General features: G+C 42.6%; 1 long non-coding RNA gene across 1 annotated transcript; it reads right to left on the reverse strand.

Moving 5' to 3' along the window:
- Nucleotides 1–6,793: 6,793 nt before the first annotated feature.
- On the reverse strand, nucleotides 6,794–102,565 carry LOC147658201 (uncharacterized). Its single transcript, XR_015290927.1, has 3 exons — nucleotides 102,055–102,565; nucleotides 75,210–75,455; nucleotides 6,794–7,599 (listed from the first exon to the last, which is right to left on the reverse strand). It is a non-coding gene; the product is annotated as an uncharacterized LOC147658201 (long non-coding RNA).
- Between the last annotated feature and the right edge of the window lie 41,614 nt (nucleotides 102,566–144,179).

The following is a 144,179-nucleotide window of genomic DNA, read 5'->3' on the forward strand; positions in this document are numbered from 1 at the left end:
GATCGACCTCCTATCGTATCATGTTCTCCTAATACAAAGTCGCATTTTTGGACAAATATTTTACTTCGATCAGAGAATTTCGATACCAATCTTTTTTATTAAATATCTCGCTTATTCTTCACGATATTAAAAAATGTTTCGAATGAAAGTTGAATGGTTTCGAAAGGGCTATATTCCGGGACCCTCAATTTTTTCGTGGATCGGCTCATAAAAAAATTATCAAGGTCACCCTTATTTTTTTAAATAGCACCATATACTTTTTCATACACCAATCGATGCATCCTGGCATTCTCTATAAAAATGAATAGGGGTATTTTTACGAAAAAACGATTAGTTTAGAAGATATTAATTATTTTTTAAACTATAAGTTTTTTGCCATATATGGCTTAATACTTTTTTATAGAGAATACTAAGGGACAACGATTGGTGTATTAAAAAATGTACGGTCCCATTTAAAAAAACAACATTCGCGTTTATAAGTCGTTAACGCTTTTATTTATAAAAAAATGAACAGTAGCAGGAGGTGCCCCCCTCGAAACCAAGTAACTTTTATTCGAAACATTTTTTAATATCTCGAATAATAAGCGAGATACATCGAAAAATGTCGATGAATCGTTCGAACACTTCCAAGAATTCGACGTCATTTCTTGGAAAAATTTTTCGATCGACCTCCTATCGTATCATGTTCTCCTAATACAAAGTCGCATTTTTGGACAAATATTTTACTTCGATCAGAGAATTTCGATACCAATCTTTTTTATTAAATATCTCGCTTATTCTTCACGATATTAAAAAATGTTTCGAATGAAAGTTGAATGGTTTCGAAAGGGCTATATTCCGGGACCCTCAATTTTTTCGTGGATCGGCTCATAAAAAAATTATCAAGGTCACCCTTATTTTTTTAAATAGCACCATATACTTTTTCATACACCAATCGATGCATCCTGGCATTCTCTATAAAAATGAATAGGGGTATTTTTACGAAAAAACGATTAGTTTAGAAGATATTAATTATTTTTTAAACTATAAGTTTTTTGCCATATATGGCTTAATACTTTTTTATAGAGAATACTAAGGGACAACGATTGGTGTATTAAAAAATGTACGGTCCCATTTAAAAAAACAACATTCGCGTTTATAAGTCGTTAACGCTTTTATTTATAAAAAAATGAACAGTAGCAGGAGGTGCCCCCCTCGAAACCAAGTAACTTTTATTCGAAACATTTTTTAATATCTCGAATAATAAGCGAGATACATCGAAAAATGTCGATGAATCGTTCGAACACTTCCAAGAATTCGACGTCATTTCTTGGAAAAATTTTTCGATCGACCTCCTATCGTATCATGTTCTCCTAATACAAAGTCGCATTTTTGGACAAATATTTTACTTCGATCAGAGAATTTCGATACCAATCTTTTTTATTAAATATCTCGCTTATTCTTCACGATATTAAAAAATGTTTCGAATGAAAGTTGAATGGTTTCGAAAGGGCTATATTCCGGGACCCTCAATTTTTTCGTGGATCGGCTCATAAAAAAATTATCAAGGTCACCCTTATTTTTTTAAATAGCACCATATACTTTTTCATACACCAATCGATGCATCCTGGCATTCTCTATAAAAATGAATAGGGGTATTTTTACGAAAAAACGATTAGTTTAGAAGATATTAATTATTTTTTAAACTATAAGTTTTTTGCCATATATGGCTTAATACTTTTTTATAGAGAATACTAAGGGACAACGATTGGTGTATTAAAAAATGTACGGTCCCATTTAAAAAAACAACATTCGCGTTTATAAGTCGTTAACGCTTTTATTTATAAAAAAATGAACAGTAGCAGGAGGTGCCCCCCTCGAAACCAAGTAACTTTTATTCGAAACATTTTTTAATATCTCGAATAATAAGCGAGATACATCGAAAAATGTCGATGAATCGTTCGAACACTTCCAAGAATTCGACGTCATTTCTTGGAAAAATTTTTCGATCGACCTCCTATCGTATCATGTTCTCCTAATACAAAGTCGCATTTTTGGACAAATATTTTACTTCGATCAGAGAATTTCGATACCAATCTTTTTTATTAAATATCTCGCTTATTCTTCACGATATTAAAAAATGTTTCGAATGAAAGTTGAATGGTTTCGAAAGGGCTATATTCCGGGACCCTCAATTTTTTCGTGGATCGGCTCATAAAAAAATTATCAAGGTCACCCTTATTTTTTTAAATAGCACCATATACTTTTTCATACACCAATCGATGCATCCTGGCATTCTCTATAAAAATGAATAGGGGTATTTTTACGAAAAAACGATTAGTTTAGAAGATATTAATTATTTTTTAAACTATAAGTTTTTTGCCATATATGGCTTAATACTTTTTTATAGAGAATACTAAGGGACAACGATTGGTGTATTAAAAAATGTACGGTCCCATTTAAAAAAACAACATTCGCGTTTATAAGTCGTTAACGCTTTTATTTATAAAAAAATGAACAGTAGCAGGAGGTGCCCCCCTCGAAACCAAGTAACTTTTATTCGAAACATTTTTTAATATCTCGAATAATAAGCGAGATACATCGAAAAATGTCGATGAATCGTTCGAACACTTCCAAGAATTCGACGTCATTTCTTGGAAAAATTTTTCGATCGACCTCCTATCGTATCATGTTCTCCTAATACAAAGTCGCATTTTTGGACAAATATTTTACTTCGATCAGAGAATTTCGATACCAATCTTTTTTATTAAATATCTCGCTTATTCTTCACGATATTAAAAAATGTTTCGAATGAAAGTTGAATGGTTTCGAAAGGGCTATATTCCGGGACCCTCAATTTTTTCGTGGATCGGCTCATAAAAAAATTATCAAGGTCACCCTTATTTTTTTAAATAGCACCATATACTTTTTCATACACCAATCGATGCATCCTGGCATTCTCTATAAAAATGAATAGGGGTATTTTTACGAAAAAACGATTAGTTTAGAAGATATTAATTATTTTTTAAACTATAAGTTTTTTGCCATATATGGCTTAATACTTTTTTATAGAGAATACTAAGGGACAACGATTGGTGTATTAAAAAATGTACGGTCCCATTTAAAAAAACAACATTCGCGTTTATAAGTCGTTAACGCTTTTATTTATAAAAAAATGAACAGTAGCAGGAGGTGCCCCCCTCGAAACCAAGTAACTTTTATTCGAAACATTTTTTAATATCTCGAATAATAAGCGAGATACATCGAAAAATGTCGATGAATCGTTCGAACACTTCCAAGAATTCGACGTCATTTCTTGGAAAAATTTTTCGATCGACCTCCTATCGTATCATGTTCTCCTAATACAAAGTCGCATTTTTGGACAAATATTTTACTTCGATCAGAGAATTTCGATACCAATCTTTTTTATTAAATATCTCGCTTATTCTTCACGATATTAAAAAATGTTTCGAATGAAAGTTGAATGGTTTCGAAAGGGCTATATTCCGGGACCCTCAATTTTTTCGTGGATCGGCTCATAAAAAAATTATCAAGGTCACCCTTATTTTTTTAAATAGCACCATATACTTTTTCATACACCAATCGATGCATCCTGGCATTCTCTATAAAAATGAATAGGGGTATTTTTACGAAAAAACGATTAGTTTAGAAGATATTAATTATTTTTTAAACTATAAGTTTTTTGCCATATATGGCTTAATACTTTTTTATAGAGAATACTAAGGGACAACGATTGGTGTATTAAAAAATGTACGGTCCCATTTAAAAAAACAACATTCGCGTTTATAAGTCGTTAACGCTTTTATTTATAAAAAAATGAACAGTAGCAGGAGGTGCCCCCCTCGAAACCAAGTAACTTTTATTCGAAACATTTTTTAATATCTCGAATAATAAGCGAGATACATCGAAAAATGTCGATGAATCGTTCGAACACTTCCAAGAATTCGACGTCATTTCTTGGAAAAATTTTTCGATCGACCTCCTATCGTATCATGTTCTCCTAATACAAAGTCGCATTTTTGGACAAATATTTTACTTCGATCAGAGAATTTCGATACCAATCTTTTTTATTAAATATCTCGCTTATTCTTCACGATATTAAAAAATGTTTCGAATGAAAGTTGAATGGTTTCGAAAGGGCTATATTCCGGGACCCTCAATTTTTTCGTGGATCGGCTCATAAAAAAATTATCAAGGTCACCCTTATTTTTTTAAATAGCACCATATACTTTTTCATACACCAATCGATGCATCCTGGCATTCTCTATAAAAATGAATAGGGGTATTTTTACGAAAAAACGATTAGTTTAGAAGATATTAATTATTTTTTAAACTATAAGTTTTTTGCCATATATGGCTTAATACTTTTTTATAGAGAATACTAAGGGACAACGATTGGTGTATTAAAAAATGTACGGTCCCATTTAAAAAAACAACATTCGCGTTTATAAGTCGTTAACGCTTTTATTTATAAAAAAATGAACAGTAGCAGGAGGTGCCCCCCTCGAAACCAAGTAACTTTTATTCGAAACATTTTTTAATATCTCGAATAATAAGCGAGATACATCGAAAAATGTCGTTCATTTGTTCGAACAGTTCCGAAAAGTTCCAAGAATTTGACGTCAGTTCCAAGAATTTTGCAGATACACAGAACCTGGTCCCAGTTCCAAGAAATTTAGAGATTCCGAGAATTCGACGTCATTTCCAAGAATTTCAGATATTCCAAGTATATGACGTCATTTCTTGGAAAAATTTTTCGATCGACCTCCTATCGTATCATGTTTTCCTAATACAAAGTGGGACTTTTGGACAAATATTTTACTTCGATCAGAGAATTTCGATACCCATTTTTTTTATTAAATATCTCGCTTATTCTTCACGATATTAAAAAAGTTTCGAATGTAAGTTGAATGGTTTCGAAAGGGCTATATTCCGGGACCCTCAGTATTTTCGTGGATCGGCTCATAAAAAAATTATCAAGGTCACCCTTATTTTTTTAAATAGCACCATATACTTTTTCATACACCAATCGATGCATCCTGGCATTCTCTATAAAAATGAATAGGGGTATTTTTAGGAAAAAACGATTAGTTTAGAAGATATTAATTATTTTTTAAACTATAAGTTTTTTGCCATATATGGCTTAATACTTTTTTATAGAGAATACTAAGGGACAACGATTGGTGTATTAAAAAATGTACGGTCGCATTTAAAAAAAATAACATTCTCGTTTATTAATCGTTAACGCTTTTATTTATAAAAAAATGAACAGTAGCAGGAGGTACCTCCCTCGAAACCAAATAACTTTTATTTTTTAATATCTCGAAAATTAAGCGAGATACATCGAAAAATGTCGATGAATCGTTCGAACACTTCCAAGAATTCGACGTCATTTCTTGGAAAAATTTTTCGATCGACCTCCTATCATGTTCTCCTAATATAAATTCGCATTTTTGGACAATAATTTTTCTATCGATTTTCGATCTTATCCCTCCTTTTTTAAATATCTGCTTTATTTTTCATTGTTTTAAAGAATGTTTGAAATAAAAGTTGAATGGTTTCGAACGGGTTATATTCTGGTGGCCTCAGTTTTTTCGTATTCATTATGCATTCATAAAAACTTATCTATCTCAACTTTATTTTTTTAAATGGAATGGTATAATTTTCAATACATCAGTCGATCATGGTATCATGGTATTCTCCGTAAAAAATTATTAAGCCATACATAGTAAAAAACCATTAGTTTAAATGATATTTAATTATTTTTTAAACTATAACGTTTTTTGCTATTTGTTATTGCTTTTTTACATTGAATGCCAAGATACATCAAATGTAGTATTAAAGAATATATACTTCTTTTTAAGAAAACAATATTATGCTTTTATAAAAAATCCTTTACGCTTCTATATGTTAAAATGTAAATAGCCTCCTCTCGAAACCATTTAATTTTTATTTTAGAGATTCATTTTTAATACTATTTTAATTATATTATATTATTGTAATTATTATACCTTATGTTTATTTAATGAAATATTTCTATCCATATTTCTCGATCTTGTATATTGTTATCTTCCTATTATTCTCCAGTTATCCATATTCCTTAATCTGATATTCCTGAATATTCCTGTACTACTATTATCCATATTTCTCCATCCTGAATATTTCTGAGTCCCTGTATTCTCATTATCCATATTTTTTAATCCTGAATATTCCTGTATTCCTTTACTCTTATTTCTCCATCCTGAATATTTTTGTGTTCCAATATTCCTTTTATTCATGTTCCTTATTCCTCTATATTTCTGTGTTTCTATATTCTTTAATTCTTTAGAATTAAGAAAACTGTTGAAAAATTATTAATAAAATAGCTGTAAAAGGATAAGTAAGGATAATAAAAGGTAAATAAACTGTAGAATTAAGAAAACTGTTGAAAAACATTTAATTCATTTAAAAACAATAGTTTGTAAAAATAGTTTGTAAAAATTAAATAATAAAAGATAAGTAGAAGTAAGTATTTTACAAATGATTTTTGAAAACATTCGAAAATTTTTGTAATAAACATTGAAAATATAAGTAAACTGACCAATTTTTGTAAACAAATTTTTTAATAAAATAATATAATTTAAAAAGAAAATTATACTTACCTTATACTTACCTTTTTCTTTTAGATACTTACCTTCTAAGTTCTAATATTTTTAAGAATCATTTTTTAACATTTTACTTAAATTTAAATGACTTGAGGAAATATAGGTTTAGGAATAAATGTTAAATGTTTTTTAAATAAAAAACTCATTTATTTTCTGAAAAATAACGTTTATTGAATATAATTTATAATTAATGATACATATTTTTTAACAATTGATTAAGTTACATTTGGGCTTGTATACATATATTATTTTTCATAATATTAAAAAATGCTTTGGATACAAATGGTTTCGAAAGAGCTTTATTCTGACATACTCAGTTTTTTCTTAAATGAACTTATAAAAAACTCGTCAAGTTCAACTTTATTTTTTAAATGGAATCATATAATTTTTAATGTATCATAGTATTCTCTATAAAACAACTTTTAAACCATATATGACGAAAAAACCAAGTTTAAAAGACATTTAATTAAATCCAATTACTTTTTAAATTGAAAGTTTTTTATGATTTTCGATTATTCCAGGAATTTGACGTCATATTTAAGACTTTTAGATATTCCAAGCATTTGATATCATTTCCAAGAATTTTAAAAAATTAGAATTGTAAAAAAATTCTTGGAAAAATATTTCGATCGATCTTTTATTTTATCATGTTCTCCTAGTATAATATCTCGATCATTCGATTGCGTCGATTGATCGAATCGAGGGAGCACGTAAGCTCATCGGAGACTGCAGTAAATACACGATGGGAGCGGTGTTCGATATATATTTGATAAGCTGCTACACGGCCGGTCGACCGCTGACAAATCGTTCAGAGATCGCCAAACTGATATCACTGGACCTGGACGACGTGCTGATACACTGATGCATCACGGTCAACCCTTCTCGACGACGAGTGCAGGTCCACGCTTTCTCTCGTGAGATGAATCGAAGTTACGTAGGAACGTTCTGCAAATAACTTTTATCATATTTTGGATTATGTTGTTGTAATTCCTCAGATTCTTATGTATTCATTATGTTATATAGTTTTGTTTTATTTTCAAATATTTAATAATTATAAGTACATATAGATTGACAAATTGTAGGATTAGTATAGATATTGCAATTAAAATGAAACGATATCAAAAATATATGGAGAATATATGAGATTTTCTTTTTTGGAAAATTTATTATGTAAATTGCTACTAATTGTTTCAATATAGATTAACTGAGAATAATATTTTATTTTTAAAAATTGAAAAATACTTTTTTATATTTTCTTTGCTAATTTTGAAGAAATAAGGAAATTTAGAACATTTGCATTAATATTTCTATCATTAAAAAGTTTTAATTTAATTAAAAATAAGATTTATAATTGTTTAAAATTATTTTTATTGTATTTTTATATTTTGTTGAAAGTATTTTATTTTAATATATTTTACCATTTTGTGAGGTATCCATTTTAATTAAGAAAAAACTTCATTGGAACAAGACTCGATTTCAAGGATAAATTAGTAACACGATACGGACATTTTCAAGATTTTAGAAACACTGATTCGAAATAGAATAATTTGTGGCAGTGAAACGTGTTATAAAATCGTTAAAAATCTGTTTCTTTTTCGAAAGATTTTATTTCGATTCTCTTTTGTAAAACTAAACTAAATTCTAAAGTTTATAACGATCCGACTAGTTAAGTAGCAACGCTGATGACACCATTTACAAGTTCTGGAAGCGAGTACGCGTTTCTTTATCGTTCCATCTAACTGTGTTCGTTTAGAATAAATGAAAATTTCATTTAGACACAACGATAAATCCAAGATTAATCTGATGAATGACACTTGATATCCTGAATCATCCGATTAAATCGAAACCAGTTATGAATCTATAATGTACAGGCTACTTTTTTTCTTCTCCAGAATTTAAAAAGAATCGCGATCTTCATAACTTTTTTTCTCTTTTTTCTTTTTTTTTAGTATTTCTTTCTTTCTTTTTTTTTTTTTTGATGCATTCTGATATTATAAAAAATGACTATGAGTTTTGGTCAATGTAAACAATGTACCGTTATTTTATTATAAAGTCGAAATTCTTTCAATTCTGGTCAATTAATTATCTCGATTAATCACCAAGAAAGGAATTCTATGATTATGGAACACGTCAAACTAGAATTCGATTTTTATCGATTTTTATTCAACAATATATTATCGAGAATTTGCCGACTACATACATACATACTACATTTTCTTCTTCATTTTATTGCAATTCCATTCTCCTGGTATCAAAATTATTAACATAAACTGCAGAAGTGATGAAAATGTAACACTTTTTTAAATTTATTACTAATAAAATAAAAAAATAAAAATCTACTCCAGAACTATACTAACTTTTAAATTAAAATATTTTTTAAAAAGATTCTACCTTTGATTCTACCTTCAAAGTTCAATGATATTTATTTTTTCATCGGTATTAAACTCAAATCAACTAGAAATAAAAAAATCATCGCTATGTATCATTCATACTTCAGCGCTTCTAGAACCTAACCTCAACTTTTTCCCCTAAAAAAAAAAAAAAAAATCCCCATGACACACTATCCCTTATTCTTAATCCAAAACGATGGCAATGCAATATTACTTGGATCTCTTTCTCACGAAACGATAAAACTCGATTCGATAACGTACAGCCTGGCTAATCCCTGCATTTATCGCTGCGTGCCCAGCGTGGTCCAGCACGTTTCACGCTCGACGATCTCGATAAGGGGGCAGCAGCGAGCCTAGCTACAGCAGCGCCGCCTTCTAAATACTGGTAATGGCGCTTAATATATCGCCGGCAGATAACAATCGTCGGAGAAACGCCGCGATACGCGTCTCTCGACTTTTACCGGGCTTTATCTCTCGCACAACGGGCTCCCTTCGTATAAAGGATCGCGCGAGTAAACGAGCGAACGCGTCCACCTCTATACCCTTTTTCCCTCCGCCGGTTGTTCCTTTTACACCCCTCCCAATGAATCTCCACTATGCTTCTCCCATGCAACAACTCGCCCTTCCAAGACAGATCCGTCTCGCGTGCGAATCGCGAGATCTCGGATGAGATAGCCCGACAAGCCGCGTCGAACTAGGCAATTAAACGCTTCAAGAGATTTTAATCCATCATTGATTTGAATAATATTCGATAGATGGTCTTGGAAAATATGAATGTCGAAAAGAAGGAATTTGATATACGTAATTCCGTATACTTCCCGTCAAGTTTATCGACGATAAGATCTTTGTAATTGTTGCATGATAATTGAACGAAAGCCTCGAAAAAATTAGTTATATAGTATATACTTTGTATATACTCTTTTATTTTCAATAAAATAATTATATATTTTTTAATTTCATTTCACGCTTTACCTACCCTAACTTGACAATTGAAATATAATATACATTTCGAGAAAAGAAATTAATATTATTTTTATACTTATGGATATGGTTTTATTTTTTCCTCTTTCGAGGAAACTTCCACATTAATTTGAATTAATAACACGTTGCAAAACACCGTGCCATTATACCATTATCAACCAATTTATTTATAACAACTATTCAGTTTCTCTGTTTTCGAATTGCAATCGAGTATCAACATATGTGTATATATTTTTCTCTCAAAAGAATCAAATAAAATTCAGGGTTAAGCCGGATTCAGGCTTGATATTTCGTCGAGCCATTCGAAACTCGGAATTCCGAGTTTCCGAGTGTAAATTTCAACACGACGAAGCGCAGAAGTCGCCTACGGAGACCACACGGGTATCGAAGATAGATAATCACGCTACTTACAATAACAAAACTCTGTAAATAATCACGGCTGAGGCCGTACCGCCGATCGACTTCGAAGAACCGGCCACGCTCCGCAATTTTCGACGTAATAAAGAATCGCATATATGGAGATTCCATTACCGGCTCAGCTGTTTCAGGGTCGCGGCGTATTAAGTAAATTTATACGGCACCTGACTGTCATAAAAGACAGGCGGCATGCCGGAGCTCGCGTCACCGCGAATCGTGCTTTCGTCGCCGTTTAGACGCGCTAGAGCCGACGCGTCGAGTCGTTTTCATAATTTTAACAGTCACCGGAACCAACATCGACTCGAAACGAAGGAGAGGAAAAGAAGGAAAAGAAGAGAATTGAGAGGAAAAACACGGGAGGAGGGGGGGGGGGGGGGGGGGGAGAGAAAAGATTGGAAAAAATCTCCGGTGGAACGCTAACGAGAAGAAGATGAACAGCTGGAGGAGCGTGGAGGAGAGACAGTCGTGAAGAAACTCGATGATGGCCGAGAGGGTATGCGATCGAGAACGAGTTGGACGATAGCAATGACACTCGTTGCATCGTTCGAGAGGTTGGTTCGCGGGGTCACGCTTCTCTGTCTGTATCGAGAGGGAGTTAGAAGGAGAAGTGACGGTCTTGTGTCGAGGTGGAGCGAGAAGAAGAGTGGCGCAAGGGTCACGGAGGGGTCAAGAGGCTGCCGGCATGCGGGGTTGACGGATAAATATAATGATTTAATGACCATTTCGTACGCGAACGACACGAAATTCTATGATCGCTGCGCCTAATGACACGGCACTTGCCACGAGGCTCTGCAATTATTTTGCGGCACGTTGGTCTCCGATGACGTCATCGTCCACGTACCTTCTCACGCCCTATGACCGAGCTAGAGTACGCTCCGCCCTAGAACCTATCCTACTCTCTACACTGTTTGTAGCCATTTTCCTTGTATTTTGCTCTCGACTTAGTTTCGTTCTCTCGTATTTGTTTCGAATCCTTTACGAAAGAAGATTCATGCGTCTTTAAGCACTTTTTATCATCTGCTATGTCCTTCGATTTTGATTGGACGTAAATGAATTTAAAAATTCAAATTTCCTTTTTATAATGGATTAAAACGAATCGAAGGATATGCGAGGACTTGTGAGGATATTCATTATATAAATATAAACATATCATACGAATATATTTTCTTCTTTTTCTCGAATCCCATAGTGGTAGAAATAAATAATTATTTCTTTCTCCGTATCGATATTGCGTGTATGCAGCAAATGTTTTCGCTCCTGAACATATGTTCTCGTATATTTTTACGAATACATTTTTCTTAAATTGTCGAGAAATAATCTCCTTCTAAAACATCTTGATAACCAATTAAAGATCCGTTCTTGTGAATAAAATGTATGCATTAAGTGTTGATATATCATCTGTATTCATAAATTATCATAGATGATTTTAATCATTTAAATTGTTGCTTTCGTAATGGAATAAAATGTTCACAAGATCTTTTACGTAACATTTTTTTTTTATAATGAACAAGTCGCAACACAGTCGAGAATGATCGACTCTTATTATTTATTTCGAACTGAATGTATTCGCAAATTTTCATTCGTATAATTAAAAAAAGTTTCGAATTAAAAATCAATTCGTGGCAAAATATGTCCCCGAGAAAATATAGCCGGATTCGTATTAGAAGAATTTTCTTTACAACAATTATAATTTTATCAATTTTAAAATTTAACGATCGAATGTAAAGTTTATTTTAGAAAATACATTCTATGAGAATATAAAAAAATGTATTTTTTCAAAGATATATATAACAATTTTTATTTCATGATCGACAGATTGGAAATAAAGGAAAAAAAATCTTTTGGAAGAATGTTCTTCCGTGAGCAGTGTCCAAGGTGCGCCCTGCGCGTGGTTAAGTGTTACCCATTCTTCTTTCTTTCTTCTTCTTTTGTTTCCTTTTGATTTTCGTTGGCACAGGGATCGCGATTGTGAGCCACATTGGGAATTCCCTTAAGGCAACTAGGAATAGTAAAAAGGAAACTGGCGAAACGCCTATGTCTATCGAATGGTAAGTGACGAAAGGTGAATGAAATGGTCCGTTCTCGATGAAACATTATTCCACGAAGCTTCTGATTCATGGAATGACTATGCCAGGTTAATTTAATCCACTCCTGACAGTTCTTGAAACGCATCCAATATATTTAAATTCGATGAACACCTTTCACGAAACTTCATTTTACGCGAGGTTAGAAGCGCTCCTAAGTATAATTACAGCAGAATCTTAATATCAATATCGATATCAATTATCGAGAAGAAATGTTCGATCCAAAATTAATAAAAAGTTGCGATCGCAAAAAAGAAAAAAAATTCTCCAACAAATTCCATCTTCACACGGTCAAGCTTTTATCATGCCCACCGACACAGAAAACTCTCGTGCTCTTCCAGAAGAGAAATACTTGTCTAGATGTCGCAATCTCATCCGATGGACATATACGATTTAAATAAAATATCAATTAACGCTTCCCGCGAGGCCGAGCGCGTAACCGCGTTGAAAAGCAACCGTTCGCCTGCGTTACTAGCTTCGTGTCCAATATAAATCAGATTGTATCATCCGCCGGTTGGATCTCGGTTTATCTGACTGTGGATCTCGCTTGGTCTCGTTCGTTGGGCAATTATCGTCGATACATCGACGCAGGGGAAAATGTCACCGTTCCGCGCTCACCAAAGAAATCCTTCTCCCCCTCTGATCCCCTCTAATCCTCTCTCTCTCTCTCTCTCTCTCTCTCTCTCTTGCTCTTCGTTCAGTTATCTTCCTTATTTTTATCTGCCGGGACGAATAATTACATCCGTGCGTCGAGAAATTCGATTCATCTCGATCGATTCAGCCAGATTAGTTTCCACGGGATGCGACTCACCGTCACTCCAACGAAGAAAAATGATCCTCGCGTTATGTCAGTTCGCCGCTCGCGGATCTATAAATTGCCGGTTGAAAGAAATCGCGAGTGTTGAGCATCTTTCGCGTCCCTTTTCCACCTCGCCACGCTTTACAGCGTTTTTCCTTCTCTTCCATTTTATGCGCGCTTCTCCCACCTTTCAGGAGGAATTACGCGCGCGTGGATGCACCTTGAGAACGAGAAATAAACGTGATTGCACGCGTCCCGGAGCGCACGGGTATTGTGCCAACTCGGCGATAAATTTTCTATTACGCCGCGACGTTAATATACATTTGAATGATAACGCGGCCTCTTGTATTGTCAGCGGTAGATTCCCCCGACACGATCGTGCAACGATTTAACGATCATTGTTTTAGTGTTTGGGAAGGGCGGAGGGGGAGGGAAGGGGCTGTCGAGGAACGTTTCGAGATAGAGAACGTGCGATGTGTGTGTGTGTGTGTGTGTGTGTGATTGTACTTCGTGGATATGGGGGACAGTAGAGGTAGAGGTTCGTGTTGGATGATGAAAAGGTGAAGATCGATCATTTGTTTGGTCGGAGACTTTATGGGTTGGGGAGTAACGAGTTGTTATGGAAAGGTGGGATGTTCGATTCGGAATTGGAATAATGGAATTTATGCGGTGCGAATTAAGTATTATTTATAAGGGAAAAGTTATAAAATATATGATTGAGAGTTGTGGGAATGGAATTATTGAATACGATGAATTAGAATTCATAATTCATTCGGGACAAGTCTTTTGATAATAAGTAATATAATAATACAAATTATGATTGATCGAAGAAAAAAGTAAACTGCTCCCGAATTGTCCTTATCATGAAATCTATATCTCGATATATTTCATATGTTGTGCATGCGTTATTATAGTGATGCAACGATCTTATAATACTTGTTAAAGTTACCCGTTCATTTACTTCAAATACTTCAAAATAATGATACGAAGAATAAGAAAATAAGCATAAGTTAATGAAAACTTAGCTGACAGTTTTTTCTTATTTTTGGAATAATAAAAATAATTTACAAATATAAGGTAAGGCGAGAAAAAAAGTCTCAAAAGTGACAAAGTTTTTACGAACCAAACACAACAGCGTTTTATAACATGCAAGGGAAAGAGAGAGGGAAAGAAAAAAATAAGAAACAAGGTACTCCAGTTTACGTGAGAAGATGGGTTAGCAGTTTCATATCCGTTTATCTTGCTCTGGTCTCTGTTAAAAGCCACGGGGTGCAGTGGAGTTACCAGGGTAGAGAACGAAAAACGACGATACCAATGAAATTTATGTTTCGGGACTAGAAGCGAGGACGAGCTCCCTTTTCGACGAAAAGAAAAATATCGGGGCGCGATGGGGAATGCGAGCCTCGTAATTTCTGATACTCGGAACGCCCACCGCGACGACACTGATGTCAAGGGGAATGGAGCTTCGACGATTTTGTCGCATCACTTTTTAACACGAGATTTTGCATATTATTCGAAATTTTTCAATATAAAATTCCTTCTTTAAATTCTTGCTTTCTTGGAAAATTTTGCTCGATCTTGTTTAAACGTAGAAAAAAATTAAGAATCGTCGAGTTATACCGTGCATCGAACGAGAGAATAATTTCGAAAATTATTTTAAGAAATTAACTTTGGAATTATACTTTGGATTGATTAAAATAAGTTTTAAAATTGGTTTTAAAATTTTAAGGGGCTGATCGTTTTTTCTTTTAATTCAACGCTAAACAATTCAAATAAAAATGGAAATGAGGTTAGACTTCACACACAGACTCGATTAAAAATTCAATTACGATACAACGATGGAATGAACGCCACGAGTAAAATAATAGCCGCTTAATTTACCGAACATCGCAACGAGCGGATAAAATAATCTTGTATCGCGTGTATAAATTAATCCGATAATTAAGAATAAAAAAAAAAAAAAGTAAAAACAAGATACGATTTCTAGAATAATGAAAAACCTGATCGAGGAGAGGATGTCTCATCTTCCCGATTTTATTTCCTCACAGAAGGGATACGTGTACGATCGCACAAACACACCTGTACCGTAAACACGACACGGTTCTTAATACTCCAATTCCAGTTTCACCGAATTATCATAACGACCGAGGTCGGAGTCGAGAGATGGAGGTCGATTTCTAATTCCTCGTTTGCGGTGTTCAACGGCCGTCTCCATAAATTCTCGAGTTTATGCGCGTTTGCTTAGTTTTTACGATCCGCCCAGTTTTCAACCGTTGCCCACCGCACTGGACCGTCCGAATCTCTCCCAATCGGCCATCGCCCGTCTTGATTGTCCCCATTCGTGGCTTTCACAATCGTTGCCTCTCGAGAGGATGATGAGAATATCCTAAAACGTCTCTACGAGGCGAACCTATTGCCCGTAATCGAAGCTATTTTCGAGCGATTACGCGAACCCGGTCGACCTTCGTCTATCGATTTCCGTCGTTTTCCCTTCTGATTCTCTCGCGAGCCACTCGTTCCAGAACTGGATTTCTTCAATGTTAAACGTTAGATTCTGTGTTAGATGACACTCGATTGCTGATGATTCGATAGGATAGATAAGCAGGAAGCGATTGGAAATGTCGGAAAGTTTTTGTTGATTCAGCGTAGCGGTATTTTTTTTTTTTTTTTTTAAGATGGAATATTAATTAAACCCGGAATAATGATTGTTACAATTTTAGAGAAAAAGAAGTTAGGGAATATGAGAGAATTAAAATTAATTATTTAAAATAAAATGTTCGAAATTGGGGAGATAAATAAGTTTTCTTTTGCGAATATATTATCTCATAAGTATAACGGTTGTTCCGAAAAGATTTGAATTTAAAATAAAAAACTTATCATCTCGCATCTCGTGAGAAAAGAACGGAGAATTTAACGAACAATTGAAAAAAACAAAATCAAACTCGAACTAATTGCTATTAATGCGACGTCTCAATACGCGTCTCGTAAATTGCTAATTTTGCAATTATTTCCAAATCCTTGCAGAACAAATCCTTAAAATTGAAAAAAAGAGAAAAACGATTCCAATCAATTGTCCATTCAATTTCTATTCCCACAAGACACCGCCACCCCCTGCCACCCGTCCCCGTGCACGATCATCACGCGTACTATGCAGTCATAACCACGGTCTCATCTATCGCTAAGCTGAACAAGCCGTGACATATGGTAATTAATAAATTCTAGGGAACCAAGTTGGATGAAAGGGTAAAAAGTAAGAGTTAAAAAAGCTTTCGATTGCTCGTTTCACGGGGCCTGCGAGCGCATGCGTCTATAAATAAGCCCCGAAGACAATAAAAATATACGACAATAGGAGCCCCTCACTAAGGGAATTTAATAACGATCGTGTGCAGCCTCGTTGATTACGTGTCAACTAAACGCGAGTGTGAGCGTGTGTTGTACCTTATTGACGCAAATCGTTCGAACGGACGTATTGCCGATGTGAAATGTTAAGCGCGTCCTTGTCGCGCGTAGTCAGCCGGCCCTTAACGTGTAATTCCGTGTGTTAACGTTATTATAATCCATCGGTTCCCAGCCACGGCCACGGGATGATTGTGCGCTTAAAGCTCGGCGTGCGCGCGCATGCGCACGATCGGTCTCCATAGAGCTCGGCCGGTTACAAAGCAGCTGACTTGTAAAAGGATGTAGACGCCGCGCGTCCGTTAATAGCTGACATCGTGAATGGCGGGAATTTCATGCCTTTCCCGGCCGCGACAGGTCCCTATCCACCTCTTGCTTTTCTTTCGCTCGTTTCGCGTCATAATGAACGAGACATCTGTATCCTTGACAGGGCCCGACCTAGCTCCGGTTTCACCTGGATCGAGGTTAGCCCCTGTTTCCTCGTAAAGGGTAACGATTCGGTTGGTCCCTCCGTGCGTCGATTTCTCGAAAGGATGGTACCATTTGCTCCCATGATGGTTGAAAGGTTAGCGACGTTCATCAAATATTTAATTCTTTCGTGTTATCGGTATCATTAGCACGCTTTTTTTTTTTTTTTTATTAGCAAATGATCACAAATTTCGATGTTCTGATTTTTCAATATTTCTATACTTTTCATAAATTCTAAACGTAAAAGGAGATATCCAAAAAAAAAAAAAAAAGAAAATGTTGAGAAACACTGTAACACGACCGGAAATAGTCACGGTTACCAATACTTCAACGGCCGCGTAAAAAAAAAAAAAGAAGAACTCTCTATCATGTGGGAATATCCGAGATCACGCGATTTTAAACTTGTTTGCGGAGCCACGATTCGTAGCCTCCATAAATTCGAAATAATCGAGCCGATTTCGAAACACCGACAAGGCCTAATACGCTCTTCCGTTACGTGCAAACTCTCGCGGGTCTGTTTCACCACGCGAAACAGGCCCAATTGACTCTGCTCTCAGCGATCGAGGCGCAGGTGATCTCCTCTCTCGGGGTCCTGGAAGGGCCGGCGTGTAGGATGAAGTCTTCCCCGCAAAGCGACCATTATCGTTATGATCGGGGCCAGGTAGATGCCACCCCGTGATTACCGTATCGGGCGGCGATCGACGGCGACAGGACTCGCCATTATGCGATCGACACCTTCCGAGACACGTTCGCGCCGTAAATCATCGGCTAAACGGAAAAGCCCTGTGGCTGTGTTCACGGGCGAAGGGAACGGTTCGTTCGGGCCGCGGTAACGTGCACGCGCCTACACGTGCATTGATTTCACGCCAGGACACAGGTGGGTGTGAGCAAACACGCCGACAGTGTGGAGATGAGCGCGCGATCCGGGGAAAAAAGGCGGTGGTTGCATCGGCGGTGGTTACGTTGCTCACGGCAAGGCTTCGTGGCCGGGAGAATTGAAATTGCTGGTGGGAATGGTGGGACGAGTGGATTGTTTAATCAATCGATACATTGCTGACACATTGGGCGACGATGATCGCCGATAAATCACGTGGAAGAGTAAATATGTGATGTTTATACGTGATATTTATTACGATGTTATACCGGGAGAAAATAATTTTTCTCGAATTGTTAAAAAATATTCGAGGGGATCTAATTGGACACGGTTTATGATTCTTTTAATAAAGTCGTATTAATTGACTTACTCGATGTTGCGTGAATGATTTTCCGTTTCTAAATATTTATAAGCTGTCAACGAAATTCTGAAACATAATGAGATAAAAAATATATATATACATCCATGCGGATTGTTTGTCATTTGATTTTTAGAAAAAACAGTTTCACAATTGGATCTATTGAATCTGATGATTATATCTCGAAGCTTGTCCACGCAATAAAAGGTACAAAAAAAAGGATCAATAATAAATATAATACATCTTGCTCTATACTTATACGTTATATACGATTATAATATAATACAACGAAAAAGCATAATTTATTTATTATATATATATATATATTTCGCCGTGGAAGCATTCGACGGAATATTCGAACGATTTACATATTCATCGGGTTCGACGATTAAAAGCGATCGGGAAGAGAGCGCGCAGGCATTACGTTGGCAGGTATTAATTTATCGAATAAAGATAACGCGGCACGGGTATGCATCTGTGGTAATCGATTCATTACGAATTCCATGGGGGGAGGGGGGAGGAGGGGGGTATGAAAGGTTCGTTACCATCGATCACGAAACGTTTGATCGGTCGTGCATGCGGCCGGTTACACGCGACCGATAAATGGGCAACGTTTTGCTCGTGAGGCGCGCCACGAAAAATCACCAAAATTGACAGCAATTTGCGACGCTCGTAATCTTTAGCCCTCTCTTCATTCACACTGCGAGCGCTCGCGCGCGACCGGCCACTACACCATCATCATCATCGCCGGATGAGGTCGAGAGACCATCCGCTGCTACGTGATCGGTGTGGTGTTACAGCAATTTCTACGATACCAAGCACGTTGCCGTACGTGAGCAACGTTGTCGTGAACGCAGCCTCGAACCGACAATAAGGGAATCCTATGGATCCTCTGTATCCTTTGGAGAGCTTAAGAATGGTTATATTGTGCAGAGAGAAGAGAAGAGAGACGTGGTGATCGAAAATCTGTAACTTCGATTCCGTTGAGATAAATTTTGAACAATTTGGAATCGTTACGGATTTTAAATTGCATATACGATAGGATAGAATATTTAAAATAACGTTGAATGAATTTCGAAGAGATTTTTTGCTATATATTTTTTTTTTTTTTTTTTTTTTTTACATCAATCCAAAAATACTTAAAAATTATATTTACTTTTTTTCTAACATTGGGGACCATTTTAAATTTGTAACGAATCTCGAACAATTCGTATATATTTAAAATTCCTCAAATCGAAATGCGTTTTTTTCCAGGCATATCTCACGAATTCTTCCAGATATCGGAATAAATTATGAAATATTCCGTTAAAAAGAATCCATAAAAAATTAGTTACTATCTTACACATTCACCGACGACACGAAGTCGTGAGCAAACAGTCCGGTTAAAGATCCGGTCCAACTCGGATGGATCCTCCAGTTCGTTACTCAACACATCGAATTTACATTCGTCCACAATATTCTGGAAACACGTCCTACGGTACATGTCAACTCGTCTCTTTAAATATTGCCATACGATGATGCTCGAGGCTCGTTTTTTCTTTTTTTTTTTCTCATTTTTTTTTTTTTTTTTCGACGAGTCGCGATCTAAAAAATTCGCCGCCCGAGGCGTCGTTAAATCGTTAAATCGAGCCGTCCCGATTTCAAAAGCTCGGCACGCTCACATTTCACGCGAATTCTAAGGCCTACGCACCGGCACCGAGAAATCGTGCCTATTAATGCCATCTGATCGTCCCCCTGTTTGAACACGGTGGCTATAAGTCATTGAATAAATCGGCAGTCAGCCATTTAGGCTACCCGTTCGCGCGAAACTGACGTCACCACGTGGGAAATCGTGGGTGAAAGTTTTTAAATCGTGCCTGTTACGCGCCGTTCGTTCGCGCGTTCCCGATCGTTCCGTGATTATTTATCGTTGTTAGACGTGGGCTCGAGTCTAGACTGGACCGGATTGACCGAATTCTCGAGCCAGCCACCACACACATGGGCGTGCCTCGATGATCGCGAGACAGGGTGATAAATTTCGATCGTGGTCGCCACGAAAAGGACGAAACTTTGATCGGATTCTTTGATTTCTGAACGGTTAGTTAACGTGCGATCCCACCTTCCTTTCGATCCTTCTTGGAACTTGTTTTTCAGGAATTTTTGATACATTTCTTTCGGATATATAATTTTCCTCTATTTTTAATCATATAAATATAAACTCTTCTCGTATTTAATTAATCCCAACAATCGATTTTTGTAACTCTTTCCATATTCCATCTATCTACCGTTACTTTAACAACCCCTTCTTCGCGCTCCTCCAAACAATTTCCAAATTATTCTAATCCCCATCGATCCTAAGACAGATCGTTCCCCGACAACGATTGCCGATCGAGCCAAGTCTCACGAAACGGGCACGGAAAAATGGAGCCATTCTCCTCCCATTTCTCTTCCCCCATATCGTGGAACATAAAAAAAAAAAAAAAAAAGAAATCTCTCTCGGCCCCCTTTAATCCTGATTTAACCCCGGACGATTTTCACGGAGGACGTCCTCTCTAGGGGGTCGAGAGGCGCCCCCGCCTCCGCATACCGTCACCCTCCCCCGGCTGTCGGGCGTGGATTTACAGGGAACCGCCGCTTATCCGCCGTTGATCTCTTCGGGAACGCAAGCTCATTTAAAACAATAAACCGGGACAATTTCATAAATTTCGCCGCGGAAATCTCGCCGGATCTCGGCAGAGTAATTTTAATCAGGAGTGCCGGCTCTCGCCGCGGGACGTCCTCCTCCTCCTCCTCCGTGGACGTGGTGTATGGACTGCTCGCATCCCCGCGGGACCCCTTGCTCTGGTAAGGCGCGCGGTCGAAATTCGGGGCCCCACGCCACTAATTTACCGCTACCTGGGACACATATGCACGGGCCTCTGTTGTTTTCTAAGTTGAATTACGGCCGCGAGGCGCATACACCGGCAGCCACCACGGGCCTCCCCTTTCCAAGGGAACGGTATAAATAATTCCCCCGACGGCAGGACACGGGGAGGAGGGGGCGGACGGGTGGTCCGTATTCGTTTCCTCCGCTGCCTTGTAGTCACACCGATGTAAAGGGGACGCTGTTGGACGAGGCAAGTGATGGTTTCGAATGACTTTCGAAGGGTGGAAGCAGCGCTTAAACGATAAAAATCGTGCTGATAAAATTGGTGGCAAATTTGGCACGAATAACGAAGAAAGAATATCTTTTCGATTCGAAGATCTTGCGTTACTTGCTGTTTTCAATCTTTATGAAAATTTCCAACGCAAATCAGAAGAGAAAAATATCGATACGAACGATTCTCATCCACCGTCAACATCCACTGTGATCGTGCACAAGAGAGAGAATCGTAATGTGTCGTAAAATTCCGTCGCCGCGAGTGAAAAAAGAAAAAAAGATTCGACGGGATCGACAACGGAAAGCCGGTCTTCAACCAGCCGGTACGACTCAATTAAAAAAAAGCCATCCTCTCTGGCAGTGTAGCACGCACGCCACCGACCGCTATTAATCTTCCAGTTAACCTTTATGATTATATTTTTGACGTTCCGCAACGAGAGGACGCGATCAAACCGAGCGAGAAGGTGAACACACGCGGCGTACGTCGCGGGGCCCGCGACTCGGGGGCCCCTCATGTGCGTGCGTGCGTGCGTGTGTATCGTGAGAAAATTACGGAATCTCATCTCGCGGGAATTCCGATGGAACAGCAGGTGCGGATCCCAACGGTGCCAATCACCGTCCAGGACGAGTCGGTTCGATGATGCCTCCTCTCGCGTCCGAGTTTAGCTTAATATCAATCTAATTTAGCCGGGGATTTCGCGCGGCTAACGGTCCCTCACCACGGCATTGGTGGGAATCGTGCCGTGGCCCGGACAAATGGAGCCGGGCGTAAAAATCTCGATTATCCTTGCACGCTCGTTTCACGAGCTTGTTCGGTCTCGTTCCATCGATTCTTCTGCTGCGAGGCTCGCTCGTTTCGATTCCATGTGGCTGCTTAAAGGAGCAGGATATTTGTGATACGTAGATAATGGTTCAGACTTCTCGGTTTTGATCGGTGTTTGGAAAATTCATTCGTATCATCATTTATGTTTATTTTTTGGTTACAGAATATTTTTCCTGCAAATTTCTCCTCCATTTTTCTTTCGAATCATACGATTTATCAATAATTTGAAGAATGATTAATTTTTTGTCATTTATCTCTCATTTATAAAAGTCCTTGATTCTTTCTTTTTCTTTTTTTTTTTTTTAAAAAATTCTCGTGAAATATCGCTTGTTACATGATTCATCAATGACTTTGATTTTCTATCCTCCCCCGGAGAATCTTTTTATCGCGTATCCCCTCATCTTCCCTTTTCACAAAGCTCTCGTAAAGAAGAAAGGATTGCCATTAAAAATATCGCTTGTCATGTGATCCACCAACGAGTCCGCGTCTTAAAATTACGTTCTCTTAATGAAGCGATCACTCCAGGATCACGTGGTCGTGGGGATATTGAAATTTTTTCCTCTTACAATTGAAAGAACAACGAAGGGAGGGGGTTTCGAGTTGCGCATCGAGTCACGAGGATCTTATTTCTTCGTAAGTTGTTTTCTCTTTTTTTTTTTTTTTTTTCTTTTCTTTTAGCAACGTCGACAAAGAGCGAAGAGTCGAGCGAAACGCTCGACTGGAAAAGGAAGAAGAGGGCCGATTAATAAATTCGCGATGTCCACTTCCGGTAACCGTAACGCGTGTCTCATTAGTTTCTTAGGGCCGGCTTAAAGAGAAATTAAATACAACGTCCCAGGGATGGGTGTCGACTCCATGGGGACCCCATGCAGGGTTCCATCCTTATAATGAACGCTCGCAACATCGTCCTTAAGCGTAATGCTTGAACATACGAAAGTCGCCATGCTCGATGAACGTTTGTTAAGCCTGTTATTTGGTTAATTTTGGGAATTTTGACAGTAAAGTATATGGTATGGAATAATTACGAATTAAAATTAAGCTCATTTCTAATTATTATGTATGATATGATACTTATGCAATTGTTTTGTTTTGTAAAAATTATTAACATTGTAAAGATGGATTTATTTGTTTAAATTCAAGAATGGAGAAATTAGAAAAAAGGAAGATTTAGTTTGAGAAAATATCAGAGAAGAGATAGATAGAATTTTGAAAAAGTAAAAGGCTATTAGAATAATCTGTCTCGAAATAACTTTTTTTACAAAAGACGCGATTTCATTATAATTTTTCCAGCATTATATCAATAAAATGTCTCAATAAGATTATATTTTGAAAATTAGTTTCGTTAATTAAATATGCACTTCTCGGAAAAGTACGATTTATCCATCATCAAATTAAATAATAAATAGTTTATAGTTGCATAGATACTTTGATATTTCAAAGTTATAAATAATATTCCAAATATATTGCATTTCTTCGTGCGTTGCAAAAAAAAAAATAGGTTAGTACAAAAGTTTGAAACAATTTTAAATTTTCCAATACGATCGTCCTTATCTACCCATGCGCACAATGAATCCTCCAAACCTTCAATCGCCGGCTTAAATCACTATTCTCCCGGATGAGGATGCAACTAACATCGAGCAAGAGACGATAAAATGCGGTAAACAGCGATGGGACGAGGAATTTTCTTTCATATCGGCGGTTTCAATTAAATCCGTGTTCACAGGGGGATTTCTTTACAAACGGCGACGTGTACCTCATCGATCAGGCCGCGAATGATGCAAAAGGCGTAATCGTCCCGGCGGATTGTAGAAAGGTCCGTTGTCGTGTCCACGGCGGAAAGCCGTCGATTTACGCGACAAAGCGACGCAGGGTCGACGTTCCTTTCGCCCAGGTTAATCCACTTGTCGGCGTTCGTGATTTAACGTGCGGTTGCACACTTTCTGTCACTCGTTGCGGAATCTCGTGAAATATTGTGATTAATACTCTTTTATCGCGGCCGTTATTATTACATTTCACCATCCTTGTGTTTCCTTTCCTTTAGATTCTCCCCCTTTCTTTTCATTCTCTCCAATATCGATTTGCGAAACAATTTGTATTATCCTGGAAACCTTAATTGCCATGATTTATTGCCAATTCCTGATCTATGTATGCGGTAGTTGATAAATTGTCGAATTAATTGATATCGCGTTATCGTTTCGTTTCGTTTCGTTTCGTTTCGCTAGGGAAGAAGATGTGCAACAACAAGTTTCGAGCTAATTGAGGTAACTGGAGGAGATTAAAACATACGGATGGGGAAAGAAATTGCATAAATTTCGTAAGTTTTTTCGAAACTTTCTCGTGAGACGGATGGATGATTAATTGCACGATATAAAATGGTGATTAGTTATTCGTTTTTTTTTTTTCTTTTTCTATTCAAGTTTGCTCGAAGAAGTCTTGCAATTTCTCTGATTGAGGGTACCGGTGTCGGAGTCATCAGGTTTAGCACGTTAAAAATTAACGTAATCGTTACTTCTCAATCTTCGTGTCTCCGTTATCGCGAAATTAATTTCAACCCTTCCACACTCAAAACTTACAAATCACTCGACACGAAATTCTAATTATAATATTTGTAAACAGAACATTATATAATTTCCAAAGAACTTTACCAATATTATACTATTCACCGAATTACCAATTATTCGTCAAAATATTATTAATTTCAACCATCGATAGAATTGAAACAATCCAAAACTTTAATCCTTAATTAAACCACGAGATAAATCGTTTCGCGAATAAAATTTTCTAGCACGAAGGAATCCAAAAATTGTTTCTTTTCCCTGAAATTTCTTCGGAAAATCACGGACAAAAGCTTTATCGCGAGCTTTATCGCGACACGGGAGGAGGAAAGGCGATTTTCGTTCCGAGAGTTTGGCCGCGCCAGGGCGCCGATGCTCCGGCGTAAATCACCGAGCCACGCGGAGGTTTTCCGTTGCCAGCAGGGCACCGGGGCCCCGGCGCGGGCCCCATGGCGGTGTAAATGTATAAATACTAGCCACAAATCTGCCAGCCGGCTAATTTATAAATTTCACGCCGATCTCGTAAATGCGTTTCTGATTTAGCGCGTTTAAATTATCGCTAAACCACTTCTAACTGCCTGCCCGTGTAATCTCTCTCCGTGACTTCGGGGCCCTCCGGACCCTCGACGCGGCCCCGTGTTGGTATACGCTCGATAAATGGCACACGCATAATCGCGAGCAATACTTCTGCGGCTGGACCCCCCCTCGAACGTGCGAGAAAATATGGAGATTGCCGGATAATGGATATCCGTGGCGCGGATTTTTCGTTGTTAATGGACGTGGGTCACGTGGATGACGATTTTTTTTTTTTGGAGGAGGGGAGTTGTATAATTTGTCGTTTATATATTTTATTGGATCCCGTTTCGATTATTATATACGACGCAAGAATAATTCATCCCCCTATAATAAAAATTAATTTCGAACTTCTTGAATTAACGAAAGACATCTAACGATGAATGTTGGAAAATGTAGATAATTAGATGTAGACAATCAATCGAATTCGCATTTTCACAAAGAAATTTTCCCTTTCCTTGTCCAAAATATTATTTCCAACATATACGGGAGATGTTAATATACGAAATCCGACTAAAAGCGGTTCCGCGTCGCATAAACCGTTTATCAAATTACCATTACACTGCGAAACATCCATCCTATTCTATATGATTCACCTCTCAATACCCAATACCCAATTCCAACGGATAAAATCCACAATCGGTATCCATCGGAATCCCTCGCCATTTACCCCCATCGCGCAAAGGTCAACGACGCCATCTAGCGCGCTCAGTCACGTATCATTGGCGAACGATGAATCGAGTGCGTGGATAGTCTGTCTATCTGTCCCCCCGGCAGTCAATCGCGCTCACACACACAGGGTAATTGAAAATTATTTGGTAATACGGTTGATCGATTGCGACCCGTTAACTCGTTCATACATCAACCGCGTCCACGGCTCCCCTCCCTCTCGTTTCCATATCTTTTTTCGCCAAGATCGGCGCGCTCGCCTCCGCGCGCGAGAGGCGTCTTAGCGGGGTCAGGTCGGCCAATAAATCCAATACGCCACGGTTCGTCCAGCGCGAGAGCAGCAGTTTTACAATTCATGAATTTATTATGGGCACCACCGAGGATACCGCGGGGCCTCTGCTATTGATTTATCGTTACGCTTCGCCGGGCCCCATCTTCCTCGATGCACGCTCCTGGCCGAGGGAGGAGGCGACGTGAGAAAATTAAGCTCACCCCCCTCGCTGCAGATATTCACCCGTCATCGTTATCGCCGTGTACTTTGAACTTTCGTAAGAAATGTATCTTGAATCTTAATCACGCTTGAATAACGATGGCTGCTCTTCCAATTGCTATTCTTTCGAACAAATAAACTTTGATCGGTGGGATTACGGAACAGGCTCGATCGATGCGATAAGAGCGTATAAAATTTTAAAAGTAAAATTCCCTATACATGTACATGAGAAATTATTAATGGATCCTCGAATCCTCGAACTTCACCTCGCATCGAAAACGGTGCAAGAACGGAAGCGTGTCGGACAATGAAGCTTTTTCCCCGAGAGAGAGAAGCGTCGATATCCTTCGCGTTTACTCGTGACAAGAGGGAAGAGTGGAGAGTCGAGGTCGAATCGGTACGCGGAGACTTACCTTAGAAATCCCGTAGTTCATTAATCAAGCAACGCCCGGAGTCGGAATGCCTTCGTATTTCGAGAGTTGCAGTCCATTTATCACGGCGGAAACGTATTTGTAGGCAGTGGCTGCGCCCGCTTCGCTAACAAGTGGATACGCTGTCCCCGTGGATGATGTAGCACCGGCTAGGCTCGGGACCCCCTACGGCGCCCGACACCTCCAACCTTACAACCTTCGAACCCTCGCCCTCATCTCCCAAACCTCGGCCTCAACCCCCTCCGTTTAAACGAATTTTCCGTGGAAATGCGCGCGGAACGAAGGGAGAAAGTGTAAGAAATCACGAGATGGAGGAGTTGGCAGAATTATCGCCACCGTTGGATTTCTCCAAGCGCCTCCTCGAAGAAGCGCTGGTGATTAAAGCGAAGGAAAGGGTAAAAATGCAAACAGGGGGATGGATGGAGTGGCGTTCGATCTTCGAGCGGGGCTCTTTCAGCGAATTTCCTCCGGAGAGGAAATCGGCGAGGATCCAGCATCGGCCGGCGCGTGTTCCTCGCGGAGGGTGTAATTTATCGAAGCGCGCGCCGCTCGCCGCGGATGGTGACGCGTTACATAAGTTACAAGTTGTCGGCTGCTTTTTACGCGGCTTTAGCCTGCCGCTGCTAAATTAAATATTAAAATGCCGCGGATTAGCGGCCGTTCGGATACCGATCCCGGACGTTTACACGAAGGGAGAAGCGTCCCCCGTACAATTGCCACGCGATTTATCGACGCGACGCCAATAATTAACTGCGAGCCTGTCTCCATTTAACACGTTATAATTAATATTCTTGGGTAATTTCTGTTCCCACTGTTATTAATAACGGTTTCATTTCGTCTTTTTCTTTTTCTCTCATGAGGGGCTGGAATCCCGTGAGCTAACTGAAAGGTAAGTGTTTGCGACTGTTTAGAGGGATGATAAAAAGTTTGTTATATATTTTGCAGAATGAAATTTCCTGTCGATCGATGATTAGTGAAGTAACAATCAAGAGATCGTTCAAGTGGATACTAATTTCGATAAAACTTTACGTACTCGTATAATTTATTTAGATTTTTCTAATCAATAACTAAAATCTTGAAAAAAACTTTTGTCATACATTATCCACTAACATCGAAAAGAATTCAAATCATATTTGGTCCAATTATAAAAAAATTAAAATACTAAAGTAGTACACAGTTTACAATAATAGTGTATGCATTAATGAGTACAAAATAATTTTGAAGATCCATTAAAAACCAACCCTCCTCGTATCTACCCGTCACGGATCGTCTTCTCGTGTCACGGATCTTTCAGGAACAATGCCTCATTACGATTTTCCCGAGCCACATCATCGCGGCCACAATACCGATTCCAAGAGCGACTCACAGATCGACTGAACTGGATCCCTGGATCTAGTCGGCCGAAAGGTTAGCCGATCTAGAAATCGCGGTTGTGCACGTTGCATGCAAAAGGGCATAGCATTCGCCATAATTCGTGGCGCGGACACGACCGAATCGGAATCTCGAACGCGCTTTTGTCCGCTTCCTGGCGCACGAGCCGCGCCAGGTGAGAAACGGGCCCCGGTAATAAGTGTTTTCTTGCTCGATCGTTGCTCGATCGGCTCGATCCACTTAGATCGAATCGCGTAGATTGAATTTTCGATCGTCGTGGGGAAAGGGGATGGCCACGATCGTTGCTGCGTCCCGATTTCAATAGAACGAGCTCGCGTGTGAAGCGAAATTTTTACCAATTGGCCGGGAGAGTGAAATCGATCGAGCCAACTTTTCTCGATGGAGGAGTTATTCACCCACACCGTGCTCTCGATCATCGCTTTCTACGCACGATTACATTGTTGTATTGTTTGTTCTGGGAGAGTGGAATTGATAATCGAACGATTCGCGTGTGGCAGGAATACATCATATGATACGATGGAATTTTTAAGTTTTATATATATACGTGTGTATGGTTAAGTGTGGGAAGTAAATGAAATTTTATGGGAAATATCCTTTCATTTCGTTCTTTTCGCTTTGGCACGATTTAACATTTCATTGTTCAATATGTTCTGTACAATGTTCCGTAAAAAATAACGCGTTATATTATATAAATAATAAAAATTGTTTATATATCTTATATATATTCGTAATAATATGGAATATCGAGAATAATATTGCGGAATATTATGGTTAATACGAAACGAGACACAAGAATTAATATTCAAAATATTGATTTCGAAATCGATTAACGCAGTCGTTTTCCGGACAAAGAGCGGAACGGTCGTGTTTCTCTCCGTACAAATATTATATCGCTTGAAAAATCGTTAAATATCGTGCAAATAATTACATGCAAGTAATGATTGTTGTAAAAAAGGAATTTAAAGAAAAAAATATTTAAAGGAGGATGGAATATCTGCCGGATATAACAATATTATATTATATACATTATATATGTATATTTGTTATTACGATTCTTATTGTTTCCTCTTTCTCGATAATCTTACGACTTTTATCTTTATCTATAGATCGCAATTTAAAATTTCCATCAACAAGATATCCATAATTTGTTTATCGAATATTCCCTGTAAGTAAAGTAATAACTACAATAACTCGAATAACCAACTTCTACACCGTTTATTTTTCAAAATAAGAAGAATAAACATCCCGCTGCGACGCGATTACAATAATCCATTCGATATCCAACGATTCTCTGCAATTACCACCGCGAAACTTCACGATATCTCCACCGTATCCCACATTATTTCACCTTAACTTCATATATCTCTTCTCTCGAATAGCTCAAGCACCGTCACGAGTCGTTCATTAGAAATTTGCCTAGGGTCTCTGCACGGAAAATACGATCCATCGGTAGCCGTAACCACGGCATGATCTACGACGAAACCGATGCCCGAGGCTCGCGAGGATCCTCGGCGTGGTGCATCCTCGAGTTTTCGCGCGCGAGATGCAATAATGCTAACGTGTCCGCGTTTATAACGCGGCCACTCCACCCCCTTCCCCTAGGCCCTTCTCTCTCTCTCTCTCTCTTCTCTTTTTCTCTTTTCTTTCGTTTTTCGTTTTTACCTTTTCGAAAGAGGGCAGATCCGTCCATCCGGGGAAAATAAATAAAAGGCAGAGCGGAGTTATTGAAATGGGCCGTCTACAATGCTCGTTGCCGGGTTTGACGGGCCAGATCGCAGGTTTGAAACGTGGCCAAGCGCGAAACTTGACGTCCCGACCCCTCCCAACTGCTGTTGGTCTTCCTTCCATCGAGCTCGTCCCCCTTTCGTTGGCTTCTTGCACGTGCTTCGACGCATTATTGTATTCCGCGTTTCGCTCGCCTCATCGATTTGGAATTAATCCATGAGATTAATCGTTGAAAGCTTCTATAATTCTTTCATTTATTTCATTCTTATAATCTTTCTCTTTTTTCTTTTTTTTTTAATTCTTTGCCTCTAAGAAATTTAAAATATATAATATTTTAATTTGATTTTCGTAAATGAATCAAACGAGACAGGATCTTCGAGGTTCGGTTTCAGGATAATCGTAGATAATTCCACGTCGATGCGCGAATCTCGACGGAACAAGAACTCATTGTTGTTCGCTTCATTCACCATTGTCTTCGCAGCGAGTCGTTCTTGTTACTCGCTCGCTATGCAGTGCACATATCTCGCGCACCTGCCTCACATAAGTTTCTTCCCTCTCCCCTGTACCCTCCCCTCGTCCACATTCCGATCCATCCAATCCTCATAATCTTCCGCGAAAGAATTCATCGCAATGCTCACTTCCAACCTGCCTTCCTTCCTGCCGCCCTTCCCCATTCTTCATTCCTCACCCCCATAAAACCCTTCAAACATCCTTTGAAATCTCTTCCACTCGATCTTTCCTCGAGCAATACGTTTCACCGTTACGTTGCACAGCCTTCTTCTAGCCTGAATTCCATCGGCGGTTACAAGCCAATGTTCGCACTTTGTTCGCGTCGACCGATCGCACGTGCCCACCGAGATACCTCTGCCTCGAGCTTTATTTCTGCGCGGCCGAGCTACTTGCTTATCTGATTTACACCATTTCATCCTGAATTAACGCGCATTTCGAATCGAAGAAGCTTACACGTTAAGCAAGTCGAGCATTTTATTACCAAATAATATATCATCTTCCTCGTGCCAGAGGTGCGAATATAAAATTCTCAATGATAACTTACGAGATTATCATTTAGATGCTTGGTTTGTTCATCGTAAAACGTTGCCTTGTCATTCGTCGAAATGAAGTTAAAAAATTTATTAAATATTCGTTGAATATTTCCACGTTTATTGCTTGTTAAGTTTATCGGATCCCAAATTTCCCCTCCTCAATTTCTAATTCTCCGTTTCCGTTGTCATCTCAACGATCAATTTCTCGACCGACATTCCACATTCTAATTCGAAGAATCTTCGAATCTGTTCGCGGCAAAATAAACCGCTACGACTTCCCTTGCTTCCTTCATTAATTACTCCTCAAAGTCGCGTTAATATTACAATCGGCCGTTTTCGATCGAGCTAACTGTTCCCCGGTAAATTGTAAATTTTTCTAGAATAACAGATGCGCGACCTGCTAAGTAACGAGCATCGCGATCTTCCCCCGCGTATCGTGCATCGTAAAGCTCTCTCGCGAGGCTGGCTCGAGGAATTCGGCGATGCCTGCGGAATATTCAGAGACTCGCCGGTCTCCCCTAACAGATCTTCGGGGATCTACATATTTAGAGTCGTGCACGCGAACGTGACTTCGTACTTTAACGATCGGCGAACGAAGGTGACGTTCGAGGGAAGCCACGTCCTCCTTCTTCCCTCCCCCTCCTACGCGGAGGACGCTACACACGCCGCATAAGTCCAGATTTGCATTCCCGTTAAGGATATTTCTAGATCTGTTCTGCCGCATTCTTGCCATGCCTTAATCACGGTCGCCACTCTCGGCCCTGTATTAATTAATCCCTCTTCTTCGATTAATCGATGCTGGTCCAGGCTCGATCCATTCATTGATTCTCGAGTTGTTAAGTAGACAACGAAAATTTCGATGGATTTTCATACGAAAATGTTTCTCTTCTAATCAAAACTCTAAAGTGAGGTCTAATTCGTTTCGAGAAACTTCAACTACTTTTCGCGTCATAATAGATTACCAGCTATTCGTTGCATCAAACCGAATGGAATAAAACGTCAGAAGCAAATATAATCAAAGTTTCAAAACCTACCCCTTTTTGGAAAAATATTCCAATCTAACGTACACACGAAATCCATCTCGAAATCTCCATTATCCATCCGCGCACAATACTCACGGACAAAATCCATCGCGGAAGCGCTGTGCCGCTAAAATCGCGATAACCACAGCCCAAAGCACCCCGCTGTCTTTCCCATGACACCCGACCCTCTCCACGCGTAATCAAACGTTAAACGCCTCACCAGTGGCGCGAGTACATTTCGACTCAAACCTCCGAGTAACCATCTCTCTCTCTCTCTCGAGAGAGAGAGATCTCTCTCGATCGATTCCCCCCCCCACGAGAGGGAGAAGATCGTGAAGATCCTCCGCTTCCGCGGGATTAGCGATCGGCTGCAGCGGTCAGCCGAGGCCGTGGCTGGCTCGATTCACCGCCGATTCATTCGAGAAAGCGCGACGTGGGAATACACGTCGCCGCGGATTACGCCCCCTCTTCGCACGGTTACACACGTCCCTTGCGAGCGCGTTATCTCGCGTTGCACGCGAGCGGGCAAAAGGAGCGACCCGCCACGGACGAGTATTCACTTTGGCCTTTGGTGGGATGGTGGTTCGTGACCTCGTATCGCCGCGGCATTACAGCCCTACAGCTTTTTATCGGGGCGCCACGTCACGCGGAGGCTGCAATTACTAATTTAGAGGCGAGACCGAGTCGTGCCAAATCCCTCGCGGAAAGCCGCCCTCCTCTCTCATTCGAATAACGCGTTCCGCGAGGAAGCGAGCGTTGCACGGCCTCGTGGATCATCGCTGCACACCGAGTATACAGGGTGATCGAAATGATTTGGAGCGAGTTACTCGAAATTTCTCAAATGTAAATTGTTGCGAAGGAACGAATTGGTTTTAATTTGAATTTTCAAATAATGACATCACTAAACTTTTCCACGAGAATAAATTTGAACTAATTGACAGGGGAGAGAGTCTATCTATTCGATACTGGCAACTACCTCTTCTCCTGATCAAAAGAAAGAATAATATCAATCTTTATTTACCAAGGTGCACCAAGAAGATCGAGCATTCGACGCACAACTCTCTTCGTTTTGAAAACGAAATATTGTTGTAAATTTATCTACACCGTTTGTCGAAAGTTAGGGAAAGATTCACCCTGTATAGGGCTCTCGTTTCCTCCTCCCGACACCGAGAGCACGGAGAGAGCGTGGTAGCCGCGGGTAACCCGTGGCCGGGTATACAGCATCGCGATATGCAACCATCGAAATATGCAGAGGCCTGGAGCCCTCGCTAATTACATGCCTGTCGCGGCGCGCGAACGTCGTTTCCTAATTGTAAGCGCGCTCGAGAGGAGAGTGTCTGGCCATGGTCGGCCGTCAGATCTGCTCCGGGCATTTTTCGCGCTCCGACATGCTGGGGGTAATAGAAAAGCGGCCTCGGATTAATTACGCCCGCAGAGTACACATATTTCGCGGCCGCTTATGATTCGTACTCGACCAGCGTTGTTCGTTTAGTGATTCTTGACGGGTGATGCGTTTCAGGTCGTGTAGGTGGAGGCGTGAGAAATTTTTCGGCTTAGATTACGTGAGATACCAAGTTCGAGCGAGATTCGAGTTGGACGGAGTAGATGGAGTTGGCGATTATTGGTATTAGGATTGTTCCGACCGACAGTTTAGTATTACGTTGCATCGATATCTGACCGAACGTAGACAATTACACTTTCACTTCCATTGTCTCGTTTGAACACTGTGTTTTGCGTCCACGCGTTTAACATTATTCCTCGTGTTTTATAACGGACAAACGACGTTAATTCTCTTCTATCTAGAAATTCTATTTCCAATCGTTCTATATTTTATTCTTTCATTTTATTAAAAGTGCCCTATTTTAATACTTCTTTGCACCGTATCTTTACTTTTTAAGATAAACAAATACGAGGGAAAGAACATTTCCTAACGCGCCTTCCAAAAATTAAAAGAAATTACTTTCAACTCAACTCAAGAGCGCCACCTACCTAATGTGTTTATTCCGAATGTGTCTCACTAGGTGTCGCCCTGCCCTCGCTCGTTAGTAGTTTGTAACAAAAGACGAGCAGATTTAACAAGATTAATATTCGGAATGGGAATCGTGTCGTCCATCCAATACACCTTCACGAGTTCTCGTTCGACGAATCCTCCCCGATCATTCCTCACCCGTGTACACTTCCCTCGGCCGGTGCTTAATTCAACTCCCTCTCTATTTCTGTCCGCGTGTACGAGCGGGACGGAACGAGACATCGAGAAACGGGGGATTCGTGGAGCCGACCCTCAGCTCGTATCGTAGAACAATGAAGGGCCGCTATTAATATTGGCTCACTATCTCGACGGTATCGCGCGTTTCACACTCCCCACGCACTCGAGTAACACGGCCCGCGCAGGGACATTTTCATTGCATATTAATGTGCCTCATTACCGCCACTCCGCACCGCATTACTCAATGCTACACCGCCGGCCCGTCTAGTGTTTCAAACGGGATCGAGCCGGAAATGTTATTGACCGCGTGGGTTCCCACCGCGAAAAACTCGCCCCCGCCTCGTGCACCTCGCCCTCTCCCCCTCCCCTCCCCCCCGACTCGAAGTTGGGATAGTTCGTTAACGATCGACGTTGAGGAATTGGCCGAGGGAAAATTTTATCCTCGTCGACTGGTTCGAATTGATAAAATTAACTTTGCAACGAAGCCTAATTTCTGCGACACTCTTGAAAAATAATAAGATGATTTGTAATTTGACAAATGGCCTTAATGTTTCGATTATTCCATGTATATAAACCTGTTATATTGGCCAATTTTTAAGAATTTCTTTCGTAATAATTTATTATAATAGAAGCATAACGGATCGTATCCATATCCACGGAAAAAAGAAGTATTTTGAAGAAGAGTGAAATAGCTGCGTCACAATCATATAAATCATATAAATAATAATTTAAAGAAAGGAGAAAAGAATGTAGAAGCGAACGCAACGCAAGATTCGCATTCAACACGGATAACGAGTATCCTCGATACGCGTTTCCCAGCGTGTAGATCTTCTCCAAAGAGCAATCTAATATTTCCCCTCGGCTCGCGGACACCCGATATTTCTACGTTTCCGTGACAGTCCATTCTTAACCTTGTCCCTATCTAACGAGCTGGGAATTAATAAGATTATTAATAAGCGAAAGTCTCGGGTGAGGGATGCGCGATACCTTTCCACGTAGCACCGGTCGGCCCGCTTTCGAGATCCCACGAATCGCATACGCGGATGTGTTGGAGCGCGCGAACCTGGAAACCTGGTGGTGAAAAGACACACGCCTTCGGGATGATTATTAATCGTTCCACCGGATCTGGTCAGGGTTCAGGGGAAACCTTCTTTCGCGTTCTCTCTCTCCTCGGGGTTCAACGGTTGAGGTCGTGTTCGACCACTAAAGCCGTGAGGATGCGCCTCTTATAGGAGACATTAGCTATCGAATCGCTGCCCCGTGTAAGAAATACTTAAATGTCGAGGACGAGGGAGAAACCGTTGGCCGGGTCGTGGTTTTATCAGAGCGATATGTCAGTGCGTGACAGCGCTGTGTGTAGACATCGGTCACGGGACGAGCAACATTTCTCACCTCTTAGAGGCTTAGGCAGGTAAGGACGTCGCTGCGATGCCGTGTCGAATCGCTCGATTAAATTACACCATTTTTCACGGCCTCGTTCTCGTCTTTCGAACTGTCATCCCGTGTACCGTGTTTCTACACTACTTGCTCCGTCACATTTCTGCCTTTGTTTCCTCAGACTTCGATCTTTCTCTCTGTTGGTATTACATAGGATTGGACATGGTGGCGAAAAGTTTTGTACATGCGTTGCGTACATGGAAGAATCCAACACTTTTGCCCGCGAAACTTTTAAACACAGTCAGATTCATATATTAATATTTTTCTTTCTAATTCGTATTATTATCATAAAATTTTTCCAAAGAAATTTTTTCCATTAAGAAAAATATAACTAGATATACACGTCTCAATCAAAACTTCGCCCTAAAAAAAGTTTCCCTCCCCCCTCGAACAGAAGCGAAGAACTTAATTTGCGTTTCTTACACGGAAGTTGAATTGCCGGGGTGGCACGTCGCAAAACGCTTAATGGAGCTCCTCGAATATTTTTCAATGATCTCTTCCGCGCTTCTTATCTAAATACGATTCCCCGTTACCCAACCGGACTCATCACCGGCTCTCCCTCTTGCTTACCGTCCCACCATCGCGGAAACAACAAGAAAAGAGGCGGAGGAGAGAACAACGGGTGGAGGAGAGGAGTGGAAAGGAAGGAAGGCCGCGACAAAGAAGAAGAAGAGGCAAGCTCGAACAGTCCAGTCGGGGACTTTTCTTCGGTGGAACGTATATACGCGGCCACATATCCCGGTTGGCTCTTGAACGTCCGCTCTGTCTCCTCTCCCTCTCTCTCTCTCTCTCCTTTCCTCCGCGGTGTCTGTACGACGATGCCTCTACGTTCCAACGTGTGTATATACGCACACACACACGGGGGCCCCCTTGCACGTCCCCCTCCCGGTGCACCGCGAGGAGAGATCGAGATGCAAAGGAGACCCGCGCCGCTTTTAAACTCGCCGCCACGAAGCGGATAAATTCGCCCGGGTCCCTCGATCTATTAATTCGAGCCGCCGTTGCATTCCTGCGGGGTCTCGACCGCCGGGGCCCCGAGACTCCGCGACCTTCCTGCTTTCTCGCGATTGCCTCCGCTAGCCGCCTCTCTCCCTCGAGGAGAGCGTGCACGCCTGCTCGTTCAGCTCGCTTCCACGCTTCGTGGTGCGCGCGAACCCCGCGTCATCTTGTCGCCGACCGACTCTTCCACGGCTTTTTTTTAAGGGGGGGAGGGAGTTGCAGGAGCGCGGCAAGTACAGTGGGATATTAATGCTCGTTGTTGATCGTTGTTTCGAGAATGGACGGGTTGGATAATCGAATTGGATCGACACGGATTTTTGGCAAGGGATTTGTTTAACGAGGCAAGATAAATACGATAAATATTTGTGTTGTTGTGACGAAGCGTGTTGAAAACGAAGAAGATTTAAGAGAGGTGGAATTGTTTTTGACACTTTTCTCTTAAATGATGAATTAAATTTTACAATTTGAGAGCTACATTCGTCGATCTCTCTAAAGCGTAATAAGTAAAATAATAAAATTGGAAAGGATCCTACGCGTCTTCCATTCCATAACGCATCTCATCTTCCGCGAGAACTTTCAACTTCCTAGAACTCGTTCCCCCCCATGTTTATCTCGAATCCATGATATTTTCTGCTATTTTTAATCTCTCGTCCAACTCAACACAATCAACCGAAAGAACATCGACCGCACCGTTCCATTCATCTTTACAACCGAAACCGAGTGTCGATCCCACAATCGAGAGTTGACGAGCTCTCGTCCAGCTCCGACATAAACGCGTCTCGTTGCGAGTGGGCCGCAGTTGTATCGCATAATTACCACGCTTTACAGCGCTCTTTACACTTGTTTCCTCACCACTGTATCTCCCTCGGATCGGCCCCGTGTAACCGGAGATCGGAGGAAGAGGAAGAGAAAGACGCGGAATCCGCCTCGTCCCCCGCGAGCAGTAAATCCGCGCCTCGGATTTATCCAAGAGGAAAAGCGGTTTTTTTTTTTTATCCAGCGCGGCGTAGATAAAGACCTATCGGCAATATAGTATCAAGAGCGGCGTAAATAAGGATAACGCGGCGTGGCGAGGGTACACTTCCTGCTAGGCGTGTAGGTGTAACCACGGTGTAAAAGGTAGATTAGATTGGCATTACCGCGGACAGTAAACCAGCGCCGTGGTTATTAAAAGGCGACCGTAGCGTGCTGGCCAATACCGTTTCGCGGTTATCGCGCCCCTTCGATTCGTCACAATTACGGATGGAATCGTTCCTCGTAAGGGGGCGCTTCATCTACTGATTTTGTAGAAAATGTGTTTCTGTTCTATTCGAACTTTGAATGATTGTTGAATCGAATTTATTTTCGATTTTTTATCGTTACAATTAAACATATTACAACGAAATCATGATTACGTCAAGATAGAAGCAAATCTAATCTTCTTCCTATCTAATATGAAATAACGTATTAATATTATTCGAATGTGATCTTTAAATGTCAATGAGGAAAAATTATGTAACATTTATATCGAAACGCGGGGTAATTTTTAAAGTTGAAAAATTACGAAGAAGATATTTTTCAATGATGTGTATCCATAATAGCGTTGGTAAACGCGGAGTAAGTTCAAAGAACGTTTACAATAATGTAGACGTCACTCTGAATGATGATGAATTACGAATCGCGGACTTTCGATAGAAAAGTGCCAAAGTTCATTCGAAACGAATCCGTCTGATATATCGAATCGTCCACAGGTTTTTGCCGCGGCAAAGAAATTCCCAATTTCAATCTAATAGCGAACACTCCTTCCATTAATGGCTCTGGAACGAGTGTGCAAACATGTCTTCATCGTCATTTATTCCTGCACTTTAAATTCAATTAGCGATTTCTCTATCATTCGAGTAAATTAATCTCCGCCAAATGCGTTTGCGCAGATCGATTCCGTACGAGATATATTCTTTAAACATCCTTCGCTTCCTCCTCCTCCTGGAGTAAACCAAAAAAAAAAAAACGAGATATCTAGAAATAGAATTACTTTCCAACAACAACAGAACAACACTTTATTCTTCTTCTCTCCCTTTTTCTAGAAATCTCTTTTCCACATTTGATAAAATCCCCCCTCTTCCTTCCCTAGCCACTCGATTTCCTTTTCGATCCCCACGAACAAACCGGAAGGGACAGCGATCGACAAAGGATATCCCGCGCATTCCGGTAGGTCACGGTTAAGGATGGCGGTCGCTTGGACAGCCGACGGATCTCTCGCTGATCTCGTTGAAGTCCCTCTACGCGGATGTCAAACCGCTCGAGGAGAATCTTAGGGGGAACGGGCGATAGGCCTGGCCGGTTTCCCTTCTCGTGCGCGCCGCGTATGGGTCGAAGTCGCGAGAAGGACCCCGCGGAGAATCTCCTCTCCTCGGCATGTATGAAGCTATAAATCTTGCGCGACAAATCGCCAGCTCGCTCGCTCGTTCTCAGGCTAATTGTTGGGACGCGGTCCAATACCCTCGCCTCCTCCAGACGGACGTGCGCTCCTCTTCCGCGCCTAGCCTCCAGCCTGGCATCGATGAGCGCACAATCGATTAATCGATTATCCGCTCCCGAGCCCCGCACTTGCGTACCCGAGGAGACGTCCCACCGCGAGGATTATTCTGTCGCTTCGCTCATCGCCCAAGATTTCTTCCTTGAGAGGATACGATTCTTTGCACTCGTCCGTTGACGAGATTTTCCGATTACTGGTGGGTGGAACGTTTCGATACTGAACCGTTGATCGAGCCACGATTTCTCAAAGGACGGTAAGATGTGTAAGATGTATAAAATTTTCAAAAGTGTTCAATTGGAATCAGGATTTTTCTTACTTTTGTGAAATAGAAATTTGGAACGAGTTGATATATTAAGTAAGTCGATACACGTAATCTTCGATTATTATTCATCAAATTTTCGAATAATATCGATATTATAGCGTGTACTAGTAGCGTATATCGATTCTCAATTTCCTACTGCTTTCGATAAAAAATTATGAATCTTCGATAAACTGTTCATGGAAGCGCTTGAAAAAGACTGGTATCAGGTCCATCGCTGTTAAACAGGCTTCTCAAGGAATATATGCAAGTATTTTTTAAACGACAGAGAGAGAGAGAGAGAGAGAGAGAGAGAGAAAGAAAAAATTAAATATCATACGCGCGCGTCACATTATTCAACAAGTTGATGATGTTGTTCGCGCATCCATTCCAATTTATTTCAACCTAAATCATTCCGATCTGTGTTAGGAGAGGAGAATCAAGGCTCGGCGAACGTGTCATTGTGCGCTCATCCAAATGACGAACGCGCGAAGCGGTTACAAAAGAGAAATTCGCACGTCCATTCCGGTTGTAAAGAAACTTTCTCGCCTAGCGCAAACATCGGTATCGCTGTAAAACGAGATAAGTTCGAGCACGGGTCACGATCTATGGGCGCGCAGGTGCATTTTCCAAGGAGGAACAATCTGCGCCTCGATCGTAAACGAATAAACAGGTGCGGTCCACAAGAAAAATCACGGCGAAGCGATAAAACCAGTCACCTGCGAATCGATTCTTGGTTGGAACAATAAACGGCTGTAGTATTCTCCGCGATGGAAAGCGGATGATTGTCGTTTTACTCGTAACACGTTTTCACGTCGACTTTTTTCCCTTTTCTCTCTCTCTCTAAGATGCGTAGAAAGTGGACACTTTTTCGCTCCGGGAAATCCAACGAATTTGAAAATTTCTTCTCTCGCATTTTCGCCAAAGATTTGACGAACGAGATACGCAAAATTTGGTTATTTGATGAATGTTTTCGTATAACGAGAAAGAATTAGACTTCTTTGGTGGTGGTGGTGATACCATGCGTTGAAATCACTCGAGTCTCGGTAAACGGAGCTTCGAGATCCTAAAACGATCAAAGAAAAAACGAACCATAGAAGAAGCCTATATGCTATTTACATAATTAAATTATCACGATGAACAAACCAAATTCTATCAACGTTATTTCAGAGAAACAAGAACAAATTTTCAATTCTCCCTCCTTTGTCAACAAGTCACTCGCATCTAATACCCGCGTATACACACACGCGAGTATCCTCCTTTAGTCTAAACCGAGTCCATAAGAAGAAACGAGGAGCAAGAGAGGAGTAACGACGTGCAGAATTCCGAGATTGATCGAAGATTAATCGCCGTGGGAGGAAAAATGTTGGCGGTGGTAACGGTAACCGGGTGCACGGTTGGAACGAAGGCTGGCTAGCTTGGACTTTTCCAAGAAGGGTTCTGGCAAATCAGCCGGTGGATCGTCTTTTCTGTTCGCGGTCTTGTCGTGCGCGCGGAGTCGGCCCCTTTACCGTCGTCGCCCTAGACGCCCGTCCGGAAAGTCAAACAATGCGACGTGCAGATTCCGCCTTATTTACTCGCGGTATCCGCTAGAAGGGCCCTCGACATGCAAAGCACGCGTTGTCATTTGCTCCCATCTCGAGCGGATCGGTTTACGTTCGCCGCGCTCGAGAAAATCTCTCTCTCGCCGAGCGAGCTCCACTCCGTCTCCACTTCCTTCTTCCTCCTCCCTTTTCTCCTCGCCCGCCATTCTCCTCCCCAAGCTGTCCGCTTTGTTTTCGCTTCGGTACTTTGCATCCTCGTCGACGCAACTCCTCCCTCCTTGCTCCCGGCTTGACGTTTCGGAGCCTCGCGGAGAAAAGCGTACCTCGTTTCAACCGTGCCATCTTTCATCGGTACGCGGCTTTTATCCCCTACTTTGCAAGCAGAGGTGATGTCGGTACAGGTGAAAGTGAATCGAATCTCGAACGTATCTCTTTTTCGTAGCTCGTAACGTTCTACTCGTCGAGGAAATTATTATTTAACCGATTAGACAAACGTTTTTTAAAAAGAAAAAAAAAAAAAAAAAACAGAAAAGTTCTTCTCTGAAATTTATACATTCTCGTTTCAAACAATATATTCGTATTTTTCTTCCTTTTCATAATCGTGCACGATTAAAACATTTCAAATTTCTTCCATTTCTTCGAAATTTCGAGATAAATTAATTAAACGACTTATAAAGATTCAACGATTCACCGAAAACGGTGAAGATTTCTAAGAATTTTCGCGGAAAGTGAAGCCAACCAAGTTTTTCGAGAACGCGTTCCAAGAATTAATCAAGCGGTAAAGTAGCCACTCCCCCCCAACGGGTTAAGCTCGGCGAGAAAGGAGGCAGATTTACGGTAGCGCGAAAGGAGGCCGGCCCTTAATCAGGGCAAAGCAGCCGGCCGGAGGCAATGCGTCATTGGATTAAGATTGTATCCAAATTATTCATCCGCGTCGCGCGTGTGAGATAGCGAGATTGGGCGGGGGGAGGAGGGGAGGGGAGGGTTATACGCGCGAAGGCGTTGCTTCGCGGCAAGCGATAGCGCGGGCTGATATATGGGGACCACACAAACCGCGTAACGGGAACTTAAATCAGAATTAATAGCGCCCTTCGCGGGACGTTTCCAGTCCTCGCCGCGTTTACGCGGCCTCGATAAGGGGAAATACAAGTGGCGAGAAAAATATGGAAAAGAAAAGGAGGAGAAAGAGGTTGGACGAGGTTGGTGCGCGTCCCACGATGATTTAACGCGTTCCACGATCCCATAATTCGTAACCGAGCGGCCGTTTTCCCAAGCACCGATTAACGGAGCCGCGTGTATCGTTATACGAAGGGAAGATTACGAATGTTAGCCGAATGATCAGCGAGAGAAAATGATTCGTCGTGGGCTTGTGTTGAGGCTAAATCGCCACTTTCTTCGTTCGACGGGGAGGAAAGATCATAAAGGACGATTCTAAGCTTGGTTCTAAGTTGAGTCACGATCAACTGCCGGAAGCATGAGAATCATGATATAACCCCCGTGAAGCCATGTTGGGAATAGAAATAAATCGGGGATATCGGGATATATGAATGATATAATTGTCCGTATGATCCATAGTTGTGTCGTCCGATTTGTTTATCCAAAGTTGAAGGCACAATGGACAACATTGTTCGAATCGTTCCCCCGGAGAAAGATCTCTGTGAAGAGATTCTCTTGCATAAAATTAACGAACAATTTCTTTTGTTCCCTTCGATTCTTTCGACGTGTTTATGTATTAGATTTATGCGTTGTTTGGCGTATATTAAATGATAAAATGATACTTCTCGATGATGCATCGTTCTTTTTTTCTTTTTTCTCTTTCTCTCTCTCTCTCTCTTTTTTCTTAACATTTAATGTCGCGCATTAACAACAATTGTCCATCCATTATTAACAACAATTATTAATACGCGTATACTACATTTGTACGAATCTAATTCAACTTTTCAAAATATCAAACTCGGAAATCTGTATAATTGAGCAAAGTGTGTATAACAGCAAGCTACATTTACAAACGCTCCTCCTCGAGAAATTTGAATGTGATTAAGACAAGGTGTATAATAATAATAAAGATTTATGAATCCGTGGTATTAATTTTACGCCACGTATCACGATATCGCTCGTTGAAAGTGTTACTAATTCCCCGTTACTCCCCGGGGGGAGGGGAGGGAACAAGTGTGATTTATTTGATCTCTTGGCCGAGTAAATTCCCTTTTTTTTTTTTTTTTTTTTTTTTTTAAACTTATCACACGAAAGGGAAGGGCCTCTCGCAGCACGAGAATTCTCTCTCGGAGAACTAATTCACGACTACACGGGGCAAAAGCGTGGTCAGAACGTAGTCAGGAAGTCGCTGCTCATACTTTCTTCCTCCCTCCCTCCAGCTGGGCCTCAGGAATCCGGCTGAATGGTTTGTAACCGTGTGCACGGGATTCCCGCTATAAATCAGATGTTGGAACGAAACGAAAAAAATGCGGACCGCCGTTGTTCCTGGCCCCCGCCGGACCGTGTAACGTTTCGCGGATCGCTGGTGTTGGCAGTATTTCGTGGGAGTATTCACCAATGTCCCGGCCTCGTTCGCGGGTTCAGAAGCCCCATGGAAACGCGGGGGAAGGAAGGGGAGGATGGGCCGCTCGAAGGGGGCCGAGGACCACCTCGCGGCTACAAATTGCATTGTTCGCTCGTGTTAGCGGCCATGCGGTCAAGGTATTTAATGGTATTCTTCCTCTCCTCCGTTCCCTCGAAGCGAGTTCAAGGGAATCAAGGAGTGTTGCTCCTTTATCATCCGTTGTGTTAATCTCACCTTTTTTTAAAACTGTCTCTCTGCTTATTTTACTTAAATGGAGTAAGTATAATGTTTTTGTTATTTATCGGATTTTTATATCATCCTCGTACATACTTCCTTGTCCAGGAAAGTTCCATTACTTCGGGGGGATACTACTTTTGGTAATTAAAAAAAATTATTACTCGATCACACTTAAGAAAAATCGTACAAGATCTTGGACTCAAGGTAAGTGAAATTTACTTATCGATTCCCTGTTATTGTTCTTATTGTTAGAGTAAATTATTACGCGCAATAAGTTAAGGATTGTTATTGAAAGCTTTCGAAAAAGAATGCAAACTGTCTCTAAGCCTGTTAGATCGTTTACCGGCGTGTCTCGGTTCAAAGGATAATCGTAAAATCCTTCTAAAATGCAATTGTCTTGAAAATTCAATACATCCAATTAACCAAATCCAATCGAAGGTCTGAAAAAAGCCCAACACTGTTAGACCATCCGCGCTATTGGTGTCTCGGTTTAAACGTCTATCTCGGCGAGGTCAATGGTGAAATCATCTCGAAAGTCGTCCGGCTGTTTCACATACCTGGTCTCGCGTTCTTAAGCGTTCTGCGGTCTCAATCGGTCCAGCAAGAGCGGTCCGTGACGCGGGACGGACGAGAGGCCGAGCACGGAGGTCGAGCAATAAGGAACAGAACGGTTTTGCGGTTCGGTCTGGCGGCTCTCTCCCGCGGGGACTCTATTCTCCTTGTCCCCTGTGTACGTACATACATACGTAGCCCGGCCGGCCATCATCAAGAAATATGATGATTGCAGGCTGCTACCATTTACAGTAGTGCGGTTTTGTCTCGTACCGGGCCCGTTCACCCTCCCCTTTCCACCTCGTGCGCTCGTTGTTCTCGCGATCCCCACGATTCTTCCACGATTCCGAGTGACTCTAAACTGATGCGCGTTTCAAACGAGCGATCGCATCGCTTGATCGTTAGTTCTTGGCTCGGGCATAAGGGGATGTCTCAATCTTTCGATCGCACGAATATATTTTGATCGAGTTAATTCGAAACTTTCGAATTTTCGATATTCGATGGAACGTAAAATATTTTGTTAAAATATTTTCACACGATTTTGAGGACGAATGTCTTTCAGAGATCTCCTCGAAGAGAATAATAATTCTTTTTCTATTATTTAGAGAAAATAATAGAAATTGTGGAAGCAGATGGAAGAAGGTAGGAAGGATCGATAATCTGGTGGATTATCGTAATCGAAGATCCATTTCGGTGATCGCGGCGGGCAGAGTCGCCGGTGCGCTGGTTTTCGTAAGCGATAAATCATCGCGCGCCTCCACGGTGCTCGCACAATGCCGTACTAATCTTCCATCACGCACGCACGATATAACTACGCCCGCATGGCGTCTCGTGATTTACCATCCTGCGGCTAACCTCCATTATGTATGGCGCACAGTGGAAACTGTTGAGAATACCGTGCACCTTGCGCTCTCGGATAGTTACGTACAGCCCGTGTCTCGAAAGTGTACGTAGCGGCCGACTATGAATCGATTTTCAAGTTCCTGCTCACCGACACGGAACCCATTCGATCATTCGCCAATCTCCCTTATTTAACTTTCGATTATAATTTCACGGGGAAATAAGAGACGTTTGGAAAGGAGATTACTTTTATATTTCAATTATCTCTCTCCTCCCGTTCAATTATCTTTTAATATTCTTTCCTATTTTTCGAGCAGATTAAATCTGAATGAAAGTTGATAAACAAGTTTTTTCGAAAAATAGGAGAAGGAAAAGAAAAAAAAAAAAAAAGAAGAAACATTTCGTTATAATTAGGCAAGCCTTCCGAAGAAAGTCTTCCTTTATTGATTGTCTTCAGATGGGATGCCTGTATATATATATATATATATTTCGACGAATAATAGAATAATTTCCACAGTAAATTTAATAATTTTCCTAGTAAGTTAATTTTACGATCTATAGTAACTTTTTTCACTCAATCAACGAAAACAAATTAACTGTTAACTTTCATTCATAAATGAAATCCGCGAAAACTATCGCATCGAATGTGATGATGACCTTAAAAAAAGGAGGAGAAGGGGGAAGTAAGAACGTATCTCACGAATACACCTGAAAAGGGGTTCGCTTGAAATACCAACCAACACCGAAGCCTGGGATCGTTAACCAAGAGGGACACCGAGGTATGACGATAATTCTCTCCGGATTTAATTGAACCAGGGCTCGTTCCTTTAGCTTCAGCTTAGATCCTCGTTAACATCGATCCCCCGAGCCGGCCATCTATCGGCGAATATCTGTCACGGGTTATCTATCCCCCCCCCCCCTCACGTATTAGAATTCCTTGTCGGGCAGCATTTATCCCCCCCTCAGCTTATTCGCGGCTTCACATTTGAGATTTTCTGTGGCGCTGCGATCGCAACCGGCCACCATCCTCGTTACGATATTCTCGTTCTAATGTCCGTTGACATTACAACGTCCTCGGAGATTCTTTATCGGCGACCCGTGTGAGCCCACGGCGCGTAAGCCAGGAAAACCGGCGTCTGGCGGAGCAAGCGGGGAGAGAGAAGGAGACAGGCAAGAGAGAGAGAGAGAGGGAGACGGAGGCAAGGAATAAGACGGAGAGAGTCCCGAAGAAATAAGGAGATAACGATATTTGCGCGCACATAACTCGCGATAGGAATAGGTCGTCGTCGTCGTCGTCGTTCGTCGTCGTCGTCGTCGTCGTCGTCGTCGTCGTCGTCGTCGTCGTTCTCGTCGTTGTCGTTAGGTAGCTTGGCGCGTTTCAAAGAATGGAGCAATAAAGGGGTTTACCGTATATGCGAACGCGGGTCCCTGAACGAGGAACGTACGATCGGGGGGATTACAATAATTAAGTGTACACATCGCATCACGATAAAATTTCATGGCTTTGCGACCGCGGCTAATTCGCGAGAATTCACCTGGCGAACAACTGTTCCTTCGCGGAGGAATCCCTTTCTCCGTTCGCCTAACGACGATCGGGCTTCATCTATGATAAGCTACTTGGGAACTTGGTGTCTGGTTGGCAATCTGAATCGCGCGGTGAAACTCCATTTTTCTCAATTTTATGGAGGAATAGGAATCCCTTTGATCAGGAGTCGAGTTGAGTAGATCGACAGGAGATGTTATTATCGATTTTTCTGTTGAAGTAGATGGGGCAGATAGTGAGACGATCGATCAATTCTTTTGTTACGAAGATTCATTTCATTTTTATTACGAATATCATACACGATATGATCGATTGCGCACAGTTTAAAATTTTTAAATCGTTGATAAAAGTTACATTAAGGGTTAAGGTCCGAGCATAACCTAAATCTGGTGTTTCAACCGTGGCTCTAACTTCGGATTAAACGATCGCGGATTACTAGGTACAAATTATGTATAATATTTCAACGTCTTGGCGTCTGACACGGCGTTAAAGTGATAAATACCTAATACCAACACATGGAAGCAATGGAAAAATCGTAAGGTAAGGGATCAATTATATAATACTACGGTTAATTATGAAATTGGAGTTAACCTTTCCAGAGTGTGATGAAATTACTAGGAACGAATGACCTTAGACACTAATTATTTCTGTCAACAATCAACCTCTTTGACACTTTTGAAAATTTGAAAAAATTCTTCTTTTAAACTTCAACAATTATTTCCAACACTATTCTTATTCGAGATATTCGCGCAGGCTAACTTGTTGATTCTTAACTTGTGAAACCTTCTTCAATAATAATTCTTATCGATAAAAGGAATATAAAATATCCTTTAAAAATACGTTCTAACCTTACGTTTCCTTTACAGGCTATCCACTATCGAGCCATCTTTCCATTTCAATTTCCTGCCAACTTATATCCACCCACGACATCAAGATTCACCACTTGTAAAGAGTCGCGTGGACCATCATAAATACGAATTCAGTAGCCCCCGTTCTCGATCCTTAAAAGCCAAGCGATAACGAGCACTGCTCGCTTATTCTTTAGCCCATTTTTTAGCGAAAAATCCAACTTGGTTTCGCTTGGAAATCCTCTCTTTATCGGACTTCCGTGGAAACTTCGACGGGACGAGAGACGAAGCACGAGAGGAGGATAACACGCGAAATTGCATGGAGAGATTGCAAGAGAGGGGAGGCAAGTTGTATCTACCTAAAAGATAAGGGAATTTACGCGTATACATAACTCGGGGCTGATAGGGATAGGTCTCGGTTGTCGTTAGTAGGTTGCCACAGAGGTATGGAGCAATAAATGGAGAACGAGCGAGCAAAGGCGCGATTCGCCCTCGACTCGCCAGCAGGCTTTTTACGACCGATTTTCACGGAGTAACGGTCGTAGACGATCGAGAATTACACTACGGCGATCGGAGATCCACTCTCGTTGCTAATAGCGTACAAATCGGGCGGCTGGTATTATTCACTCTGCCGTCTTTGTATCGATTCTCCTCTCTTCGAGATTCGCGACCTCTTCGCTCTCACCTGCCAATCCATCCGTTTACAGAACTCCGGTTTACAGACGGTTTCTTTCCGGTTTCATCGCTCTGCGTTAATTATTGAAAATCGTCGAAAAATTGGAAACGAACAATTTCTCTTATAAATTATTTCGCGGGGAAGAGAAGTTGTTATTATTATTGTTGCAATAAGCCGCGAAATTGGTTTCAAATTGTGTCAATCGACGAACGATCTCGCGAGTTCGATCGTTCTCTTTCTCTCGTTCGAGGTAATCGGTGGAATATCGCAAATGTGGAAAATAATCTTAACGGGTCGGCAGTCTCCGCGACGGCTAAATTATGGTCGTCTAATCGAAGCATGCAGTCTGCAGTTGCGAGATTGGTCGTACGGTAGTGAGAACGAACGCGTGAATTAATCGGTTTTTGCGCAATCGGGATGAATAGTGTTAGAATAGCGGGCCGCCTCTGGTGAAATTAAGATTGAGTGACAAGTACTTGCGAGAGTCAGCTGATTGAGCGATCTTGAGGGAAATGATGGGAACCCGTGTGAGAGACTCGTTCGCCGATTTATCGTTCGAGGGTTAAGAATGATACCGAAAGAGAGATTATCAGGTTTGTGCAACGATTTTTCTCTAACTGTACGATCGTGTTCGAAAGAAGTTTCTAATGGAACGTCTCCTCCTCTCCTTTCTTCATTTTTGCTGATCAATCGTAATACATATTATAGACACACACGATCGATAATTTCCGGAATACATCTCACCTAAGATTCATTCTTTCTTCGACTAGAGAAATTCACAATTCTAGAACCCGCGCGAATTTATTAGGTCCAAGCACCTATTATACTCCGCGCGATATCCATTCTTTCTCGTAATTCACGTATTCACGATATCCTTTGGTTGTCGCTCATGGCTGTTATTACGCGCATTAATGATGCACGTTTGACGAAATACAGGGACGTCGCATAAAGACGTAAACGGATGAAATAATGGTGTGACATAATCGGCGGGTGTGCGTGGCTTGATCCCACGGTTAATCCACCATCTCTGGACCGGCCAGCTCTAATGACGCAATCCAGCGAAAGGAATGAACTGCTCGTCTCTCTCCTCTCTCTCTCTCTCTCTCTCTCATAGGTTTCGTTTTGATTTCATTAATGGATCGGGTGCGCACTAATGCGACTTTGTTTGCTGAGCACTCGGCTCGCATTAAGAGGAGCTACGCCGCGCCGGACACACGCGTCGTTTCGCGCTTCACCGTCACACGAGACCATCTCTCCTCTTATTTTTCTTCTTTCCTCTCTATTTTCTCGTTTTTACCGTCGAGATCTTGTTCTCTCCATTTGCCTTTTGCTCTTTGCTTCGACCCCTTTTCTAGGACCCTGGAAGGATGACGCTATGCGAACGGTACTTTGCATCGAGGAGATTCTTTTTTTTTTTTTTTTTTTTTTGAAAAATTGTCGATTCAACTTCTCGGAAAACGAGATATATAACGGTTAGAATTTTTGGATCGGATATTTTATATCGGCCGTTTTTTTTTTTCAATTTTTAAGTTAAGTTCAGGCGAGTTTAGTTTCCTTATTTTAATTTTAATAAAGAATTATATGTACGTTTTCCTTTCTCGCAGCTTCTTCGTCTTTCTATTACTTCATTTTCTTCTTCGCAAAGTTCTTAACCAAACAATGCCACTCCTCCTTCTGTCTTTGTAGTATCTTCTTCATGCATCCTCCATAAGTCTCTTAGATTCTTTACACTTCCTTTTTCTTCAAAGATTCTTCCCCTTTAAAGATTCCTGCGTCTTTCCTCTTATCTTTCGCGCATCAAGTCCCTTCTTCTCTCCTTCTTCTCCCTCCAACTTTTTCCCTTTCGATATTTCGCTTCTTTGCGCTCCTCGCGCTCTAAACACTTCTCCTCCTCGCATAAATCATATCCTTTAAATATTCCTCGAAACTATCGCTGTCAAGAGATAATCGGTTTCAAATTCCTCCGATTAATGATCGTATATCAATATTTCGACAACGATCTACATATCCTTCCCTCGACCGCGTACATCCTTCGCCTCTATCCTCTTCCTTACCCTGGGATCACCTGACCACGCGGCGACCTAGCGAGGAATTAACACTTCGAGGAGCGTACCGAGCGCTCGCCTCGCTCGGTTTGCTTATGCTAATCGACGCGAGCGGTTTCGTGCCGTCTCGCCGCGTCGCCGACGCTTCAAATATATTAATTAACATCGTCATTAAGCCGCCTTGAGGCCGCCAGTTACTGGGCCTTCCTCTTCCCCCCCACCATCTCCGCGCCAACTCCCTTTCTCGATCCGTCTCTAGCAACTATCTCGGCAAAGATATACACCCAGGACAACTTTTGAGACGAGCACCACAGATAAACCGCGACTGTTTGCGAACTTGCGGCTTTATTTCCACGTTGATTGCTAGAGACGGACATTACAAGAGCCGACGCTAAATCCAAGCTTCATTCGCGAGGACGCGCTAGATCGGCCGTTCGATTATGTTAATGGGATTAAGTAACGGGCATCGTGACCATCCTTCGCTCTTTCCTTCCTTTTTTTCCTCCTCGGTTTTTTTTTTTTTTTTTTTCTTTACAGTTTTCGAAGGTATAGCAATTACGACGTTCTCTTTTCAAGTTTTTACGATTTAATCTTTTAGACGATTTCTTTTAGAGAAATTGTATTATGTTGTTGCAGTTCGATTGTTATTTCGTTGAGAGGACATTTATTTATTTAAAAATTTTTATGCTCGAAATCCTTTCATCTTCCAATTCGAACCAGTTCAAAATTCCAAACATTAAATTAATAAATCGATAATTTGAGAATATCCCTTTACTTGTCCTTTTACTTGAATAAATAAATTCTTCTAATAATCAATGGATGTGTATTAAAAATTTTTCTCTCGTGGTCCATAATTCGTTCGAGGATCCGAGACACGGAGACATTTCTCCGCGACCCGAGATCTTGGTCGACTCGTGCGAACTGCAGGCGGAGAAAAATGGCCAGGAAACGGTATCACACGTTGTGTACCGGTAATTAACGATCGAGTCGCCCCGCTTTGTCGCTAATCATTTTCACCGTGTATCGAAAGTCGTCCGCGGAGAGGAAATATGGCCTATCTAGCCGGGGCCGTGCACCGCTCCTTAACTCGTTGTTCGATGCAATCGCTCCGACGATACACGATCGTCCTAATTAGGCGGTAATTAGATTCTGTTGATTCGAGCTCGTGCACCGGTTCGTGGCATCTGGCGGGCACCGCGCGCGGCCATCTTCTCGCGGAAGCGATCAGGCAACGTACAAAATTTCTTTCCGTGACCCGGTTACGTAGTACGGAAACTCCGCGACCGATAATTCGGGTCTTCCATCGAAGGATGGAAGAAAATCCAAATTTTTGTGAAATTTGTTTTTTTATCGATTCACTTTGGTTGCTGATTTTTTTTAGTTAGAAGAATAATTGAAAAAGCGATCGCTACGATATCCTCGAAATTTCAATTCAAAGGATCAACAAGGAAATTCCAAGCTATTCGTCAAAGAAAAAAAACGGTAGCTTATTCTTATTCCTCTTGAAAATGGCCAGGATACAAGAGTATAAATATTCTGTTCAAATTATTTCTATTAAAAGATGTATAAGTTAAATACTATATTTTTGAACGTCGCAATTCGATTTTGTCATTTTATTCATAAAAATTCTTTTATCCATCTTCTGTCCAAAGAGATGACAACGAATTTCGATTCGAGGGTCCTGAATTCCAGGCAGGCAGTAGGCCGCCTCCTGCACCTCCAAAGCGTCGCTTTGTGCGCTGTTATTTACTGCGCGCAACTCTGCCCGCGTAAATTATGGCGAGGCCGGCTTTCATAAATTCCGGGGCGAGATATGGAGCGACAAATTCAAGTCGCTGAGCCCGGCGCCCGGGTCGCGGTCCCATTGCCTCACACGCGCGCGATCTGACGGTAGCTCGCGCAGTTAGGCAAGGGATTGATTTCACTGATTTCAGTGAGAAATGGAGGGAAGAAGAATTTTATTCCTGTCTTCAATTTCTCCAGTTCAAGTTTTTCTCCCTTTTGTACCGTGAGTTTCATTATTTTTTAATTCAAAATCTGCCCCATTGCATTGGATCGATGAAATTTTCGATAAACTTTCGTTCGCTGTGAAAGCAACACACTGTTAATATTTTGTCTAATCTCATCTCAAGCTTCTATCTTCTTTCTCGCGAATTTTTAAAAGGTTCTTTTACTCTCAGTGGCCAAGTAAGTGGATCAAGTCCTGGTTGCACGAGAGAGCCAAGATCGTGACACGGTAGAACCGACATATTTTAACAGGGCGAAGATGCGGGTTAGAATTTATAGGAGGCTGATAGCGGATAAGGACAGAGGTCGTTCGTGGTTGACCATCGCGTTATTTATTGGTGTACGCGATACACTAGACAATCCAGCTTATTCCATAATATTAGTCTTCTATTAGATCGGGCTGATGATTAATCGTGAAAAATCTGATGGAATCGACGAACGAGTAAAGAGAGTGTTCAGCGTAATTAGAAGAAATTGAAGATGAATCTTGGTCTAGACTAGTTTCAGACTCGGATTTTGAAGTGGCAAAAAAATCAGGCAACAAGAAAGAACAAGAGAGGAGGAGCGCGAATCGAGAAGGATGGAGCGTGTTTCGCGTGGAAAGGGAAGAAGAGGAGACGGTGGTCCCGAACGACGTCGAGGAGAGAACACCACGGAGATCCCAATCTTGCGTGGAGGCCTCTCGAGCAGTGAGTAAAAGGTGGCTAACATCTCGAACATCGTCCCTGTAATCTAATGAGCACCTGCTAGGAGCGCCGCCTACGCTTTGTATATAGACGAACACTTCTATGCACAGCATCGCGTACATGCTCTTCAGGGCCGTAGTTCCAGCCCACACGATCACCTTTTCTCATCATTTCTTAACAAATCCCCTTGTATTTTGCTTCGTGCTTCCAACCGAACAATCTTAGACAAACACGGCCCCCATTACATTCCCTATTCCGCTTTCTATTTATATTCGAACGATAAACTCGTCGAGCATCGATACTCTCCACTTAACTTAATTTACCAAAATCGTAAAAAAGCAACAGTAATCAGTAACACGCGATTCATCGAATCGCCTCCATCTTCGAAACGAAACGATAAATCGTGAAATTTCCAACCAATCCAGACCCGTCCAACGATCGATCCATCCGTCCAAGCACGAGTGGAACGAGTGAAACGCGGAATCGTTAGAAACCTTGTCCCCCTAACAGCTGCCCGATCCCGTCGTGGATAGTCTTAGGGCCGATAGAGCACGAGCGAGAAGACGAAGAAGGTAGCCGCTCGTATCGGATATCAACGGCAAGGAAGACAAATAGCGAGACGCAGCGAGAACGTTCTCTTTGCGAGGCCATCCACCGCAGGGCCGCATATCCTCGCGCGAGATCTCGAACCCCTGACGGATGGCTTCCACTGGCGTAGACACGCCGGCCAAGAGAGAGAGAGAGAGAGAGAGAGAGAGAGAGAGATCCAAGAGTATCGGATCCAGTTGAAGGTGAACGAGAAAGAGAACAACAAGAGACAAAGAAGAAGAAAAGGAGGAGAAGGAGAAAAAAAAAAAGAAGAAGAAGAAGAAAAAGAAGGAAGGAAGGAAGCGAAGTAGTGTCGCGCGACGGTCCTGCGCCTTCTCCTCGCCGTCAAACAAACGGCGAACGCACGGTCCAACACCCGCGGATGCGTATGCACGAACGTAGACGTCCGCTTAGGGACCCCGGGTAGAGGGGCACGGCTATATGTTATGAGGGTACAGGTGCCGGTTTATCCTCCTTCTTCCACCGCCCGCTTCCACCTCCAGCTGAAAACGCTCCTTGTCCCTCCCCAAGGCGCGTTCTCTCGCCGTTGTCTACGCTGCCGCTCTCGCCTGCCTCTTCTCATATTTTTTTTCCCTTCCCTCTTCGCTCTCTCCCTTCTCCTCCTCCGTCCCCCTCTGTCTTTCGCGGGCCACGCTCCTTTCGTGGAGGCCCCGCGCGCGCGCGCGCGCCTCCACGCCTCGCCCCTCTCCTCCCACCCTCCCCCTCCGCCCGGCTCCCAAGGTATTCTCGTGTGGTGTGGTGTCGTCCCGCGGTGTCCGTGAGGACCATGCCTCGACCATGCCTCGCAGAAATCCCACAGCTCGTACGCGTGAGGTCGCGGCGAGTGCGGGTGAAAGTCTACCGCGGGTCACCAGCCGCCCCCTCCACCCCACCTCCCGTCTATATAGGTGCACCTATATCGCGCGATGGTCAACCCAGTGGAGGGAAGCGGATGCCCTTCCCTCCTTGTGAAAATGCCGGGCTACCATCCTCGTATCTCGATATCTCCGCCTGGGATTCGAAAGATAGCCTCGCGCCGATAAAACCAATCTACCGACCCCGGCTTCCTGCTCCTCTCTCTCTTTTGTGGGACGGCCGTCATTTTTCTCTCTCTTCCCTTTGTGGAGCTAATATTTAAGCTTGCTTGTTCGAGCCGGCTCGAATATGCTCGGCTCTTTGTTCTCGATGAGGAGTTAAAATGATATTTAAAAAGATTCCTCTTCTCGTCGAATCGAAGAACTTTTAGAATATAAACTTCCATCTGCTCCAATTTCCAAACACGTTCGAACGTCTTCGTCTCGTTCGTGCATTGGACAGTTCGTGCGAGGAACTGACTCTCCAGCGACAGTTCACCTCGGTTCGATCGGTGAAAGCGTCGGGTGGGTAACATTGTCGCGAGGCGTCGGTCGCGGGGTTACGCGCGAAACTCCATCAAGTGGGGATCCCTCCCTTCCTCGTTAACTCGCACGCTCCAGGATGTCGTTCCTACGAGCTACGACCTCTCTTGGTTCCACTTTTACCTGTCACTCGCTTCGATACAAATGTGTATTCCTCGTCAACTCGATTCTCAGTTAGCACGATTATTATTATTATTATTATTATTTGTAATCGACGAAGTACGAGGAGGCGAAGGGAAAGAAGAAAGGGCGATTCCTCGAGTGGGAATGAAATCGTTTGATCGTAAATATAGATGCAATTTATTCACGGAGATTTTTCGCCAACGAATCGGGGTAATTAAGTTAAAAAAAAGAAAATAGAGGGAACAATTTCGATGGTAGTGATTAAAAGACGGGAAAGCTAATGGAATGTATCGGGGAAAAATTCAAATGAATCGATTTTTATCTCGAGGAGAGTAACAGAACCATTACTCGGTGTGTACACGTCCACCTAATGAACGTATCCTGATAAGTAACAGGAAAGGAACAGGAAGTCTTAGGCGAGCGATAGTTACTCGCGACGAGGCAAAGTTACGAACGGACGATTTCTAACGCGTGCCAACCTCTCGCGGAACTAAGACGGCGTTTTCACGGAGCGATGCGGCTTGGTCGCGCGTAACTCGCTTCATTTGCCGCTAGTCACGTGTCTCCCTGACAAAGTACCGGCTTGTAATTCGCCTTAGGTCCGTGGCTGCCTCCACAGGCCGTGTATCCCTGTCCGCGCGCGAGCACCAACGACACTCCACTATTTCGAGCGTCGATAAGTCGCTATGCGGGCCTCGCTAAAACCTGCTTCAGTTGTTCACAATTATTGATCGTGCTGTATCTAATTTCTCAAATTCGAACTTTTCGCGATTTCAATCTCTGGTCTTTCTCTCCCGTTGAACGATGCTCCGCGTGAAAAGAAATTTACTCGAAGAACCCCGTAACGAACAAAAGACAAACGAGCTCGTCCTTTTAGAATCTTTTAACCATTTTAATTTTTAATCCCAAAAATTCTCGCAAATATTCTCGCGTTCCTTTTTAATTAGCAGTCGATCGGAGGATGACAAGATCAACAACTCGGTCACGATCGGCGGAACAGCGTAATTTATAAACCGACGTCCACGTCGGATCGGCAAGCGTCCCGAGGTAATTACCGTCGAGCTTCTCGACCTGTTCGAACTTAGAATCACCGACGACCTGCCGCTGCACAAGAGAATCGAATCGCGACGAGGTGGAGGAAGAACGTGAGAGAGAGAGAGAGAGGAGCGAGGAGAAGGTGGTGGGTTCTCCTGATTTATGCTATGCGCTTTATGAGCGGCGCGCTTCTTGCTCGGCCGCGGCGTAAATTTTGTCCGTGTTGTTGCGAATCGGCGCGGATGCAGGAAATACGTAGAGGAGACGAAATCGGGGAGAAGAAATCGAGAGACCTCGCCGGTTAGACCCTCCTAACCCGGCCGTTCGAGACTTTCTTTTTAAACAACGACCCCGATCGCTTTCCCCGGAACGATTTTCAATGTACCTGCAGTTCAACAGTCGAGGATCGAGAGACATTTATGGACCTTGGCTTGATACATCCTCCATGTTCCATCCGTTGATTTATTTACGAACGTGATGAACTCTTTGCTCCTTCAGCGTACGATTGCGCGCTTTGGGCTTCGATTCGAATGAGGATTCGATAGAAAATTATTGCGAGTAAAGGAAAGAAGTGACGTTTCGCGGTAAAAGTTCGGTCCGATTCCTTTCTTCCGGTAAACATCGTCCAGGATCGCCCCTATTTCCTACAATCAAAAGAAATCCCGATTCACAGGAGAATTTTCCGTTCCCTGTACTCTTACACACGCTTTTCACAATTTCTCTAAAATTTCTAATTAACACTCTCGCATAGGCGTTGCTCGACAACAACAACAACACGTACGTGAATTTCACATTTATTACGGATATAAATCTCCCCGATCTGTTAACCCACGTGACCTCCTGTTTAAGAGACTCTAATAATCCCAGAAATCACGTTTTCTAAAATATCCTTCTAAAAATTAACCTATTCCTAATCCTAATTCCATTTTACCCCCGGAGAAATATCCCCAATTGAGGGAAAACTCAGAAAATTATTCGTCCATCGCGCGATGTAGAATAGAAACGGCTTCCACCATTTCGCAAAAATTGTAGACAAAGGCTAACGAGGTTGACGAATCCTCTCAGATTCTCACGCGCGGCCTCTTCCTGCGCTCGAGCTCCGCAGAGATCGGGCCGGAATAAATCAATAGCGGTATGTAAATGGTGAAGTCACAATGGGCCGCGCTGCGGATTGAGGAATCGGCTTGTGGCCGGCACGGTAATTTTCCCACGTGTCCGTCGGTTATCTGACCGGGGCGCTCGGGAGCATCGCTTTTTAACCGATGTCGCTCAACGACGCGGTATTATACCGGCGCATAGCTTCACTCGCCGCGGCCAAGCTATGCGACCGGGGCATCTATGCGCGCATCGCTGCTCGCAATCAACATACCTGGAAGCTATGTTGGGGGGGAGGTGGAAAAGCGCGCCGCCCCTGATAGAATTCTATCCCCCGTTTGGCTATTTGCTAAATGAAAATATCCTCTCGGATATTTTTTTTTCATCGTCAGTTTCGCGTTTTTGTTGCAGGCAAAGTTGAAGATACGCGCGCACCGTGGTGGCCGATAAATATACTTCCTCGCTCGGAAACAATCGCTTATCGATCTTTGAATCGCCGTAAACTTTGCCAAGAATGGATCGTGTATGTACGTAATCTTTATGGAAGTGATTTTCGAGATTTTTGTTCTTTTTCCTTCTTTTTCTTGCGTATCGAGTCGAATTTCTAAGAATTGTTTTTTCCTGTTGTTTTCCTTTTATTGCACAGACTTATTTCATCTTTGCAAATTATTCGTGATTTTTCTTTTTATATTTGCATACGTGTATATGAATGATACTTGTGAAATGTTTAAAGCGTTTCATCTCCTTCGAATTTCCATTATTTTGTTTTTCAATATGAGTTTCAACGTCGTTTAAAGAAACGATCTTTTTGTGGAGGAGCATCGAATCGAATGTTATCACGTGTGAACAATAATTTCGAAATGTAATCGTATCGATTTGTGACTCGTTAATCAATTTATATTAATAATTGATAAATTTTGTGTTTAAAAAGTTAGGAAGAATACAGGAGTTATTGAAAAGCTGGAAGAAAAATAATTCTAAAATCGATGAAAAATAAACATTTTACACGATTGCGCGTGCAAATAATGTAAAACGCTTTTATACACTGTTGGAAGATGTAGATATTTTAAATATTTGCGATATTAAATTGTGTTTTACAATTTCGATTGCACGCCATTGCAAAAAAGAAGATTTCAATCTTCATATTCTCTCTATTTTAATTGCACAAAATATTTTTTTTAAATATTTACATTATTTATTTTCTATAAATTTTTCTAGTTTTTTTTTTTTTGGAAGAAATCATCTTCATTTTTCTACTCAATTCCAAAATACAACAAATCGATATAATCGACCAACTCGAAGCGAAAGACTGCTAATTAAAGACAGGAACTAGGTAAAACTAGGTGTGTAGAGGAATTTAAAAATGTTGAACATCGTGAAAAATCTGACTTTCTAGCGCCAATTTTTCTCCATTTTATTCCAGCGCCACGTTCCTTGTTTCTAATCTTAAAACGCTTTAATCGACGTTCTTTTTTCTTTCGTGTCTGCGGTATTCACGTATCCAACGAATAGCAACGTCATTGCAATCAATCAAAAGGGAATCGCAATTAAGGGGATTCCCGAAAGAAACGATCTGCATAATTAACGACCGACGATTTCCTTCGTGACTTTACGATCGAATTTCACTTTCTTACACGATGGATCGCATCGATGTCGCTTCTAAATTCCAGCAATGTCGTTTCAAAAGAGAATTTGTACCAACATGTATATCGGATATAACCGTGCACGTTTTCGAAATCGATACGATGACTTTCCAAATTTCTTATATTCCCTTGAAAGAACGTATCGAAATAAAGTTTAATCAAGCGTATTGACAATCGCGATTACGATTTGCTTGAATTACGAGGTAGATAAATAAAACGTCACGTTTCATTGATACGCTTCGCGTATCCTCCACGAGGAATAATTTAGCTGTAGCAAATGTGAATATATTACGAGTCTTCGTAGTTGGATACATATATATATATTCCATTAAAAACATGTATTCAAAAAATTTTCGAAACGAGTAAAATATTATTATCTCGTCGATCGCTCGAGACTAACTTCTTAATCGATCAAGAAAGATGATCGAAAGAATCGCATACATATCGTACAACAGTACATGACTACTTTGTCAAAGCGTACGGACGCAAAGTTGTCTACAAAATTCTCAATCTTCACAATTTGTCATCCTCTCGATTTGTCGTGCTTACTTAAACGGTTGCAAACCTCTACAAACCAAACGTTTTATTAATCGGCTTTCCCATTCCCCCAAGAAGATTTATACCGACGATTCGAAGATTGATTTTGTAGATTTTGTTTCGATTGAATTTCCCCTTTTAACTTTTAAATAATAAAACCTCGGTCGGGAAAAATCTCTTCCCTTTTTTTCTTTTACGCATCACAATTATACCACCAAAAATAACAATCGACGCACTGTCCGTCCATGCCGATCCAATCGCATCGAATCGAAAAAATAAGAAAAACTTCTCTCAAGTTCGTGGACCAACCCAACCTGATCGCACTCGTCGTCATTCGTCTCCCACACCACGTTACGCGCCTCCATACTCGATTACGAAACTGGCATCGGCCGCTGCATCTCTTCCCGTCGTCGAATCTCATCCTCGGGCTTGAAACAATCTCGCGGAAGCCAATCATTATTCTCGACGCAACCAGAAGCATGATCGTTGGTGTCTTTACGATCGTCGCGACGCGAAAACGTCGCCCCTCTCGCTCCCCCTTCCCTCCCTTCCCTTCCTCTGTACCACAGAGACGCGTCGTATCGCCGTCTCCTTCCCTCCTTCCATCCTCGCCTAGCCTCCTCCTCCTCCTCCTCCTCCTCCTCTTCCTCCTTCTGCTCTATGGCGGTCGCGATGAATGGTGGACCGTTTTCTCCAGCTGGTTTACGACCAAATTCCATTCTCTTCTTTCACGCATGACCAGAGGAAGGCCTGGGGCTGTCTTTCTGCGGTGCTCGAGGTTCCTCGTGGCGCAGGGAAGGAGACGCGGATGGGAAGAGGACGAGCGAGGCTCTCCCTCTCTCTCTCTCTCTCTCTCTCTCTCTCTCTCTCTCTCTCTCTCTCTCTCCTGGTGGACACGCAGGGAGAGGCGGACGGATCGCGAAAACGAATGCCCGGAATGGAGCATGGCGCGCGCACGAAAAACTGGTCGCGCCACCTACACCGCCGTGGAGGAGGGTCAAAGGTCAGCCGCCCGTGGTAGGATTTTTTTCGCATACGCCAACGTGTGCCAATGAAAACAGGGTTATTAATAAATCGGCGTAATCGTCGAGCCAAGGAATGGAGGGAGAGAGAGAGAGAGAGAGCGCGTGGTGGCGATTTTTATAAGGCCGATGGGCGGAATAAATTAAAAATAAAATCAACAGAGGAAGAAGGTCGGGCGTCGCGACATCGCGCGTTAATAAACCGCGCGTATCCAGCCATCTCGTAGCTCTCGTCTTTCAATGGTCGCCTTCCGTCCCAACGGTGATATCTCTTTTCTTGCCTCCTCTTGGAGATTAAATGAAATGTATATATACATATATATACACACACAAGGTGGTGTCAAGCGCTTAATCGTGGCCCGTCTTAACTTCTGGATTAGAGAATGTTCGACACAGGACACGGATTCGACCGGCGATACCGTTCAACCGTGTACGTATGCGTGTATGTGTATAAAGTAGTCGAATAAGTAAGGGAATTATGAACGCGAATTATAAAGAGCAATAAAGAACGGATGAGATTCATCCCGAATGGGGCCGTTTCGTCGAATTAGTTCCACGCTCGGGTGTACACGTAACGAAAGAAAGGAGAACGAGAATATCCGTGATATCGAAGGATTACACGCTCGTCGTATAATATAAACCAATCCAAACGGCTCGAGTTTTCGCGCGGGAACACCATTTCTCAACCCGCCGCTCGAGGGAGCCACGGTGGAACGCGAGGCATCGTTTCTTCTTTGGGAGAAAGAAGGGTTCCAAGGGGATCCGAGGAGGCACGAGGAGCCAGTATCCTGGATACACAGGCATCTAGATACTTCCTTGGCGAGCTTCACTCCCGTATCTGAGCGTAGATCGGAATTCAGGTACACGGTAGCACTACCTCGAGGCGCACACAGCTCCTCGTGAACGCCACCTCCGTGGAGACTTTGCCAGTAGAGAGAGAAAGAGAGAGAGAGAGAGAGAGGAGAGGAGAGGATATGTATAAGGGAAGAAAGGAAGGAAGGGGGGAGACTGGTGAGGAGGGGGACGGGAAGCGAGAAGAAAAGAGAAGAGAACAAAAGGGAGAAGGGGTCGGGAGAAGGGGAGAGAATGGGTGTGCGAGAGAACGGAGGGAGAGAGAGAGGGGCCCGGCGGCTCTCTCTCGAGGTCCGCGGTGATCTACCGTCCCGAGCCAAGCCCCTCATTAACGCCTTTGCTAAGAAATTACACGCAGTCGGTGGCAAACAAGAGCAAGAAGGTGTTGGCCGTGCTCGTTCGAATACACGAGACTCTCTGCAGTTTCTGCCCCCACCCTGCCCCTCTCCTCTCCTGTCCACCCGCCCTCCACCACCTTATTCCCGTCCTCGAGCTTTGCACGTCGTAAAGCGTGCGAACGGCTCCGCAGCCAATTCGATCGAGATTCTGGTCCAGATAGCCGGCCGACTCCGCTCACCCTCTCGCGCCTACCCTCCATTTCTCTGCCTACTTCCGCCCGATACCCTCACCGATACTTCGTTTCGCGGAAGCGGGTATGCAGCGGTTCTTCATTTCTTCCTTTTTTTTTTTTTCCTCTTCTTTCTTCTAAGTAGAATGCAAGCGGAGATGATCGTATCGATATCCTCTAATGAGATTAACTCTAAGGAGCTTCAATTTATCGAACGAGAAGTAATCACTTTTTATTATATTGATCTGTTGTATATATATATATATATAGATAACGTTAAATTATTCAAATTATTGGTTTTATTCGATGATTTTGTATTCGTATACTTTACAGTATTTATCTCGATATCTCAATTCAGCCGAATGCTTGCATTTCTCCGCACCGTAAAACGATCTATCCTCTTCTCTTCGCCTCCTCCTCGTTCCGCTTTGTTTCTTAATTCTCTCTTCTCTTCCTTCGCCCCGGCCCAGAAAGAATCACCCGCATCAGTCACTGGCACGATCCGGCCGACGACATTCGACAGCGGGGGGTCGCGATGTTTCCCGTCAGTACGTCAGTCGTTTCGCCCGTAACACGCACGGAATTCGGCCGACCAACCCGTGAAACATCGTCGACGTCATCGATGAACGACGTCACTCGGGAACGGGCTCTTCGATAAATGTAACATGTCGATCTGTGGAGATAACGATCCTGGGGCAACGGTACTCGTCCAATTGCACGCACAACGAGGTTAAGGAATCGGGGGATAAGAGAAAAATTCCTTTTTCATCGATTACTTATCATCAACAAGTAAAACTTCTGCGAGTCAACCGACCAAGTATCAGAGAGTTTAACTTAAACGTCGATGGACGGAGGAATGAAACAAAAGAAGGGACAAGCAAAGAAGAAAGAAGATCGACGAAAATAGAAGGAAAAATTTCCAGAAAATCAGCGAAAAGAAAGGGGAGAAAGAGGGGAGGGAGGGGTTCTTCCCGCGGCCGCGTAGAGAAATACGAGGGAATGCGTTCCCGTGGATGTCTGGCGGATGTCTAAATGTTGACAAGCAACGGCAAGCAGCTAATAGCCGTTTAATAAGATTACGTCTCCGGCCGGACGGACTTGACGTGGCCGAAACACGCTCACCCCGGTTCGTCTCTGCTCTTACGGCCCCGTTTATGGTCTCTCGCTGTACGCGAGAGTGGCTTATGGCCCCGTCGCGGTAAATATCGAAGACTATTGCAGTAATCGTGCCCGTCCCGATACGACTCGAACACGATTTTTCGCGGTGGATTCCAGTCCCTTCGGCTGTGTCAACAACTTTCATCGTCTTTGACTAATCTCCAGCTCGCGTCTTCGTTCCCCTGTCATCTTACACGGCTCTCAACGTCGGACGGTGAGAATGGTACACGGTTTGATGGGGCCCGAGTGAAACGTTGATTGGAAATAGACGTGGTTGGATTAGAGGACTGCGGCGTGTCGAACGTTCTAACCGCTAGAATCCGTTTCTTCATTTTCCCTCGCCCCCCTCCGTGATAATAATTCCCCGTGGGCGGCCGATCGCGCGTTAATTATCGAAAAATATCCGAGATATCGAATGGAAAGTCTTCCCGAGTACACCCAAGAATTCCACCAAAAGGCGCCTCCCCACAACGCAATATCCGTCATCATCCGTCTCTTGTTGCCTCCGTGATCGGCAACAACAAAGCAAATTTCCCACGACGAGTCTCCAACCGCTCGCCTCGCTTTCGCATAATCACCGTATTTCGGGAGATATCAACGGGGAGAGGGGAGCCATTCTTATTTTTTTCTTCTTTTTCGACCGGGCGCAGTTTCACGGGCAATATCGCGAAATTTATCGGGCTGCGGTTTGCGATGATATTTTACGCGTCGAGGCCGGTGGTTGGCGCGGGCCCACCCATGGCGGGGCCCTCGACGTCACCCCATACGTTTGGCCCCCGTGGAAGAGGGACGGAACAGGCGTCGAAGGAGGCGGAGGGCGAGCGAGACGTGCGCCATAACCTCGCTATTATTCCGCTATTTATACCAGTGCGCCTGCTGCTCTCTGGCCACCTAAATCTTCTTAATACGCGCCGGTTAGTGCACTTTATTAAACCCCGCGTGTGCACGCGCACGATTCACTTTCACCTGGCGCTCGTTTCGTTCGCTCCATTCTTTCTATCCCTTTCCTTCTTTTTCCTTTTTCTTTTCTTCTCTTTTTTTCTCTCTTCTCCCGGAGAAAGGTGGCGGAACAAGGAACACCGCAGGATGTCGAATCACTTACACGATTCCACGGGAATGGTCGCGAATCCAATAAGAGACCGCGGTCCGAGAGACACGTTTATACGATATATTAAATTAGACGTAATGATCGTGGCCCGACCGTGAATCATTGAGAAGGAAGTATTTCAATTTTTAACGCTGCTCGTTTACTCGAATTAACTTTTTCGGATAGGTTAAGATTAATTTACAACTAGGTAAGAAAGAATTCGAAATCTACTAATCCAATCCAAAGATACTTTCAGATTATTTTTCGCATTAATAATAAAAGAGAAGGGTTAATCTCTCGAAAGATCGGCATTAACTGTCGTGTTGCACTGTTATTAACTGTTTGAGATTTAACATCTGGTTTCGTGCAGTATTAACTCGTTGTACTTTCGCGTCCAACGAGACACGGATAGATCTACTTTGCGCGGAACGTCCAGCCGATATTAACTCGCCGCGGTTGAACGTTCCAGTCATCCACGCACGACTGCACGTCCACTTTGCAATATCCCACTTGTAAAAAGGAGAAAAATGTGCACGCCGTGGTCATCATCGTCGTTCCTTTATCGTCGACTGTAAGACTGTTATTCTACAAGGTTCAGTTGCAAATTCCCGAACGACGAACGCTTCTACGGTAACGAGGGTCGGAGAGACTGGCGCGCGGACTTGACCCCAGTCCTCCGCGAGGATCAAAGAAGTATTCTCTCAGTGGGGATTTTGCGTCCATATGGGCGTCAGAGGTGTAAGATAGCAGGCCGCGATGGCATTAAAGTCGATAATTTACTGCCTTTTAAGGAACTCTTACCGCAACCCGCCTATTATCCGCTTCTGATCGTCCAGCTTCGTCGTCCTTTTTCCCCAATGAACAAATGAGCCGAGCTTCGAGATGCCGCGCTTTTATTCCGACCTCTATACACCGCCAAAACGTTCCAATACGAATGTTCCGTCTATAATTTTATACAACAAATTCCACCGATCTTTCTCATTAGATGCGCCCCGACAATCCTCAATCAACAATTCGTACTTTCACCGAGAAACGTTTCCAACTAATTGTTACTCTCTTGCAAGTATTCTTGCGTATATATACATACATTATACACAAGGATTTTCACATCTCACAAAATCATTTCATTACGTATATCGTAACGTTACTGACAAATTATTCGACACCTTCGCGATAAACTTCCTTGACAACTTTGAAATTCCATTTCGTACCATCACCGATGTCTTTCCTCAGAAATCAATTTTTTTTCCCAGCCATTGCCAAACGTCATGTTCGCTCGTACCTCGAGCCGATCAAAAAGTTCCTCGCCTCTTTTTGCCGATCTCCCCCGCTACCGATCTTCGTTCCCTGGAACGCGTGATTGCAAAATTTATGCTGTCGCAAATTCTCTGGAATCGGTCGATACAGGGGCCAGATTTATATAAAATTGTAACGCGGCGTCGCGCTTTGTAACGAGCGAGACCATAAGCTGCCTACGACGTTTCGAAGAAGGAGGGAGACTTTTATAGCGGCAACCGCATCGTGGATCGTTAATACTTGCTCGGGATTTATAGATTTACTCTGGGCACTGGCGTGCCCCGGTAGTTTAGGGCGCTTTTAGGACGAGGAGAGGGGGAGGGACGAGTAACGATCGGCTTAAAATCCATCGTTTAACGACCGTTTTAAATTCGCTCGATCGCGCGAGTTGCATCACGTTCTTGCAAAATGTATTCACTTATCTTATGGGAGGAAAATACGAGGAGGAGGATTCGTTGGAGTTCTGCGTTTGGAGGAAAGTGGATTTAATTAAGTCTGGTTACTTTCACTTTATCTTTTCGTTCGAGTTAGATAGCTAGTAGGGGGCTAGTTTTATTCAAAGGAGTGTTACAACTGTTTGTATTTATTGATTTATCACCGAGTATCAAGTTGGAATAATATTTTGATTTTAAACGTTTGTTCTTATACAATTGTAGTGTGTACAATATCATCATCGCGTACGTGTAATAAACAAAGAGGATATATTGTTTCAATCCTTTCTTTCGTATTTCGTATTTCGAATCGGTGAAATCCTGTGTGTAATAAATACACACAGGATGAATTTCATTTACCTCTCTCGCATTCGCTTCACTTTCAAGAAAGAATTTTCAATTCGATTTCGCGGCTCGATTATCTTCTTGAATTTCTCTATTCTCGATGGTTTGATTCCTTTGATTATTTTTTTTTTTTTATTCCGTTTCCTTTTTTTCCTTCTTCGTGAAAGAGTGGTTCGAGAAGGTGAGGCAGCTGTCGTTTTAAATTTCACGGGAAGTCCGATCGCAATATCGGTTTAATTTCCTCCATTGTCGTCCGCGGTTAAGCATCGAATCGCGCGCACGGTAATTTACATTAATTTCAGAACGTAAACTTTCGTTGAGGTTTACGACTGCTGGAATTACCACGGGATATACTGCCTCGGTTTTTGCCAGACTTTATGCGAATCGCACGAGCTTTACCGAACGTAATTGGGCAGGCCATTAGTTGTGAGGTCGAAGTTCAATCTAGGTCATTTTCAGCAAGATAATATCGACGCGAACGTATTAAATACGCGCTTACACTTTACTTACGCTGCTTCATATCCAGATAAAAAAATTTTTTTAAACTCTTGAAAGGAAATTTTATAATAATTAGATAATTAACACATTGGACACGTGCAATTACGCATTCCACGTAAAGCTCGAGAATGTAGAAAGAGATACCACTTCGAGAACTTTGCTTCTTCCTCGGGGAAAAGTTTTTACGATCGAATTTACGATACGAAATAAATAAAAAGAGGAAAAAAAGAACCGTCCAATTCGAAGAAAAATCTCGAGATTAATAAATTAAATCGTTTTTGAACAATGATCGTTGGATTAGACCTACCTCTCCTCACCCACGCCCACCATCTCTCACGATTCGTTTCGCGATCGAAATCGTAAACGATCGTTTCCGCCGCGATTCCCCCGGAAGTGGCCATCCCGGCCAAGGGAATATCCCGATAAATATCTCGTACTCTCGGCTCAAACGAGGGAGGTATGGCGCGTGGAAGGGACTCCTCCTCTTCCTCTAAGGGGAGAGAGAGAGAGAGAGAGGACTAGGCAAGGCTACGTGCTCGAGGGTCGAGCGAGAGACAGCGTCGTAATCACATTACCGCGATTTTTCCGCGGCGTCCGGCTATTAATTCCGCGGGTGTACATATACGCCTGCCGCGGTAGAACCACCACCACCACCACCAGAATAAGAAGAAGAAGAAGAAGAAGAAGAAAGAGTAGAACGATACGACAAACCAAGTGCAAAGGCAACAGAGGAAGAACAAGGACGCGAGAGGAAGAGTACGAAGAATACCGAGGGAATAAAAAAAGGAAGAAAGCAGGAGGAATACGAGCGGAAGAGGAGGAAGGAACGAACGAGCTGGAAGAAAGAGGCGAGCGAGAGAGGCAAGAAAATCAAGAAACACCAAGAAGAAGAAGAAGAAGAAGAAGAAGTGTATAGGCCTGGGACCCCACCTAAGCATCTGAACGCGGCCCCTAAGCATCGATGTGCGGGTGTGGCGAATACGTGCCGGGGTCGGAGGGTCGAACCTCGACGGACCCCTGGATCTTGGCGAACGCGCACGCAGCGTTCGACTCCGCCGGGCCCTTCTTCCTTCCTTCTCCCCCCCTCCTCCTCGCCAGCACACGCGCGAATAGGCATAGGCGTGGGAGAGTTCATTCAGCCGAGATACTATCGCCGATTTTATTTCTAGCCGGATATATCCCGCGCCCGTTAACCTGGCCGGGACGCAACCCGGGCCCCTCCAACCCACGGCCGATCATCCTGCCAACAACACGTACGTACGCGCCCCGTCCAGGGATTTAAATTAGAAAGATAATTTTCTATTAGTCGCGCCGTGATAAACGCGCCGTTGTTCGCGCGGACTGATACGCGCGTCGAGGCGATCGCCGGTGGAATCGGCGAAGTTTCTCGCTCGATGGAGAATATCTCTCTCTCTCTCTCTCTTTCTCCGGCTTTTCTGAGGCTGATTTTATCTGACCGTGCGTGACGGAGTTACCGGAGATCCCGCCTCGTCTATGCGGCTCGTGGTTGTTCGATGCGGCGGGATAATTCACGGGGCTTTTTGCCTGAGATTTGATAAATCGTTAGCCGGTAACGGTGCTTCGAAGGAAGATTTTGCAATTAGCGAGTTTTCGCGATTTAATGCCGTTTCCTTAACGACGCGTCTGTATCTGTGAGCAGATTTATTTTTAACATTAATTCCATCGTTGGGAGGAAGAAAGAATTTAGCCTCGATTAAGGATAGAATGTAACTTTTAAAAATGTACGATGTGGTTCTGGTTGCAGGTGTTGATATAAATCATTGCGAGTATCGATTATCTTCCAGTCGTGAGATTCTTCGTTTGTTCGAATTGTATTGTAGAGAATTGTAAAAGAATTTTCCCGATCTCATCGAATCACATTTCGTACGAGCGTATGAGAAAATGGCGTAGGCAAAATTGCAGGGAAGAGGGAATAGCTTCTCACAGTAGCCACGGACAGAGCGGCGCCTTCCCTACTAAAGTGGTTTCCTCCTCGAGACGAGAGGAGGCGCCTCGAAGGGATTTCGTTTTCATTAGCCGCGAGTACACACCGCGTTGCAGGCATCCACCTTCATCATTTCACCCGTAAAAGTTATAACTCGATTATGCGTCTAACTAGCAATTTCAATACTATTAAGAGGTCGGTGGCGGGGCTGTTTGATCCACCGGCAAAAAGCCGGCGAGATTTGCATGGACAATAGATGGCCGGCCTCTTCTCTCATATCCGAGTATAATTCGTACGAGTGTGCGCGGTTGTCGAGTCGACGGTTCCCGTTGCTTTCGCGAATCACCATCCTTTCGATAAAATTTCTTCTTCCTCTGATCTTGGAGTTGAAATCGAAAATTCGATATTTTAATCGAAATATTGAAAAAGGTATTCTTCTCCGACATTCTTCTTGATCTCTTGACTCACGCTTATTTCTATCCAATTATCATATACTTGAATTATTGCAAAATTAATAGAAGAAAATTTAAAGTCGTCAAGAAGTCGCGAATAACAACTCGTTCGAGATAACTTTAGATTCAAATGAAGTTTCTACGAGGAAGATACATAGTAAAGATCTTATCTAACGATGTTAGATTTTTCTACACACAAAGCTATATATATATATATATAGAAATGACACAGATGATAGAGTGATAAAGAAGAATACCGATATAACCGATCACACTTGACTGCAAAACAAGACAACCAGAAATATAGAAAAAAAAAAAAAAAAAAAAAGAAAATTCAATCGAATCTCGTATCACACGTTTCCACGATCGGATCATCGTTTGACAAAATTCTGATTCCTCTCGTCATATTCAAGAGCTGGAAGAAAAGGCTGGTTGTTTCGCAGCGACCTCTTATTAGAATATCTTTCATTGGATGGTTTCACAGCTTTTATGCCCATCTTACGAAGGAACGTTACTTTCGCATTCCCGATCTCGGACAGGAAATAAAAAAAGAAAAGCGAACGGAACGAAGGGGAAAAGAAAGAGAAAAAGCGAAGAGAGACACGGGGCGGGCGACACCGATCGGTGTCGAGCATGGACAATGCTTCATTAGAGCATTGTCGGTGTACAATATCGCACAATTAGCCCGTGCTCGAGCCTTCTCCGCGCTCTTAAAAGATCTCTCCACGATCCCGCCACCGCGATCGGCATCATGATCAAACGATCGATCGGCCATCTCTCCTCGATCGGCCGTTACGTGGCTGCATTATAAGCCGGGCATAATGCTCTTCTTTATGCCGTGCCCCTACACCGCTAAAATCTCCCTTGCATCTTCTGTGCCAGAGTCCTCGTGCTCTTCAACGTCGGACGAGTCTTACCAGCGAGAATCTTCCTCTCGCTATTGCCTGGCAGGAAATCGGGATCGTAGAATAGTTAACTGACGTGAGCTTGTGGCGAAAGAAAAGTGAGACGTGTATATTTTTTATTCGATGTTTCTTCGTTTTAATCTCTTGTGTCTCTAATGATGTCTCTGGTGAGTATTGTCTCAAACGAAACGTTTTTGAAAAAACGAAGCAAACGTTCGATGCTCCATTTTTTTTTTTTGGAATCGTATTCACAAAAAGTTGTTCAGATGTTGAATGTCAGATGTCTCGCATTGAAACGATGATGCAATTAAATTTCATCAGATTCAAATTCAATCCTTGAGAATCTTTTTCGAAGAAGATAAAAAATGCGAAAATGACGATTGTTGCTCGAATAAAATTTCGTTACTCGTAGAATCGATCGAGTCGTAAGACGATAGGATTCCTGATCGGCGTAAGCCACGTTCACGCGCTTGTACACCGGTGTCACAAGTTTAGATACACCTCACCGTGGTAGCTCGGTTTCGTCACGACAAAGTTCCGCGCTAATGAAAATTCCGGTAAAGCATATATACACGGTTGGGAACTCGGGTGGAATGCGGTCCAATTAGAAGACGTTCTCGCCCAGCCACGCTTTCTTCCCCGGACAACTGAGAGGGAGAGAATTGGTTTATTACGTCGAAGCTGGCGATACGGTTCTCCCACTAATGGCGATTTCGTTTCACACTCTCCGCCGTTCCCGTATTTATTGTGCCTTTCGTTATCCCCTTTCGAAACCACGTAACTCTCGAACGTGTACTCGCTCCTCCTTCGCTCCACTGCTAACGAATCAATCCGATATTCGATTAACGAAGCCCTTTTCTAATTACGTAACAGTCGTTACTTAAGTTGGCCCAAGAGAATCTAACCTCGATTCCTCAATAAAACAGACTCGTTTCGATTTTATAAAGATGAATAAACACGAATACTAATCGATCGATCGTTCGTTTATAAAATTATTACACTCCCTTCGAATCATATTCGAATTTAAAAAAATTAAATTGATTCACACGCAATCGTTAACACTTGCTTAAAGTGTTAAATCGATCCAACTTTCACGTTCGTTATATGAAATTTTTATCCGCATCCTGATTTCCAAAACCAGAAGGATCGCGCCTGGATTCCGATTCGGAAGCAGGAGGTTGGTTCCTCGAAGCTATTAACGCGGGCCGTGATTCGACGAGAGAAGTGAAAGAAGATGGATAGATCTCGTGTTCTCGAAAGCTTTTAAACGATCACGGGTAGGGAAGAAGACACGGTGAACCTGTCCGTCACGTCGCGGCGGAGACGAGCAGCACCCACTTCTCCGGGACCTCGCGCTCTTCCTCTTGGAGCTGGACCCCGGTGCGAGGTGAGAGGTTAGACAAACACGAGCTTATCTGATGGCCCGTCAGCGGCTCTCGGCCCTTCTGCGCCCGGACCTTCTGGTATCCCGTAACGCATTGTCCGCGCGAGAAGTAGAGATGATGGGGCGGGAACACCTTCCGATAGATTCAATTTCTTCGGGGTATCGGTTCGAAGGGTTGTATGATACAAATAATAATTTCAAGAAAAATGTTGGACCGTGAACAGAATCGGGTATAATCGAATTCTTAAAAATTTCGATCCAGAATTCCATGACGCAGCCCTCTTAAAGATCGACGACCGGCGAAAGAATTCAGGGATCGTGAGAGCACGTCACCCTCGACAGGTACATCCACTCGTCTGCCCGCCTCTCGATGATCGTGCCCCACCCCGTATTTCTGGACCCGATTCCTGACCCACCTTCTTCGTCCCTCCTTCTTCCCTCCCCTTCTCGAACACGCTCGAACTCACGACACTCGTCCCATTGTCTCGACCTATTCTCGCCCCCCTCCCTCCTGCCAGTGATATCCAGTGTAGAATCTTTTATGCGGCAACACGTAACGAGCGCGTGCAGATAAGCCTCGGTTTCACCTAGGATACACCAAGGTAATTCGGTGTTGGGATTATGTAACGCGTCGTGTTAAGAGCCTGGCCGGCTAACACCAGTTTTAAGTAACCTTAAGTGCTTAATGCTCTTTCGATTCGAAGACTTTCGAAAGAGGAAGGAATAGAGTAAGGGAAAGAGAGAAGGAGGAGGAACAACCTCTCTCTCTCTCTCTCTCTCTCTCTTGACGACTCTATCCGCTCTCTGTCGGAGCCGCCCCGTCCTAGAAAGCGACGCGGGATAAACGGCGGAGGAGCGACGACGCGTTGCGTGCAGCGCGAAATCTCCTTCCATAAATTGGATCCTTCCCGCGCCCCGTAATTGAGACGGCTCTATCGGCCGTCCACTAAATCCAAAGCGTTACCATCCTGTGTACGCGCCGCGTGACTTGGCCAACGTGCACGCGTTCCCCTTATAAACCGTGAACCAACCGTGTATACAACCGTGTCGTGGGGAGGCACACGGGATGCATTAACAAATTAATTCCACCGCTATCTCGCTCCCCCTCCATCATCCTGACCCTCCTCCTCCGCCCCGTTCGCGCGACAAGCGCGGTGCATCGGCGAAATTCCGGGAAGCGAGCGGCGTGTGTGCGTGCGAGATTTACGCGTGCCGCGTTAAATACGCGATGCGATCAACGAGCAGGCGAGGGAGGCCGACAACGGGGGTTGCGTTGTTCGCGTCTCCTCCTCCTCTGCACCGTAGGGTACGCCTTAAGACAACCAACCGATTTAGGATCCAATCGGCCGAGTTTATGCGAGCTTCGCAGCTGGATACGCGGCCGGTCTTATTTCACGGTAACGTTATTACAACCAGGCTTATCCGACGCGGGGTGTCCTCCTCGAACCGACGACAGCGCGTTGGGGTTACGATCGGGGTTGGGATTATGGCTCCCTCGATTATCGTCCTTTCACGGACGGAAAATACGGAAAGTTCTTCGAGGAACGAACGAATGAATTATAGAAAGTAAATGGGAGGAGGTATAATTGGTGATTATACGACTTTTGGAAGGGTTTAAAGGGGTTGCGCAGGAATTTGGGACACCGTGTAGATGGAGGGCAGATAGGCTTGTTCGGTAATTAGGCGGGTTCGGAAGGTGGCCGCGGGGGGTCTGTTTTGCCCCGAGGTGGATCGCGTGGGCGTGCGCTAAGCGAACGGGTTAAAATGTTGCCGGTGAAATTGACGGCGACTCTCTAATTAGGCGCGCGACCGGCCGCTTCCATCGATTCTCACTCGATCTCGGTGCGGTTTTCGATTCTTTCGAGCCTCGCCGCGGATTTCCGCCGAGTCCATTCGCGATCGGTCGCAAATTGGCGAGAATTTCGAGGTGTGGACGCGCCGGCCTTTCTTGGAAACAAGAAAGCCTTGGGAAACGCTCGATTCCTCTCGTCGGGTTCCCAGAAAGGTATGAGCAATGGCCGGGATGTACTCTAATTAGCGGTGAATGGATTTGAGTCAGCCGTCTAGCCGCAGATTTGTTCTAACAATCAACCTCTCCCGATATTTCAACTCCTTTAAAACCTCTTCCGAATCTAACCAAATATATTACAAATTTGTTATCATTCTAAAATTATAAATGAGTAAAATACGTTTTAATTACGACTTCGCGTAATAATAATTCGCGTAAAAAGAATTGTTCGAACTGAACAACCAGCGGCGCGAAGAAACACCAACGAAAGAGCAAAAATTTATGGGTGGTCTCGAAACCTCAGGAACAAACGAGAAAAATGAGATAAAACAAAATTACCATCGTTTCTCTCCGAGTGATCGAGGCTCGGCGGAGATGCAGGGTGTGACTGTATTAAATTATATCGTAATTATAATCAATGCCGGGGGAATATACGCTCTCTATGGGTATTCTCTGGTTGGGCAGAAAAGCAGAACAGGGATGGAGAAAGAGAAGGGCGAGAAGGACGGTCCACGACGCTGCCCACGCGCTCGCGAACGTCTCTCCGTATGAAGACATAAATCAAAGGCTTTCGTGGACTCCGATGCTCGCAATTACATACGCGTAAGCGTAACGTAATATATAATGACGCGCGCACGGCGTGGGGTACGTGGCCAGGGCCTCGTTATAATACGCGCCAGCATCGTTTCCGAGCGGATCTCTTCCTCCCCTGCACGCGAGACAACCGATCATAGTGTGGGAGTCGTGCCAATTTGCCCGGTATTTGGACCGCCCTTTTACATAACGAGATGCTGCCCTTTCACCCCTCCAAGCGGAGGGCAACGATCCAACCTCGAAAGACGCGATATCGCCCGATACACCTTCGTCGCTCGTTACGCTCGTTACTTCGACAACTCGCGTGTTAAACGCATAATCATCGACCGGCAATTAATCACCTGGTGGAAAGGGTGTGCACATATGGGACGTCGCAGGAGCTGAGCAGCGCTTTGTTCCCGATGGAAATGGAAAGTGATGCAAGATATACTCGAATATCGTGAATTATTCCTCTCGCATCCACGCGGTTTCAACGAGAATCTAGGTTACAGACTTTTTCCAAACGCTCGTGGAGGATGTCGGTCGGTTTGATTAGAAATTCGCGTAGATTAGATAGGCGAGGAAGGATCGAAAAGTCGAGTGTGTCGAGGGATTACGAGGGATTACGAGCGAGAAGTCATAAGGAAGAGGAGATAAAGCGTGGACGTGGAGGAAGACAAACGAGTCGAACACGATTTCCTAGCGGAACACCGCGTCGACACGCGAGAAGTAAACAGGTGAATCCCCGATGATGGCCGATCGGTGACGACTTTATCGTGGCATCCGTGAGATAGTCAAACAAGGGGGAAGGAGATCTGTAACGGGCCCGGTCTTTTGTCGTCGGCTCGTGTGCCATATACGTGTGTATATGTGTATATATATCGGCGTGTGAACGCGCACTCTCCGACTTGTTTGGTGAAACAGTTTGACGGGGTTACATAATTTGCCGAGCAAACGTTGACTGTCTTCGACAACTCGGAGAACGTTAAAGGAGGGCAAACATTCACGAGATAGAGACGTACCTGGGGTCCTCGTTCGAGCCGAGCCATTCCACCGACGTATTGTTCCACGATATGGTCCCGTTTTCAACTTGTCGACACGAAGATCGATCGGATTGGGCGGATGATTTATCGACCGAGAAAACTGACGCTTCTCTCTCTTTCTCTCTCTCTGATCTCGTTCCCTCTGATGATCGGACAAGACGTAAGGCTGCGAACAGAGAGGAACGGTCGTAAAACAAACGGCACCTTCCGTTGTTTCTTCTTAATCTGTAAGAAAAAAAGAAAAGGAAGAAATCAGAGGGATTGTCTTTATTCGTTATGGGACAAATTTTTATAAAATGAAGATTTGAAGTAAATTTTGAGAAGGTTAAGGGAAATATCTTGGTGAGTATTAAATTAAAATTGCAAATCTATCGATTAAAAAATTGATCGAGATTAGTTGGATCATCATACTTTCGAGGACGAAGCTTTAACCCAGTTCGAGGAAGGATCTTTTCGATTATGTGGCGATTGATTCGCGTGGCTTTCCGGGTTCGCACGAATCTTAGCCGCGAGCCACGGCCAAGGAACCCGTTAACAACAAATTATATCAATTTGTTAGTGGCGCGAAAGCGGTCTGCGGGGGTGGCGCGTTGCATGCGTGTTCCACGGCTATAGATCACCGTGGCCGGGTTCGCAAAGGCGTGGAAGAAAAAGGACTATGCACGACTGTAAGCCTCGTGGGCCTTACGGGAGAGAATACGAAATGAGAACGAAAGCGATGCGTGTAACAGGTACTTCTTTGGACCGTCCGATTTTTGGTAAGTGAAATTCGATGAATTTTTCTAGAGCGAAATGAAATCTCGATGGAATTGAATTAATTTGAATGTGATTGCGATTAGTATTTCAGAAAGATGTCAGAAATTTAATTTTTAGACAAAATTGGTTGCATGTAATCAAAGAGTAATAAGGAGAATGAAAAAGCGTGATAATTATTAACATCGTCGAATAAGAATAGAGTATAATAATATTGGATTAGATAGTTGCACGAAATTTAATGTAATTTGATAATGTATTATTTTATTAATTATTGAATTCTGAATTATCCTATCGAATACAAATAGTTTTCTCATACATAAATTAATGCTTAAAATTTAATATAATGAATAAAAATTGACGATTACGTTCATAAAGATTTTTTTTCAAAAAGATTAGATTAAAAAATGAACGTAAAAAATTCTCTACCGTTTTAAAGATTCTATTAATCATTCGCTAGCTTCGACAATTTACGACCCGTTCATAATTTCGATCCTGAAAGAAGAAATAAAAATAAATTTCTTTCCTGTTATCATTCGCAAGATTCCATATTTTCTCGAGCACGAAGAGGAGAGAAAAAGGAGATGATATCAAAACAGATATACGAATAACAATTCCGAGCAGCGAGATCTCTGGCATTAGCCAGAGAAATACCGCGATGAAATAGATCGCAGGTGCGTGGGCGCCCGAGCACCGGTCGTGGAACACAGCGAGGGTGTTACAAAATATGAAATTGAGCCCATTTGTTCCAGTGGCCTCTATGAGAGCCGACTTGCCGTGCCGCAGGGAACCCCGTTCGGGCCCTCCACGCTCCCCACTCTGTCTTTCTCGTCCACGACCCCCTCCTGCTCGCCTCACCCCGGCCTAATATCATAAATCCTTCGAGGTGTTAATACGTTCGCACATTCTTCGCTTCTTTCGGAGCGCAGCACCGATCTGGCCCCACGTGGAGATCCATTTGGGGACCGTTCCGTGCCCTTTGTCCTCGCAATTCCCCTCTCCACATCTTATTCGTCTTCCTACCCGTCTTCCTCCAAATGATTCTTGCTCGAATTAAACGAACGCGTTATCATTGCTGACTTTTCCTTTCTTTTCTTCTTCGCATTCTGACTAATCAATTTTTTTTTGTTTAAAGGTTAAATAGCCGTTACGTACAATTTGAAGAATTTTTAAAAGAATCGTGCAATAATTTGCCCGCAAACGTATTACACGATATTTTACGTAATTATACACCGACGAATATCGGTGGAATATCATAAATCTTGCTCACCCACGGCGAAACGGTTCGCGAGAAACAATAAACGATAAACACTTAGAGACGTCTCTCGCTCATCCTTCGTATCCGCCTTATTCGTATCAATCAATTCCACTGGTGTCGCAATAAAGGAGAACCGCAACCTCGTTTGAATTCCACACGTGAAAGATTGCTTTCCGTCCACGATTAATTCTCCGCCCAGGTGTATGCCAGCCGAGCACGCGACGGGACTTTAATCGCGAAACGCGTCCGAACCAATTACGCTCCTCCGAGTGTATCCCCCCTCAATAGCAAAAGCAGCGTGCACATTTTTTTCGCGACACGCGCTAACATTCGAAGAAACGGTTCCCCTCCCCCCTCGCTTCACTCGATGCACCCTCGTCGAGTCGAGGAATTATCGCAACATGCCGTGAAACATAATAATTAGTTCCAGTTTAGCGAGGTAATGAGCGCCGGCCTCCATTACCCGGTCTCATAATTGTAACCAAACCCCTATTAAAATCGACCCTATAAAGGGTCCCCCCCTTCCTTTTTCCAGCCGAGAGAGAAAAGAGAGAGAGAGAGAGAGAGGGAGGGAGGGAGTTTGCGCGCCGCTATCTACCTCGAATCGCATAAGACTGGCTCGTGCGATGCCCCGCGAATAACACCCTATAATTTCCGACATGCTACACCGCCACGCTCTTATCCGATCCCTCGCTCGATCTCGTGGGCCGATCGCTCGATTTCCAGATGGGATTTCGCGATCCCAGCCTCTAGAATTTTTCGCTCTTCCCTTCTCTAACGAACGAAAACAAAACGGGTCGAGCGTGGAATAACGTAACGAAACGCTTGATTAATCGAGTGATTTTAATCACGGAATAGTTGGGAGCAATGTCGCGATCTTGGATGGGAATCAAAATCGATCGTAATCGTGTATTATTGGCGAATGTTGTTGAATGTAACGAGCAAGCTTCCCTCGATCGTTTCTAATCGAGTTACGTTTGCTTTTTATATTAAACTTGGTATGATGAGATATGGTAAATATACACAATGTCGGATCCCACGATGAGTTACGCGTTTTCAAGTCATTACGAATTTTTGTAGTATCGCAGCATCCGGTAAGCGGCAGTCGAGTTAATGCTTATAAAATGTCGTCCCCTTAATGGAATGCTTGACCTCGGATTCTTCATAAATTCAAGTAAAATATTTGCCTTGGAATTAAATATTCCTCTTCATCGTGTTCACGTTATGTGGAGCGATAACTTTTCTTCCTCGAGTTATTTTTTTACCGGTAATGTAATAAATTCAAGAGGAATATAATCGAACTTGATTAATCTTGATTTTAAAAAATTCCAATGATTATGCAAAAGAAATATCACTTTACGACACAATGATCGAAGTGATTCGCGCCAACATTTCAACGTTTCCAAAAACGACATCGACATCGAGTGAGATTTCGAAACGACGCGTTATTAGAAATTGTGGAAGGGACGAAAATGGAGAACGATAAATCCATTAGTTCGCGAAGTTCGACAAAGTTCATTTAGTAACGGGGTTTGTTTTTGCTCCCCGCTCCGCTCTCGCACGTCCCGCCAACTCTCACGACTTGTAAGTTAGTGGTCTGGGAGAGGCAAACCAAGGCTGTTAAAGATTTAGAGCCGGCCGTTAACGGTCCTCGGCAATTTGCATTCGCGACGCGCCGGAGAGTGTTCCAAGATTTCTGTTTTCCTTCTTCTTTTTCACCGTATCTTCTCGCAGGAATAACGAGGATTCGTAAGAAACGAAGAGTATCGATCCGGTAATGTATTGTCCACAATGAAAACCTAATAAATTTGACGATAAACGAAAGCTTGGGGGGGGACACGTTGCAAAATCATCATCGTTAAACCCGAATGTGTTATACACGGATAAATTCTAGGTCTCGTTAAAAATATATCGTGAAAGCAAAAAATCATCTATCAATTTCTCAAGTGGATCCATTAATCGTTTGAACGTAAAATTAAGGAAATGTGAGGCGCGATCGAGTAGAATAACTCGAATTTGAACTTATTTTCGCGCTCAACACCCGAAAACCTTGAACGCATTTTATTACAAAGACTCGTAAGTCGTAAAAGTCCCACTTACGCATCTCGTTAACTCGTGTATCCTTGACGTTATAAAGCATTTTACTTACCACGATAGAAACATTCAATTTTCCGAGAGCATCGATTAACATTCCATCTGACGATCTATCAGCCCAACAACAAAAAAAAAACTTTCCACAACGACGATCGATCGTCCGAATCATTAATAACAACGTTATAACGATCAAGAGAGTTTTCCAGGCTTAGCTTAGTTTCGTTTCTTCGCAAACAAGATTTCGAAAAGGGCGCACAAGTTTGCAACAGGAAGCTTGCCGTATATTCATATTCGGATCTTGGGTCACGAAAGGTTCAAGAATCTCATTAATTAGTCCCCGCTTATACACGTCTCATCAAGTCATCGATTATTTCATTTGTAACGAGAGGAGGAGGAGGAGGAAAAATAAACGATCGTCGAGGGAACGTTTCCACCCACCACGAGTCGATTAAAAAAATACGATTTCCCGCGAAACATCAATCAACATTCCGCTCAACAATACGTCAAATTAAGAAAGACTGGTGTTAACGTAAGCCGGAGCTTCTGCTTTCCAAGAATAATTGCGTATTCTGTTAATGCGTCGCTTATCAACCGTACGACACTCGCGATTACGTAATTGACGAGGAATTACGTGGTTTGATGAAAACGTGCAATTTTTTATCTCCTCCCGATGGAAGTGTCCGGTTGAAAGATTGCTTTTCGGTGATGTTCGTGTTACTCATTCCCCGATGATTGGCCATATGTTTATCCACGTCGAATACACAATTTAGATTCGACGGTAAATCTAAATTTTTTAACAGAAGACACGTTAGAGAAACGTATCGCATCGAAAGAGAAAAAGAAAATCGCAATTTTTCAAAGTTTCGTCTCGCTGTAAATTTTCCTCCTGTTGGTAGGAGGAAGAGGAAGAACGGAAGGAAGCTGATACGATAGAAACTTACTTTTTTTATTATTAGAAATAAGAAAGAATTATTCGTATTCTTTTTTTTTTTTTTCCAATTTTTTTCCAATTTCCAACATTAACATTCCTCGAATAAGCTTTTTTCAAGCTTCACGCAAAATTGATTTCAATAACGTTTTTCCTACGGCAAATAATCAATTAATTAGTCTCTATTTGTACAACATTATATACACGAATCGGGGAAAAAGAAGAATTTTTTTTCTTCTTCTTCTTCTTTTTTTTTTTTCGCATTAAATTGCATTAAAAATCGCAATTTTCCAAGAAACACCGATCAGCATTCCACCATTCTCATCCTCCTCGTGTCCAAGAGCCAATCGTCGTCTCATCAAGAGCCGAGCGGCGTCCCATTAATGCGGCGATAATTAATAATATTACACTCACAATTACGCACGACTGTGTTTGTTTTATCGCGATCTATCGGGCAGGGATCTTCTCGGGCGCAGGAGGAGAGGCGCACGTTTCACCGGTGCGTAACGAGCCGTCGTCTCTCGCGTGCGAGCCGCGCGCGTCCAACTTCTATAATTTATGCGCGCGCTATCGCCGTGCATAAATTAATACTATGTAATACGCGCGCGCACCGTTCCCGAGATCGGATCGAACACTCGCGCTGACGATCGCCGAGCTTTAAAACGATGTTCCAAAGGATTTCGTGGCGAGCGTAGATTAATTATTGTCTAGGCCACGTCTTGACGTCTTCACTAACGTTTCTTTTCCGTCTCTTGAACCGTGAACTTTCTCGTGGATCGTGAAAGATTCGTTTTCGAATCATTGACAGCGTCCGATTCAGTTTCACGATCTATCAATTACTACGAATATTACGTTTCTCTTCTTATTCGAAATAATTATATTACAGGATAATAATAATAATAATAAGAGGTTCTGTATTAAGTTGTCGCGAACGAATCGGTTAATTTCGTTTAAAAATAAAGTTATACGTCAAAAAGTCTCGTATTAAAAATTCATCCGCAATATCTTAATATAATGTACGATTTGAAATATGGACTTTACGTAGATATTAATTTTACGAACCAACCGTGTTTCTCCCATCAAAATTTATAAGTAATTAATAATGATTCACGAGGAGTTAGGGAGAGAGGGGAGGGGGGGGAGGGGGGGAAGAAGCGAAGAAAAATTTTCGCGGAAAAAGAAGATACTCTTGGTATCCACGTTCAACCAAATCACCGCAATATTCTTCGAATATAGCATCGTTAGAAGAGATTAAATTTCTCATCTCGAGCGGCGTGTGTGCATAAAGTGTGCACGAGCAAAAAGGATCTCGAACGTGATTTCTTCGTGCCTTCCATAGGACAATAGGCATGGACACGCGATTCACCGGCACTAGACAAGGAACGGGGGTGAAGGGTCACCGATGCGGTCGGATAAACGGCTCGAGCCGCGATTTAACCGCGAGCGGCACGCTTGAAAGCGCGCTTGACGAGCCAACAGCTCGCGTGAATTCCCGATCCGGATTATATTAAGATAAAGGCGATTTGATGGGCGTGCCCGGGCGCCGATCTCGTTACAATTTCGGAAAGGGAGAGATCGAAGGGGTCCGAGGGGCACCGATTCTCGGCCAAGATTCAGCATGGCGCTCGAGATCGTGGCCCGATAACCACACCGGTGTGCCCCTCTCTTTATATTCGTCCGCTCGAGGGCTATCGCGGCGAGATATCGTACGCTTAATTAGAACTTTTGCGGCGGAACTCGTGCTGCTTTTATTATCATTGACAGCGGGGGAAACGGAACCGGTTATCGGTAACGCGATAATCGCTATTCCAATAAGTGCGTGGGTGAAAATAGTTGGGAGGAAAGGAGTAGAGTGGCATCAGTAATATTGTTGAATCGAGAAATTCGTATTTATAAATTGATTCTAAAATTTAAAAGAAAGAATAGCTTTCTTGGTATTTTCTTTTTGTATAATTGATTTTAATTATCGTAATTCGTAACGCGTCGAGATAAAACAATGTTAAATTATAATTTTGGATTTGGATATTATAATTCTCAATTCTCTGAATACATTTGGAAGGAACGTTTGTAATATTTAATAAATAAAATAAATGTGTTAAAAATACGAATTTCTAATTAGTAATCAATCGATGTTTTTAGAACTCATTTTCGTAGAATGATGAATGTAGATATTAATTGAATTATTAAGAAAATTCCACCTGTAAGATCAATAACTTATTTTCTTTATATCCCTTCCTTTTTTTTTTATATAAAGATACGCAATAAAAGTGAATTATTTTTCAAGAGTACAACCACGTTTCAGAGAAGGGACGAATCAGCATACTTTAGTTATCGGCTGAAACGTCTACCGGTATTACGAATGGTCCATAAAAGTTTCAAGAAGGGGATGAAGCATTCGGACGATCGCCCTGATTGGCGTGGCTCGATCCACTTTACAAAAGGGCAAAAGAGGGGTCCATGAGCCGAGATAAAAGACCGATTTTACGGGGCCCCGCGGAACTCTGCCGAGCTGTTTTCGAGCCATCCTGCGGCCTGATCGAGGAAAGTATAAAGGGTGCCGACGGGCATTGTCTGGCGTTTAGTGCTGGCCCGACCTTTCCTACATGTATCGCGGCCCCCACGGCATCCCGATGGGCTTCTTAAACGTTCCTCTCTCCCGTTCCTCGGACGTCAGGTCTTGCGTTTCGCTGCCGAGTCGTAACATCCGCGCTTACGACTCTGCGTCTCGCACCTCCTCGACGACCGCCCCCTTCCCCTTCTGCAACTTCTCTTTCCAGAACGGGAAACTTATTCTCCATCGAACGCGTGCTATTAAACGTTTTGACAATTTTTTTTTTTCTTCGTTTCTCGTTCGAAAATGAAATTTTCGAAACTGTATATTGCGCGTCCTTGTCCGTTTTTCGAAAGATCGACACGAAATTTAGAGGGATGAAAAAGGAGCGAATCTTGAGAGATCCAAAATTTTGGTTTATAGATGAATTTCTTTGTTGTTAAATTATTACCAATTTTTTAAATTTTCGATCGATGCCTGTCCAAAGCGAACGATTGCCAATCCAAGAAGAAATCCAAGCGTGGATGAAATTTTCCAAAGTTAATAAGAGAAGAGTTCGCCCCTTCGAAATTTCCTTCGTAATTTCTCCGATCGTTATCCGGACGAACAAAAACGTTCGCTTCGATGGGAATGGCGAACAAGGGACACCGATCTCTCGTCATCCATTCGCGCCAATCGCGCGTGCCTACCGCTGGAATCCGTAATTAAAATCAATCAGAGGATCTATTTATATATATCCATGCAACGTGACGGCGAAAAGAAGGACGGCTATCGATTCTTCATTCCGATGTCGTGCCTCGTCACGTCCTTTTTCTTTTCTTTTTCTTTTTTTCCTTTTTTTTCCCTTTTTTCCCGCGTCGTTAGGCGAGAGAACACGCGTCGTTAGAAAACGCACACCTACCCACGGACCCATTAACAGGCCCGATAACGGACGCCGGTTTTTATCATTACGTTTAACTCATTTCGATAATCGTCGCGGCGAATCGTGCCCCCTCCTCTCTCTCTCTCTCCCCGCCTCGAGGATCGGCTGGCGCTCGATGGAAGCCCGCGTGTTCGCGCGTTGGAATTTCCTTTACATCTGCGAAATTAAGCGGAGTTTCAGAAATCGACGTTGCACCTGGGGGGTCGTCGATGGGGACACTCTTTAAACAGAGAACGTTACGTGCACCGTGCAAATGTAAACGACCGTTACTCCCTGACCTCGTCGTATCTCGCATGAACGTTTCCACCGGTTGACACAGGCCGTTGTACACGCGTTAACCGAGAATAGGATAAACCTGACTTTCTGTATACCGTTTTATGGATTTGCCCGGCGAGCCATAAAGGATAATGCCGCGCGGCCGGCTACGTATTACATTTATGCATGTGTATATCACGCATCTAATTGTGGGGGAACGATAGGGCATTACGATGATTGTTAACGGTGACCTGGCGACGATGGTTGCCAGTAATAGAATTCGAGATTCTTTCTCTCGTCGGTCGGAAGATCGATTTGAAAATCGTGTTTCACGTGTTTCGTTTCGATTTTCAATTCGGGATGTTTCGGAACTCGCGGCGATTTTTCAATGAAAATGAAAATCGATAATGGCTATTAGGTAATTGAGGCCTCGTTAGGTAATTTAAAGACAGTGGTTATTCCGCAATAAAGAATACCGAATAATCTCTCTAATTTTTATTACCTTCTATGGGAAGATGAGCGGCAAATTATTTGAATATTGCGTAAGGGTTCGCAAACTCAGAAAAAAGATTGGAATGCATTGTTATAAACGGAGATGAACGTAAAATCTGGATGTTGAATAATCATTTCGTAACGAGGAAAGTTCGTGAATGCATAATATTACTTTACGCGGTGGTGGTGGTTGTTACACCATTTACGCATTCCACGAATTATTGTGTTGCCATTTTAGAAACGTTCGATTTGCGACGGGCAAAACGGGGAATTATGTAATAAGTGTTTCTAAAATTTTGAGAATCGCGATAAAATTAACACGAAAAAAGGCGATGGAATACATTCGAGAAAAGGTCAAATAAATTTGCATGAAATTTAATGGTACTTCGGTTCACGTTTGGAACTGTGACATTTATCTCTACACCATAAATTCGTGACAATTTTCAGATTACGATCTTATTATTCTACTTACGAGATGTACCAAGAAATTGTCACGAAATCATACGTTTCAAAACGTTATATGAAGAATTCGTTACGAGTTCTTCCCCCTTGCAATAATCATTTTTTCATGCAAATCGAACTGATCGAACGTATCGATATTAATATCGTTCATCGAAATTATGACTAACTAAATTAAACAAATAATCGGAGAAACTTTCGCGTTTCGTTTATACCGAAAAATATTCCACCTCTTTCTCGAGGAATATTAAATAAATTGGAAACGAATCTTTATCTTGATTAATTCGTACATATTAATTCGCGTAAAAGCATTCACCCGTACATCTAAAAATTTAGCCTCTATTTACGGGTTGAAAAATTCACGTTTCGGAATTATAAAGGAGGACAAAAATGTCGAAAACACTCGTTGAATAATTCATGATGATCCTGAGACGATAGAAAGTGAGACGAGGGGTCGAGCCGGCTCGAGAAAAGCACGTTTATCAGAGAACATCACCCTCCCAATACGTCAACTTATTTATACGCGAATACCAAACATGCTAAACGGCATAGCGTTGTACTTTATACATCGAATTTCTTCGTCGCGTTTACTTTGTTAGCGATGGTCGCATGCGAGCACAACACCGGCCAGTGAAGGAAGGACCTGGGAAGGGCTGACGGTCGGCAATGCATGAGCATGCATTATCCAAAGATTACGATTATTTTATAGCACTATACGCGCGAGTCATAAAATTCTCGTGCCATTTTAACAACTGGCTTCCTGCTGATGCAGACCTGCACCGACCTCAAGATCGCGGTTAAGAGACGGGCGTGTGGACCGATACGGGCACCATTTAATTGACGAATAAATCACTCTCGACCACGATCGAGACTCCTTCGATCCACGTTCATCGTACCCATTTTTATCTTCCTAAATGACGCAGCCCCCGAGAAAGAATAGAATTCATCCAAAATCGAAAATTTTCTTCTTCTAATTCTTCTCTTCTTCGTTATCAATGCTTTTCCCGAGAAAACATCCGCGGCAGAAGTTTGAAAAAGGATGCAATTAATGGAAAAGTGGCGGCAAAACGACGCTACCAAAAGCCGCGTCTCATATTAATAGCGAACACGACTCTCAGACTTGGCTTCGTGCGGGTTACGGAAGCGATTATTCGTCCATTGTGGTCCTCCCAGTGGGGGCGCGTTTACACGCTCTATCGCTCCTTTGGTTTCGACTCTCTCGTCCAACTCTTTGTACCACCGACGTCGTTCTACTAGACCTCCGTGTTCCGCTTTTACGCCCGGGATGCTCTTCTCGCCTCTCTAGCAGCGCGCGCCGGTAGCACCACAGGTATTTACCTACTTATGCGTCGCAGCCACACACGTGGCGGCCGACGTGTGTGCATGCGCTGTCGGGACATAATGCTCGAGAAATATGAGCTCACGACCCCCGGCTATACGGATTCTGATGATGAGAACGAAATGAGGCTGAGCAAGGTAGCTGCATCCGGGGAGGAGATCGGAGCGTGATTCATCGGGCGAGTGGCGGGGATTAAAAATTGCCCGGAGTCAGAGGTGGATAGTTTGTTACTTCGAAAATCGAGCGATAGCCCCCTTTGTTGTAAGGGGATAGCAAACGGAAGCAGAGTTGAAGTTGTCTCTTGGTATTTGGAGATTCTACTCTCCCTCAGCATCATGATTTAATTTATTACTCGTGTTATCGGTTAGAAGGGATTCCGAATTTAGAGAGAATGGAAGGAAGGAAAAGTAATACTTTTATCATTCTACATGCTAATTTGCAGTTAAGAAAAGTTCGATCACTTTTCGAGCGGTGAAGGAATAGTGGAAGATGGAGAAGAAGTAAAGATTGGACGCGTGCGTCCATCGATCGAAGAAAGGGTATTGTGGAGGGAAATGAATAAAAACATCGAAAGCGTGGAGTCCGTCTGTTCGCGGGCATCATACAATTATTCTACGTTGGTTACCATACAATGCTTACTTAAAGTCAGAGATTTCGTCGCGCGATTTCTAAGAGCTACCAGCAAAATGGCTTCATCAGCCGGGCTGTTTGCATGCGGCCAATCGTTCTGGCCCATCGCGTTACACGTTGTACGGCTAAGTCGAGATTTTCTCTCGAATCGGGTGCTCGTGACGAACATCTCTTCGACGAGACGATTCGTATCCTTGTGATCCTTTAGGATTTGGATTACTTAATACGCCTGCTCCGTGTCGTTTCGTTAAAATTACATAATAATTCTATAATCTCTAAATTGCGCCGAACAATGAAAAATTGGAGAACTTTTTCCGGTAAAATTACTCTATTCTTTTCCTGCGGTTACTCATTCCTTTAGTTCCAAGCCTTTCATCGAATCGTTGGAAAACTAAAGAGAATAACCCTTTCACGCCAGCTATTTTTACCCACAATTACACACCTCATAAACATCTCAACGCGGCCGATTCGTTCCACGCCGATGTTTATCGTCGTTCGTAGCTTGATCGTTGTGCCGTCCAATAATAATAAATATGCACTGGCAACGTCCATAATCCGTCGTATCGTGACGTTTGCTCGGTCTTCTCCTTTGTGCGCGCGGATCCTCGTAGGTTAGACATCACGTACCAGAGAGAAGAGAGAGAGTGACACGGAGATTCGAATCCGGTGTCACGGGCAACACAGGTGCACAATGCACGTGAGAGAGTCCCGTATGATAGACTATTTAAAATGCATTGGCAATAAGCCACGTCGCGTTACGCGTCGCCGTTCGAGCGCCTCGAGACTTGTCTATGGGCTGAGCCATTCATGGGTTCGTCCAACCTGTGCCAAGCTTAAAACTCCTCTCTCGTATGAGTGAGCAGCGTTTACACGAGAAGGAGAAAAATTGTTCGAAAAAGAGAGTGAAGCAACGGCGAGGAATAAGAAGAATTTTTTCAAAAGATCGTAAATTAAAACCGTGTTTTGCATTTTCGAAAGTTTAAGATCCGTATACCTCAACTACGTTACTTTACATCTGATTAATTTTTATATCGCGATCCTTGAAGCTATTCCCACGATAAGAAATTTTCTTCACCAGGCCCATTCTAACCCGACCGTTCTAATTTTCATACTGTGGAGACGAGGTCGATTCGTTCCTGGCTCGCCGTAATTAATCGGAAACACTGTTAAAATCATCTATATCGAACGATCCGTCGGTGCTTATGGTCATTTTTTCCAACTATGGATAATTCATCAACGCCTGAACTCACGATCCAAAGCACGAATTTCTAATCCAGAAACCATCAGCGTGCGTTCTTCTTCCAGCTGGACGAACACGAAAATAAATGGGACGAAACGATGAATTTGACTGTGAAATTCGCGTAAATAAAGGGAATATCTTTCTTCTTTCTCATTCTCAATTTCGTTTGCAGGGATTAAAGTCGGTTAGTAGCTTCGAAGGTGGTTGAAACGTAATACTAGTAACAACGAGTAACTAATTCAAGCATGGTCGCGTCATAAGTCGTGCGCTGCAAGTTGCCCCACTAGTCGTAATGGTGTTTATGGGCAATTCTCGGCCACCAGCCTGATGGTGTTGCAGGTAGCAACGGGTTGCTCGCTGCGGAAAAGTATCGACGCCGTTTAGAGACGCGGGCCATCCGTTGGAATTCCATTACGAACGGAATAAATACATGCTAAGTCTTTCCTTCCCTCCCTCCCCACATTCCTCACCGAAATTTGTCTCCACGTGAATTTTTAATAACTACTAATAAATATTCACGATCGCGAAACAAGAAGAATTGGAAAATCTAGATTATTTCTAATTTTTTATTCCAATCAACCTGAGCCCAAGCTTACGAATTAACCGCGAAATAACGTATCAGAACGTTCTATTCTGGAAACAGGAAACGGCAACGTTTCGAGCACAGCAATGCTTGTCCCGAACAAAAGCTGAATCCCATCCCAATGGTGTATCGCCGCGGTTCTCACTCCCGTTCGCGCGATCGTAAAGCTAGTTCATTTGAATATGAATAAAACGTTCTCTTTGGTGCGTACGGCCGAATGCATCCCCGCCAGCTCGGTCGCCGACTCGGCTCGCCCCGAACTCGGGAGTGTTTTACGCGCACGCATTTATGGATTGTTTAATGGCGGCCGCCTACAAATTAGACGAGCGGTAAATCAGCCATCGAGCAGACCACCACACCGTGCACAATGCACGGTGGGCATTGTTGGCGGCGTGGATCGGCCAATAAAATATTGGGTGCACGCGCTGCCTCGCCTCAGGGCGACATCGCCGGAGGGAGCGATCATTTTTTCGCGTATCATTCATCGGTGGTACTTCTTCGCGGGAAGAGAACGGCTCGTATATCAATGGACGAAGTTGGAGGATAATGTACAAGCCTCGCTCTTGGAGGAAAAATAACGAGTGTGAGAGACTTCCCGTGAGAAAATTCGAATACCTCGGGGCTTGTATTGTCGCGGTAATGGAGAAACTTGGGTGAAAGGGGGGGAGAAAAAGAGTATGGAAAAGGCGTTGTTTCTTCTCAGCCTGTTTTTCTCGTAACGTTGGCCCCATGTCTGAAGCGTGCATTTTCTAAGGAGGCTGCGTAACGCGCGGAAATCGTGATTCGCGCGAAACTCACGGATTATCGATGCGTTGCGGCAGACTGGATACGCGTGTCAAATTGTTGCTGAAAAATTTCTCACGCTTCTTATGTAACGATACATTTAATATATTTCCTTTTTATCTTTATTTGAGCTGGTATGGCGAATCGGAAAAATTTTACCGATCGTAAATTACGCGAGGATAGATATCAATATAATTTTTTTTTTTCTCAATTAAAAAGAGTAGTTTGAAAGGAAGAATACGAGGAGGGTGATGATGCAATAATATAAGCAAGATTATTTAAAAATCGTGGAAAATTAAATTAAATTGTGTACACGCAGAAAATTATCGAGTTATCGTCAAGATCGTTATTCGCGCAAGGATGATCGTGAATTGGCGGCCAAGGTTATTTGAAAGTTACAAATCAGGATCGAGAAGAAATGGAGGTTAGAGTTATTCGAAGGTCGTACCGATCATCGAGATCGTATTCACTAATTCACGCGTTAAGCAATCGAGCGTTATAGTCGAGCAGAATGAATTTCTGCCATAATTACGCCAAGGATCTATCCATCCGCCGATTATTATTGATTGTTATTATTGATTATTCCACCTCGTTTCGCGTAATTGTCGCGTTCTACTTCACGGAGGTACAAGCTAGAGATTCTTTTACCTCGAAAACGAGCAAGGAAAACCACAATTATCGGGAATAATCGAAGAAACGTTACAGTCGAAACAACTCGTCGTGCCACGGCGGCGAGTCACCATGAGATATCAAAAGACACCATGAATAGCGATTACAAAGGTGCTCGCAGCTATGGCTCCGGGTTGATTATCTCACCTGTTCCGACTCTCGCTCCCGCTATAATAGGTTCCCCATGCCAGTGGTCTGCCACACTCGCTATGCGATTATATTTCTTGCTCCCATATATATATATCTTCGCCTCACCCTCCCACATACCGGTATTTCTTTCTCAATTCTTCGATGAGCGAAACAGTTTAAAGAAAGAGAGCAAGTTAGCAATTAAGAGAAATGAACCATCGGAATCCTTGGAAGAAATCTCGTGAAGAAATTTCGTTCGAGATCCAGCAATCCTGTTCCCTCCCCGGTTCTTGTCTCCCGTGTTGCGTTCGCAAGCCAATCTCGAGGGAGGTGAATCCAATCGCCGAAAGAAGAGGCTGTAGAAAACTCCATTAGACGTTAGATCGTTCTTCTCGTGATTCCGTCGTGTGTGCACAGAGCGCGTTGTAAAGCGAGACGTCTATCCTAAGGGGGCGGTAGAGGCCGGAGGGGGGGAACTTTGCGGCGGCGGCAACCGCGGGCAGAAGAACACTCGCTTTTTTGCCCAAGTCAATATATCAGCGCGGGGGCCATGTCTAACGGGTAATGCACCGTCCGATCCCTTCTGGACGCGCAACTGGGAAGGAAGCTGCCTCCATACGACCACCGTAGTTATTGGTGTGCTTGCTCCAGGCGCTCCAACGATTGTCAGAGAAGAAAACTACTTCATTTTCCACGTTAGGTGGCGGGCAAGGGCTACCGGGTGCGACCGCCTTCCTCGATGGGATATTTTTAGCGACTGGATTTTGCTCATGTACGACTGGAAGAGGTTGATACGGGGGAAGGTTGTTTCTCGTAAATAATAATAATTCAGAGGGGAGAGATCGAAAGTAATTTTGATTCAAATAATTTAATTTCTCTCGATGTGTTATTTTAGCAATGGTAGTCAAATGTAAGTACCACGATCGAGCAATGGTGAGGTTGATGAGGATTCTAAGCTCTCGCACGACTCGGTGTCACGATTATTAAAATCGAGGTTTCCGACTTGTGTCCTTTTCGAACGTGCTCTTCGTGAACTGGCTATAACGTTGATCGAAAAGAGAGACACACCACAATTTTTAAATTAATCGTCATAAAAAAAGGAAAAAAGGATTTTAAACTTTATTTCTTAATTATTATTCTCCAAATCCATGAACTTTCCAAGTATCGAAAAAAGAAAAAAGAAAACTATTTTTAAATAGATTTACAAGAAGGGACGAAGAAGATACGTGCCGTATATTGCTCGCGTATCCTGGTCGCGTCACCATCGAACACTCCGCCGTTCAATTAGCCTCGCATTCCGGCAGCGACAGATGTTGCCGCCACCCGCGGCGCGGCACCGTGAATTTGATCGAAGGAATATGGATACGGTCGCCGTGGTATCAGTGGTAAAGGTTTCTCGCGGCGTACACCGCGTGAAATATCAAATTCAGAAAAACGATTAATTACAAAATTGCATAACGACGCGATGGTGGACGAGCGTGTGCACGCGCGCGATCACGGGGCACGATATGCATAATGCATGACAATTTCACCGACGAGCAACGAACCTTTTTGATTTAAACGAGCGTCCCGATCATTAAGCGCGATCGTTCCACGAGCGTGCGCCGCTATCGATCAGTGGCCAGACACCGGCCGATCTGCCCACTTGTGCCGTGGTGACGTCAAGTCGATTAGCATCTGGCCGAGCCACGAATTATTGTCACTGGACGCTTCCGGGATACCGGTTCTCTTTTCACAAAGACGCCCACGAGGGATCGACACGGTTGCCGATCGAAGAAATCGTAATCAATTCGCCGAGTCTGCTCGCGAGGGGTATAATTACGCGACGATCAAAGAAGTGGCTATTTTAGAGTCGATGATTATCGGGTTAATTTTAATGACTCTACGATTTTCACAGGCAGTGAGAATATTAATTTGACTCGAACGATTCAGAGAGAGATGGAGATTGCTACCGTTGTAAATAATTTTTAACCGGCCAATCCTTCTTTTCGAGTCAAAGGTTCAAGGTTTCGTTCGATTCATAAAATTACTTGCAAATAATTCACAATTTTCTGAAAAATTAATTCGCTTCGTTCGAATGATCGATTAGGCAACGACGATCTTCAGGGAAGGAAGTTTCGCTCGTCTTCCCTCTTGATTTACGATCGCCGACCGATGGCCACCGAGCGAAAGTCACCGCGAAAAATACGCTCCTGGTATCCGCGCCGATGGCGTCCAACTCGCGCGATTTTCTTCCGAACGAACCGCGAAGCAAGGCACCGATCTTCTTCCTCCTCCTCCTCCTCCTCCTCCTCCTCTTCTTCTTCTTCTTCTTCCACCGCGACGGCTTAAGTAGCCGCGGCGTGCCGTAGGGTTTGCCGCCTCAAAATTACCGGCACGCCGCTATGAAAATGATAATTTACTGTGACGGGCCTCGGGCCCGTGTATCTGGTTCACGCGAGGCGCGCGAGAACGCCGCTACCGTGTTTTCATGCTCGTGCCGGGGCTACAGGCACTGTTCCGTAGATCACTAGATGAGGCTGATAGTTATTTCTGGTATACGAGAGGATGCCGCGCCAGGTTGTTTCACAAAGCACAAAGAAGAAGGATCGTGTATAGAATACACACGTACGTGCACATACATGTGTGGATTCCTCTTTACGTAGAATTGAATTATCGTATACGATTGATGAATAATAATTTTCCTCCTTGTATTCCGAATTTATCTTACGATACAAATATTATTGCGCGGGATTTTCTATATTTTTCTGACTCGTGTTTACGCTTCGGAAAATTTGATCGGAAATAACGAGATTACGAAAGCGCCCTCCATGAGCGCAGTTTCCACGCCAAGTTTCGACGAGAAAGTAGGAAGCGTGATAGCGAAGAAATGAAATTAAATCGAAACGATCGGGCATATTTGCATCGAACATATTCCCACCGAGTTATCCAACCGAACGTTAATTAATAACAAACATTTATCCACGAACGTGGCGATTAAGTCTGGCAGCGATAAGGCAGCGAGCCGGTTCCCACACACAGAGAGAGGAGGCGTTCGTTAGAGAGCGAGGCCGTCTCAGAAACGTAATCATTACCGTTGTTATTATCGTTATCGTCATTATTATACCATGAATAACTAAAACGTGCAGACGAATCGGCGGAGTCATTCTCGCCCTCATCTGGCGAGAAGAGGAGAGGATGGCGGAGGAAGGGGAGGGGCGGTAGAGACTTACGGTCACGGCTCGAACGAAGATGAAGAAGCAGGGGCCTCCGCGCGCTACATGTACATTTTCATTCGTTCCATCCCGTGCCAACTCCCCGTTCACCCATCTCTTTCTACACACACACACACGCGCGCGCGCGCGCGAGGCCGAGTATTCGCCAATTAAGCTCTATTGAAGCGGTCAGGCACCGCAAGGTGGTGGCCTCACGCCGGAGACCTGGCCGTTAAATCCAGATTAAGAGCGGCGCATGACACGTTGAATCCGTGGCTCGTCGATCCAGAAACATTTAATTTAGACGTTACCGCCTGTTGCCAGGAGGAGATATCTCTTTATTCGAGCTACGTACAGGCCGGGCCCAGGGGCGGATTAAAACGTCCCCCCTTACGCTGCGAATTTATTACGACCGATTCTTTTTCTCAACGGCCAGGATATATTTATATTCCTTCGAATCGATCCATGGTACGCGATCTTCGTTATTTCGCGAAAACGTACCGGTTTCACCGGATTTCGTCTAAGCCACGTGATCCTACGCGCACTCCTCCTCCTTTATTTCGTTCGAAAGGTATAAGAACGAGCGAGGAGGTCGTCAAAGAGAGCCGAATGCGAGTAGAAGAAAGTGGTCCGAAGATTACGATCGGATAAAGACGCGGGGGAAGCTTGTTCCTTTCGATGTGTTTGTTCAATGATAACAAATTACCGAACGAATCTGTGCAGTCATACTCTATAATTGCGACTACCGTGGCCGGGGTGGATAAAGCTGGCCGATGAATCGTTGCGAAGGAGGTTAGGGATCCGCGAGAAAGTCGAAGGTGAAAAAGCTGCGGCAATAACAAGGGCCGCGGCATAGTGTGAGGCTCGTGTAAGAGAGTCAAAGGATCGCTAAAGAGTATGTCTCGAAACTATTCATCCTATTTCTTCTCGGCGGTGGTGATTATATATTGCTCGACGAGCCTCCACGAGCTTTTTTTCCTCGTCGACCTCCTGCACACCGTCGATATCCTAACGTGGAATTATTCTCTCCGGCCGTTAACCTTTAAACCCGCGCGATGAAACTCGACTCGATATTTCACACCGTGTGGACCCGATACGATTAGCATCTTGGACATAATTGGCCAACAGCCGAGGATCGCGATAAGCCGCGGGCTTATCTTTTCGCATAGCTGTACACGGATGCATCCTTATTATTAGTAAAAGAAGATCGAAAATAATACTTTCGAAATTTTATACTCATCGAACCACCATCGATTCCACTTTGTTCCTTTTCCTTTTTTTCGGAGCCCGTCAAACGTCGATCAAAAGAGCGGAGAGGAAAGAAGGTAGCATAAAGCATGAGCATCGAGGAGGTGACGCGAGAAAAATCGATACAGGGAGGCGCGAAATTGTAACGCGGCGGCGGCTCGTACGTGATCGTACACCGTAACGGAGAGGACTGTCGGCTCCTCGACGAGCCGGCAAACTCTCACGGCCTCTGAACTCGTCATAACTGCAAATGGAATGAATACCTGGCCAGCCGCCTATAGTGGTAGCCACGAGTGGATGGCCATTGCCGGTGGATGGCATTTACGGCGCTAACCCACTGAATGCAAGCTCTAAGATTGGCTCGAGATATTAAGCGCGGCGTGTGTACACACGCACACGGATACGAGACGGAGAAGAGCGCACGGAAGAAGAGATACGAGGTGAGGATATAGCTATCTAAGGCCGCGTACGTCGGTAGGTGGACGGAGACGTAGATCCCCGGAGCGACGAATTACGGTATGACCTGTCGAGGACAACCGAGGCGACGATGATCGCTCGCCTACGTGCGCGCGTCTACGTGTGCGCCGAGATCAGGGAAGCAAGGTGCGAAGGTGGCATCGACTCGAACACCTGCTACCGTCATTATCATCAGGAAACACGGGGAGCGAGGAGACGCGGGATTCGAGTCTAATTCCTGCCTACGGCTGCAATCCGCTCTCGTTGCTCGTGTCGAGCATGCACAGGCCGGCCTTTAACCGATTCACCGTGCCACACTCTGCGCTGGAACCGGCCATTACCGTGGCGTGACCGCGAACCATCTTCCCCAGGGCGAAAGATTTGTCGAGTGACTTCCGGTAGCCTTTGCGCGACCGCGCCGATGAAGCAGTTATTTCAGAGAATTAATGGGACGAGAGTGTGTGTATCCACCGGGGGACAATATGTCTCGTTTTTTTTTTTTTTTTTCTTTTCTTTTCTTTTCTTTTCTCGGGTACGTAACGTAGGTGTTCTCTCGATAACTGTTCTCTCGAGCAATTACGTTCGACTATTTAGAATTGTCTGCGCTTCGAGAAGTGAAATATCGACGAGAGAATTTTTCTTTAATTTATTCGAGAGAATTAACTATCGATTAATTAAAAATCTTACACTCGCGATACGAACTATAAATTTTCGATCGTAAAATATTTTCATCTATCACGTTACATTTTTATCGAGTAGAGTAAAAGAATTTTAGAGGCGTCTGTCCAAGATGTTTGGTTGGGTAATAAACATATTTCGTGCGGCTCGATCGAATTTGAAGATACTCGATTCATATGTAAACAAGGATATAAGAAAAATTATAAACGTGTCGCTTTCGAAAGTGGAAATGTATGGGGTCCCCGGTTTACAAGCGGCATAATTTTGCCCAAGATGGAACGGCGGCTTCGTTTCAGAATCCTCTCGTAGATACGGGGACAAAGGTAAATCAAACGGGGTCCACGTTGATTCGTTGGCATCGATAACGATCCCATGGAGAGCATAAACCTGGCGCGCAACTAAGGAAAGTCGAACCTCTCCATTTCCCGGTTTATGAGAGATATATATTTCCACGAGCAAACAAGGCGCCGCGGGAAAGAATAAACGGTCCAGGAGAAAGGTATGGCGCGATGCAATCGTACATTAGGCTGGTGTTAGGCTCGACGATGCGAAATCGCGAGAATTCGAGCGGAAGGGGAGAGTTACGAGGCGAAAGAAGCGACAGAACGCCGTACGTTTCTTTCGACCGACACGGGATCGATGTATCGCTTCTATCGATCGAATTCGAATTATTCCAAAACCTCGCCTCGGGCCTCGAAACGATCGATTTTAATTCCTACCGTTGAATTATTGGTATTTGACGAGGATATCGATAGCTCTATTAGGAAACGGAACGATCCGAGCGCGAAGATTTATGTGATTTATCGATTGTTTTCGAAATTGATTTTGTTTCATCCAAGACGGAGTATTCTATAGATTTGGTCAATTTTAAACGCGATTTGTTACATTGATTTGATTTCGATTACGATTTGACGAGGAAATTTATGCTATTGAAAACGAAATTGCATCATTTAATATTTGGAAAGTATTCGATATTTAAAATTTTAAATATCAATGATCGTTCTAACAATGGTAATCGTGTATTAAGGGTGTTGTTCGCATTTGCCCAAGAAATCCCCGTCGTATTTCAGCAAAGGTTCGAGCCTCCATAAAGAGATGGCACTGGCTGCACTGCTCGTGAGAGAGAATTCAATGATCCCTTAGCTTCATCCCTTCGCTCACAATTCCTCCATCGATCTATTACCCTCCAAGATTCAAAATCCATTTACTTCCAATTTAAAGATTAGATTAACGCTATTAGAATTATTCCAATCTGTCTTTGGTACAAACTTATGATCGATAATTTAACGTCGAAAGCGAGAGATTTGAAATTCCAATTCAAATTAATCAGTTCAATTCAACCCCTTTTGTTTCTCCCAGCAACAATAATCCCCTCGAAAGGAATGCAAGCTTGCACACGAGCATGCATCGTAACCGAGCTATCGGCTCGTAAAATAGGGAAGAAGCTCGCATGCATAAAGAACACGGAAGGAAGAGATAGAGGCGAGCGCGAGGGCGAAGGTGGAAGATAACCGTCGGGAGTGTACCACCCAGCGAAAAATTAATAAATCCTGCTCTTAAACAAACAAACTCCACCCACCCGCGGATCGGATAAGGGGGCCGGCCATTGATTTATTAATTTAGAGCTGCCCATTCTAAGACGTGGGGAACATGGCCACGCTCGCGCCTGCGCCCTCGTAACCGCTTCGGGACCCTAAGTTAAGGGATCCGCTATCCGACGTGGTATCGGTAATTATAGCCCTGAACCCGGGCGCGCGTCGGTTACGTTCATTACTGAATTATCGGCTCCGCTCGGCAAACAATGTACCCCTTTCAACCCTTCCTCCCCCTCAACCTTCATCCTACATCCCCTTCTATCTCTTCTATCCGTCCTCGTCTACTCCACGATTCGTTACTCTTCTTCCTTTTTCCCTTGCTCCACGCTCTCGAGGAAAGAGACTGGGTGCTATCTGATGGGCCACAGGCTGAACTACGACCGGCCCTTTCCTCCTCGCCGAGCTTTCAACGTCCCTGGTTATCTCGCGAAATTCCTTCCTCTCTTCCAGCGCAAATGAATTCTATCGATCGAGAACAAATGGAATTGGACGATTTTTCTGATCGATGATTCGAGGGAGACGAAATGATTAATGGGGCGATCATCTGCCGGAAATTTCGTGTATTTGATGAAATTTAAGAGTGGAAATAAGAGGACTCGGGTTGATTTAATAAATTCGACGTTTCTCAAAATCTCGTTACGACGTTGCGCGGATTCGCCACGGTGTTATTAAGTGTGAATCGACCTTAATACCTAGGCGAATCGTATATACGAAAGACGTGAACCCGGCATGCATCTTTGCTTCGTCATCCATGATGAGGAACGCAAGAACGCGCATTACCCACGGATCGCCGCGGCTTTTCTGGTCCACCGTGCGACCGCCTCGACCACCACCATCGACCGCTGTTCATGGCGAAATTTTTTCGTCAACTCGCACTTTCTTGCAAGATTAAAACTACTATTCGGATTCTTATTTACGAAAAAAAGAATAATACTCGTAAATTGGAGAAGCTTATATCAAGCGTTATACACGGTAATCGTCGATTCGTTCGAATACTTCTAAAGATATTTAATCCCTATCCTACGGACGATTATCGAGCCTCATGAATTGCAAATCATCCGAATGTAAATTCGGTCGGTGTAGATAAGCGTTTGGGGATCATGCTTAGCAGGTGTCGATGATTCACGAGGAGCCGGTTGCAATTTCGAGACCGCTCGATGCTTTATAGAGCGGCTAGCAGCCTCGGCTCGTAGGTCACGGTAGAGAAGAATTTCTACGAAACCATAGTGGATTTCGAGCGAAACCTTCCTTCCCCCGACACGAAGTTTATGGTTCCAGTTGCGGTGGCGAGCGGAGAAGAGAAAGAGAACGCGTGAAAAGAGCGGGGAGAAAGGGATAGAGGGCTCGTGGCAAAATGTAGCAGTCCAACAGTTAGGTATAAATATGCAGTTCACCCGCGTCCAAGTTACGTCGGCGAATAATTTATTGCCGCGGTGGTTCCATTTCGCGCCGCCCATTTCGCCCTAAAAATTATTTATTTGATTGAACACCGGTTCGGGGAAGGCTATTCCTGGACCGATCCACCGTTCGCGGTGGGAACTGTTCCCTCGTTCCGTTTCGAGTTCGCGGAAGAGGAGGAGATGCATAGGTGACGAGTCAACGGTTCGCGTTGCATTACGTTCGTTCGAATAGTAAATTACGTGTGAAATTTGAGAAATGATGATGATTGCCAATTTCTTCCAAGACGCAATTCGTCCGGCTTGAACCCGATATATAATAACGATCTATGCCGAGTGGAGTGGAATTAACGCGCGCGGAGACACAAACTCGTATCTTCGGCATCAACCACTGGCCATGCATTGTAACCAACGATACTAATCTCGTATAATTAGATACACCTGCGAAAGTGCGAGGCTCACGCGTCAATCATGTACTTCGAGGTCGGGAATTACGTTATTAATCGATTACGAGCCGAAGATGCAGATCTCGCTGTACTCAAAACGAAACTGGGAAGAGAAGAAGATCTGTAACTTTCTTTCCGTAAGACCCACAATTCCGAGCTTCCCACACTCGAGTCGTACGCTCAATGAACAATGCCGTGCATTGTCTCGCCTCGGCTATAATTCGTAATTAAGTCCCCTGATTAATTGTCGCCCAATTATTATAATTATTATAATTAACCGCCGTTTATCCATCATTCAATCTTCTCTCCACGAGATCTTCTTTCGCGGGCAGACATGCGCTTGACCTCGGCGTGCAAACGAGAGCCTTCGCCGCGCTATCTATATCCCGATTTTACGACGCACACGGTACAGGAAACCCCGTTAAATCGGCACAATTACCCTCCTCGATATCTCACTCGAAGAGGAGAGGCGCGTGCACACGCGAATCGGGATCCGCGCGTGGCCGTTCCGCGACCAACGCATCGGGTTACAGAGGAGATAACTCATCCGGCTAATACGCCGAGATAAATTACGTAGGATGATAATCGATGTCTACGCCTGTGTCATCCAAAGTAATAAATGCACCGCACAAAGATCTACGATCCCCTTCGTGTATCGAACTATGCTCTCGAGCGTACCACGCTCTCCATCTCCCTCGTTCCCTAAAGTCCGTTTCTCTCTGTCTCGAGCGAAAAATCATCGAGGCTAACGTTTATAGACGCCGTGCGCTTTTTTTCTCCGGGTATTCCGCGAGTTCGAAGCGCGTCCGGAGGACTCGAGGACGGCCGATTGGAGGAGTGGTCGATCCCAGATACGAGGGTCGACCTAACTTTATTGTATTTAATTAATTACTCCGTCCGATACCCGATCCTGCAATTTGTACCTTCCCATACCATCTCCACACCGCCCTTCCTCAATGTTGCTCGTCGCCGCCTCCGCCCCCGACCGCGACCTACGGAATCCCCCTCCCCCTCCTTTTCTTTCCGTTCCACGAATCGACGAAGTATCGACACGTCGTGTCAATGTAAATCGATCGTCTATTTATCTTTTAAGAAGAACGAAGTATATAAGATAACTCTAAGATAAATGTGAAGAGAATCGTAAATGAGAGAACGAATATACGGACAGAGATTTTTACCCTAAAAGAGTTGAATATTAACGAGGATAATTATTATTGTCCGATTACAATAATTTATAGATACCGATTTACGCTTTATGATAATGTGAAGTAACAATATCAATATCCAGATCAGAATTTTGAAAAATATATTAATCCTAAAATATCTAAGATGATATCGATAAAATCGATGAAATAGAATTCAGTAGAATCGAGAATTATCATTCAAGCAGTCACGATGATATCGTAAACTCGGTTCACCAGGATAAGGAATAAACGGAATAATATATATTGGCGTCGTGAATCACGATTCATGGTATAAATCAGAGTTAGAATGAACTGATCCTACGCGTAGGGACTTGCCACGGATGATCTGTACGCGTGTAAAGTGGCGTCACAACATCGGTAATGCGACTATAATGCTAATTTACCGTTTACATCGAAGAACGGAACCACCCTTTCCTTTTGCCCATCCCTCCCTTGTGTCGCGTCGATCGTTTTGTTATTAAATGCTGGTTTTCTTCGAAAGAGTGCTTGAACTCGACCCTAGGTTCGGCGATTCGCATTTGCGCAGAAATATAGGTATGGACGACGTCTCGAGAAGCTAAGCTACGTCTCGGTCTTGTAAATGTCCTTATTTTTCCCGATTTCGAACTACGAAGCTTCTTAACAGTGAATTTTAACTCGCGAACGGAGATCTATCTCTTTTTGAATGTGTCTACCTGTGCGTGAGAATCGGTTATAAAGAAGCTACCCCAGGAGATATTATGCGGGTGATGTATTATTGCACGGTAAGATCAGGGTTGTGTTTCATAACAAGATAAAGTACCGCAGGCATGGAAAGTAATAGGGTAGAATTTATGTTCATACATTATTGACGATGCATTGCACGTGTAACCTACTTCCAACACATGCACAAGTTTTGTTGCCCTCCGGTGGATTTATTTTCCTAAACCTTCTCGCTTTTGAGTTATCGGTTTTTAATTTGACATCGAAACGATCGTGGATGAAATATCGTGATAAAATAGCACGGAATTCATAAATATTCGCACGTGAAATCATAATATAATGGTAATTCGTTGTAGTTAGGATAGATAGGAATAGATAGAAAAAAAAAAAAAAATCAGGATCTCGTTGCATAATTTGATGGAGCCACGACTCTAATATATATTAATAAATTCTCTTAATAATATCATAGTTCAGTAAATAAAATTGATGTTACTGAATTTTATAAATATATAATTTTATTCATAAATTATATATTAATAAAATTCTCTTACGTAATAATAATAGTAACGGCTATATAATTAAATTTAACAATTAATTTTTCTAATTTTCTTTAACCGAGATGATATTCAATATAAAAATGATAAAATTGTGGAAGAAAAATTCTACATTTCATCATTTGTTTTAAAATTAGAAAGTTATTTTTAAAATTATTAGTTCAAAAACGATACGTGCGCGGCAGCACTATTGTCTATTTTTTTCTAAATTGCTCTACACTATACAAGATATTGCTGATAAAAATATAATTTAAATAATTAAGCTTGAAATGAATGAAATCCTACCTTGTATTCCGATGTATCTTTACCCTTGAAGGATCTGGAACTCAGCATACCGCCCACCGCGTTCTGCGACTATTAGCTCGAATTTAGAGCTCTTCATCCTTTCAGAGATTCCTTCGTCGGTGTTCCATTCTTCGGCACAGCATCCTGAAGTGGCTCCCGAAGTGGAGGTCGAACGAGAGTTTCCAGCACAGTTCAACACGCGGATAAACATTCATCGAGGCGAGGTAGGTCGGCTAAAAAAGCGTTACACTATTGAGTCACCGACAAGTGTACTTGTATCAGAACATTTGCAAGTCACTTTGAATCGTGAGAAAAACAAATATGGCGGTGGCGTCGTTAGAAAAATTTTTGTCAATTCTTTCTTACACGATCACTGTTATTATCACTTATCGTTCACTTACGCGATCACGACGACCAACACGGGATGTTATAACGTGATATTACTCTAATCACACCATTATTTGCGAATCGAAACGTACAAATAATATGAATAATATGTTATAAAAATGCAACGTGGTCCTCTCTCGGTGACACGAAATTTATACTGAATGTGCAGAAGGCTACTGCGCATCAGTTTGAACTTGAGCGCTCTGCGCATGGGGTCGCGCAGCTGAAATTCGCGGGATACGTCGTCGGGAGACGCGACAGCACCAGTATTCGTACGTAATTTTTGATCGAAATAATTGGTTTAATTGAAGTGCGTGGACATTTCGTGATCTATTTTGTGGTTCTTACAGTGATACGTGATACAGAGACTCATAATCGTGATAAAATATCCAAGTGTAACGTCGAAAAAGGATAATTGTACGTGAATCATCGTTCTCTGCGAAGAGCTCGAATCGAAGAATTGCGTCATTCCCGTTCGAACGAAATGTAAATAGAAGAAAGGTCAGGAGCAGCTTGATTATGGCGTATATTTTCATTGCCTGGGGCTTCGATTCTTCATAATACGAATACAAGTCTACGTACGAGGTATGTTAAATTTATGTATATCGAATTCGATGTATATGACGATACGTATAATACATCGAGACACTTACCGACGAAAGTAATTATCATTACGAAATCTAGTTATCGACGGTGATATCGAAAAAATTAAATTTATTTGATCGATTATTGCAAAATAATCACCAAATTTTATGATATTTAATAAATTTATCATTCGTATGAATTTATTCATTGTAATCGTATTATATAAAATTACATCGTAATATGGATGACGTCACTTCCTTTACAGCGCCACTTATCCCAAGGTAACTAATATGGCGCGTTAATTCGAATTGAATTTTATGAATTATCATTGCATATATACGTTGTGTAACATTTTCAAACATTTATAAATATTTAAATATTACATGTTTTTGTCTGAAAATGATATAATATTTGTAATTTAATAAATATTATATTATTTTAAGACTATAATTCGTTGATCTTCTTATAGAATAGAATTTTAAATAATTTTTAAATTTAATAATATACGATTCAAATTAATTTAAAATATTTTTCTTTTATCTTATAACAATATCCAATACTTTCTTATTTATATATTCAAACACGAAAAAATATATATATCGATCTTCGTATAAATAACATCTCGTGTCTCATAAATAATATCTCATAAATTAAATACAATTAAAAACAATTTATTATGTACTATTTGATATGAAATGAGACCAGATTATAATTCTCGCTTAATTATACGAAGATCCTTTAATTATTGTGAGCTCGATCCATCCAATATCATCTCTCGTTAATCCGGACTCGAGATACATGGAATGATTGGCCGTTTCCTCTCTCTCTCTCTCTTTCTCTCCTCGTTCCCGCGCAAGAAACACACGGTATATAAAAAAGTGAAATAAAACGAATAGGAAGGAGAAAGGACGGGAGAAAAGCGTGGAACCTGGCTCCGGGATATTAACATTATAAATCGTCCAGGCCGGCGACACGCCCGGGGCGGAGTCGATCGTATCGAGTCGATACCCACCTCTAGGCTCGATATCGATTACACTGGCCGTGATTGGCAGGATTCGTAACACGCCACGGGGATATCGTGGTACGATCGATCGATCGTCGATCACGCGCCTATCTTTCGACAAAACGCGGTTAATGGACGCGGAATTGCGGAATTCCGCTCGAACGACGTGCACACGTGAGAACATTGAATAGGAAGGAACAGTATACATCGATATCGATATTCGAGATGAACTCTGTAGAAATCTCTTGCTACCGTCTCGGGGAATTCATTTGGAGCGAGTTTTGAGAGAAAATACGTTTATTATCCGATAATCAATCGCGTTTAAGATTAAGATTAAGTAGAATCTAAATCACACTTTTTTTTTTGGTTTCCATCAATAGAATTAGTTTTAGAACTGGCAAATATGAAAGTTAGTTATTAAATTCCAAAAGTTAGTGACAATTTGTTTCATAGTAGATAGATTTCTTGATAGAATTTCTGATTTTACAATTAGAAACGCGAACAAAGCCCCGTTTTCATAGTAATTATGCTGCAATTCAGTGATCAAATTACGATCTTATCGAGGTTTTGAAGATTCTTATTTTAGAATAACCCATCCACGAAATTTCCTTAAAAAGCGGAACGATACTGAAAACTTTCGGCAGTAAACAAAACTCGGCAAAACCCGAACGACTGGGTGAGATATCGTAAAGCAGGCTGGCACAAGGGACAAGTATCGAGGCTCGAAATTCGAGTCAAAGGGGGTTACACGTACCGAGTCTTTTATTCGCCACGCACGGGCAGTGAATCTTGCATTGACGGCGACAAGAACGGCGTGTGTTGGCCAAATTGAAGTATTCAAAGGAGTGGGAACGCCGATGTACGGTAAACGATCATATTATGGTATGGCGGCGCGATCAACGTCAAGGAAATTTATTGGGAAGTCGCGAAAAAAGCTCTTATCGGCACCGAGTTGCGCCGCGCGCTTTCACCATATTTATTGACACTAAAGGTGAAAACTCGTCACCCCGTTGACGACAGCCGTTGTTGCGCGTTCACGTCACGGAACCCGTTCGAGGCCCGCAAAAGGGGCCCGCTTGAACGGCGAGTGAAATCGTTCGTCCCGCGCCTCCCAACGGAATTCAACCTCGGACCCAGGCGTCAATAATCTTGACATTAACTGTCCAAATGTCATTGATGCCATTCTCGTCCTTCCCCGTTCATAGGGCGATTTTATGGCCGCTCGAGAGCCAGTCCCTCGTTTCAATCCATTCGTATCGCGATTTTGCGGCCTTGGATCTCGAAATTTGTTACGTAACAATGAATGGATCAGAAAATAGGTTAGATAGAAGAGACATCGATTGGAATTTTTTAGGAGATTAAATTTCGCAGGAGGAAAGAAAGTTGAGAGGCGATGATTAATAACGGATAGGAATAAGGATAGGATTTGGGATAGGTTGTTGGATAATCATTCCGTTCGGTGGAATGTAATTCTTCGAAAGGACGTACGAATTTGTTGGAACACGGCGAGCACGAGTGTGCTGGCTGGTTTTCAAGATCGATTTTACGATGCACGGAAACCGGGCGTGAAAAAGTCTTGGAAGTTTCTTATTCCCTTTGCTCGTCCCTCTTCGCGTTAACTGCTGTGGCACGCCAGAGAACGGACCAACTTTGCGGTCGTGATCGTTCCGTTCTTCCGAACAATGGGCAGCCAGTGTTCAGGGGACTGTGTCAAACTGCCCTTTTATTGGGCCGTATTTTACCCTTTCGTATTCGAGAACGCACGCGTAACGATGCCGGACGATTCACGGCGGACGCTGTCGATCGATGTCCGACTCGTGTACCTTCTTTTCCTTATTCTGGAAATTATTCCGATAATCTAATTTTACCCGAAAATTTATTCTTTCTTTCGTCCAATCGTTCTAACGTACGAGTAATTTTATTTTTATCATACAATCACGCATCGTTCCTGGAAGACCAATTAGATGAACAATCGACAAAGCATATACGTGTCTTTGCAAGTTAAATTTTTTAAATTAATATTTTTTCCTCTTTATCGTTAAACAAAGTTAGAGACACGGTTTTCCAGAGATCTATTTATAAATTAGGTTCAATTATCCCGACAGGATTATTTGCTTTTCACTTCTGTTTCCTTCCACGCAAAATTTATCGCGTATTCGCGAAAATATACCCGCGTTTAATCGATTCTCAAAGGTATCGAATGGCGAGAGATATAAGTAGGATCAATTTTCAAATTCCTCGATTATTTACGCGTTGTTCGGCGGACAAGATTGAAATTCTCAGGCTGAAGGGATTCTCGATTGACAGAGCCCTCGGGACGGAGGAATTCCGCGGGAAGAAGTCGACCGCACGAGAACGAGGCGTACGGGAAGGCGAGTGTGGGCACGTCGCGTCATAACTCGCCGGGCACTGTAAATCACGGTGGACGCCTCGTGCACCCATAGAAATGGTTATATTCGGCCATAACGGCTCGTACCCACCGCGACGACGACCAGGCTATATTTTAATAGTAACGATAAATTACTTACGAGGAGAGAATCCGCGTCTCAGTCGCTCGCCGGCGATGAAACCCTCACGCGGAGAGGGCGTGATCTCCTTATCGAAGCCTTCCCACATCCTTCCCCCTCGCATCCTTCAATTATACCGGGCTACTGGGTCAACCTACTACTGGGCTCCCATAAACATTTACCATAAACTGTTTAGAAATGGCCGGGGAATTTTTACAGACAACCGATTTAATAGTAATTTCCAGGCAAGCATATAAAATTATCAATTTACCACATGTGGTTACCACAGACGTACCTTTCACTCAACTTGACAATACCCATTCACGCGGTCATTTTTGCCAAGATATACTCCCGGCCGTGGCAAGAAATGCCTACAAATTGCCACATCGATTTATTGCGAGGTGGCATTCTTTTCCCCAAAGAGAATGGCAGTTTTCAAGAGGATGGAAATTCGTTTAATGCCAACGTGTCAGATTTCTCTCTCTCGAGGGGGGGGGGGGGCAACTGGGTGTTGTTTAATTGCCGCCGATCCTCGCACCTCGTGGTGGATAACATTTTTCGACGCCCACAGCCACGCGTTCGATGCCGCGTGTGTTCCAGAAACGCACACTCACCCGATTCTCGCTTTTGGATATCGCGCGGGTGATGAGGAACGGTATTACGAATCCTGAGGATTAATGTTCGCCTCGTGTCATCGTTCATTAATACCCCGCGGCCGGTATGTTTAGGATTACACGTGATAACACGAAATGGGCGGTGATATTAGGTACGCGAGATCGCCGCCACGAACACGACACGCGAGTATTTAATGAAATTCCTTGGTATCCGACAATTTATATCACACGGTGTATCGATATCGCGCTTTTAGGGGCAAGGACACGTGGGATTTTACGATTTTGTATCATTTCATTATCATGCTAGAAACGATAGGTATAATTATTGGATAGTTTTAAAATAGCGAAAATTAGTTCTGTAGGATTCGATAAGGATTAATCGTGTAAAAATATATATCGCGTTATTTGATTTTTATATGGATTGGATAAAAATTTTGTATAGATCTTGATCTTTATTTCTATTTTCTGATACGAAAATTTCAATATATTCTTGCAATTTTGATTATTCAAACAGTAAACAATAAACTTTGTATTTCGGTCGTTCACTGTCAATACATAATAATTATTCTTTTGATATTTTAATGCAAGGACAGCTTCAAAACTTAAAAAATTCCCCAAAGCAATAACAATTGTACAAGAAGTTTATTTTAATTTCCCTAAGACAAAGATTAATTTCCATTTAAGAATCAAAATTTACTAAAAATAAAAAACATTTCAATGGATTTGATTATTCTGAGAGATGAAAACGATAGACGATGTAAAATTGAAAGTCGCGAAGGAATTAAATTTGCAAAGACTTATTATTGCTCCAGTTTTCTCCGTACTCCAATAACTCCCTCGATCCCCTCCACTGCGGAAAGCAGCAAGCAACTTGCGCAAGCCAGGCTCGCCCACGCGGCGTGCAAGGTGGTCCGAGCACTTGAGATCTTCGGGTCTCGGTCTCTGGACACTTTTATGCCCCCGACGACGAGCGACGACGACATCGCCGAGCACCTTCCACGCGGCGTGGGCGAGTCATGGGAACCTGCAGTCCGTCGTATCCTCTTTCCTTGTTTCCTGCCCGACCATTTGTTAATACACAACCTCATTATATATTCACTCGCTTCGCTGTTGTATTTCGACAGATATCAAGGGAGGCCTAGCCAAAAGGAGAGCAACTTCGTTCGTCGTGCGAACAAAGTCTGAGAATTTTTGATTTCGTTTCGTTGGTACAGTGGGAACGTACAATTTTTTCTAATCCAAGATTTAGATATCTCTTTCTCCGCGTCGTGATACCAAAACGATCCCTTTTCACGAATTATTACAATCTCCTTATGTTTTTAAACGCCTCCAAATTTTTCCCAAATTCCTCGCACGAAATACAGAGCGCAAGGATGATCGGTTCTCTTGCCGACATCATGAAACCGCGGTCGATTTTCGACGGGACACACGGCCGTTACATCGAGCGATTTACCGTGCTGGAATGCGGCGCAAGGTGGTACGCGATAGAGAAAGAGGAGAAGGTGGCAGCTTGCGCGAGGCGAGAGAAGAGAAGCTCTCCGTGACTCGTACTCGACGTTCCTACGTACCCATCTCGTCGTCTCTTCGCTGCCCTCCCTCCACCTCTGTCCACCCCTCTCGTTCTCCTCCTTTTGCGCCTCCGTTCGTCCTTCTCGACCCGCGTACGTGTTGGTAGGGCCCCGTGAGAGCTGTGTGTAATACCCCGGCGAGGCCCGGAGAGCGTATAAAACGCGTCTTTGTGCGCGCTTGGGCCAGCTGTTTGTCTAACACCTCGTACCTGCCTGAGGTCAGTGGCGATTCTGTTACGAGTCCCCGGGAACGCCGTTCGATTCAGGGGCCGGGGTCAACGTTCCACGTTCCTGCTAGATCGATGCCTCTTCTGAAACGTCTCCTCGGACAAGCCACCGTCTATATATATGTATATGTACATATCTTGGTCTCGTGGCCTTCTTGCATTCATGAATTCTAATGGAAAATATACGTTTCGTATCGATATTAAAATATAGGAAAGAGTTTTAACAGAAAATTTGTACAAATTTAGAGATGTCTATCGTAGATCAGGTCTTCCATACCGCAAGTGCAACACTTTGGTTGAAACGCTTCTTTACCTGCGATTGATTAATCGCAGCAACATTCCAATGTCGTTATTAAAATATACTCCGTCCCCCGTTCCCTTTAATTGGCTGTCAAGCATGTATATATACATATATATATACACCCGAGTATTCGTGGCAAAATCGATTAATTCACTTTCCCGCTGAGAGTTCTAGCAACTCGTCCAAAATTCCAATCAACGATCGTCTAAGAAGCAAGAAGCCCGCCACTCATACAATATTTAACAACGTTTTAAGACGACGCGTTCCTCGCTAGCCCATATTCGATTCCCGTCCAATCGGGCGGCGTAAAGGCCCTCGGCGCTCGACTCGTTGGAGAAGAAGCTCGAGGATGGGACACCCCGTCCGCTGTGCCCTCGCGGAGGACGCAATAACTCGGTCGTGATCTCGTGGCGCGCGTAGAGAAGCGAAAAACTCGGCCCCCGTCGTAATAAATACATCGCGAAACGGGGTAAGTTGGGGTCGCGCATTGATATTCCCGTTGTTTCTTTCACGGGCGCCGCTAATAACTTATCCGGTAGACGGTGGACGGGTTCTTGCCCGTCTATCCCGTACGATGGCGTCCTCGTCCCCTTGGACCAGGGGGCGAGTGATGTTTTCTGACGCGGCTAGCATCGCTCTGTGTGGTCCTCGTGTCAAAATGTGTCAAAACTCGAGTTCGCGGTCCCGGCGTCGACCGCAAAAAGCGGTTCGACGGCCCTACAAATTAACGGGCCGTCCTCGGCCGGCGTCCACGCGCGCTGCAAGGGGACGGGGATCGTTGAGAAAAGCTCGTGACGCCACACGACTAACAGATTACCCTCCAACAACGTGCTTATGATTATTATTTATCCTCATATTTATCGATCGTTTTGATTATTTTTAATAAAATTCCAGAGAGGGTAAGGTTGGAAGAAAACCTAGAAGAAAGAAATAATCGATTGGATTTTTTCGCGGTCAGAAATTCGACTCGCTTGGTTTGGAAGGTTCGATTTGAAGCGAGCTCGAAGCAAGAATTTCGCGAAGAGACACGTCCCCAACGTGTTCAAATAGAAATACCACGTTGTTCCATGGAACGTTACTCCATGTTTCCCCGGTAATTATCGCAAGTGTTAAAACGATCGTTAAGCCGCGCGGCCACAAGATGTCCACAAGAGGATACGTCTATTCAACCTTTAGAATGGCATCGCGGTTGAATGAAACGGTTGATTCGCCGAGGGAATTGCGCAACGTTCGCTCGATCGGCACCGGATTTATCGACGCCGCGCTCCCCTTAACCGACGATCGCGACCTTAACACCGTTGGAATTTCGCCGCGACCTTCGCACGTCCCCGTTTCCTTTTCACTGCGCTCGAGCTTCCGGCGCGCTCCTGGCCGAATCAGATAAAATCGTGGCTCTAACGGGACGCGAATGCCGCCCCTTTGTTGATCACAGAATCGAACCGTTGATTTTCTATGGGGATACGGCATTGTGCGAGCCGCAACTGGATGCGCCTCGATATACACCGCGTATACGATCCTGCCGTTCTCAACTTGACGAGGTGTGCCTCTCGATTTCCACGAGATAAAATTATATTACGGGGATGAATACAACCGGATACAACGGACGGAGGGTGGTATGTTGCAACCGCGAACAACATCTGTTGCTCTTTCGTGTTTTCTAAATAAAGAGCGATACATCGTCGGGGCTCTTTGTTGTTCGATCGTGAGAATATATATATATTGTACAGGCGTGAATTTCTTTGTCGCGGTTGATAAGATCGAAAGCGGGAACCGTTCGAAATAATTACGACATCTTGCGAACGAATCAGCTACGACAGAAATGGAAAGGTCACGACGAGTAGCGTGTCGAACTCTCGAGGAAATTTAAGAGGAGATCTGAGTTGAGGTATTATTCGAGGTTGCTTTTGAAATAAGAATCCTCGAGGATGAAACGTAGAAAGAGATATAAATGAATTTTTCTCTAATTTGTTCGCAATTTCTAAACGAATTTGCATTCGAGAAAGAGTATAGTTGTTGAAAATAATACAAAAATATTACATGTACTTTACGACGTGTAGCTTGGAAACGGTTGAGAATCCCTTGTCAGTGATCGAAAAGAGATTGAAGACTGCTAACGAGGTTGTCCATCGTGTAAACTCGCGCTCGATATTTGCTCGATTATCGAGTGGGTATCTAGCATGTACGACACAGAGTCGTTCCGCCGGCTAGGAACGATTTCCTCGTCGATCGGCGATTTATTTGTGGATCTGCAACATACCTGATAAATCCTTATTCGCGGCTCAAGGATCCCGGCGTCGCTTAGCCACGTTTGCTGCCACTCTCTTTCTGTATTATATACTTGTCCGACATTGTTATTATTGCGAGCACGACTGCAGCTGCTCACCAGGAATAATAATGATCGTTCGTGCACCCCTTCGTTACACGGCCTGTATCGAAGTCACGTACTCGCTCGGGTTATTGTTATTTAATCTGAGGCATTCGTTTAAATTAACCGAGCGGCATCGGTTTGTATCAATCTAAATATTTCTGCGTTGTCAGACACGGAAACGTTAGAGAACGATCGAGCAACTCGATTAAACACCGTTTGTAATCGCGCACGCCACGCCACTTTTCAAGGACGTCTCCCGGCATTGATAAATACTCGAATAATTCTCTCTTTCTCTCTTTCTCTTATTTATTATATCTTCGACATCTGCCAAGTCAATCGCGAAATAATTTCGCAAGACACGAATCATAAATTTAAGACAAACGCGTTTAGTATTAAAAAAAAGAAAAAAAGAAAAAAATCCGGTTTTCCTCAAAAAATTCTCGTCTAGAATCATAAAATATATTTCACCACCCGCAATTCGATAAATCCTCCTTCGTCGATCGTTGATTAACTCTCGCAACGTTGTTATTATCTATTTAGATAGAGGACGCATTAAGAATCGTGGTGGAAAGAAAAATTTCTCGGCGGAATGTTAATTGAAAATTAAGGGTATCGCGTGGAGAGGAAGAAAGAAAGAGGCTCGAGGGGGCGACACAATGGACGGGCGGCAATAATCCTTCGGGACAGCTTCTGTACGCTCGAATCCCGGGGCGGATTCGAGGCATCGTGGCTCGTTATTACGGAGGCGAATGAGGCGACCGCACGCACGCCACGGACAAGGCAAAAAGTCGTTTTCGCGTAAAACGATCGGCGTTGCTCGGCTTTCCGTCGTAAAGTAGCGCCCACACGCGCCGATGGGCCCTCGCTCGCATGGGCCTCGTGCCGCCAGCAACAACGTGAGAATGTCCACGGGACGATAAAACTTATGCTCGTGAATATTACGAGGTTCCCACCCTCGTGTCCTCGATCCGTGAACGACCGTGAAATATCGGCGAGTGCACGCTCGCCTTGTGATAGCAGTTAACGTGATGGCCGTTCATTTTTCTTCTTATTCAATTGTTGTTTCCTTTTTCTTTCTCTTTTTTTAAATCTTTGACGATCGAGAGATCTTTCGAAAGATATCAACTATGTTATGTTTTCTTGTTTTTATCATTACGTTATGCTGGCATAATTTTTTATTGTTCTTCGTGCATTGGTCAATTTTTCATTTATTATTACAAAGTCAGTATTGTTGAAGCGCGAGTATCGGAGTGAAATACATGCACAACATATGAGAATCTAGAGAATAGGAAAGTATGATATGGAAGAAAGTATAGGTGTGTAGAAATATCTGTAGAAGTTGTAATGCGTTTAGAATTTTAAAAATTCACAGATGTATCGATGTATAATCAGAAGCTTAATTAATTTTTATTTTACGAATAATTCTTAATCTTATAATATTAATTAATAAAAGAAACTATTCTTGATGAAAGTTGAAACTCTCTTTCTCAAAAAAATCCTGTATTGGTTAACTTATTAAATATTATTAACGATTTAATAAATCATATATTCGTTAAGAAATCTTCGATCAAACGTTTATTTTTTACACGATACAATATGCCACTAATGATTGATTAATAAAACATCGATGATCTATAAGTACACATACATAAAATACCTCCTTTTCATAGTCGTATAAACAACATCGCCTACACGAAGTCATGACCAACTTCAACCAACAATTGACACCGTTACGACGGAACGAAACGAAATCCTGAGGCGATATTTAATTGAAAGAGCATCCGCACGGTATAAATCGATTCGTTATTCACAATGTAATAATGATTAAAAGGATAGAAGGCATAGTTCCTGTTAATGCACGTTGAACGAAAGGTGCCACTGTTGTAACAATTTCCCTCGACAAATATTCAGAACGAGGATTAAGCAATCAGACTGTCCAACCGAGAAAGAAAAACAATATTTATCCAAGAATCATATTTGCTCGTTGCAAATCTATATAAATTGCAATCACTTTTTATCATTATTATTATTATTCCTAGCAAAATATCACATTATTTATTTTTTCATCGCAAGCATTAACAATTACCTAAAAAAAAAAAAAAAAAAAAAAAACTCTCTTATAATTATCGTCTCTCCTTACATTTGATGGACAATAGAGTTCTCTACCCTGGCAAATAATCCAAGAGAAATTCTTCCGGTTCAATTGTTTCACCCCCTTCGATCCCATTGTGCATACCTAAAACGCACGCGCCTTGTTTATATCTGCCTACATTCCAGCTCGATAAATTCGATTTTTTACACGCGTACGAATATAGTGCCGGCCATTCAGCCGGTCTCTCGCACGGCTCGTGTTGGCTGGTAGTCGAAGCAATCGTCGTCGTGGTCGTGAGCCCTTTTACAAGAAGTGCGGTCCATTCAAGAGTCAAGACTCATTGAATTATACCCCGCTACGGATTCGCACGGATTCCTCGCGAGGGAAGAAGTGGCTGGTTATCGATAGAAATAACAATAAATTAATTAAATAACAAATAACAATGGAGATTATCCTCGAATTGTTGACAATCATCCTTTCGATGAAATATATAATTACTCGACGACACGTTTTGATTCGAATCGTGAATAATTGAAATAGATAATCCCTAGAAGAGAAACTTCGTGGAAACACGTAATAACAATCGAACCACGGATACGCTGAATATTCGCAAAAAACGTTTGTAACTTTATCGAAAGATAAATCGAGTCGCGGTTGACCGCAATAATAATCGAAACATAAGAAAGGATAAAAGACTTCTCCTGTTTCTCAGTACTACAATACAATACTCTCCTACGTGTGGTCGTTTAATGGTCATCAGGAGTCGCGAGGTATCCTATCCCTATGAAAATCTAGAATCCTGGAAACCAAATGATCCCAAGTGGACGTGGATCGATCGTTGTCGATCCTCTCGCGTCGATTTCCATGCAACGATCTCTCTTCCCATCGATTCCCATCGAACCCATCGATGGAGAGCCGAGTGTGTCCCTCCAAGTAGACTTGCGTGATAGACCTATTCGAATAATTTATAGTCGCGTTAACCATAATAGACACGGCTATGCTATTCGTCGATTGGAAATGACAAGCACCAGCAAGAGAGTATCGACCATAACCGCGGTTCTTTTCCCTTTCTTTTTTTTCCTCCCCCCCTTCCTTCTTTCTTTTCCTCGCTCGAGCTCGTCCTTTTTCATCCACCTCCTACTACCCGCGGCTACCATCGGTAGAAGACGCGTCTTCTTAACGTGAGGAGAGAGGAGGACGAAGGATGAGATCGGTTGGGGAGAGGGAGATGACTAGAGGGGTACAGGAGGGGAGGGAGGCTCCTCGCCTCGAACGATTACCGGTGACTTACGTATGCAGGCAATCTCGTGGCGTTTGCGCAATTATTGGAACACCTCATGTTCATAATAAATGGTGGAATATGCCCTGAAAGGTGTTAGTTCAAGATCATCCGGTGATACAAGACCGCGGTATCTCGGCTGCCTGTCACAGGATTTCATCACGCGACGTGCTCATCCACATAGGCTACCTATAGGCAACGGGTTTATGTAACCGGTCGGGACATTAAGGTTACCCTCGATCGTGGAAACTCTCTCGCCTACCCTCTATCTATTCTCCTTCGTTCCGCCGTGTTTTCATAATTATTTTCCAACCAGGCGCAACCGTTCTTACGCACGATGCCGTACGTAGATCTCCTTCGTAACGTAGCGGGAAAGGTCGTCGAGAGGTAGATCGCGATCGAGATCGCGTGTTTTGCGACACACACGATGGCCGTGCACAGTGGTCTCGAATCATTATTTTTCCATTAAACTTTGACATGTTGATTTTATGGGACGACGAGGACGACGACGACGAGGGAATGGAAGGTATCGAAGGCCTCTACGTTTGGTAATAATCTGCATCGGCGGAATATTGAGAAATAATTGAAAAGGCAGACGTAAATTTTTTTTTTTTTTTTCAACAACTTTGCATTCTGACTAAATATAGGTACACGTTGATTACACGTTCGGTTGCCATAAATTCCTTCGTGAAATATTGGATGCTACCTATTCCATGGATAGGAATTAAAGTGGCTTGAAGATTGATTTAGCGAAAGCAATTTTAGTTTCTTTTTTCTTCTTTTTTTTTTCTTGTACCAAAGCGAAGGTATATTCGTTGTTTCAAATAATCATCTTCGAGTTTTATTAAAGATCGTAATATTTTTCTACGATCGAATCTGAATACGAGCAACATTGCTTACAATATTTGACGTGAAATGAATTTCAAATAAATTTTGCCCAGGTTTATTTACAATCGTACAATCGTATTTGTGATAGAACTTATAGCAAGTGTAGATAATTGCAAAAAGATGACCAATAAATTACGATCATTAACCTTTCCACGGTATTCTTAGAATTGAAAACTTTTCTGTTGCACACTTCAAAGCAATAAACATATGTATGAATATTTAAACACTTCGGTAACATTATCTATATAGAAATTAAATTAAAAAATAATTGCATCGCGCAATATCTATCAATTTTTATCAACCGCGTATAAGCTTTGACAAACTGGCAAAAAGATTTTACGTTCCAACTACGCTTTTCTTTAATAAATAGTTGGAAAAAAAAAAGAAAAAATTCCAAAATAATTGTAGCGGCGTCCACTCTTCGTTGATTCTCGCGCGGAGATTTCAATGCGCCGTGACGTGGGAGTAATTGCGACACACGGAGGTACAAGCGCTCACGTACATACAAACGCGTCTCAGCCGACCTTGCGCTCGTCTTCCCTGTACGGTGCAATCGTGCGCTCTGCGATCAATTACGCGATATCCAGTTTCGTCGCGCTCCTTTCCTAACGACGTGGCCCAATTAAGGACGACGATTAATGCGTTCCCCGCTCGCGAGACCTTTTCTCCCGCTGCGATGGCCTCTGACTCATCGCTCGTTAGCCTCTCCGTATCTCTGCTAACCGAGTTTTTAAGGATCTAGGAGCGCCTGCCTAGTGGAAGAATCTAATGAGATTTTTCGAGACGTCGTCACCCGATCTTTCGTTTTCTTCATTATCGCGCATTGTAATGAAAGAGTTTTGTATAATTTAGATCAGGTTTTTCAACGTCACGTCATCATGTTTTCCGTAGATTCCATTCGGTTTAAGTAAGCTTCTTAACATACATTTTTTTTCTAAACTTATTGTTAAGAGGAATATCTCGTTCTACCATTCTGATTCTCTGGCTTCCAGTAAGTTGATTTCTTATTCGATCGGGATAAAAGGATGTAATAATTGTTTCCGCAACTTTCTTCAGAAATCAGAAACCATTTCAAGAATTGGAGCGTTAGATTGGAAATTACAAAAATCGCAAAAGAATGTAACCTTCTTCTTCAAATTGTTAAGCGCATTTTTCCAAGATCTAAATGCTATCTAAATAATCGAGAATCAACAAATCATAAATTCCAATCCATCTCGATTCTCCGTGCCACGATTAATTTTACAACGGTAGGCGCGTTTGCATGTGGGACCGCAAGAGGAACCATCCTCATCGCGATGTATCCTAGCCGAGGATGATCTTTCAAGTGAGAGGAGGACTCGTCCTTGTCTGGATGGCATGGTAAGAAGCGTTGTACACGATGCCCAGGCAGACGGCTCTCAAGATCAGGCATTCGCGTGTGACCACACATGTGTAATTCCAATTAACATTGGCAGGCATCGGTACTCGCGAGCTACGGGTTGCACGCAGGTTATTTCGCGCCAAGTTTCACGCGTGCACGCCGAACCGACTTATTGACTGACTGATTGACTTCTCCGCCGATCCTCTCCTCTTCTCATCTTATCTTCCCTCTTTCCATCCGATCTTGGCCGGTTGCCAATCAACCTGACGCGTTTCATACGGTGTCGACACTCGCGCGCGGAATTTGCTACGATTTCGCGAAAAAAGCATCGATCCGGCCGGATTCGTTTGGCTAACAGCCATCTCCTGCGAAAAGCGTAACGAGCAGCCGGTAATCGGGATCGAGATGGGATCAGGCGATGAGACACGAGGAATTCCCACCGACATTCTATCTCTCCGCTTTTCTGCTCTCCTGGTTTTCCTCGCCTCGACCAGATCGTTTCCAGTAATCTCGTCTTCTAGTTTAAGTCTTATCCATAAGTATCTGGATCCATTCCACGATATGTCCATCGTGCTTATACCAATTTTGCCATTATCCTATTGATTTCGTTGTTATCTCACGGTGTGATAGTGTTTTTTAATTTGAATTTCTTTGATATTGTTTTCAAACAGTAAAATAGGATTATATAAACGCGAGATAAATATCGTTATTATCTAATTAATACTGCAATATCTCTAATAATACTCTTATAATGTTATTAGAAATATTTATTTCGTATATATGCGACAATTTATATAAATTGTACAAATATTTACACAAATAATTATATATTATATCGATTAGAAACGTACAAGATCGTACATTTTTATTCTGGTCAAGATCATCGAATTTCCCAATAACGATCGATTTCTCATTTTCTTCGTCGGAGAGGATAATAATACACATTTTCCGAAACGTATATTTTATAGTATTTAACAAACTCGTGATTTCCAGTGAGATGATTAACGAGATTAGTCATATCTTGGAGGAAACCGGTTGGAATAGGAAAATATACGGATCGAGATTATTGTTTCATACATTCAATGAGATTGCGAGTAATTATAACGCGTCATCACCTCGATAGAATCATCGACAGGAATCGAAATATCACGGCGAAATAGATATCGATATTCCATCTCGTTGGGATGGAATATCAGGCAAGGAAAACGACTAATTGTTATTACTCGTTGCATCCAGGAACTGTACGAACGAAATAACACAAGCGTATCGAGATATTCTCGTTGAGAAATATCAGGAAGGAATATATTATCATTGCTCGTCGATGCGGTCTGCAGCGGCATCCGCGTAGACCGCACAAGGCGCGGTGCAAGTGCATCGCATAAGTGGCCTTTATTTCGAGAGAAAATATTATCGTAGCATGATCGCGAATAATACGAAGCTACCGACCAGCTCTCTCTCTCTCTCTCTTCTTCCGCTCGAAATAACACTTTGTCCCGGCATCCGAGGTGCAGAAACGTATCGGTTCCATTCTTCGCGTACCATCGACAGATCTCTCTATTCGTAGCTCGTTTGTCCCGCAGGAAGGACGGCCAACAATTCCGTGGAATTATTGTTCACCAAACGTGACAATTACCCGAAGGAGGGGGAAGGGAAGAACCTCATTGTGCTCGAAAAAAATCAAGCGGCAATTTCGAGGATCCTCCTTCTGCGTTGCACGCGATCTTTTACAAACGCGAAATTTATCTACGATCTGGATCCTGGACAGATCTCTCTTTCTTCTGCGCTGACTCTATTGTCGGCTCTCGGGTCAACGGAGCCGTCATTGTTCGAAACTCGAAGAATGAATGTTTTGGTTTCCGTGAATGCGCCGAGTGGCACCTTCGACTGCTCCTCGAGCCGTCCATCGTTTTTCTTCCGAGATTTCCCTCTTGACCATGATCCTCCCTCCTACTCTCGGCCCGCCATTGTCTACCGTTGCTCTCGTCGGATCCTCGCGGTCGAAGAGAAAAGGAATCGCGCTCGAAGACGAATCGAGAACGTCATTTCGGTCGTGTCGATGAATTATCACTTGGTCGATCGATCGTGACACGCCTAATGGATCTTCTAGACCTGCGTCTTGTTGAATCATAGGTTTCGCGTGGGTGGTGGTGTCTTTTGTGTCGGTTTGTTGGTATTGAAAACGTGTTATTTTTTTTTTTTTTTATGGACAATGTTGATTTATTGGGTTACGCTGTATTTAATCATTTATTTATGAAGGTGTTGTTATTATTAACACTTTAGTCTTCCATTTATGCTAGATAAGTAGGCGATCTCACAATAATCACGCTCTTTTTTTAATTTTAGAACGCGAATCTAAGGTCGAGACAAAATTCATGATAATCCTCTTCGCTAATTATCATTATTTCTAATATTATTCCTTACGATATTAAACTTTCAAATCATACTTTCAAGAGAATCATCCAAACACGAGTTTATTAATTTTTTTTCGATTACTGGTAACGATCTGAATGTTCCTAATAAGAAAACTGTTGAAGAGTCGAAATCCCTGTCCAAATACGAACGATCCAATCCACGATCTCTCTCGCCTATAAATGAATCGATCACGTTTCCAAGATCGTGTAAACCGTGGCCACGGAAAAAAACACGCGTTTGAGGTCGCGTCAATCATGCTCCGATTACGTCAGATATTCGATGGCGGAACAGAGGGCAATTATCCTCCATTAAATGCTCGCCATGACGCCTTTCGTGTCGAATAATGTTCGCCAGTCACTCTTTCTCTTTCTCTCTCTCGTGATGCACGAGAGAGAAACAAAAACGTAGCGATACATCGCTAATATTTAGAATGATTTACACGCATACTCGCGCAAATTAATGATGACGATAAAAGAAAGAGAAAGAGAGAGAGAAAAATTGCCAAGAGGCACGTTTAAAAAGCGACGATCACGCGACAGGTGATCGATAGAAGAAATATTATTATCAAGATCGAGAAGAAAGAAAGAGACGGGCCGTTTTTTTTTTTTTCCCTTTTAAATAAGAAATGGAAAGGGTAGAGGGAACATCTGTTCGTTGGAAACTTTTTCTACGGCTATGACGAAGACGGGTCATTAATACGAAATAGCGACCGTGAAATCCTGAGGATCTCGTTATGCGTAACCGAGTACACGGAAGTGGCACAATGCAGGCGCCCCCAAAGGAAGAAAGGAGAGAGGAAGGGACGTCCCTTAATCTGACGGCGCACATAAATTCGCGGGAACGAGTCAGTTTTCGTCGATACAAATCCGGGACCGCGTCTAAAGGGGTTTCGCCAGATGTTCGCCCGTTCGTTCATTCTGATCGTTGTTTCCGATTCTCAGGGCCGATCTAACGAGACGATTATCGATGATCGAGCCCGCCACGGGGAATTACGCTGCAATTTGCCCGTGGAATAAATTGTCCGTGATGTTGTCGTGCCTTATCTCTTGGTGAAATTTCCGTTTTTTTTCTTCTTTTTTTTTTTTTTTTTATTACTACGAGGTGGATTACGAGGTGGAAACGGGCGAGACACGAGGAGGATCGTAACGAGAGGATATTTAAGGATGCGTGACACGCGTTGTTAACATTGGATAGTTAAGAGTTGGTATTGAAATCGATCGGATCGTTTTGTCGAGGGGATAAAAAATTGTGGCCGGGTTATGAAGGAAGGTATTCCAATTATGGTTGAACCGGGTAAGGGATGATTTTAATTCGAATGGCGTATTTAATTGGACAAAGGTATGGTACGATTTCGGAATGTTTGATAGATATCCAGCATCGAATCCGCGATCTCGCAGCAAATCGAAACGAGAAGTTCGATTCTCTTCGAGGAAATGAATAATGGAGGAGATCGTGGTTGATCGACACTAAACAGAATGCCATAAAACAGCGACTTATATGGGCGGTGAACGTATAAAGCTTCCCTGCCTACCGAGCCTAAACAATTTCTCACAATTTTTTTTGACCTATTCGATCGAGCCAGGGATTCCAATGATCCTTTCTAATCACGTTTTATTATTAAACAACAATTTTATTCCTGATATAAACAAATAAACTTAATAAATTGTATTCCATTTGTTCAATTAACCGTTTCTTCAAACTACTTCGTGTATAATTCTTTTTTGACGAATTAACGAAAATTTCTCGAATGCTTGTTAATCATGAAAATAAACCGTTCGAAACAATGCAATGAAAATAAGAGAAACGATCGGCCAATAATCCGTGGACATCGATCCTCCAATCCTTAGTGGGGCTGGTGCACGCGTCGCGGCCAAGTGCCCTTGAATTAAAATGGTAATAGAAATGTACGGATTTGAATTGCGAATGTCATAGCGTGCAGGCCGCGGCTGAGCCCGGGATATGTATATGCTAAGCAGCGTCTTGTTTTGAATTTAGAACAGGCGCCATCTTGCCGGCGAGCGGTTTGCTCTTTGCCCCCTTCCAGCAGGTAATTCGTGCGCGACCAATGGGGATGCATTCCGGAAACCACGTATGCGCCAGTTGCTATAACCCACGAGAGCTATACGTAGCTAGTTCCATCCCGGCTGAAACACCGGACCCCAACCTTTATCCGTGACAGGTAGTAGCAAACTCATTAACCTTGGGCTCAACCCTTCCTTCCTTCCTCCTCGATGCTCATTTTTCTGCGCTACTTCGCATTGTGGGACAGTTGGAGCGTTGTAGTATTATAGGATAGGTGTTTATTATTTTATTTCATCGTCTCTTGTTTTAAGAAGATGGATATATTTTTTTTTTTTTAAGAAAAAGAGATAAAATATATCAACGAAACGAGATACGTAAATTATTCAGGGACGATGAATTCATTGTTGAGAAATGAAACAAAGAATGGAAATCGCAAATACGTCGTTATTTCTCGTCATGTATATATATACGCGCAATATGAGAATCGAATCGGACAAGTTATTATTATCTGCGAACGCACGACGATAGCTATGATATTGAATAAATTAACACGAATCTTAATTATTACACGATGGCATCCTAGGAAAAATGCTAAATGCTAAATGTTAATGACAATTCAAACGTGATTGAAATAAAGACATTTCGATCTGACGTCTCGACAATGAAACGTTTATTTTCAACAGAGAAGAGAATTCGTTGGAAATTAAACGCAACTTCCTTTCCAACCATTTTTCCATCGTCGCGGATCTTTCGCAATTAGATCGAGAAAAATCTTCCAAGGATTCTTTTGTTGCCCTTTGTTTATCCAGGACGCGCGGATTTCCGCGCTTCGAAAAGAAACTTGAGAAAACGAAGGAAAGAGGAGACGACCTGCCTCGAATCACCACCCTCCTTTTGTGTCAGGACCTTTCTCCGCCTCGTATTATCCGCTCGCCTAAGTCAACAGGTCCACCCGTGATGTCGTGCCCCCTTCCCCCCTACCTCTTCTTCTTCTTTTCTTCCTTTCCTTCCCGTCGACACCTTCGAACGAATCGTTTCTCGCGAAGGAACCGTCCCTCGTCCGTCCCCCCGCCCTCCCTTCTCTCGTTTTTCACGTTTTAATCGAAGCACAGAAGCTAGAAGCGCATTAGGCAAAGGTAAAGATGATGAGGTGAATTTCAGAGGCAATTTCCAGAGCCAGATGATTCATAATTCGGTTTCGTAGTTGGAAATGATCGAGATTGAATCGCGATTTCGTAACACGCCACTCCCCAGACATCAACGTCCAATTTTAATTATTACTTGGCCGTGCACGCGAGAGAGGATAATGAGACGAGTGGATCGATTTGATGGATTTGATGAATAATGGGAGGGGGGGAGGGGAGGGAGGGAATTGTGGTTACGTTCGCTGGGAAACGTGACCACACTTTCCCATATTCCCGAATTACCGATCCTTCTCCTACTTTCGATCGAAATTCGAAGAAGGGATCGATCCTCGAACTTGTCGTAAATTAAAAACCGCCTTGTGTAATAATTATCGAATTACCATAGAGCCCACCTCCTCCACATTCGTTCCGCGTTCTCGTACAATATATACCATCCACCCCCCACTACGAGAGAAACTATCCAAAAGATTGGTCTCCGCCAAATTCGAAGCTTCGTTCGAATTCCCCTTTTTCACCGTATATCCAAGCGCAGCTCGCGTATAATCGATTATGTTATTGCACCGCGCGTTTCCCTTTGAGCCCGGGTCAACGGCGGGCGGTTTCTCTTCTTTAATCGGAGGGGGGGAAGAGGAAATTTCATCTCCCCGCCGGGCTCATCATATCGCACCGGCTCGTTATTATTACGACCGATCGAGCGTTCCCTGATCCGAGTCGGGGAATGCCAATTACGTTTGTTTCCCGCCCCGCCACCTTGGAGGTCGAGGCGGGGCGGGGAGGGTGACGCGCGCGGTGTGCGCGTTTTTCGCCTCGCGTGCGTTTCACTTCCGCATCGATGGAAACGTAGTCATATCGATGGAGCGGCGAGATAGCCGCGCGTGTGTGCCGAGCGTTGTTCGCGATCAATAGATCGCTGTACCGGCGGATCGGCGATCTGGCGATCTAGCAGCGGGAGATCGTGTAGCGATCGTTCGTTCCGCGATCGCGCACAATACGAATCGTACGTTCCGGGGTCGTACAGGGGGCGACTGTCTACGTATACCACCTCGGATCCGTGAGAAGTGTGCTGCCTCCGCGCCGGTACACACCGCTCGTGCTGCGCTCTGTGTAAAAGATACCTTCGACCACGATGTATTCGTACGCGTTGCAGGCTGCAGGGGTGAGACGCTGCCCTCGTCCTGCGTTGGAGATTGCCGCCAAAATGCTCTCTTCCTAGTGATAGTTGTTCATATATAGGGGTGGTTTATTTCTGGAATTTATCGTGCTCCAATTCCTTCATGTTTTAATCATCAATATTGGACTTAGCTTAAGACTCGTGCAAATCTAATTTCATTCCTTTCAAATAGTTTGTAATAAATAAAGATTGAATTTGTTATATCTCGCCGTTTTACGCAATTTTATATTCTTGTTAGTATTATTATTATTAGGATGAAAACAGGGGTGTCTGTCATTTATGTTCCGTATTTTGTATAAAAATAGTGATAGACGAATATGATGGTTCAAATAGGCAATTAACTTGGTTTATTGGAGGAAAAGAATTAAGGAGTGCAAAGGGTTGAATAATGATCGATCCAATTCTGCTTTTCGACGATAATTTTTGGGGAAGTGATACCGATTTTTCGAATGCCGATTCTGAGGGGCGCGTCGGGCATCCGTTGCTCGCGGAAGGCATGCAGCCTTCAAATATCTTAGCGGGCAAAAGTTATATTATACCGAGCGTATCTGATGTCTACATGCATGCTGCTCGTATATAGCGAGGCATTCACGCCGACCCGGCGTTGCGCAGGCTCCGGCCACGAAATAATGCACGAGGATCGGGCACGGCAGCTGCCGCCAGCCTCGCAACGATATCAAAGGATTTGCTGATTCAGAGGCGAGCACACGAGCGCGCACCTAGCAAGAGGAGTAGAGTTCAGGTGAGGAGGGAGAGGAAGGAGAGGAGGAGGAGGATCGGATCGCCCGTTTTCCTCGCGCAGAGTCGATCGATCATCGAGGGTGTAACGTCTTCTCAGGGGCACGAATCTAGGGATAAAGAAGGCTGACAGTCGTTCTTCACACGGAAGATTTATTTTCTCGATGAAAACGTACGAAATATTGGTCCGTGAGAGTCTACCAAAAAATCTCTCTCCTCATTCTTATCTTCCTCGCGTTTTCAATAAAGAAATTTACGAGCCTATTTTTGTATATTATTTCGCCTGGCGAAATGTCAAGAAAAATTCATCTTGCTCTATTTGATCAAGAGCACGATGAGTTATTAAAGGATATAGAGATAACCAGATAAGGATCAATCGATCTACCGAAAATAATTCAAGCAAGGAATCGGAGAAATCCATATTTCTGCCGGCTCCATCTAGCGACGATCTATCTTTGGGGTGCTCGCTGTTGAACGCGCCTATGTTTCATTTCGATGGGATCTGCGGGGTGTCCCCGGGGCGACGTTTCGCAAACGCGATTTATCGGCCGTTTATTTATTTTCGCCCGTTTCTGTCGGAGGCGAGAGAAAGAGGGAGGCCGATACCAGGGTGTCGATCGCTATCTTAATTTCGTATTGTGATCGGTCAAACGTTTCGGGCTGAATGGATCGAGCGTGTACCACGCGCGACACACGATGATGACGTAGTGTCGATGTGAAAACCACGCACACACGCTTGGAAGATTTTACGAAACGTCGCGTGCAACTATCTCGGCTTCCCTTGTCAGGCAATCAGCCTCGGCTTGTGGCCGTCGCGAAGAGCGTTTTGGAACCGAGCGTTTTTGAACGCGACGACGGCGCATTCTTGTCACGCCGTTCTAACGTGAAAGTACAAATAATTTAAGTTAACCAGGAAATGTAGCGACGCGGCCATTAGGAGAGCCGTGTTGTTTAATGTTTAGCCAGTTTCACGCTCGATCGTACATGCGCTGCGAGCCGCCGCCGCCTTTACATATGTTTAGGGAGTTGCAGGATCGAGTGGAAATTTTTGAATATAGTTGCAGCGAGATTCGAATAATTCGAATAAATACTTGAGCTTTATACGCACAAGGGTTGTTCGATACAGTCAAATTCGTTATTTTGAATTCATGTTATGCGCATAAGGTTGTAAATTGTAATTAATCCTGCGATGATGCATTATTCCTTACGCCCATCAAATAGAAATAGAAATCTTTCGAATAGAAAAATTAATTCGCATATTTTCAAATGTTATATTCTTTCGAACTATACAATTACTATACGTTGAAAAGAAACGTTATAACTACATTTCTTCTTTATTTCGCTTTAATCTAAAATTTAATTTCTTCAGAAATACCTGGTAGATCCATCTTTCCACATCTTTCCATCTTTATACATACTCGACAGATTATTCAAATTCGCGTTTCGACTTCATATCCCCTAAGAAAACAAAAATGAGGAATAAAAATGGAGAAGCGCGCTATAAACCCGGCTCGAAAAATCTGCAGATAGTTGGAAGCCAAAAATTCTCGAGAAGCGAGCAGGTATACCGATCGTGTATATCCATCGCTTTCAGATGCGTCACGATTAGGTCGGTGGGTGGAGCTCGCGATCAGATTAATGACGTCATAAACCCAATAAAATATCACCGTGAGGAGCAACAATGCGGGCGAACAATCCCTGGGGAATCGGGAGCGAAGAACGCCATCTCTGTCCCTTATTTCCCTCCCTCCCCCCTCCTCTCTCTCTCTCTCTCTCCTTCCAAGCCACCCCGTGGCCCAGTCCGTTTTCCTTTCCCTTTCCGCGGCTGATGGATGATGCAAATAACTGTGCCCCGGTCTTGACGCAACCGTCGAACGGTCACGGAGCACTTTTCTCAGCAGGTGGCTGGCTGCTTCGGGTGGCAGGTCCCGAAAAAAAAGGGAAGAAACGCGCGGGGAAGGGGAAAGGAGAGCGCGCGACTCGGGGGCGGGCAGGGGATGAAGGGGAGAAAGAGAAAGAGGCCGAGGTGAAGAATGCATCCTCGTAAGAAAGTCGAGCTCGACCTCGACCGAACATGCTCCTTTTTCTTTCTCGTTTTTTCCCTTTCTTTTCTTTCTTCCTTTCTTTCTTTTTTTTTTTTCCATCCATTGTCGGCGATCCAGATCGACGGATCCGCGCGTCGACCAATAAAAATGAAAGTCGGTCGGCGAAGGGTAGGTCCCACGCTTAGGTCACTTTTTCACCTAACTTTTACACCTTGTGCCGTCTGCCTTCTGCTCGACACTTGTTGCGCGTGTATTATACAGGATGAGCCGAGTTGCGTGATTTTCTATGCGCGAGGATGAATCGAAAAGGGGAAAATAAAAATCTTTGGAAAGTTTTCAACAGTGGTGAATATTTTTTCAAGTAGCGGAGTTTGAATTGATTGATTTTCGATCGAGTATAAATGAATAATTAATGGAATTACGTATGTGGAGATGAGGGGAAAAAAATTGAATAGTTAATACGAGAATTCGTTATGTAAAATCATCCCTTAAATCCAATCTCGGTTCGAAAATCACTCTATATTCGACCACTTATCGTCCGTTCGTTCAATTCCTTTTGGATAACGATTGAAAAGAAGTATTTTAAAGAAAGTAGAAAATTTATGAGCCGTAAAGTCTCAATAAAAGTGCAAACGATTTTTATCGTACCTGCAATCTAATAATTCTTGCCTGTAAATTTTATGCTATTTCATTATAATAAAGAGCGATACGTAATCCTCGTTTATAAACAGATTTACGAATAATCCAAGCTGTTATTTTTATCTTTACCGAAACAGACTTAATCTTTTGAAGTAGTAAAAAGATTAAAGATTTCGTCATAAAGTGAAGAGACAATTGAAATATATTGATTTAGAAGATATCTTGCAATAATTCCAAATGTATTCGATATAACGAGTAACGAACGCTATCATCGAATCGTCTCACTCATCGTCGATCAATGCACTGTAAATTCAGGTTTTAATTTTTTAATCATACTTGCACACGTACGTTTTATCGAAAATCTGAGCCGGAAAAGCGGAAAATCAATCGAATGCAAATAAACTTTTGGGCGAATCTCACGCTCAAATATATATGCACAGATGGGTCTTATCGTCGAGGCGGGGAAATGAGTGTTGGACGAACGACGATGATATCGAGGCTTCGTCCTTCTCGGGTGGATGTATCGACAAATTCGTGTCCCGCGGCGAACGAGGCAGATCTGTCACATCCGTGGAGAGCAATCAGAACCTGCAGCACGTATATCGCGTTATGCAGCCCCAAGCAAGGGCCAAGCAAGGGTCGTGGGGTCGGATATCGATAGTTTGAATCGACGGACGATGTCTCTCGTCGTGCTCATCAAGACGCGACAAGACGGCTCTTGGACGGTTGCTGCGTCATCCGCATCCAGACGCAGGATGTACGCTCGTTGACCACGTCCCCTCCCCTTGCCGCCCTCTTTGTTTCTCACGTTGGACGGGAATACTCGTAAGAAGCTTCGTAATTACGCGGCTGTTTTATATAAGAAAGTCGAATCGAGAAAGCGTTCGTTCTCGCTTCTTCAGATTGATTCACGAGATAAGGGATTTTTAATAATAGGGCTTTGTCCGCGCGGAATGTAAATAAGAAAAACGGAAAACAGTTTTACGAACAGTTTCCCGTAAAAGTTATAACATCATCGATTTACAATCCCGGTATTCAGATTTCGATGCTTCGCATTTGCGAAGCGATAGAAGGATTTATGATGGCATAAATCCTTGAATCGAGCGATGCCCGGTCGTGGTTGATTTGTGATTTCTGATTATGATATAAGGAAGTAGTCTTAGTTATTTATTATCTTTGAATCTCTGTCGCATATGGATTATTTTTTAAAAAATGCAATGTCAAAGTAATTTAAAAATTCTTAAAAAAAAAAAAAAAAAAAAAATAGGAAGAAATCCAATGGATAGAAATTTGTTACGAATGAATGAATAATCATGTTCAAAGGAACGTTTTCTTTGTGCGACTACGAGCTGTTCCACCTTTTTTTCTTTTTTTTTTTTTCCGTTCTGTCTTTCTTTCTTCCTCTCTCCCTTTTTTTTTTCTCGTTTTAGTGTCTCTAATTGCCCGTATACAACGCAACCAGTGGTAAAAAGAAACGATAAATTTCGAGCTTAAAGGTCGAAAATGGCCACGTAAGCTCGAACCTTGAAAATAATGCAGGCCCAAATAGCTTCTGTGTTGTGAAACACATTATTTACACAAATTTTGAAATCTCTTACATTACAACTTGAGGACTGTTTGAAAAATAAAATCTTGGTCGGCAAAAAAATTCATTCAACGATTTACAGGGCTAGAGACAGATTTTCAGAGAGGTAAATCCTCCAATACAATGTTGTAATAATTACATACCTGCCTTAAGACAGTTTCCCAAGCTTAAAGGTACAATAAAAATAAAAATTTTTGTTTCTTCAGAGGTGCAGGAGATTTTCAGGTATCGTGATCGATATAATCCGTTGATAATCTGTAATTGATCATGATTCATTTATTTTTATTCGTTATTTAAAAAAAGGTGATAATTATTTTATGGTAATCAGAGAGAACGGGAATAAAATAAAACTAACAACTAACTGTCTTAATTGATAAATAAGGGAAATAAAAAATAGAATTATGTTTATTAGAAGCTGGTAAAAAAATTTGGGAAATTATACTAATCGGATGAAAACAGGTAAAAAAGATAAAACACCAGAAAAATATTGTGGGCAATAAAAAAAGGAAATAAGAAAAAAAGTTAAGCTTGATAAAAGCAGGTAAAAGAATTTAAGAAGTTGCAAGTGACCAGGTGAAAAAGGTAAAATACCAAAGATAGTCAAAAACGGACAATAAAAAAAAAAAAGAAAATAAAGAAAGAACTTAGATCTAATAATAAAAGATGGTAAAAAAATTTGAAAAAAGTTACGAAATGAAAATATTGAAGTCATCGTAAAATTTCACTTTTGTTTTGCCCGACATTTTTTTTTTATTATTTGTTGTAACAATATACACTTACTTAAAAGATTTTTCTTTAAAATTTTTAAAAAATTCCATATGATAAATAATATAAAAAAATGTTTAATATATGTTTTAATACAAATTTACACTAAACAAAGAAAAGAAGAAAGGAAGAAGAAATAGATTCTTGTAATTCGAATAGATTCAACAATCTTTCTGCAAAGATAAATTACGTTTTTAAATTTTCCTTTCTTTATCGTTTGTATAAAATATAAGGAAAAAAAAAAAAATATATATATATATATATATATATATATATATATATATATGTCTGGATTATCTGTTTGAAATATTTTTAGAAGCAGTAAAACCGTATTCTCCGAAACGAACACGTCTAACAGCGTGCAGAAATATCTCACGAGGGTGTACGACGTGTATCTTTTTACGGTCTAACGGTGTCCGTGACTTTTTAGCATCGGTACAGGACTCCGCTTTCTTTCTTCGTTTCTTTTCACCTTTCTCTCGACTATTTTACCAAAGGAAAATCGTACGGTTCTTGTATTTTTATGGCACGTGCGCCGCGCCAGTGAAAAGACACAGACCTGTACCCTCGTTTCCTCTCGAAAAATGTGGGTCAAGTCGTAAAAACATTGGAACGACAGAAGGGTTTCTTCTCTCAAGGGTAGTTTTTACCGTTACTTCGGGCAAGTTCTTGTAAAATCATTTTTACCATTTTTACTATCATATTCGAGAAACAACGCAAATTCAAATAGGATCGGAGGGGCCATAAAAAAATATTTGACTAATTTTTATTTTTAGTCGTATACAAATTGTGTTTTTAAAAATACTTACCTAATACCTTTTACCTGGGCGAATTTATATGGTAAGATTTTTAAAACCTATTCTTATTTCTGAAGTACACCAGAAACTAAAATAAATTTAAAATATCCCAAAAAATTTTCTTTTTTACCATTTTAATATTCTCGGCATTAATAATTTCAAAAAAACTTATAACAGATACATATTTACAAACAAAATGCACAACAATTTTTATACGATCATTATCTCAGTATCTAAAAAAATTTTTCTCTTTATTTATTAGCTTCAAAATTTCGAATAAAAGAATTAATAAATTTCACAATTCAAAATTGTACTTTTAGTACAATAACACAACAATCTTCATTTAATCCCCATCTTGCAATTTTACAACAAATAAGAAAAAAAAAAAATTGTAATTCCAAACAATCTCTACACAATTTTCATCTGATCGTTTCAACAATCTTTTTTTTTTTTTTTTTTTTCTAATTTGCACCTCACATCGTGTACAAAATCATCGTGCGAGTTGAACAAACGGGCGGATACCATAGGATCACCTTCCAATCGTTTTCATAGGTGCTTTCGAGAAAGAGCGCCGAAGTGGAGCGTTCTCGGGACCGTATCGTTGCGTGAAACCGACTCATCGTGGCACAACGAGTGCCTAACGACGAGCATTCAATGTATGCCCGTTTGGCCACGTGACATGCAAAAATCACCCTCCTGTTGCCCGGAACCGAAGGCCCTTTTAGCCTGAGGAATGACTGGCACGTGATTGGGCCCCGAAACTCGAGAAGACCGCGCTGATCCTGCCCCTCTATCGGCTGAGTGGAGACCACGAAGCTAATTCGACCAACAAAACGAACGTTTACTCGCCTTTTGCATAAACGCTTACTCACGCCGTCCACCGGTTTCCTTCTTCGCCTCTTTGACCGACCCCTTTTCCCTTCCACTCTTTCCCTTTGCACGCTTAAGGGAATCGTAACGGGGATACGTTTTATTGGTACGATTCTTGGATGATTTTTTCTTTTTTTTTTTTTTTCGGGGATTCTTAAAATTCGGGGATTCGAAAATTTCTTTTCGAATTTTCGGTAGGGATAGAAAAATCCTTGGGACTTTTAGGGAAGCTTTTTAAGCTTTGGAGGTGATTTAAGAGTATTAAATAAGTATTTTATCTTATTTCCGATTTTCGTTCTTCTTATTCATTACGAAAACATAATCTGTTGGATTTTTAACGTAAGCCGGAGAAGATTTAATATCGCAAGAGAAAGTAAAGATTATATATTTTCGAGTTTCTATCTATAATTAAATTATAATCCTATTCCTTTTTGTTTAATGATAAAAGAAATTTAATGTTTCAAGGGGGAAATAAAGATTTAAGAGTCTATTTTTTTAATTATTTTTATCTATTGTTCATCGAATGTTATTGATTTTCTTTTTTTTACTAAAGTAAAAATTCGACTAGTGAAGTAGGACGATTGATTTTGAGAAGATGATAAAAAGAATATTCCGAGAATCCGCAGTGACAATAATCAAAAAATTCAGAAAATAAAGGAAATTTAAGAAATTTTTCTTAAACATTAGATTTCACCTAAAATTTTAATTCTCAATTGAATCGATCTTTTTCTCGGATTCTCCTCTCACAAAAATCGAACAAAGGAAAGAAGGAAGAAAACCCTCGTATCTTGGCCATACTTTGGCTGGCAACCCCTCGCGTTTCAACGCATCGAGCGCACGCAGAAGAAATCGTCCCTTCCTCTTCCGTCCCGCTTCGCCGTCGGTTGGCAATCGCTCATTCGGGATCACGGTATATCACGCTTCATATAGAATGCCGCGAGGCCGATGAATTATTGACCGGCCGACGCCGTCCGGCCGCTCGTTCCGTAAACCAGAAACCATCGACAATACCAATCCCGTTCGCGGCAATGATGAATCCAATCATAATTTAGTTACATCTTATTAGACTCCTACCGCGCTGGCTCACCGTGAGACCAGGTATATAACCTTCTTAATCCACGAAATGCATCTCGCTGCTACCCCATCGACTCCTCCACCCCTCCCTCCCTCGTTTCACCCAGACCCCACTGGCCAAGGAAGACTTCGATTCCTCTTTCCCGCCTGCGTTTGTCCTTCCTTCGTTGCTCTATGAAACCGCTCATCTTCCACCACGGAAGATTATTGCCAGCCCGACTCTAATTTCGATCCGCGATTCATTTGGCGTCATTCGATTTAGGATCGATTCGTGGATATTAACGAAATTCGAGTGTTTTGGCAAAGTTTTAAATTGGAATTTTAGAAATGTGGAATTTGGAACAGAAGTGTCGATTTTTAATCGATGAGAGAAGAGAATTAAAATTTAAGAAGAGTTTAATTTGTTTTTTAACGAACGATAACTAATTTCGAATAACTTGGAAGAAATTAGATTGGAGAGTAAAATTAGATGGCTTGGAATGCTTTCGAATTGAAATCTAACTAGAAATTTTAATTTAATTTTCATTCGAGTTTTGCATTCGACGCGCCGCTATTGCTCGCGTTTCACTCAATTTACCAGCTTGCTTACCGAGATTGATTACACTTTACCATACGGTTCGTTATACCCGCACCAATTGGAAAATACTTTCAACAAATCGAATACATGCGAAAGTAGTTAAAGTGGAAGCTATGATTGCAGATCAATATGGTTTGCATTAACTGAGAAATTCCACTCCTCAGCGTTGCCAGTAATTGTGTCTTTAACGTGTACTTGAAGTAATCGAACCATTCAATTTTATTACTCTCGGTTAATTAACTTAAATCAGGTATGGACAGGAACAGGAATCATCGACCTGAATAAGTTCGATTGATTAAGCAGTCAAGCGAGAGATCTGGCATTGAATTACGATTGAAATCCAATCATAATCCAATCTGATACTTCCCCGTGCTTATGATCTTGAAGAAATCTATAATTTTCGCGGAAGATTCAGTTTTGATCGAATCTATCATTGGACGAGGCATTCATGTTAATTCGACGCCATTCGACGAGTTTAAATAATTGTGAAAAAGATTCGTCTACCATCAGATAACGTATCGATAATTAAACGCATGGAGGCTTGCAAGGAGGCCTTATCTGATGCCTGTCGTTGCGATTTCAAATACTTCAAGCATCGTGACGCGGGATCGTGTTCAAAAGTTTGACACGAACGTTTCTAATCCTCATTCTTGTTGCAAGTGAAGCAAGTGGTTAAAGCTCTCGTGAAAGATGCGCGAATGCGTGTTTCCGATTATTATTTTTTAATATTTCTTCCCCTTCCTCTCTAATGTACAAACATTAATTAAGTCAGGCTTAAACATAGAGACGTTGAAATTAATGCCACGATTGTTGTTTGTATCTCGAGACGAGTAATTTGTATGTTAATGAAAACAGGCTTAGTTAACGCATCGATAGGCTGTATAATGAGTACTGTAGAAGAGGGTGAGTCACTGGTAACTGGCACGAGCTATATCTCACCTCTGATTGAAGCTAGAAGAAGAAAGATGAACACGAGAATTTTACGACTTAATAAGATTTCTTGAGAATCTACTTCTGGGATGAGCCTATATGAAACGTAATTTTTTTTCTCCCTCCTCCCTTCTCTCTCTTTCTCTCTCTCTCTTATTTTATTATTCAAATGTGACACGAACAAACGAACAGTAACTGAGAAAATCACAAGTATCGACAAGTACATACAGGATATTCTTCTGCTCAATTATTTCAGATGAAAAGACGTAACTCTAAGAATCTCTAGAGAAAAAAACTTGAATAAAATCGCAGCGCACAGTATCCTGATCCGATTCCCCGTCAAAACTTGGATGATATCGAATATCTCACTCCGCGAAACAAATTGCAAAACTCTACGAAGCCTCCCTCCCCCCTCCTCAATTCCTTTCCGCGACGCCGTTGAAAATCGAAAAAAAAAAAAAAAAGAAAAAAATTTCGATCGATATCGCTATCCACAACATTCCCCCTCCTCCCTTTCGATCTGGCTCTCGACTCGGCCAACTCGATCTTTGCCACGCATGTAAAACAAGCGTTGAGTCACGGATTTTACGGCCCACGACCCCGCATTTCGCGGTTCTCACGCTGGCTTAACGCAGGAATGTTAAAAAGTCGTTCCTCATTAAACGAACTGGAACGGAATTCCGGAACGGTATATGGAAATAGCCGACAGCGCAGCGTTTCGTTTAAGCGGGAGCAATATGGATTGTGCATCGCGTGTTCGCGACCCGGCCTTTCTCGTGTTGCGCGTGTACACGCGACGCGTGAAATAGAGACGCTCTTTCTCTCTCTCTCTCTCCGCTCCACAGCCTCCTCTCCCCGAAGGTGTTACGGCTCACTCGTACAGCAGGAGAGAAGAAGGGGGTTTCGGTCGGGAGTCGAAGGGGGATTTTTGCCGTTCTCGGATTTTTTTGTCGGCCGAACGATGGATGTTGCTTCCTTGAAGGTGTTTATTACGAGGAATTATGCCCGGCCACGAAGTATGAGAAAGTATTTCGTTTACGATGATCCAGTGAAAGATTCATCATCGGGGTTGGAAAACGGGTTTGATTCGTTTCAAATATTCTGGATATTTTTATTTTTATTATTTTCTTTTGAAGAATAATTGGGGAATCCGTTTTATTTCGCGAGATACTTCTGGTTTTCGAGAAATCCTGCAAATCCATTTTTTTTTTTTTTTTTTTTTCGAGAAATAAAATCGAATCCATTTCGAATTTCGTGGAATTCCTCGGTTCGATTCTTTTTTGAGAAATTTCTAGCCTGAAGAGCGTGTACTCACATTCCTCTATTTCTTCCCCCCTCCTCACAAAATTCCATCCTTTCTGCTTTGAGGAACTCGTTTTCGAACGAAAGAGCAGAAAACTTTGCGTGAAACTTCCCTATTCTATTTCCATCTTTCTTTTTTAAACGAGGAACATTTCAGTTCCGCGAAGCTATTTTAAGAGTAGAAGAGTAGGAACTCGTAAGAGGCTGCGAGCAGTGCGAAACAATGGCGCCAGGAACAAATTATGCACGAGCACGTTCGCGTAATCAGCCGTGGCTAACTATGTAATTCATGTATTAGACTGGTGGCTAAAGTTTTGACGGGACGTATCCAACGTCTTTTCCAATTACACGCTCTCGCGTAATGAGAATATTAAACGGCGAGTTGAGTAGATTTTTATGTACCTTTCCATCTTTAATGATGTTTAAATACGAAACTAATCGATGAATAAATTAAAATTCGAAATTCAAGTGTGGGATATTAGAGGCTGGTCAATGATTTTCCTTCGAAAATTCGTGGAAAACAAGCAGGAAGGAAAACAGGTGACAATTTGAAGTAGACTGCCGCGGATCAAAGGCAAGAATGTTGGCCGGTTAAACGCGGCGTTCACGCAAGCTTGTAAACGCTTCTTTGTGGTCTTTCAGCGGTTGATTCATGTACGGAAGCAACGTGCAAACGATGCTTCTTAGCCGGCAAAAAAACGTGCAATTGCAACTGCAATCTATATTCAAGGTTGTCGAGATGAACGTGGTAATCTTTGGGCGTTAGGAAAACCGGAATAAAAAGCAACGTTACGCATCGTTTTTTTTTTTCTTTTTCTTCTTTTTTTCCTATTAAACAATCATAACGACGTACTACGTTCCTTGTTGTTGCTGGGAAAATGATCAAACCGAAAATACTTGGTTGCGCGGAAAAATCTCGATCGACACCTTAATTACAAAAACTTTTTCATTTTTCCATTCGCTCAAGTGTTAACTATTCATACATAATGAAACTTATTTAACACTTCACTCAATAACACTTTCACATATTATAATATACTAAGTTTAAAAAGTTTACCACACCTTCCTTACATTTCTTCCATAAACAATATCCATCCACGTGACACCTGTAACTCCCCTTTTCCGCTTAAGCAATCAGAAGTCGACGACGTTATTCCGGGAGCACCGAGCCGCTCTAATTCCTCGACCCGTGACCCCGGCCTTGTCGTTGATTTACCGTTCCACCGATCGAGGTTCCATTCGAGCCGATGCTTGGAGCGCGACGTTTCAGAAGACGAAGAGGGATCCTCTTTCTGCGCGGCTGGCTGGAAGATCTGGACGAGGAGAAAGGAGAATGGCCGAGGGAGAGCCGAAAGGGAATACGATGTCGAAACGAGAGCCGCTCCAGAATCGTGGTAGTCGTGCATCCGATAATGAGGCTCGCGCGGCATTTTCGATCCCGTGCCGCAAATAATCCCTTTTTCTCTACATGGGAGGCTCTCATTATCGTGCAGAAGGGAGCATGAGAGGGAGGACGACACGAGAGAGAGATGGAGGGTTGGACCGTGGAGTGATCGATGCCGTTTTATTTTTTTCAGAAGCTGATTGAGATCGCCAGAGATCATTTACCGGTCGACCTGTTCCGGGCCTGGACTAATCAGATCAATCAGATGGAATGATCGCGAAATGAGTTCGGGATCATTATCCTGCACGGCCACGAGGAATGCTCTCTCCTTCCCCCATTCGTGTTTGTCTTGCTCGTGACGGGTCCCTGTTGATCGGAAATCGAATCGTGAAATCGATTCCGACCGCGTCCACTATGCCGCGCAAGCAATTCACTTGGTCATCCCGGTCATCGTTGCAGGAGGGAATTATTGTCGGTGGTATGTATGTATATATATATATATGTATATATAGATTTATCCACGATTAGATGGCTCGACTAACTTTTGCTACCCCAGTGGCAAATTTAAATTGGAATTGGAAAATTGATAAAATAAATATTTACATATTTACATATAAATGTTTAATTAATATAACGTTTATAATGTTTATATGTAAATATGTGCATATTTGTTTACAAGAATTACATATTTATTATTTAAAGTTGTTAAAATTATATATGTTCGGGCTCGTATTACTCGTTTATCGCTGTATTTATAGAAATTTATAGGAGATAATTTAATTTCTAATTTTCGTGACTAATTTCTCTCAAGCGAGTGGAAATTTCGATTGCAAAAGTGAATTTTTTATATTCCTCTGGTTAAGAGAATTATTTTCAAATTTTTCTCGACGATCATTGTACAGCATTGGAACCGAAGGATACGAATTTCCTTGAATTAAAAGAAGCAAATTTCGAGGGATCGAAAAAACGAAACGGCGTGATATAATAATTATCGCACTCGTGGAGGCACATTCACTGCACAGTATTCATGGATCGTTTCACGTTTCTCACGGTAAATCAGCGCGCGGCTCGAAACAATTAGTCGGCTCATTAGGGAGAACGGGGGCGGCGCAGCCACGCTTTTCCATCGTGTAAATTACCGCGTCCCGTCCGTCGAGAAACCGCCTCGTTGCTTCGAATGAACGAACAACCGTGGAAAACATTGCGCAATCCCCCGCGAAAATGTTGGCCGCTGCTGGCAAAACGAAAGTTGAACGAGAGAAATCATCTCGCTTTTCAAATTGATTTACACTCCTGCCTCTCTATGATCGTGTAAATCATCTCCGGCCTCGGACAAATGTGGCGGATTTACTCGGTTCATTCGACCTGCTACGAGGCGATTTGCATTTTTCAACGTCGTTCCTAATACATATCGAAACTCGTCGTTTGTCAAAGGATAATCTTGAAGTTTATAGGTGAATATGTAGACGGGGAATATTTATGCGATTCGAGATACGTCGGTGTATCCTCGCGTCTTGGAGAGAAGTTTAAGTTTTTCTCGAGATATTTGAAAATGTTATTGCAGAATTAGGCTGCGAACTTTGTCCATTTCTGCGAAATTTATACGATAAAATAATCGAAATGCATAAAATATCCAAAGCAGAATATTATTATGATAGAGTAAAGAGTAAAAAATATATCTCTAATTTTCTAAGTTATATTAGATTAGATATTCTTTCTTATTTTCTTTATCGATGAATTTAATATTTTTTTTTACGATTCGATGGCGTTCCTAGTTGAACAATTGAAGAAAAAGTTTAGCTAATGTGACGTCGGAAAGTCGATCCGCTTTCGAAAAACGACAAACGTTTTGACTCGAGCACAATAGGTCTATTTCACCAAGACTTTCACACGCTGTTTTCTTTGTCGCGTCGGCAAGGCGTGGCTGAATGTCGCAGGTAGATCCTTTCTGCGGAACTCACCCTTTCGAGTCGATTATCGATCGTTCTGTTTCGTTTTTTTTTTTTTTTTTTTTTTCAAAAATTTCAATCCTCGATTCTTCATTAAACATTCAAGGTATATAAATAGCTTGAAATAAGTATTTGAAGTAGTCAAGATGAAATCTGAAAATCCAAATACGCATTGTTGAACCAAATTAAAATCACTTTGGAAGAATTCGCGTTAAAATCGAGTATCAATTTATTTTCTTGCAAATTGCATCACTGGCGCAAAATTGACCAACCAACCTCGGCTTCGTTTCACTCTGGATATATATATAAAACACTCTGAACTTTAAAGTAAGCCGATCCTCTCTACAAATAAATTATTCCTGTGTATACGAAGTGTCGGCGGTACATTCACCAAACTCAATGAAAATTCGTGTCCATTCCCAAGCCAGCTCTCCTCCAGGCAGTTCAGCTGCAGCTGGATTCTCCCGGGGTTCTAAAACACGATTCCTCGACAAAGATCTCGTCCTCTCGCAGAAGGGCCAAGCAATAAAATAATTTACACGGCAACGCGTTGGGGAAGTCAAACGAAGTCAAAAGTGAAGGAAAGATAATTATCGCGTAATGTTGTACTTTCTCCTCCGGAGCGTTGGTGTGTACGCGCGGTCATTTACACGCGTGTAAAACGTTGATGCTTGGAAGCAGCTTACTTCGAAGATATTAATGTCGTGCTGGTAATACGCGTAATAGCGCGTATGGCCACGTGGACGGGCGGCCCGATGATTTAAATCCGGTGATTAGAACGAATAGAAACAAGCTTATAAATATAGGTATTTTACCCGATTTCCATTTCTTTTCCGTTTCAGCTTCAGTGGAAAATTTTCTTTTAATTTTAATTCGAGATGCATGTATTCGATATTTTTTTCGATCCGAATGATTTTCGTACTTTCGTAATTTTTTTCCTAACTAAGGAATCCTTTATTTCGATTTTTATCTTTTCATTTTTTTCTTGGAATATAAAATTGTTTGTATAATATCGAAAATAAGAAGATGATTAGGAATTGTTTTATCAGAGCGTTTTCAGAATTAAATAAGAAAGGATAAACGTGTAACTTTCTGTTTCCTCCCTTTCTCGCAGATCCATTGGAATCCGTGATACGCACGAGCATAACATAAATCCTGCAATTTCCCGCGTATATCACCCGCGTCGAAATTTACAACCCAAGTTATTGCCCTGGACGATACACGACCATTCGCCGAATTTTTCCACCCTTTATTTATACCCGATCCTCTTACTATACGTCCACAAGACGCGATCGAGAAATATAGTGCAGATCGTGTTACTCTCAGCCACTTGGTCCTCCACCACACGCAACTATAAAAGTCCCGATGATATATTCCGCTGTGCAAGTGCGTTTTAACGATTCGTCAACGCCTTGGATCAAACTACGAAATAAAAATTGTATTTTAAGAAAAATCGTCAAATCGTCGAAGATCAAGAACATTTAGAATACGAATTCCGATTCATAAATGTGTATATATTTCAAAATACGTGCATTTTAATGAAATTTGAAAAAAAATATTCTCGGAACGTTAAACAAATTAACGCAAACCTGCGGTGTATAGTAAAAGCCTGTCTTTTGACGATTCATCAGATCAGACGACGAATCAAACGGCAATCTCAAACAATTCCTGGAATGAAAAAATATTCGTCGAGAAGAAAGGAAGAAAAATCCGGAAATTCGTACCTTCGAGAAATTATCCACGTCCCGTCCTTGAAAGAAGCGCAGGATCACGGTCGAGAATTTTCATGGTGCGTAATGGTTAAAAGGCGGTCGATTTCGTTTCGTGCGCCCCGCCACAGAGAGGAGTTGGTTGCCAGGCCGGGCTCATTTTGATTGATCGGGCAATATAGCCTGCTCGCCCCCCGCGGTTCGTGCATTACCCGCCGCGACGTGGAAAAATTACCGGATTGAGATGCACTCATTAATAATCCTCGCGTACTCGCGTCGATCCTCCTCGTCGCTTCGATCCTGCACGCGTGTAATTACCCGCGAAACGCGACACGGAATAACCCAGTTTCGTGGTTTTCCAAAAACAATTCTTTGTTCCACCAAGACTCGACGTGCGCTTTGATTTATAGCGGGGATGATTGCTTATCGGAAGATTGGTGGTGCCAATTTCACGCGATCATTTCAGAATAATATTCCTATAAACTCCTTCAGACTTGACGATTTGAAAAAGATATATTACAGTGTTTGTATTAATATCTTCCTTGTAAAAATTCTCCAAATTGATCCAAGAGACAAACGTTCCTCAAATAGACGAACGGAGGATGTGATTCACCACTCGTTATTTCGGAGGCGGACGCTCGTGAAACTCGATATCCGTTTATCAAGGATCCAGTTTGCCCCGTTCAGGGCCGGTTGAATTGCTCCCGGTTCCTTGTCGCCGATCGAAACGTAAAGCAGCCCACGAGAGGAGCTGCACGAAGCCCGTGTCCGTGAACGTGGATAGTTTTATGGCGGCCCTCTGCCACCCCGGTAATGCGTTTGGCTAAGAAGAACTCCCGTGCGAGGAGAGAAGAACGAAGAAGGTGGAGTGGCTCGCCATCCACCTCGCGAGCGAAAGGAGAGAGGGGAGCGGGAATGGTCTTAATATCCTTTGATTTATCTGAGGGCTGGGTCACGGACTTCTTTCCTCCCTTTCCCTCCCCTTCGGCCCAGTCACTCCCCCCAAACCGCAACGCATGGGCGGGCCAATAAGTTTTTAAATAACCATAACTCGTGGTTTTATGGGCGAAACGGCGCGCGATGGCCCACGGCGTCGATCTCCCCCGCTGCCGAGATACGGTCAAATTGTAGCGAGCGACTTGTTTGCTTTATCCTCCCTCAGATTCGATTGGTTTTCGGGATTTGGAACGAGGGAAGAGCTCGTTCGACATCGAGAATCATCGCCTCGTTTCGAGCTGATTCGTAGAAATCGCTCGGAATTAGTCGGTCGCTTTATCATCTTGCGTTGGTTGGAATCTATCTATTTTTCGCGAGTAATTCAATAATCGTTTTTATGCGGGGAAGAATTTGTTATTTATTTTGCCATTTTTAAAGATGAAAAAGTTACATTCATTTTATATTCAACAATAATTCTAAAATTATATTACGTTTCCAAGATGTCTCGGTAAATGAAGATCCTCGATGTATTTATATATTTTGGAAAGAATTTTTGGAAAGAAAGAGAAATTTCATCAAATTTAAACATTACCTTCCTACATTCGTTACATAAAATCTAATCATTAAACTCGGTTACAAATCTTTCTTACGAGATAAAAATCTTCAACTTCTCGATAGCTCGAAATTTTCTTCTGATCGACATTGGAGACGCGTCTCGTGCGTCGTAAATTCACCTGGACTACCTTCGTTACACCGATCCAAGCGTTTCCAATCATTGCGAAACCGTTCTCATCATCGGTCATTTGTTCTCTCTCACGCAACATCGAAGACAGAGTATACCTGAAAAATAAAAGAAAAAAAAAAAAAAAAAAAAGAAAAAAAGAAAGAAAAGACGCGTGGGTTTAAGCGTTTACCGAGAGAGGAGGCGTTCGTGAACGTGAACGAATGGCCGATGCACGAAACATCGGGCCAGATTCGTGTAGATCATTACAGAATGGAAGCTAGAACAGCGAGGCGTCCGCTTTCCTCCGCTCGACAGACGGACGCGAGCGTTCTACACGCCGTGTCATGTTGCGGAGGCGCTCCTACTAAGTCACGGGCCATTGTTCTAGCCGTCGTTTGATAGACGATCCTCGTTCGGTACACGACTGCTCGAGAGCACATGCGTCAGGGGTTAGACGATGATGAGCATCCCGTTGCCCTTTCCGTTCCTCCTTTCGTGGTTCGAACGATTTTGTTATTCAAATAAGCGCGCGCAGATATGGATCAGAGCGGCTTAGTTCGATCGAAGGTTTCGAAAGGAAGCTGGAGATCGGTCTCGATCCTCGGCCATCTGTGCACTTAAATTTTTCGTTCGTAAATTTGACTCGAGTGGTAGATTGTAGATTTCCGTAGATCGAAATTCGATGCCGTGGTTAAAATGGTTGAACGTGTTGCAAAAGAATTTTGAAACAAGTTTTAAATCGTGTGACGATCGAAGAAAATCACTTTTGGATAATTAAATTAGTTAAATTGTTAAAGTTACGTACAAGTTTGTTATAGTTTAACTGTTATCTTAATACGAATTATCGTAAAGGATATACCATCTAAAGTACTGATCTTTAAATTCGAATCGATCGTTTACACTATCGTAGTACCTGTCGATACTCGTAGACATTTCAATAGAACGTTTCTTAGTTCGAGAGAGCATTTCGCATTTCATACTCGCGGCAGTATAAAAATCCAACAATGCAAATTCTATTGAAAATAGTTAAGTTCTTCGAACTTCGTCTTAACATAAATAGTTCATATTATTATTCTCTTCAATGCTACATTTTAACCCTTTGCACTCGTATTTATACTTAAGAAGATTAACTAATGTAAATATAATAACGTATAATAATAAAATGTAGAATGGCGATTATATGGCGAGTGCAAAGGATTAATGTCGTTAATATCTTACACTTGTCGAAATATTTTCCCTACCTGAAAATCTCCTATAATCCTATTATTCTCCGAATATTTATCTCTTCGAAACGTTATCAATATCTGTTTAACAACACCGGAACGGATACACACACTTGATTTCAATTCTTGGAATTCAATATTTACAAGATTCGATACAAATATGACTCATACACGACGAACACAAAAGTTTAATCCCTTACAATATTTGGAACGAACGTGTTTACATACGTCGTAGCATACCATTCCTCTTTCGACGCGATCCGCGATCGCACGTATTGCGTATATTTAATTTGAAGTGCCTCTTACAAATTAAAAGACGTATTATTACATCTTGTGATATTCTTTTTATCTAATCACTTTTCCATTTCGTTCTTCGTGAAAAAATCGTGGAAAGGAATAAAGGAATCTTAAATCTTCCTAAAAAAAAAGAAAATACGATCGAAAAATCGGGATCCAGTGAAAAATCGGGGTCCATGAGAAAAAGTGGTAAGTGGATCTAAGTTTTCTTGCGTGGGGTGCTCGAGGAACGTGGCATTCCCTGGACGCGGTTCAACGGACGTGTTGCTGTATGCGTGAACGCGCGTGTCGGACTTGAGCGCACGGACGTGGCACCCAATGAGTTTAAATCATGCCGACTGGCCGGCCGGGAGGAAGGCTTGTGGGGTTAAATCATAGAGGAGTAGCAGGAAGCCGCGGAGAAGCGATGGTTGTTGGGAAGGGAACGCGAGGAAGCTCGTCCGCAATTCGTTTCGAACGATCGGTGGATAAGCGACGGGGCAGGAGCAAGTGTTTTCCCCCTTAAAAGGGTTACAGCGTTTTGGCATGGCCGATGATGATAAATCTCGCGAGGGATTTATAATGGCCGACGAGCGCCATCGTTAGGGGGTGCAATGACTGCTGCTTCACTGCTGTTTCTTACTGGAGTTTGACACAGGTTCGAACGGCTCGA

Source organism: Apis florea, unplaced genomic scaffold (assembly GCF_048593485.1).
Source record: "Apis florea isolate Af1SG1 unplaced genomic scaffold, ASM4859348v1 contig_2295_pilon, whole genome shotgun sequence".
Classification (NCBI taxonomy): Eukaryota; Metazoa; Arthropoda; class Insecta; order Hymenoptera; family Apidae; genus Apis; species Apis florea.